The sequence below is a fragment of the Neovison vison genome, chromosome 11, assembly GCF_020171115.1.
Source record: "Neovison vison isolate M4711 chromosome 11, ASM_NN_V1, whole genome shotgun sequence".
Taxonomy (NCBI): Eukaryota; Metazoa; Chordata; class Mammalia; order Carnivora; family Mustelidae; genus Neogale; species Neogale vison.
Window position 1 is genome coordinate 65,878,956 of NC_058101.1, and position 141,010 is coordinate 66,019,965.

Genomic DNA, 141,010 nt, shown 5'->3' on the forward strand with positions numbered 1-141,010 from the left:
GATAGTAATTACTATGTTTTTAGGTCACTTCTCTGAAAACGGAGTGAACTCCATTTTCTTTGGAGTCAGTTCTGCTTCTCCACCTCAATCCTTCTCCTGGCATTGCTGTTTCTCCTCTAGTATCAGCTGGTCTTTGTTTGTCTGCTGGAACATGTGACTTAGGGACTTGGCTAATTAATGGAAGTGCATCATAGCTGGCAGTTTTCTCTGCTGAGAGAGAAGTGGGCCATGATCAGTGGGTCCCGGGCTCTGTGTCTCCTGGAAGTCTTCACTGAGGATTGCAGGATGGGGCATCCAGGATCCTCACCCCACTGACAAAATGAAGAGAACGTCCTCTGGAATGCCACCCTGCCTTGGAGACTTCGCATCTTCAGAGGAGCTGGACAGCTTCCTCTGCAACCAGCTCAGCTCACCAGTAAGCAGGCCTCCACCCTCTTCTTTCCTCCCCCTCTTCTCTGTGAACCCAGGTGGCTCTCCTGGCACCTCGGGGCTCCCTTGGCCCATTCCCTCAGCTGTGACCCTTCTGCTCCCAGCAGAGACTGGTCTCCCAGAATCTTGTTAGGATCTTCCATCAGTTTGTGGCCACTGCTCAGGCCCAAACAGCTTTTTAAACTCCTTCACTCTATACCTCCCTCCTGTCATTTCCCTGGGACTGGGAGACAGAAGGAGAGTAAATGCACACCTGAGTCCAACACTTTGGATAAAAACATCTTTAGTTTTATTTCTAGCTTTCTTTACTGAGGTCTCCTCCCTACCACCCAACATGAGACTGTGGGAGTCGGCACTGTGCAGGGAAGGAGCAGACTCCCGCTCAGACCTGGCTGAAAATCCTGGCTCTGGCCTGCATGGTAGACTCCCTGAGCCTCACCACATGAAGGTTGTTAATATGCACGTCACAGAGTTGTCACGAAGCCCCCTGAACATTCCCTCCCACCTGAGTGTATCCTGGTAGAATTAGGAAAAACTTCCTAATCCTCCAGAAACTTTACTACTGCTTCCCTGGAAATACAGCAGTAAGGAGACAAGTCTGCTCTTATCTTGGATTTCAGTGGCACAGTCTAGAGGTGGGCTTACCAGGGGGTGATGTAGCACATAGACAGACCCTAAAGTCCAGCCCACAGTGGACCCCTGTGCCACCAGTCCCACTTCTGGTTCTGCAAACAAACTTTCCAAATAGCCCCAGCCCTGCCCCCTCTCCTCCTTCAGCAGACAGGGCTCCCAGGAGCTCCTGGCCCTCACATATGCATGGGGACAGCATTCCTTCAAGTGGCACGGGGATGCCTGAATCTCACAGGCAGAATAGACGTGGTGGCTTCCCCACCATGACTTGCCCACATGGAGAATGGCCCTCACATGGCTTCTTCCCCACCTCCGAGGGCTGAGCTCCGTGCAAACCTCTTGATAAAACAGGAGCCTAGTAACCTATAGGCCTCTCCAGGCAAAGGGGGCAAACAGGACCCCTTGTGTATTTTTGCATACACTGAAATAAAACAGTAAAGAGACCACCTTTTAGGTAAATGGAATGTCCATGACCCAAATCACAGCGTTACTGAGAAACACACAATCATTACAAGCTCTGCCCTTTGTGTCTGCCTTCCCCCAACTCACCTATTCTGCAGCTGGCCACACAGAGACCAGGCCTTCCTCCGTGTTACACCTCTGCAGCCGTCTGATACTGACTGCTTCACGCATGCTTCAGGCCCACCCAGGTCCTTGAGACAATGTGTGACTCCAGTGCTTGTGGCACTCTGGGCAAATTCATCCCACAGATGGGCATCCCCCATGGGGACTGGGCTTTCCTCCTGCCGAGGCATCTTCCCAGTTCCCCTCCGTGCACCTGGAGGACCCTGCAGCTCCAGGACCCAGCTCACCCTCGTGCTTCTCAGCCTCCTCGAGCTCTCCCACAGCTTCCCTGCAAACCCTTTCTACTGCTGCCCTGCCTTTGGTTTACCTCTAAGTTCTGCCCCAGCCAGGACCCCCTTTATCTACTCACTGGCAATAGTAATGACAGACTTGTCAGATACCAGCACTAACACGATTGTCACTGAGGAACAGGTGTGCAGAAATAAATGCGTATCATGGAATGATGACAAGAGGAGCTGGCAGGAGGTGAGGGTTGGGGGGACACCCACATACCAACACTCACACACACAGGGCTGAAGCTGGCTCCCCAGAGGCAAGGCCAGAGACAAGGACTTGGGCGTGAGGGCTCTCTTTGAGAGGTGACCTCCAGAAGCACTGTGACAAAGCAGACAGTTTAGCCAGGGAAAGAAAGGAAGCTAAGGGGCGGTGAGCAGGTCATTACTGTGGCACCTCTGGGAGATAGTGTGAGCCACGCAGCCCGGTCCACCCGAGGGGACAGGGAGCTGACTGTGGCCCAGCCCCCACTGTCACTGGCTAAGGGCTGCTCTGCAGGCATGTCAAGCTCACTTATGCAAAGTGGCAGTAAGATGCTGTCCACGTGCCCCTAAGTGGTCATGGGGAGGGCACGTAAACAGCTACCCAGAGTATCTGCGGCATATGGACATGTCCCCGGGGCAGGCAGACACATGAGATGCTGCAGGAGGTTAGCACCCCTTAAAACACATTTTAAATCCTTTTTGCTTTGTCAATATTTTCATTTTTTAAAAGATTTTTATTTATTGATTTGTCAGAGAGAGAGCACACAAGCAGGGGGAGCAGCAGGCAGAGGGAGAAATAGGCTCCCCACTGAGCAAGAATCCAGATGCAGGACTCGATCCCAGGACTCCAGGACCATGATCAGAGCCAAAGGCAGATTCATAACCGACTGAGCCAACCCGGTGTCCCTGTTGATATTTTTAATATAAGGAAAAAAGGGTTTAATTATGAGATATCCCAAGTGCACAGCAAAGAATAGAAAATATAATTAAACTGTGACCTTTTGCCTAGCCCTGATATACTGTAGCATCCTAATACATGTGTTTCCTGTACTCTCCTTTGAATACACGTAGCCTCCCATCTAGCCTCCCATCCACCAGAGGCAGCCACTGCCCTGATTCCTAGCAGCACATGAGTCATCACTTGGCCAGCGGGTTCTGCTGTGGCTGTATGGACGTGGAGGTCAGTACAGTGGCCACTGCTCCGTGGGTAAGGGCTCTTTTCCCTCTAGAGGCTTGACGACCCTATCTCTGTCTTTGGTGCTTGGGGGGAGGACGAGCACTGACAGCGGTTCTAGACAGTGGGCAGAGTGTGGAAGGCTTGCGGGCTGGCGGTCTGTGGAAGGGTGTGCAGACCCTCGCCCTCGGGCTCCCCAAACACCGCGATGGCAGCCGCTTCCACATACAGCTGTCTTCCCATGAAGAGCTCTAGCAAGTACCGTTTTCTTGCCATTGTTTCCTTTCCAGTGGGGCTTGAACACCTCTCGTGCTTGGTGTCCCCAGCAGCTCATCCACCCTCTGTCCAGGTCTGTACGTCCCCTCCCATAGACACCTGTCCCCATGGCGTACACATGTGTGTGCATGTGCGTGAGTCTGTGTGCACACAGTTGCTGACGCCGGGACTCTCCATGCTCAGTGCGTGCCGCTCTGAGGGTGCATGAGCTCACGGGCCAGGTGCTCAGGAAGTTTGCTGAATCAAGTATCATGACCTTTTCATGGATTGTTTTCCGTCGGAGGACAGAGCCCCAGACCCAGATCCTGGAAACCACCCAAATATCCATCGATGGAGGAATGGCAAGCCAATATGGTCTACCCATGCAGGGGATGCTTTTCAGTCTTAAAAAGGAAGGATGTTCTAACACCGGCTACCCCACGGATGACCCTGGAGGACACGATGCTCAGTGAGATGAATCAGTCTCTGGAGGACAAATCCTGGGTCATTCCACTTAGAGGAAGCCCCCAGCAGTGTCGAATCCCCAGAAGTAGAAAGTAGGTGAGGGAGGGGACTTTCAGGGTCTTGTTGGGAGAAGAATGGGGAGTTTCTTGGGGACAGAGGGAAGGTGCTCTGGGAATGAGGGTGGGTTGGTTGTACAACACAGTGAGTGCACTCAACGCCACAGACCCAGACACTTAAAAATACGGTTCAGATGGGCTGTCTTGTGTTCTGTGTGTTTTACCACAATAAAATACTTTTAATGGTTAAAATGTTGGATCTTATGTTATATATATTTTACCCCAATTTTTAAAAGTAAAAAAAGAATCTCCCTTCTGCTCTACCCCTGCATATTGGTACTCTACGTAGATAAAATAAGACAGTCGGCTTCCCCTTGCTGGTGTGAAATTAGGGTCTGGTTTCTCACATCTGTGAACACAGTCATCCATGGAACTTGACCATGTGCAGGCTGTGTGTCAGGCATGAGATGCCTTATTCTCAGTTGAATGAGCACACCAACCCCCAGTAGAAGCACCGCCATCACCCCAAACACATGCGGGAGACCAACGCTCCACATCAAATGTGTAAAATGTGGCAGCCCATACATTAAATCCGGCTCCCTCTGACCAAGCGTCCTGCCCTCTGGGCCTCAGCTTCCCACCCTGCGGAAAAGACAAGCTGTATTCAATGACTGCATTCTCCAATCTCTCTTGAGTGAGTGGTCTGGGCTGGGCTCAAGAGATAACACTGATGATCACAGAGTCCATGCCCTCAAGGGACTTCCAGTCTGGCAGGAATGGTGTCTCAGTACAACCCCCACAGAGCCAGCACCCAGCCTGGAGTGGCAAGCAAGGAATGCTTCCTGGAGGAGGTGACATTTGAGCTAGCTTTTGGAGATGACTAGGAGGAGGAAGTTCTGCAAAACAGAGAAACAATGTCATGGAGAAATTAAATCTAAGACCTTTGTGGTTCTACAGACCTAAATTCAAATCCAAAGCCTCCCATTTACTAGCTGGAAAAGCAAATAACTTCCCCTCCCTGAACCTCAATTTTCTCATCTTTGAAATGGGAAACCAGTGCATTCATTGTGGGTTGATGATGTTCATTGAGATCAGACGCGGTTGAAATATCTAGTGTAGCTCCTGCCAATAGTGGCCATGCAGTAAGCAAGCTGGGGCTAATACGGTCTCTGTATTGCTAAGATGGCCCAGAAGGTCCTCCCTCCTCCCATCCCGTGGCTTTCTAACTTAGAAAAGTAATGATAAGAGCAACTAACTCTCTCAAGCACACTCACTTCAAGCGAGTAGGATTTGTACTCTCTCCCTGAAGTTTGCTGGCACCGTCGTCTGCCTGAGTAGAAAGCTGCCTTCTTATGAGGTTAACATGCTTCTGCATGCATTTTTATACTGTATTTGGGTAGGAAGCTTTGACGTGTCAGGTCATCCAAGGGCTGGGCTGTAATCTGGCCTCTGTCCACCGGGAGTTAACACCTCTGCCAACAGTCCATGTCATCCACAAATAGAGCCATTTTCTATTTTGGTATCTCAGAGAGGGCCTGTTCATGGATGGGACCCAAATTGGCCACTGTCTTGACAATGTGTTTGCATTTAGAGCAGAATTGGATCTAAAAATATGCTTCGGAAAGGTGGCCGCTGAAGATAGTATTCTGCATGGCCAATGGCAGGTTTGGGGCTCAGGATGGATCCTTGGCTGAGAATGTGGGGAGAGTATGTACAACCTTGCCTGCTGCCTCCATGGTTCTGCCGTCTGAGCATGCTTCCCTGTCTCCAAATGCTGCCTCTTCTGGGAAGTCCTCTAGACTACCTGGCTGGGGGCAGCCTCCTTGCTCCTTCCCTATTGTCCGTTTACTAGCCTGTCTCTCCCAGGAGACTTAGCTCCTTGAGGACAGGGTCCATGTGATTCATCTTTGCCTTCCTAGCACTGACCTAGGTGCTTAGTGAAAGCTTTGAGTTTGAACTTACCTTGTCTCTGCCATCCCCAACTCTGTGACCTTAGGCAAGTCACTCACCCTCTCTGGGAATCAGTTTTTGGACCTGGGAAGCAGAACAGCAATCCCTCCTCACAGGGGCGATTGTGAGGCTCAGAATATCCAGATGCCCCCTATCTTGCTGCCCTTAGACTCCTGTACCTAAAAGAGCAGATCTTTCATTTGGAGCACCCTGCGTGTGGCACTCACACTGGGAATAAGAAAGGTACACTTCAGAGAAGATTCATTAGGATTAGTGGGATAATTTAGGTCAAATAAAATTAAACTTCTATCTGGCGCTTAGTAAGTGTCCCCAATATATTAGCAGCCATCACCATCATCATCACCACCATCAACATCAATATCATCATCACTATCATCACCACCATCACCATCACCACCATCATCATCACCATCACCATCACCACCATCATCATCACCATCAACACCATCACCATCATCATCACCATCAACACCATCACCATCATCACCATCATCGCCATCATCACCATCACCACCATCATCATCACCATCACCACCATCATCATCACCATCAACACCATCACCATCATCATCACCATCATCGCCATCATCACCATCACCACCATCATCACCATTATCACCATTGCCATCATCAGCATCACCATCATCACCACCACCATCATCATCATCACCGTCACCATCATCATCACCATCATCACACCACCATCACCATCATCATCATTATCACCATCACTATCACCACCACCATGCTCACCATCATCATCATTACCTTCATCAGTGTTTCTCAAGAAGCTAATGGTATAAGAGGAAAATGTTAAATTGCTGAAGATTTGGTTGGAAGCAGGGGAGGGAAAGTACATCACAGCCTTACAGTCCCACAGGAGGGCGGGTTCCTCCTAGAACCTCAGCCCTCACTGGAGGCCGCCTTCCCCTCTGACCCACTCCACCTGCTCTATGCATGCTACTCCTTTCCCCTCCCAGGATCCCCAGGGAGCAGCAAGTCCTTTGCCTTGTTTTCTAGAGTCTCTCCCAGTGGCACGGGGCCCAGCAGACACCCTGGCCATGAAGGTGTTTCCTGAATCAAGTGTGGTGAGGTTTCTTCCCCACAAAGCATCCCAGGACAGTCAATGTTTTCCATACATTTGTTCTGCGTTGTTACATAGAATACCCATCCAGCCCTGTGCTAGCACCTCATCAGATGTTTCCAGAAAAAAAACTGAGCTTGGAGATGTTCAAGAGCTCACTCCAGTGCACAGGCCAGAGGTGATGGTTCCCAGAGGGAGATGTGTGCTGGGCGTGCGCCCACTGTGAATGGTCAGCTCTTATATTGTCAGTTCTGTTCGCTTAGTGGAACCAGGGTAGGAATGTGCTGTGTGGCCTTGGGCAAGGGACCTCCTCTGAGCCTGTTTCTGCATACCTATGAAATGGGGATCTCTGTCCCCGATGTTTTGGAAGGAAGTGTAACAGGCAAGCTGGAGACTGTGTCTACAAAGCTCTTCTGAGGCAAGTGGTCCTAGCCTGGATTTGCTGGGCACTGGGGGAAGTTGAGTGACATCAACAACGAGATGCCATCCTGCTATCAAGGGGCAGAGGAGATGACTATAGGTCTACTGCAGGCAGGGCAGGGGGATGCAGATGCTCTTCCTGGGGACCCCTGCCTGGCAGGAAGGCTCCTGGAGCCCACGTGGCATCTGCTCTGGAAGCTGGGGTCTTCACCCCACATTCTCCAAGGGCCAGTGCTCCCAACCCAGTTCCCTGTACCAAGGCCAGGCTGAGCTGTGCTCTCCGCCGAGCGGGTCTGTCCAGCTTCTCACTTGGCCTGGTGGCTGCCCACACCCCTCCCCATGGGTGCGGGAGACCACAGGCCCAGCCAGCCCTCTCCTGGGCAACTACCCTCCACTCTCCTCCCATTTGCCAGAAGCAAGGGACGGCTACTGTTGGTGTGTCCAGCACCCCCAGGCACTCCTTCAGAGAGGGCTCTTTAGAAGAGGTGGGAGTGTGGCCCTTTTGCTCTAAGATGCTCATCGTAGGTGGGGAGAGCCCTACCCAGCTGCCCATTATAGCAACTATGCTGTGTTGGCCACACCCCACGAGGAAGGCATCAGAGCATCCGAGGTACAGGGTGTCATCTCACGACTTTAGAAACGAGTCGTTTCTCACTTTATGCAGACAAGCAGACATGCTCAGAGAGAGTAAGGAGTGTGCCCAGGCCACACAGCACAAAGGCGTCCACACAGATTCCAAAGCTAAGCTGTGAGCTTCGTGCACACTGCTCGCAAAACCAGTCTGACCCCAGCATTCACCTGTTTCATAGGGACCAAGGGTCCTGCTTTTGAGTCCGGGTCTCTGAGCCACTACCAGCCTCTCTGACAGGCTCAGGTTCTGGGCCAAGCAGATACAGGGCTGACGAAAAATATTCGTGGAATGAATGCTTTGTTGCCTCTCCAGGACTGAGTCAGAGCTGGCACGGGCCCTCCTTGCTCTCTGTTTCCTTCATCAAACCTCCCTGAGTACTTGCTTGAGGCTCAAGGCAAGAGGGGCTCAGGGAAGAGGCACCCCTGGGTCCTGGGCACGTGCTCTAGCTCATCGGATACTGGCTCTGGGTGGGTCTTGAGGGTGCAGCCTCAGAGGTCCTGGTGGCCGTGGGGATGCAGGAGTAGGTGCAGTGGTGCCCATCCCCGCACTCCGACCAGCTCATCTGCAGACCATCCCATCACTCCCGCCGAGGGCTGCCTCTGTCTGCCTCTGCTGATCTCAGGCCAAAGGGATAGCCTGGGCGGGCGCCAGCCCCATGCTGGAGAAGCCATGCCCAGGAGCAGCCCCCAGCCAGACAGGGACAGCTGCATAGATGACACCAGCTTCTTCGTGCCTTCTTCATGCAGTTCTGGGTGTGTGTCCTCCCTTCCCGGCTCCTCTGCAGGGGCTGGCTGGGGTTGTCCTGCTTGGGGACCCAGCCCAGGGCAGGTGAAGCACATTAGGATGGCAGGGGAGAGAGCGAGCACCGTGGGTGAGGAAATTGCAAGAGGGGGAGTGTGGTGGGCTTCCTGAAGGAAGCAGCCCCAGAATTAACCCCTTGAGGCTGAGCAGAGTGTGAAGGGCAAGACTGTAACTGCCCTTGGGCTTCCTCAGGCCCTTTCCAGGGCAGACTCTGAGGACGGACTTGACCGTGAGGACCTGTCCCGTCATCTATTTTAAAAAGGCTTTTCAAAGAAAGGACCACAGCTGGAGAAATCATCCCCTCTCGGCCCATCCAGACTGTAGAATATGGGCTGCTCCCCAGGCATCCCCCCACTACAGCTGTAAGAGGCAGAGGGGCCCACACCCCAGGCCAGCCCGAGTCAGATTTCACGGCGGGCCCATCTCCGTCAGAGCCCACGGCCCAGGGCCGCCAGACGCCAGCCGGAGATGTGTGACAGGGGGGCCCAGTGGCTCTGCTGGGCCCTGGCCAGCCCCCTCCAGAAGGCTCTGCTGCTAAATGCATCTGCCCCAGCCCCAGCCTGCTCGTCCTTCTCTCTGCATTTCTTCCTTCAATAAAATAATAAGCTGACTGCCCTTTCCTCATGGTAAAAGTAGCACAGTTCACAGCAGAAAAATCCAAAAAGCACAAAGAAAAAACTGAAAACACTCCTAAAGTCAATCTGTGGAGATGGTGTATGCAGCTTTCCGGTCTGTGGTCTCCTTCGACATCCACCAAGGGGCCTGCTGGTGTGGGGATGGGCTTGCTCTGAACCCGCAGAGCCAGCCGGGGAGCAATACTGAGACTCCCTGGCCACTGACATGGACGAGTTTCCTCCACTGATTACCCCTTCAGTGGCCAGCCTCCCTCTGCCTGAGGCTCGCCGCCCTGAGGCTGCGCCCCGTGAGCCCGTGGGTCTGCTTTCCCACCCTGCCGCACAGAAGCAAGGCCCCTCTCCACGCACAGGTTCCCGGGGCACCCCTGCGCCCCAGCTGCCAGCCGCCCCAGGGCTGTTCCTCCAGGCTCACTCTTCACTCCAACAGGCTTATCTTTGGCTCACAAAACCCTGGAACAGTTTGGCCAAGAGCCTGGGAGACTGCTCATGCACCTTCCATCGCCTATCCATGTCCCAGTGCCAGCTGCGGCCACTTGGAGTCATCGCTGAGACCTACTGTATGCTGGGCCCTGGGGTTTCTGAGCTCGGGGATCTCCTAGCAGTGTAGGGTCAGGACAGGAACCCCGCCAGCGGTCCCAGTCCAGCCTGAGTGCCGGGGCTGACCTTGGTGTACATCTACGTGTGCAAAGCAGCCTTGGGGCTCTTTCAGACTCTACCCCACGCTGACACCCTCAGAGCTTGCTCTTGACAAAGAACCTGAAACCCTATGGCATGTCCTCCGTCCTACTTTCCCAGGAACCTTTTCTTCAGGAACTCTAGCTGCAGAGCAGGGCTCTGACGACCGTGGACCGTATGGTACATCTTTGCAGCGTGAACACACCACATGGGTAACAATACCGGTACCCCAGGAATGCCAGGGGTGACCATCCATCCCCGACTTCACCCAGGGGCTCTCAGCTGGGGACACGGGCAGTGTGTGCGGGCTTCTGGATGGCCACACTGATAAGGAGCTGCTGGCACTAGGAGGGCCGAGACCAGGGAGGCTGCTCAGCCTCCCCCCCGGCAAGGCACCCCTCTCCCCCATCCCGCACATCCTCCTTCCCCGAAGGTCCACAGTGCCCAGGTTGGAGACTTTGCTCCCGTATGTCCTGCCCTGTAGCTGTATTGACTGGCTCTGCCTGTCCCCTAGGTCAGCAACAGAGCCCAGCTGCATCCGGCCTTTCTAGACTCATTTCATCATCACCTCTTACTCCTCTCCGTGCTCCCCCATCAGTGAACCCTGTCCTCATTGCACCCCGCCTGAGTTAAGGTCAGGTCTAGGGATTATGATACACAATCAATGCCAGCCCCCGTTCAGAGCCTGTCACAACGGGGTGACCTCTCTAGGAGATGGGACAGGTCGCCAGCGCCTGATCCTTGTGCGGGGACTGGGGGCCTCTTGGGGAACAGGGGAAGGGGATCTACTACAGGTGCTATGACGACCCCTAAGCCAGGCTCTTAGAGGAGAAGGAGGACAGAGTGTCCCAGTCTTCTGGGATAGAACAGTGACAGTTCCAAGAGAGGAGGTTGGAAATGCATCCCAGGAAGTGTCTCTCCCAGGCCTGGGACCCAGAGATGGACTGGGGATGCCTATGCTCCCTCGGGAGCCCCTGCACTGAGACCAACCTGGGAAGAGGGAATGCACTAGGACTTGGCAGGCAGGGGTGTGGAACAGTGGTCCCAACAACCACATGGCGTCTGGGTGAGGGGGAAATCCTAGAAGCCGCCTCACAGCTGGGCATGCTCCCTAGCAAGGGAGGTCCACGCACACCCATGGCAGACTGGAGGCTCGGCCGAGGAATGAGACCAGAGGATGCCTGGTAGCCTGGGCCAGGGGTCTGTGCCCTCGCTGGGCCCTGCAGCCCCTGGAGCTCACAGATGCTGAGACAGTCCCTGGGTGCTGGGCATCAGGCTGTACCTGTGACGCCCAAGACACACACCTGCACTTGCTGACCCCCGAGACACCCGGGTCACTCTGTGCCCTGGGACCCATCAGAGTCTGCTCAGAAACCTGCAGGGAGTAGATGGTCTGCCAACTGAGGGTCGGGGTGGGACAGAGGGGGCAGGCTTCTGGCCCACCTGGGGTCTTGCAACGGGACACCAGGAATGAGGGCTTCACCAGCGGACATCCATCCCTCACGGTTCTGGGAGCTGGAAAGCGGAGAGCGAGTGGCTGGCAGATTGCGTCCTCAGTCCCCCAGGTGTGCAGACGGCCACCTTCTTGCTCTGTCTCAGGTGGCTCAGAGACACCACCTCACTCCATCTCTTCCTATAAGAAAACTTAATCCCAGGACACCTGGGTGGCTCAGCCGGTTAACCAGCTGCCTTCAGATCAGGTCAGGATCCCGGGGTCCTGGGATCAAGTCCTGAGTCGGGCTCCTTGCTCAGCGGGGAGCCTGCTTCTCTCTCTCTGACCCCCTCCCCACAGTGATTCCCCCACCTCCTAACCCCTCTACGTTGGGGGTTAGGGCTTCAACGTATATATTTTAGGAGACACAAACATTCAGTTCTTAGCAGCCCCCCCACCTAAAACCACCAAAACAAAAAACCACATTGAATTCCCCAACTCGGAACCCTGGGATCTTGGAAGTCAGAGTGCAGAAGAGTAGAAGGACAGCCCCCTCCCCCTGCGGCCCTGACCACAGCTTGCGCACAGCTAGGGAGACACACTGAAGCATGGTTCATCCAAAGCCTCACACGAGCTGGTGGGACCAGGGGGCAACCTCAGCACCCAGGCCCCCCCGCTCTACCATGTTGGACAAGAACACGCTACTTCCACAATCAGAAAGAATTACATTGTATTTAGCCAAAAGTAACGAAGTGACAATGTGTCAGCAATGCCTGGCTGGAGAGACCTGCTCTTAGAACCACTCCTCCAGGCGAGGCTGGGGCGGATCTAGGCTGACATTCTGAGCAGGCCCTCATTTCCCGAACCTTGCCCACCATCTCTCCCCAGCTCCCCATGCCCTGCCCCTGCTGCTGGAAACAGGTGGCTGATCAGGGCCAGGACAGGCCAGGGAGAGTGACCCCAGGACATAGCATTTAGGATGGGGTCAGCACATCTCCCCACCGGGCCTCACTCTGGTCCCCCCTCTCCTCACCCAGTTCTGCCCTGGGCCTCAACCTTGGACTTCTTGACCACAGGAGACAGCTGAGCTCTGGACCTCCTCATCTCACTAGGCTCTGCCAGGTTCTGCACAGCCCGAGGCTCATTGGTGGGATTCCAGCAGGTCATCAGGCTATCCAGCCCTTAGAAAGTTGTGCAGTCGCCCTGCCCACCCCCACCCCCTAGAGCTGAGACCCAGCGTTGGTCAGCTCACCTCTGAGGCCTCCTCTGTCAAACGGGTCCCTGAGTCTCTACTTCACAGAATCCGTAGGAAGGGTCTCAGGAATGACCCAGGTCACTCGGTCGAGGACTGCAGAAGCCCCTCCCCCTCTCTGCCCAGCATGAGTGGCAGCCCGCCATTCTAGAATGTCTGAGATGGGAAGGACAAGCACTCACCCATCCCACAGCCAGCATGAGGCAGATTTAGGAACTCATGTCCCCTTTCCTCGTCTGGCTGGCTGGCTGTGGCCACGGTCCCATGGCTGGCAGAGCCAGGCGGGTGAGGTAGTGTCTGGTGCCCAGGGAAGTGAAGGCACAGAGGTGGGGAACACAGAGGTGCAGAGTGTAGGCCTATGGGGAGACACTTTGCGCAGCAAGCAGGGTGGAGGGCACCGAGCAGCCCTGCCCAGCCCCTTCCCCACCCAGGCCACAACCCCCACCTGTGCAGTGGGAGAAAACCCCAGACCAACCTCCTGCTTGGGGACTGAGCGAACCGGATGGACGGTCCTCAGGCCCTGAGAGGCTCCTGGGGTCCTGCCAGCTGGACAGTTTAGGGAAGCCAGGGAAAGATGGAGTGCTGGGGTCAGAGGGCATCACTTGCTTACTGTCAAACAACTAAAGCCAGAATGCTGCTTAGACCATGACATGCAGCCCCATGGATGGGCCTCTCTGGGTAGAGGGGGCTGCCCCAGCTGCCCCAGGAGGGCCTAAGGGCCAGGTAGACCGAAAGACCATGGCAGGGAGTCTTTGGTCCTAGGCTGGCAAGTCTGCAGAAGGCTCTGGAATGCAAAAACGTGACACACTGCTACTTGTGGGCTGCTGGACGCTGTTTAGGGTTTGAGTCAAGTGGCCTCATGCAAGCTGGGTGACCTGGGCTGTGGCCCCCCAGGAGGGTGAGGGCTGGGGGGGGTCACTTGCCCAGGGTGGGGTACAGGCAAAGGCCAGCCCGAGCTGCCCCTGACCCACAGACAGGGAGGCCCCTAAGGCCACAGAGGGTGGGCACAGAGTCATGGATCACAGGCCTCAGTCTCCCCATGGGCAGCATGGGGACCAGGTCATAGAGGCATCAACCCTTCCTGTTTTAAAGGTGCCACTAGGTCATGTGGAGTGGGAATGAGGAGTGGTCAGCAACGTGTCCCGCAGCCTGGGCTACCCTGCAGCCCCAGGACAGGGATTGCTGGGGGTGGGGCAGACAGGAGGTCATCCTCGAGTGTGACCTTGAACACACCGCAGACCAAACTCGGGGTTACGCACTGAGGGAGGAGAGAGCCTGTCTCAAAGCCATAGATGGGGCCTGAGCCCTGAAAACACCATCTGAGCCTAGATCAATCCATACCTGCATCTTGACCTCACTTAGCGTTATCGGTCACTGAGTCCGTCAACTGCCCATTTGGATTCAGCCGGTTTGAGTTATGTTTTGACATCTTGTCACAAGAGGGTCCAGACAAACCCAGTAAGGGTCTACTTCATCTGAAAGTCATAACCTGAAGGCCAGCATCTGGAGAATGCCACGGGAAGCAAAGCTGTCACTACGGGGGAAACAGTCACCCCACTGTGAATCAGCCCCATGTGCAGCCTGCGTCACACACAGCCTAATGCCTCTTTTGTCCGTGTGACCCCAGGCCACCAGATGACCCCCATGGGCTCATGGTACGGTGCTTTCATGGTCTACTTCCTCCCTGTGAAACAAATTCTTTGCATGATGTTTTATAGCTGAGTTGGTACAAAGATGAAAGGGCTCTAGGCTGGTTTTCTTTACTTTCTGCTTTTAAAAGAACCTAAAGCCAAACATTTGCAGGGCCCTGGTCTGCTGGAGACGCTGGGCCTGAGTGGACCAGCCAGAGCCCCCGGCCCTGCCCTCACCCCCACCCCGCAGCGTGCCCCAAATGCTGGGCCAAGCAGTCACTTGGAAAGGTGTCCAGGAAGAGGGCAGAAGTTGCTGGAAACCTGATGCAACCCCCACAAATATATCAGTACCCAAGGCCCTGGTCTAGTTAGACCCATGGACCGTCTGGGAAGGGGACCCAGGAGTAAGTGATTGGAGCACTCCAGGGGGCCTTGGGAACACAGGAAGCCCTCTCCCAGCACCTGACTGGGTACCCAGTGACCTCCTAGATATCCCCACCCATCAGCCCCACCTGCCCCGCCCCAGCCCCCCAGAAGTCATTCTGACATCACGCATTCCCTCAACCCCCCATCCAGGGCAAGAACACCCTTTGATGGCCCCTAGAGCCTCAGGGTAAGGGCCAGCTCCCAATCCTGTATCCTAGTCTCTGCCTCTGTCTCGGGGTCTGCCTGGCCCAGCCATGCACAGCTGTTTGTGAGAGAGACCCCCGACCCAATCCCCTCAGGTCCAAATGCTCGGGGCCACCTGATTCAGCATCCCCAGCCTGCCTGGGCCTGGTTCGCTGGCTCGAAGGCTGAAGTCTGGTCTTATCCCACCTCCTTTCTGGAAGCCTCAGAGCCTCTGGCTTGACCCTGGTGAACTGACAGGACTGACAGGTCCCAAGGGGACTGTGAGGTGAGATATTGCCCAGCAAGAGAGAGGGAGGCGGGGCATCCTAACGAGAACCAGAGGGAGCTGGCAGTCCAGCCCTTCCTGGCAGGAGTCGCTAGAATCCCAGAATGGCGCTGTTCCCGGGCCTCCTCAGCCAAGTTGCCTGCAGTTGGCGTCAGACAAGCCTGGGGCCTCTCCAGGCAGAGCCTCCGAGGGTGTGTCTATCACGAGCATTTGAGCCATCCAAGAACCCCAGCTTTCTGGGAGACAGTTCTACAGCAAATATGATCCCCTACTGTGCACTGTTTGTCAAAGCACATCTTGTCACTGCTTTAATTTCCAAACTAGCCCTCTTCTCCCCATTTTACAGATGGGGAAAATGAGCCCCAGAAGGCCAAGCCCCTAACCTCGATTTATACAACTGTGAAGTCAGTCCTGGGATGTTACCCTTCTGACCTGTGCTTGCAGCTAAGACAATCCCACTTCAATCCAACATAGGTGGGAGAGGGAGCAATCTGCTTCCCACAGAGGGTCACTTGCAGTGTGAGAGGCCTCTGGGGCCTGGGTGTCCCCACTCCACCCTGAGTCGGGAGGATACGCAGAGTCCGCTCTCGCCAGCAGGGAGGGCCACAGAGACTAGGGATGGGCTGAATCAGGGACAGCCAGGTCAGGTGTGTGCCAGGAAGAGCCCAGCCCCAGTGGGTGAATGGGACATTGCAGGGGCCCTGTGCAGGGATGCTGGTACTGGAATGTCCCCGTGGCAGTCCCACTGGCACCAGGCACAGCCCTCACTGTCCCACAGCCGGTGCCCACAACATGCAGACCTAACAGCCAAGATTCCTGACAACAGTGAGCTGATGGCATTTTTCATTACCCTCCGTGGCTCCACACTTGATGGGTTTGAGGAGGAAACAAAGCCATGGTTGACTCCTTAAATCATTTTGGGGTTTGTGTTTCAGCTTCTGTGACCCTCAGAAAAACCAAGATGGGCTTTTTTTTTTTTTTCTTTTTTTTCCAATTTGGAGGACACAGGAGGGAGGGCCAGATCAGAGTGTTCAACAATGAACTTATTTTTATTTTTGTTCTTCAATAGGTAATATAAGAAGGACAGGTCATTCATAAAGAATTAGGGATCAGAAGGACTTTGGACTTGACAATGGCTATACTGACAAAGAGATGATGGAAGAATTCCTGCACAGTTGGTTCTGCCCACCTTTTCCTGTAGGAAATGATTTCCAAACTAGAATTCTGCCCAGTGCTATAGACTGCATGCTTGTGCCCTACTGTCAGAGTTATATGTTGAAACGCTAACCCCCAGTGTGACGGCATTAGGAGGTGGGGCCTCTGGGAGGTGCTTAGGTCATGAGGGTAGAGCCCCATTAATGGGATTAGTGCCCTTAAAAGAGAGAACTCAGAGAGCTCTCGCCCCCTCTACCTTGTAAGAAACAGGGAGAAGACACCATCTATGAACCAGGAAGCAGGTCCTCACTAGACACCGAATCTGCTGGCACCTTGATTCTGGATTTCCAGTCCTCAACACCATGAGAAATAAGTTCCTGTTGTCTCTAAGCCCCCCAGTCTGTGGTACTGAGATAGCCAGCCAAACTACCAATCAAGTGTGAGGACAGGGTGGGGCATTTTCAGGCAGTTGAGTGTAAGGACCTATTTTAGAAACTGTCCCTGCTCCCCTTCCCCCAGGGGATTTACAGGTAACAAGGCCCAGATACAAAGTTGGGTCTGGCCAGGTGGAGACATCCGATCAGGATCAGTGCGGGGCATGCATACTGTCTCCCTGGTTACCAAGGAGTATGGGCCCTGCCCTTTGGGAGCCCTTTTGGTGCCAATCCCAATCAAGGTGTAATAGGCTGGTTCAAATGTCTACTAGGGTAAACTGTAACTCAACTGGTCACCTAGCATCACTGTGGAGTTTCCTGTGTGTGTTACAATCTCATTGGCCACCTGTGCGTGGCCAGGCCCGACCGCATGGCCTTTGCCCTGAAAAGCTAGCCTGTGAAACAGAGAAGGGTCGCCCTCTCTTGTAAGAGGTGCAGCCCCGAACGTTCGTTAGATTCTTGATGCTTGGAGCAAAATAAAGCTTTGCTTGACCTTCGCTTTGTATCAGTCTCGCTCCTTTAATCACGGACCCATTATTGGGGCATAACATTGAGATCACAACATGTTTGCTTTCCCTGCACCCTCATTAGAAAGCCAACAGAATGCAAGCTCCACCAAACAAGGGGGTAAATTCAGACCAAACAAGATATAGAACACCTGGTGTGTCCAAAGGTCTGGAAATTTAGACAAGAGGCAAAAAGTTTGGTGTTGAATTAGAAATAAGCCCATTAGTTTAAAAAATAAAAACATAAAATAATATAGCGATTGATAACCATAGGGGGAAAACAGAAAGGCCGGTAAAATGATCACAGTATATGACCTGGCTCTGCTCTGAGTTACAGTTGGATAATCACGTGACTTTAACTCAAACTACAATCTCTGTGATGGGGGAGATGACAGGAAGGAGGTGTGGGGGGCGGGGGCCAGGATGAGAGAAAGCTAGCGCCTCTCTTCCATAAAGGAAGTCAGTAGTATTGACTAAGCTGAAAAAGCTAGAATCAGCAACACAAGAAGGCTCTTAAGGAATACAGACATGAATACCAAAAGAATTAGTTAAGAAAAAAAAAAAAAAGGAAACAGTTCCCTCTGGGAAGAACAGTTGGAGTGGGTGCATGGGAGGCAGGAGATGGCTGGTTTTTATAACAAGTCTTGGGAATGATTTAATTCCTTACATCACAAGCACATACAACTTTGATTTAAAATGAGGCCGAAAGAAAGTCTTCCTGTGAGGCATGGCAAAAGGAGAGCTTGGACAGTGGCCCAAGGGGAGTATGCCCAAGGAAGGGGATGGAGACCCATCCTAGCCAGAGAGGCAGGGAGGAGGGGGAGGCATGAGACCTCAGGCCACAGGCTCCTGGTGGAAGGCATAGACTTCAGTGTCCAGCAGGTGAGCTGTCCCCACTCTGTGGAGTTGTGTCTACCTTCCTACTGTTGCCCATTGTGTGGGAGAAAGGTACTTAGCCTCACGACATGAGATGCACCGGGAAGTCACATCAGCAGAGCCCAGGTGAATATGGGACATCTTGCGGCACCTTATGCTTGCCTCCTCTTAGATCCTAACTGGAGTCCCTTGAGGGAAGGGGCCATGGACACGGGTCTGGGGACAGCTAGTGCTTCGTGCTGTGAGCCCATGTGGTCAGCCCTCCTGCCACGCTGGAGTTTCGTTCCCCTGCTTCCGCCACCAGATGGAGAGCCAACACGAATTTTTTTTTCCCATCGGAGGGAAAACAAGTGAGGTCCAGTATCATTTACATTCTGAGAAAAATACATCTGGTTCCTCTGCCCCAAGTGTGGGAGCAAACAACTCCTCGCTGAGAGAGAAGATACAGACCCACGCTCACAGGCTCCATCTGTCTTTTGTGCTTGGGGCCGGTTCTTTCCAAATTCCTGGCAAATTCTGCAGTTCTCACAGCAGCCATGCACGCTTTGCTCTCTCCCTGTGAGCCCCATGCCAACCCAAAGGGTTCAGTTTCCTAATCCCTAAATCTGCCCCGAGCCCAGTGTGCCCACATGCCCCAGGCAGAGGCATGGTAGGGGGCTGGCTCAGGGGGGATTCCCTGTGTTTGGTCCTGTGCTGGCCCTTGCTGCTTGGAACACGGGCCACAGCAGGCAGCTTTGGTGTCGCCCAAGACCTGGGGGTAAGGTGAGTCTCACCGACATGGGGTCTGCATTCAGTAGCTACGTGGGGATGTTACAGTTCAGGGCACTATGGCTCACAGGACTTAATTCCCACCCCAATCACACAAGGTTAGGGGATCCAGTGAGAAAGGGGAGGCTCGGTGAGGCTGAGTGACTGGTTCTGGGGTGAGACCAGGTATGAATAAACACTTTGGTCTCGAACCCAGGGCCGAGCTGTGGGGGCTCAGGATGGTAGCCAGGTCGTGTGAACACAGCCTCTAAGGACATTTCCTCACCTGGCAACAGGAGAGAAGATCTGATTTTGCACACTATGACCAGCCCCTGCTCAGTTGTGGGCAGACCGAGCTGGAGCCTATCGGGGGTCAGTGCCAGCCCCACCCGGGGCCCATGGGGAAGACAGGCTGGGGGCAAGCAAGGGCAGAAGGCAGTGCACAGGGCAGAGCCCGGCGTCACCACTGCTGGCTGTGTGATCTCAGGCAAAGCACCCACCCTCTCTGTGCTTGGAGTTTCCTCTTCTGGGAATGAGAGACTAGCTGGGGATGAAGGATGTTACTCGTTGCTGGGGGTCTACAGTGGAGCCCCTTACAGGGGGAGCTCTCTAGATTTGCTTGGTGAATAGACAGCAGAGAAAAGGAGGGAGAAGCAACAAGGGGTGGGGGAGGGGCATGGGTGGAGGGGCTTCCCGGAGGACACCCCAGGCTGAGGCCACTGGGGAGAGGAGGAGCAGGGCTGAGGGGCAGGCAGGGAGAAAGGAGACTAGGGGACCCTCAGGATGGGGTGCCCAGCACGTGGTTGGGCCCAGCAGGGTAGCAAGGGGAAATGCGGGAAGGCAGGGCCTGCTGGACCCCACTCTGCCCCACCTGCTAGGTGAGATGCCAGGTCCTCAGAGTCTGAAATGATGCCAGAACCTTGAGAGGAGATGTTCCCAACCGGCTTATGTTGTCTTCTAGAAAGAGCTATGGGAAGGCTTGGCTTCTGGGCACTGAGGACTGCATCCTTGGGCTCAGCTCACAGTGCCAGCCGCTGCAGACACAGAACATGCCTCCCAGCCTGCCCTCCACTGACAAATCATCCCCTCCTTACAGACCACCTCCTTCTCACAGACACCCCCTCCTCAGGGGTCAGCCCCTCTTGGGACCATTATTACATTGGTGAGGGCCCACACACCCATGTCCACGCGGACGTGTCCCCAGCTCCAGGGACAAAGGGCCGGGGCTGTGGCCTGTGAAGCCCCAGGCAGAGAGGATGTGCGGGAGCAAGTATGTAGCCTATTGGCCCCCGAGATTCTGACCCCAAATGACCCCAGGGGGCTCCAGGAAACAGGTGCCCAGGACGGGGGGACACACATACCTGTAGAAGAACAGCAGCCATGCTGGATCCCTGGGGGGATGGCTTCCTCCGTGTAGGCCAGGCTGCCCTCCCACAGCTTCCCAGTGGGACTGTGTTTGCCTTCCATGGGTGGGACGCCAGACCCAGGGACCTGTTACTTGTCCCTGGTCACAAGGCTTATACCCGGCAGAGTGGGGCTCCGGGTCAGGCCCAGTGAGAACATGCCCATTGCCTCCCCACCACCCTCACAGTCAAATCTGCTCTGGGGTCTCCACCCTGGGGACTGTCCACACCCTTCCACTGGACCACGGCCGTCACTCCTTTCTCCTAGCATGCTATGCAACCCGCCAGCCAGTCCTAAAGGTGCCACTTCTACAACATCTAGAGTGTTCTCACCACCTCTGTGTCTGCAGGAACCTTTGGCCATCTCTCTGCGTCTCCCCTTGCTGCCCTTAGCCCGATCCTGCTCATCTTTGCTATTCCTGCAGAGCTATTGCTGTCTGGCATTTTGTGTACATACTCAGTAATTGTTTCCCATTGTTGTGTGTTGTTTGATTCCCCTTCTCCCTGCTGGGATGTCAGCACTGAGGAGCAGTGCATGCCCTCTTCTTTGCTCCCTAGGCACCCACACATCCTAGAGCCATCAGAGAGAGGGCAGATGCAGGGCAGGGGGGCCAGCCCAAGGGCTGCTCTGATGGAGGGAATTATGGAGCAGGGGTGCTGACCGATGGGCTCAGGAGGGCTCCCTAGAGGAGGTGTGGCTGAGTTGAGTTGGCCTGGCGGTACACATTCAAAAACCATATGCTGCAGTGACTCGTATCAGCATGGGCTCTGTAAGGACATCTCATCCCCCTGCTAATTGGGATGAAGCCTTAGAGAAGCATCTGCAGAGAGCAGAGGCCCTGGGGATGCATTGTTGTGTCCCCGGAACCAGCAGGCACACAGACCATTAAGGCCTTCATGCAGCAGGTAGTAACTGGATCTGGATCTGGAGACCCAGAGGGGAACCACAGAGCCATGACCCAGCCCACAGCCACAAGACAGCATGTCCGTGGAACAGAAGCACACGGGTTACACAGATGGCTGAGAAGCAGGGGGTGAGGGTTGGCTGGGCGCACAACCACAATGAGAGCTGCAGGGAGGACAATGAGGGAACGGTGTTGGAGGTCGGGAGAACAGCCTGTGCAAAGGCTCTGAGCAGGAAGCCCCAGCTGCCCCTGTGTTCTCTGAGGGGCCTGACAGGATTGTGGGTGGACGCCGCTTGGCCCCTCACATGACAGCTTCAGCCAGAAGGGTCAGAGCTCTTTTCAGCAGACATTGGCCGGCACAGCTGTTCATGTTGTTCACATATCCGACAGCAACCTGGCAAGGGCGCCCCTGAAATCCCACTTCGTTGTTTTGGTTTTGATTTGTGTTTTTCTTTTTAAGGAAAAACAGTTGTGAGGCCAAGAGAGAATGGGTAGTTTGGAGAAACTTCTGATACTACAAGCCCAGTTTCTAAACGTGGGGCCAGATCCCAAAACAACCCAGGCAAGGCTGACTGCAGCAATCCCACGCACAGTCTGAACTGAGCTGACCCATCTGGGGGTCACAACCAGGATGGCAACCCTGCCCTTCGGGCCTCAGACTCAGGCCAGCATGGAGTCTACCCTCCTCCATCTTTCTGTGACTGGAGCACTCCCCGTGGGTGGAGCACTAATGGAAGATGGAGCACTCTTGGCAGGTGGAGCACTCCCGGCAGGCGAAGCACTCCCCGCAGATGGAGCAGTCCTGGCAGGTGGAGAAGTCACGGCATGTGGAGCACTCCCCGCAGGTGGAGCAGTCCCAGCGGGTGGAGCACTCCTGGTGGGGGAAGCACCCAGACCAGCTCACTCGGTGTCTCCCCACACTCTCAGACCCCACTCACCGGACTGGCCTGAGCGTGGGACCTGGATGGTGCAGCCCACAGCTGTCCCCACCGAGTGCATGCTCGGCGTGGCGCCGTCCTCTGTGCTCTCAGATTGCTGGACAGTGTCAGCCTCCTGCTGTGAGCCCCAGCAAGAGTAGCCGCTGTGACAGCATCCACTGAAGGTCTAAGGCCAGCCGGGCCCACCATCTCCTGGAATCCTGAAGGAGCCCCGCCATGCAGGTGGTGTCGTTCCATTTCCCAGATGAGGGAACTGAGGTGCCCCCAGTTTGCATCAGGGGCCTGAGCCCCATAGCGAGGCCCAGGAGCTCTGGACACCAGCACGCAAGGTCTCTTCCCTCCCAGATACCTACAACCGGCCAAGAGGACCAAGAGGCGGTGGGATGTGAGTGGGATGTGAGGAAGGATGCTCGACTGGAGGCCTGAGGATGGGATTCCAGGCTGGGCTCTGAGTCAGGGCAGCCTGGGGAGGCCTGTGATGAGCAGATGGGGGAAACTGAGGTAGGAGCTCATGTCGGACCCCAGAGCAAGGAACTGGGCCCAGTGCCCTTCTGCTAATATGGAGGTTCCAAGAGTAAGCGTTGGAGGCCACGTGTCCTCCAGCCAAGAACAGGGTGGGCAGGGACCAGGCAGCATGAATGTCATAGTCTGGACCCCAGGTCAGGTCAGTGGGGCAGAAGTGGTTGCTGACAATTGGTGATAATAGATAATAGGAGGGTCCTCTGAATCTAGCTGCCTGGGTGGGTGGCCTGGGGCAGCATGGTGCCATAGATGGACAGGGAGTCAGGTGTGGGCATGGAGAAGAAGCCCGCCCCTCACAGGGAAGGCCAGGGAAGCGGGGGCCTGTGCTGGTCAGCCAGGGACAGAAAACCCACCATGCACTGGCTTCTGCTGGGGGTCCATCCCTGGGATCCACAGAGCCCCTCCAGGCATCTCCTGCTGTTACTGGTTTTCCCATCATGGTCCCTGGCATCCCCTCTTTAAAGACCCTGTCTCCAAATACGTCCCCTCTGCAGTCCCGGGGTCGGGGGGGACACAGCTTAGCCATGGGGCCTGGCCCCCACAGCCGATCAACACCCGCCAGAGGCTGCTCAAACCACAGGCGCTGGAGCTCGTGTCTGGGTCACTCTCTGTTCTCCAGGCCTCTTATTTACTTGTTTAGCCTCGGGTGTCAGCGGCAATGTGGTGACCTCACCCGGAAAGTACACTGGTCTGCTGCCCTGGCGGAAATTCTGTGCAAAGGGAACAGGTCCTGAAATTCCCTGGTCTCCCTCTCGGGGAGTGGGGGTGCTGAGCCAGCTGGACCGTCCGTACTGAGCCACCAGCACACACCCAGCAGGGTGACAGGCGCTTGGCACGTGCGGGGCAAGGCTGAGTGACTTTCCAGGGGGGTCCCAGCTGCTGAGTGGACGCTCTGGGAGGGTGGCGGGAAGGGCACCCCAGGTGAGGGAGCAGCTGTGCCAAGGCCCAGCTTCGGGCTTAGGGCAGCAGCGGGAGGGAAGCCTAAGTTCAGGTTCTGGCTCTAGGGCAGGGGGGCACCCTGGGAAGACTCTGGGGTGGGCCAAGGTTAAGCCTGTGTTGGATGGAGCCCCTGAGGGCCTCAGAGGAAGGATGGGCTGGGAACAGAGGGCGGCTGGGAGTGGAGGTGTGGAGCTGGGACAGAGAGCCCTCAGGAAGAATGGACAGCAGACAGCAGGGGAGAGAGCAGGGAGGCAGGAAGGACACGCCCACACATCTGGCAGGAGTGAAGAGATAGTCATCCTTGCTGGGCGTTGGATGTGGGGCAGGGGCTGGGGGAGGTGAGGGAGGGCGAGCTGGGTGGATGTGGAGGGGTTGGTGGATGTGGGTCTAGGTGGTCTGGGAGGTGACGGAAGAAGATGGGAGGGGGCATGGAGTTGGGGAGGAGCTGGGTGGATGTGGGGGTGCTGGGTAAATGTGGGGGAAGGACTAGGAGAGGTGGGGGAGGGGCTGGAAGGATGAGGGATGAGGCCTGGCTGGGTGTGTGTGGGAATGTCTGGTGTATGTTTAGTTGGGAGGAGCTAGTGGATTGGGAGGGGGTAGATAAGGAGGGATGGGACTGGGTGAATGAGGGCAGTGGGGCTGGGCGGATGTGGGAGGGGCTGATGATTTGGGAGAGGGTTGGGATGGAGTTGGGGAGGGGCTGGTGATACGGGAGAGGGGTGGTATGGAGTTGAGGACCGGCAGGTCTATGTGGGAGGGGCTGGGTGGATGTGGGAGGGGCTGGGTGGATATGGGAGGGGCTGAGGGATGTGGGAGGAGCTGGTGGATGGGGAGAGACTGAGGGATGTGGGAGGGGCTGGTGGATGTGGGGGGAGCTGAGGGATGTAGGAGGAGCTGGTGGATGTGGGAGGGGCTGAGGGATGTGGGAGGGGCTGAGGGATGTGGGTAGTGATGGGCTCTGGCAGCAGCAGCTTGTCTTGCCTCATGGAGTTCACATCCATCCTGTAGTTTTCAAGGTGGCCTCGGGAAGCGTGGTACCTGGTCAGAGGCTGACATCAGTAGAAACCACTGTGTTCCTGGATCGCAGCAGGGAAAGGAAATAATCCCTCCCTGGCAGCAGGGGAGGGGGGCACTTCTCCAGCCTGGCTGTGGGAAGACAGGATGCAAACACAGATCAGAAGCCTGTCTGATGCCCGTTAAGTGGGCAAGACGCCCGCCCTCCTGTCCCCACAAAGAGCCGTGTGTCCCACTGGCTGGGCGGGTGTCATGGCTTTCTGGGCAAAGCGATGTCTTTGCTGCCTGGATGGCAGGGGCCAGCAAGGAAGGGGTGGGTCTGGGCTCCGTTCACAGAGCTCTCATCCCCATCATCACTGTCACCGTGGCTGCAGACTGCAAGTAGGAGGGGAGCAGAGGTGAGGCTTCTGTGGCCTCCTATCCCTGAGTGACTTCTCTGGGAAGAGGGTTTGCCTGCCTGTAAACCCTTGTGCCCCCAGCGCTGCTCTGAACGCAGGTGAGCGAACACACCTGTGGGCCGCGGACTGGACACCCACATTCTTCACAGGTCCTGTGAGGACTGGATATCCCAAAGTCTGGAGCTTTCTGTTCCGTAACAGAGCCTCTCTGAATCTCTAACATCCCCTGCCTACCACCAAACACTCAAGAAAGAACCACCAACTTGTGTTCTCTGGCCCCTGGTATGTCCTGGTATCTCCATGGACTTCAGAAATGTGGCTGGAAGGGCCTGAGGAGAGGGGGTAGTGAAGGAACCTTCTAGAAGGAAGAGCTTCCTGCAGATGAACACAAGGCAGCAAGTTTTCTTTTGCTCTTTTTGGCACACAGGGGTCCTGAACCACCTCTGGACCAGCAGAGCATCTGCCCCGAGGGGCCCCTGGCCCATGGGAACCCTCCCCAAGGGGACTGTGGGAGCACCTGGTGTTGCAGGCTGGTCACTCAGTCTCTCCGAATATCCGTGTAGGAGAAGATCCCTCCTTAAATCCGGTGACATGTGGATGGTATAAACAGCCAGCAGCCCAGGGCACCCTACGACAGGGCACTTGGTTGGACCGCCGGTTGCCCTCAGGGGTCACTTCCTCACTCAGATGCCAGCTGCCACGCCAAGTAGATGCTGATTCTCCAGCCAACCCTCTTCCCTGTGGATGTCTACACTGGCCAGTCCACCGGCCCCATGATTTCCCTGGACACACACATGCCCCTTTATGTCCCTAGCCTTTTCACTCTGGGCAGCTGGACCAGAAGCTAGAATCCCCTTACCTACATGCATGTGCCCCATGGACAGAGGGACACTGGACTAGCTCCCAAGTCACTCGCTGCCTCAGTCTCCTTATTTGAAATGTGTGGAATGTTCCAGCCATTGGCTGGGTTCCCAGAGATCACACAAGGAATGAATCCTCGTGCCCTGGCTTGTTCGGGCTGCCATACCCACAGAACAGAACCCAAACTACAGAAATTTCTTTCCTCATGCTCCTGGAGGCTGGAAACCCGAGCTCCAGGTATGGACAGTTTGGTTTCCCTCAAGGCCTCTCTGTCTGGTGTGTAGACAGCTATCTTCTTCCTATGTCCTCACATGGTTGTCTCTCTGCATGTCTGTGTCCCAATCTCCTCTCCTTACAGGGACGCCTGTCACTCTGGATCAGGACCCACCCAACCCCCCCCTCCCCCAAGGACCTCATTTCATGGTCATCACCTCTGTAAAGGCCCCACCTTCAAATACGGTCACGTTCTGAGGTTCTGGGGGGGGGGAAGGGCTTCGCATACAGATTTGGGGGGGACACAGTTCAGCCATTACACCCGCGTGGCTGTTACTGCAGGAAAGGAGGACATAAAGGCTGAGATTAGAAGCACTATGGCCAAAGGGAAGACCTGGGACTTTTCTCGGGAGTCCTTGCTGAGCTCCCCTTTTGCAACCCTTCCTGGAGCCGCTCTTCCATGGGTCCCCAGCTGCACGGGTCGCCATGGAAGGCCAGCACACTGTGCCAAATGACAAAATTGGAGCACAAGTGACGGCAGCTTCCTCGGGCCGTTGGCAGAGTCTGTGCTCACGAAGCCGTTATCCTGCGTTCTGTTGTACCATATGTGACATTCGGTACGGGAGTAGACACACGTGCCTTAAAACAACCCCCAGTCACTGTAACTGGCTAGTGAGCATCACTGGAGACATGTGTTCACGGAATGGGACTGGATGAGAATAGCGGCTCGAGCTTTTTTTTCCATGTGGTGATTTTTAAAGAATTTTAGCTGCAGTGACATTGCAAGATGAAAAATGGGTTTTTTGCTGGCTCCTGAGCTCTGTCTAGTCTTACCGCTCCGTGTTAGTTTCGAAGCTGTCCACGTGGTGTGCCTGAGGGACAAGGGACTCCCTCTGTCCTCAGGGTAAGGGATGCGTCCATCCCTCTGCTCACCAATCCCTCCACCCATCACCACACAGGCGGGGTCCCATGAGGACCTCAACAGGACTCCCGTCCCTGGTCACAGGGGTGCAGAGAGGAGACAGCCCCCCCTGGAGGGGCTAACTGGGAGCTGTAGCCAGCACTGGACCTGGAAAGGTGGCAGGGGTGGGGAGGGAGCTAGCACAGAGGCTGAGGGGACAGCACAAGCCCAATATAGTGACAGGAAAGATAATGTCTCATATGGTGAGCAGCCCTACTCAACAGAGTGATGAGACCATAGCTCTCAAGGCCATCACTAAGGATCTTGGGGCCAAAATGGTCATCCTTCACTCTGCAATATCTAGACGCACCCAAACCTTTCTTTTACTCATTTATTAATTCATTTATTCACATGTATTTACTCATTTATCTTTTTCATTTAATTCTTTTATCTGTCTGTCCATTCATCCACCTATCCATCCACCCACTTACCCGTCCATCCATCCACCCACCCACCCATCCATCTATGCCTCCCTTCAGTGCTTGCCAAACACTTCCCATGAGTGGCCTTGTTCTGGGTGCTGAAGACCACAGAGGATTCGGGCCCAATCCCTGACTTCAACAAGGTTCCAGACTGGTGGGAAGACTGACCACAAACCAAGCAGGGCTATCCAGGGAATCTGGGATATGACATGATAACGGAGGAATGTCATGAAATTCCTTGTGGCAAAAGGGTGCTAGCTGGGCAGGGAAAGTGCTGGGCCAGTGTAGCTGTGACGTCAGTGGGAAGTGCATCTCCTGCCAACACTACACCCACGTCCACACAGAAGCACCAAGGAATGACACAGAAAGAGCCAGACTTGGGTATGGGGCCCAGTGGCCATCCTGGAGTTAGAAACCCATGTGGGCAGCAGGCAGCAGGCAGCACCCAGGGGTGGAATTTAACCATCCCCCAGGTCCCTGGCCCTTGATGGCTGGGTGTTGAGGGGTACACACACAGATACAAAGAGCCAAGGGGTGGCCATCTGTGCAGGCCCAGGGTCCACAGAGAAGGGCCAGCCTGCAGCCACAGGAAATTCCTGCTGTGGACAGTCTGGTCCCTGGAAAAGACCCTCTTTTGAGGTGGAAGAACTGGAGGCCAAGAGCGGGGCTGGCCTTTGGGCACCTGTGGGCAGCTGGTTGGACCACACATGGTCATTCCTCATCTTGGCATCTTTTTAAAGGGCCATGGGATGGTTCTTCACCTGTCCCTAAGGCCACTGACCCACCTCCGTTCTCCCCAGAATTCGGGCCCATAACAGAGGTGGGAGTCCTCAGACTCTGCACATCACAACCGCCCACTGTGCTGAAAGAAATGCAGAGTCCTAGGCCCGTCCACAAGAGTCCCGGTCAGTGCGCTGTGGGTCCTCCCACATGACATACTGCCTTTATCAGCTCCTGCAAACCAGCAAACAGGTATCTCAACTTAGGAAGGAACAAACAGCTTTAGGGAAGTTAAGAAATGTGCCCCAGGACTCACAGCCAGCGACCAACCACAGAGGACTTGAACCGAAGCTGGTCCTCTCCAGGGGCGGCCGGCCACCTCTCCAGGCTGCCAGGAAGAATGTCAGGCCAGGGGGTACCTGGGTGGCTCAGTGGGTTAAGCCTCTGCCTTCGGCTCGGGTCATGATCTCAGGGTTCTGGGATCGAGTCCCGCATCGGGCTTTCTGCTTGGCAGGGAGCCTGCTTCCTCCTCTCTCTCTCTCTCTCTCTCTCTCTCTCTGCTTGCCTCTCTGCCTACTTGTGATCTCTCTCTTGTCAAATAAATTAAAAAAAAAATGTCAGGCCAGGGTTTTTATGGATGATGACCTAAGGACATATTCTTAAAAACGTATTTTGTTTTTATAAGCCTCACTCTGGAGTGAAGATGAAGAATTTTGGGAGATATCAGCAATGTTTGCAAATGGCATTGGGGCACCTGGAACACACACCTGGGGGTGAGTCTCACGTCTGGTTTTCTCACCCCAAGCCTCTGGCCTCTGTAAGACCCTAGTCGAGTTTTCTCTTGTGAACACCACGGGCCTCCTTGCTCAACAGACTGGCAAACCTACTCCCGTGAGCAAGTGTGTGAGGGGAGTAACTGCTCCTGCGCCATTTCATGGGACCAGCACTGCCTTCCTCTGGGCATCACGAAGTGGAGCCACCTCCCTGGGCCTCTGGGCCATCTAGCAAGACAAGACCAGCTGAGGTCAGTCTTTGCACTGGAAGGGAAATAGGGTGGGGGAGCTTTCCCAGCAGCTGGTAGGAATGGGGGTCCTCCTGAGACTTCCTGACCTCCTGGACTCGGGATCAATGCCCACAGCCCAACAAAGTCCCCAGATAATCAGTTTTCAGGGATGGCAAGGGGCTGTGACTAAACATGAATGCAATCCAGGGCCGCATAGGATCACTGGGCAGCCCCATGTGGCCAGGAGTCCCCAGTCCAGAGGCGGCAGGCATTCTCCTGCTCCTCTTGGAGAGTGGACCTCCCACAAGTGTAGCCAGGAGTCACCCGGCTGAGCCATTCTGTGGATGCCCAGGGGCCAGTTTGGCGCTGGGACTCCATGTTGGGCTGTCAGCCCAGCTTGCGGTCATGGGCGGTTAGGCAGCTGGTGGCTCACGGACCTGGAGGCCACTGCCCAAAACTGGGTGGCCTCCTGTTGTCTTTAGATGGGGCCCACCGGGGCACCTGGGTGGCTCAGTAGGTTAAACCTCTGCCTTTGGCTCAGGTCATGATCCCAGGATCCTGGAATTGAGCCCCGTATCGGGCTCTCTGCTCAGCAGGGAGCCTGTTTCCTTTCTTCTCTCTGCCTGCCTCTCTGCCCACTTGTGGTCTGTCCATCAAATAAATAATAAAAATAAAATCTTAAAAAAAAAAAAAAAAAGAATCAGATGGGGCCCACCGTCTGGCAGGGCACACTCCCCGCGGAGTCTGGGGAATGTCCAAACAGCTGCATGAGCCAAGTCACACAGAAAGGGACCTTGTAACAGAGATGCACAGCCTTGTGTGGGGCCTGGTGTGGCTGGGTGCTGGGTGGTCGCTGACTTTGTGGAAAGAGTGGTCCCAAGGGCAAGACCACCTTCAGTCTTTTGTAGGGGATAAAAATAGACTTGGGAAAGGTGACTAGAGCTGAGGTCAGGCTACCGGAAGCACATCAAAAGGGACGGTCCCCAAATGTCAATAACACGGCCCATGATAACAGAGGGCCCAACGGCCACCAAGAACCTTAGCAGCCATGAAGAAGACCTCGATTCCAAGATGTTAATGGGCTCTCAAGAATGATGATGGGGTTTGTGTGGGTTTTTACCGTCTTCTTTATGCTCCAGTGGTTTCCGTTCATATCCGCCCAGCCGGCCCCATAGAGCCCCGGGAGGCTGGCTCCTGGTCTGCACGCAGAGGAGGACTCCCACTCCACAGCCTTTGTCCTTGGGGGGTCAGAGTTCCAGCCATAAGCACATGCCTGTGTGTGGGGCCCAGAGAGAAGGTCCCTGGCTTGGTCCCCTGCCTTTGTCTCTCTTAGCAATTGGTCCCCCATACAACATCACATCAATGCAAACCACTGAAGGCAATATCTGAGTGTCTGAGACCGGACAGAGGCGCTCACTGTCAGCTGTAAGGAGACTGTTCTGGCAGGACCAGTAGACACTAGCCAGGAAGGCTAAATGACTGGCAAAAGTTTCAATAACGACCAAACCATCACTATTTGCCAATGACATATAAGGAACACCAAGAGAATCAATATAAGACTATTATAACTAAGGTTGTTTTTTTTTTTAAGTGACCATTTACAAAGTAAATACACCAGAGCAAGGAAGCTTATTAAAAACAACATGGAAAAATGGTCTTAGATGGAGAGACTACTCACCATAAAGATCTAAATTCTGATAGTAATCTATAGATTAAACCAAACCCACAAATTCCAAAGAATCTTTCATTAATCTGAGGAAGGGAGGGCACTGAATTTGACAAAATAATACCAAAGTTTGCACACCTAAGAAATTTTTTTCAAAAGATGAGAGAGGTTTTGTCTGCTTCAAAGGATACTGGAAAGTATGAAAGCCACACTCAAGGAAATCATAGGAGCTAATGTGGGAAAAGAAAATAAAATAGAAAAAGGCAGAAGTGGGCCCAGGAACATCCGTGATTCTGGCATTTGCTGCAGGTGGCACTTCTGGTAAGGGCCAGCCACCGGGATCCCTACCTTGCACTGTATCTTGAAGTCAATTCCTGGTCAGCAAAGCACTGGCAATACACGCTAGAAGAAACAGATAGGTAGAAATAATCCCAGTATGGGAGAGAACATTCCAAGCACGACCTCAAAGGGCAAAGCAGGAAAGGTTCTTAATTTTATATAAGATTTCAAATTCTATTTTAAACTTCATGTTAAATCAAAAAGAAAAAAATTAATACAATCAAAAGGTGAAGGATAAACAAAGAAAAGTGATAGATAATACATATGTCCCAGGTTTATTATTCTTAGTATGGAAAGAGTATTTTTAAAATCAACAAAAATATTATGACGCCTAAAGTCTCCATTAGGCAAAAAGCGAGAAGTGGCAATCATCCTGAGCACATAGAGATAGCCCATAAATAGTTGGGAAGACATGTTCAGCCTCAGTAGGGAAGAGCATATCTGCCCAGGGAGCCCCAGACTGGACACCACTGGGAAGGGTAACAGAGCAGAAAAGGCAGGTGCCTTCCTGGGAGGAGTGTGATAATGTGGAGACCTCTCGAGCTGCAGCCACCGTCTGTGGGCCAGGCCTGCGTTCTGTGCCTTCCTTGCTAGCCTGTGACAATGCTGACAAGGGCAGAGTGAGGCAGATTCTGTCGTTCATGCTGTTTCGTCATGAGCACCATCTGGCTCTGCCTGGCTCTCACCCTGTGCTTGTCCATCAGGCTGTTTCACCTCTGACTTGGTGGTGGTATCACAAGCCCCGCCCCCAAGGCACTGGTCTGGGTGCCCCGGCTTCCAGGAGCTGACCCATGCACAGAGCTACTCCGGGCAGAAACTCTAAATCTCCATGTCCCTCAGGAGGCTTGTTAAGCTTGTATGTCCATGCTGCTCGACACAAGAAGTGCCTAAGAAGTGCCCTTCAGCCCGAAAAAGGGTCTAGAGGATGGTCCCAGGCTCTGTTAGAAAAATTGCACACACAGGAAAATTGCACACATACAGGAGTACACAAGCACACAGAGGGCTTCAGGAATGGGGTGCCGCAACATGCCACCAGAAGACGGGATGAGCTGTCCACTGGGCTCTGACCAGTGGGGACAAGATAGTCATCTTTCCGGCCTCAGAGCGCCATGGGGTAAAACCGGTATGAACCCAGGACAGCCATGAACCCCCTTCTGTGACCTCTGGTCCCAAAGGAAATGACAGGTAAGCAGTCATTATCACTCAAGAGTGGAGCTGTGACATTTTCCTCTTTGATGCTTTCTACATTCCTGAAATAGTGCCCGATGGCCATGTGCTGGCTTCACAAACGACATCAGAGGCCAGCAGGCTGGAGGGTGTGCTAGCTGCCGTCTGTTGTTCCCAAAGGACAGGCGTGACAATGCAAACAATTCCTCTGAAAACCTGCCCAAAGGATGCTAACGGCCAAATGAGCTGCATTGAGGACAGCCTCTTGCAGCTCCTGGTAGAAGCTGCCCACTCATCTGGAGTGAGTGTATTACACGCAGGCAGGGTTCTTCCCAGTTAAAACTACAGCCCTGATACTAGCAAGGACCTGTTCTGTGCTGGGCTGAGAATGTTGGGATGGTTGTGTGCATTCTGGGCCGGACCACCTCCTGGCCGTGTTTGGCCCACAGCAGTGACTGGGGTTTTCAGGGTCAGTTTTCTCACCTGTAAAATGGGCGTGCTTGTCAGACTCTCCCCACCCAGTGTCTGGGAGTCCAGGAGATGGTGACGATGAAGTCCCTGCATCCAGTAGTGCTCAATAAAAGCAGCCCCTCTCAGCCACTCCTGCGTGCCTGGCTGCCCTGCAGGGCTGAGGTGGGGTCAGGTTCCCCTTTTCTAGGTGTGATAACTGAGGCTGGAGAAGTCAAGGAGCCCCTCTGGTAGTTTCCAAAGCTGAAAAGTCAGTCTTTAATAAAAACGGGTCCTGCCCCCGCCCCTCCCGTGCTCAGAGGCACTTGGAGCTATTCCGAGATAAGAAGCCATCCCCGGTGCCCTGGCACGGCCTGTGTTCCTTGGGTTCCTGGGCGTCTGCCTGCTCCGCTCTGAGGTTTCAGAGCGGCGGCTGATGACAGAGAGGAACCGCGAGCCAGGCATGCTTAGCGGGGACCCAGGAGCTACTGCGTGGGGGTTCGTCCACCTCCGACCTGGCCTCCACGGGAAGGCAGGTGCACTGATCCACAGGGCGGGGAGCTGCCAAGCAGCACCAGGCATCCTGCCAAGAGCCTCTAACCAGAACGAAGGAACATGTGTGCAGCCGGCAGCTCAGGGCCTTAAACTGACCAGACCCGTGTGATGCATTTATTTTCTTTGGAAACGTTTCCTTGGTGGAAACCTGGATTTCCCCACAAAATGGATTTTCTTCTCCTTAGAAATCTCAAAGTATATCACTCAGGTAAGCTTAAAATAGGATTTAATTCCATGACAAATTCAAACCAGCTAACAAAGAATCAGATTGGCATTATTAAGCACTTAGTGAAGCAGAGTTTTGTAAGAAATCTCAGGAGGCAGAAGACCATCGGCCCAGAAGTGCCCTGATTATGAGCACGCGGCCTCCTCTCGGGCATGTGAACACAGCATGTGCAGTGTCCTCATTACCAAAAAAACAGACCATCAGGAAGAGAGGTGATCACATGGATTTTCTCTGCACACACCAAATCTGGCAGAGGCGTCCTCCCGGCACCGTGTTGGGGAGCTGTCCCCGGACGGTGTGGGGAGAGGCCAGTGCGGGACGAGCACGGGTGTGTTCAGAAAGCAGCGGTGTTTCCAGCATCATATGGAACTAGGATTTGAGGTCACCGTCTTCGCCAGCAGGATCAGCTCACTAGGATTCAGCTGAGTGTGTGATGCGGCTATAGCTTTGATTTCAAACTTCCCATGCGGGGCTTCCTGATGGAAAACTCCGCCCACCACGATGGCCTCTCCAGCACTTTGCTTTCCAGAAGGACAGCAGTCCAGAGGTTTTTATAGAGCTACAAGAAATAAGCACATACATGGGGAATAAACAAGGTTCCTCACAGAGCCGAGGAGGGAGTTGCCGAGCCCCTCACTTTTGCTGAAAACACAGAAAATCCTCTTGTCACTTCTTAGAAAATTTTAAGATGATTTCATTTACATCAATCTTTTTTCCTCATGGAACACAACTGGAAACATGTAATACTTTAAAACAATTTATGACGACAGCTTTGGATGTGTCCTTTCCTCTGGGGACTCTTGTAGGGGGAGGCCCACACGGGCTCCGCAGGTGAGCGCTGACTGTCTGCTCCGAAGCGTGCCCTCTCCCTCAGCAGCTAGGCTGGCAGACCACCTCCTCCAGCAGCTTATACCAAACCCTTTCCACCGGCTGCCCCATGGGAAAAGCAGAGCAGCGTCTATATGGGCAGAAGGCCATGCGCATTGCTGGGGTTCTCCATCTGCCCCAAACGTGGCACACAGGCTGGCAGGTCTCCAGTCCACGGAGCAAGGGAAGGGGCCTCCTGTGTCCCTGGCTGGCCTTGACAAATTCCACTTTTTTTTCTTTTCTAAGTGGGCTCCACACCCGCCATGGGGCTTGAACTCACAATCTGAGATCAAGACTCACACGCTCGACCACTGAGCCAGCCAGGCTCTCCTTACTTCGAAGAGGTCAGTGTCCCTGCGGCTGCTGAGTGCACTCCTGGGCCCCTCCAGGCACACTCAGGCCCACTTTCTCCACATGGGTTACATATTGCAATTTGGAGCCTGATGCTTCGGGGAATGGCCGTCTTAGCCTCTGGCAGCTGCATGTTCCCTTAAATTGCACTTCTCACCCAGCAGCACCTTGTCAAACTGTGTGCCGTATATACCTTCCTGCCAGGCGGGGCCTCAGGAGTCCACGGTGGACTCCAGAGCTGGAAGGAGCCCGCAGCACAGGGATGGCCCCTGCGCACCAGCCACTGTCCTACCTGGGGTGGGGTTGTCTCTACAGGGCACACACGGGGCCCAGTTGAGTCAGCTGCCCTGGCTCCTTCTGTACCCGCTAACACTCCCGGGGGCTCGGGGCCTCACATGACACTGTGTCCAGGTCCTCCTCATCGCCTGCCAACCTGCAGCCTGGTCATGCCCCCATGGGCAGCTCAGCCCCCCCTCCCGCAGCCTTACTGGCATGTCCTCCTGAGGGTTCTCACTGGGGCCCTGACCACACTGGGGACTGAGGTCCAGTCTCCTGTCTTCTCTCCAGGTGGTAGGTCTCTACCCACATCCCGGCTCTGCTGCTTCCTGGCTGGGCAGCTGTGGGCAGGCCACCCGGCTTCCCTGGGTGTTGGGTTTCTCTGTGGCAAAGCATGTGTGTAACAGATACCGTGTGGGACGGGCCAGAGGACAGCAGGCCTTTAAGGATGATACTGTCCTCATGCCAGCCTGGAGACTTCTTCTGTCCTATACACCCTAGGGCCCAGTACACCATCCCAAGCCCAAGTGTGGCCTGAGACTGGCCATGGTCGGGGTGCCTACCCCCTGCCCAGGAGAAGTCTGTTCCCCTGAGCATGCATGGAGGGCTCCTGTCCCCTCACATTCAGTCTCCAATGAAACACAGCCTGAGTGGAAAGTGGGTTTTTCCACACAAAGAACATGGCCTTGTACAGCCTGTAGGGGGTGCACTGCTGGGAGGAGCTGAGGACATAGCATGTAGGGACAGGGGCCGGCTCAGGATGAGCACTGTAGGTGAGATGGCAGGACAAAGTGGGGGCACCCGCCTCAGAGAAGAGCTGCGAGGCAGCCTTCTGCTTAGATGCAATGGATGGAAGTGCTCCAGGCAGAGCGAACAGCAGGTGCAAAGGCCCTGTGGTGGGAAAGCCTGCTGTCATCAAAGAATAGAGGGGGCAGTGAGGCTGGAGTCCAGCAGGCAGGAGGAGCACAGCATAAAATGACCTTGGAGGTTTGGCCGCGTAGGCTGGGGGTATGGGGATGAGGGATGTTGGTGGGAGGTTCAGCAGGGGTCAATCTGACAAGATCACTTGAAGCAGTCATTCTGGTTGGAGCATGGTGGGGCAAGGGAGATTGGGGAGCCAAGAGGGGGCTGCTGGAAGCAAAAGTACCAGGGATGAGTGGTCAGTGGATGGAAAGGGTCAGGAGCCAGCACTGTGAGAGGTCAGGAAGACCCAGTGCTGGGAAGGGCCCCTGGGGGTTGTGAGAGCAGGGGGACGGCTGGAAGGCCCAGCACTCAGCATGGGCCTATGCTGACCCCAGCACCCTGGGCCTGTGAGGGTGGGGCTGCCAGCCCACATCTGGAAGAAAGGTAGTGGGCTCCACACCCGCTAACCCTCCCCAAACCATCCCCCACTCCTGGATGCTCCCTCTGCTGCTGCCTGAGAGCATCAACATCCCTGGCCCATGCCATCATCTCCACCCAGCAGTAACTGCCAGCAGCCCCCGGCCCTGGGGGGACTCACCTCGCCGTCGGCTCTGCCAATCGGTGAGTCTAGGACAAAGTCGGGAGGGGCGATCACGTCCACCAGGGCAACTGCATCGTCTTTCAGCTGTGGGAAAACAAAGTTCATTCTCTTGGCAACCCCCAGGAGTCTCCATGGCGACTGCCGAGAAACAGAGCATTGGCCGTTTGTTGCTACGACCCGCTAGCAATGACCCGCTAGCAACGGTAACCCCAGCAGGCGCATGTGAGGCTTGGTTACTAATGCATTATCTTCCCACTGGCCTGCATCACAGACTCCCTCGGTGCATGTCTGAATATTTTCTCCATGTTGCTAATCACTCACAACTTCCAGTGCGTTAACTGTTTCTCAAGGAGGGAGCTGCTCGTAAAAGCAACTCAGCCTCTCACTCACGGGGCAAGCGTCCTCAGATTCATGTCTGAATCCGCCTGCTCCGGGCAGCTGCCATTCCAGCAGAGGAGAGCACGTCCAGAAAAAATGTGCCGGGGTGGTGTTTACAGGCACCTGGGAAAGTCGTGTTACGAGGACTGTTGGGTGCATGGTGGCTTGAAGATGTCCCCGTTCCCTCGTGCAAGCGGTTCTTCAATAGGACACGTGAAATTTATGTAAGACTCCCAAGAATGTTCTTGAAATGCAAAAGGATTTTTTCCTAAAATAATGGTGATGTGGCCCCTGGGTGCACCAACTGGAGTCCTGGAGTGGGACAGTTTTGGCGACACAGAGGGAAAGCAACTGGCCAGCCAGGACTAAGCCAGTCCACCCAAGAGATGGGGAGCACAGCTTGTGGTTCGGGTGCTGCTCGTGAGTGTACCTGGCCCCTTGCTCTGCAGCCATGCGCCCTCTGCCCCTTGGCTCCTGATGAAGGAGCGCGCCCACCTCAGATGTAACTGTCCACAGAGCAAGGCCCTTGTCCAGACAGGGGCCGGCACACCTGCCATGTGACGGCAGGAAATGGTCTGGCTCAGTGGCCTCCTCTGCTGTGGTTGCACCAATGCACCCACAGATGACGCACAAATAAACTGCGGGACAGGCACCCCGCCCCCTCCATCTGTCTGAGCCAGACCCCCTGAAGTGGCAGCAAGGACCTGGGCCTCCCTGGTGGCGGATGGACAGGATGTTTCAGCTGCATGACTGTGTGTGCAAGCACCAGCCCGGTTGGGCCCCAGCCACCAGGCACAGGTCCCCAGGGATGCAGCTGTTTGAGAGCAAGGGGAACACACCTAGGAAACCCTCCAGTCATGGGTTTGACTGGACAGGAAGTACGTGTGGCCGCACATGGGTGTGGCACTGTCACAGATGCATGCCGACCAAGAATGTCGGGAGACTGAGGGATGGCCACTGGCGAGCTGAGTCTGGGGAGCGGTTTAGAACCAATCAGGGGGCTGCCCGGAACCACATCGACTCTGAGCTCTGAGAGGGAGAAAGGAAGTGGCAGGTCGCTGGTCATTTGAGACATCTGATAAAATGATTTCCCACCATCGAGAGGAGAGACGACTCTGCTAAGGATGGTCACCCAGTCTGGCAGCACCAGCATGGGTGGCCTTTTAAGTATAAGTGGGTAAAAATCAAAGACAAATACCCTCGACCACATGGGCACATGTCCATGGCCAACAGCTGTGGGGGCTGCAGTGACCAATGGGATGGCACAGCTCTGGCCATGTCTGCCCTTATAGAAAGGCTCCCTGGACAGAGCACCATGAGGTCACAGAGTCGGGGTTTGGCCCACATGACCTTTCTGGGGACAAAAATGAAAGAATCCCACACACAAGAAAAATACCACGAGATGAGTTTAAGCTGGAGGCTGAATCCCTTGGGAAGCTTGAGAGAATTACCAGGGCGGCTGTGAAAAGTGTATTACAGAGTGTGGACTCTAAGATGATCCCTAAAAGTGACTCTTTGCCTAAGACCCCTGACATCGGCGTATTTTTCTGTCATCTTCCTGTTCTTGCTCAGCATTGCATAGACACGTGTGTGCAAAGCAAAGATGTGCGTCACCCTGCAGCAGTTACACATAATGTGGGGGAATCGTGATGACACAAGAGTGATCGCTGCTCACCTTTGAGCACAGGTCCAGGATGGCATTCTGGATCATTTTACCAGCTCGCTCACCAGAGAAGTAGCCACCTGTAAGCACAGCACTGGTTACAATGGGGTCTGGTACCCTATGTCCACCTTAGCCCCCAGGTGCTTTGTATGAGCTCTCCCCACTGCAGGAACATGCTGGCCAGGGCCAGGTTCCCCTGCCCCTTTCCCATCACTGTGCATGTGCCAGGAGGTCACAGCCAGGCCTCAACCGCCACTACCCCCCCACCACCATCACCACCATCATCACCATTATCACCTCCACCACTGCCATCACCATTACCCCTACCTCCACCATCATCATCACCACCACCATTATCAACACCACCATCATCACCATCATCGCTATCATCATCACCATCACCGTCATCATCATCACCATCAACATTATCAACACCACCATCATCACCATCACCGTCATCATCATCACCATTAACATTATCAACACCACCATCATCACCATCATCGCTATCATCATCACCATCATCGCTATCATCATCACCATCACCATCATCATCACCACCACCATTATCAACACCACTATCATCACCATCATCGCTATCATCATCACCATCACCGTCATCATCATCACCATCACCATTATCAACACCACCATCATCACCATCATCACCATCATCATTACCTCCACCATCACCACCATCACCACCATCATTACCATCATCATCACCACCATCACTATCACTACCACCATCACCATCACCATCATTATCACCATCACCACCATCACCATCACCACCATCACCACCATCACCTTCACCATCACACCACCAGGGTAGGTTTGCTGTGGCATCTCGTGGGGCCCAAGGCTGTGGCCTGTGCATTTGAGCACACATTTGCTACAGAATCTTTTGTTGGATTTTTGTGAAGGAAACTGTCCATCCCTCAGAGTTGTCACTTTTTAGTGCCCAGTCCCCTGTCTTGCACACTGCCACTCCCTAGGTTCGAAGCCTGCTCTCCCCTTGTAAATATAGCCATTTGCTCTCACTGCCTCCACAGGGCAACACCATCCCTGAGCAGGGAGACTAGTTCTTGGCAAGGGGAGTAGGACAAATGGTCTCACTTTTCAGAAAGCTGAGATAGACACACAGGATGTGAACAGATACACAGCCCGTCTATATCATTAGTGTGTTTTGGGGGAGATGAGGGAAAACAGTCTAAAGATGCTCCTTAGAAGGACAATAATGGAAAGAGACTCAAGCTTATCACATTTTTCACCAATCTGCTGGGAATCAGCCTGCAAACCACCTCCTTCAGGAAGCTCTCCTGGGTCCTCAGGCTGGACATTCTTGAGGGTGCCTCCCAGCAGCTTGGGCTCGTGTCTATCTGGGCCCCATGGGCTGGGAGGCATGGGCTTCAGCTTGCCATAGACCAGCTCCCTGCCTAACTAACATGGGCCTCCTGGAAATATTCTCTGAACAGGAAATAGATTTCAAGGGGATCCTGGATGAAAGGCAAATGTTGTCCTGTCCTGACACCACTTTCCCTCCCATGGAATCTGGAATCCTCATCCACCGCCAGGCTCCTCCAGCCCGTGAGGAATGCTCAAGGAAAGCAGTGGAGGTAAGGACTCAGAAGGAAAGCCAGGCCTCCTGAAGAAGATGCAGCTGGGATCCAGGGCGGGATCAGGTGGGGCTGGCTGGGGAGGCAGGTGCCCTCCATAGGGGCCTCACCTTGGTAGAGCAGGGCTGTGTGCTGGCTCAGGGACCACAGGGCGTAGAGGGCACTGAGGCGGCCCAGCACGGCCCGCAGCCCAGGTGGCACGTGGGGCTGGTGTGTGTACTCGTGGAACCGCCGCACCACAGTGAGCTCCAGGAATGCGAGGGCCAGGGGACGGCAGTAGTACACCTTAGAACAGAACACAACATGGAGCCGCCAGCCCCTGTGAGCCAACAGCCAGGGCCGCAGTTCCAGCCTGGGGCAGGGGGCAGGGGCAGAAACCATCAGGAACACAGACCAAGGTGGGCGCTCCACAGCAAGGTCCTGGGTGGGACAATGACACCAAGGGAAGCCATGCACGAAGGGGGCAGGGCATGAGAATTGCCCGTGCGCAAACATCAGGAGAAGGCCAGCACCGAGAGAAGGCCAAGGCCAGCGTCTGTGCGCTCCATGACCTGGGCAAGCCTGATGACTGCTCTCAGCTTGGCCCCACCCAACACGCCCAGGGACAACCATGCCAGGCCCTGCCGCAGGAGGTGTGAAGGCACACGACAGTCCTCTCCTGCACTGCACACACAGTGATGGTACTCCGCGAGCCCCCGGCCACTCCAGGCATGGCTGCACTCCTCCCCAGACCATGGAGGAAACCCGTCTTGTGTCCCACTCATGTATCCGCCCAAAGCCAGGGCAGCTCCCTGCGGCTCCGACGCGTACCGTTCCCAGCCAGCCTGCATTTCCAGGAGTTCTGATGCCCGCTGTTTGTGGGAGCAGGAGGCCATGGCAGGGCCTCTGGTTCCAGTGTTTCCATTCTCACCTGCTCCCCCAGATCCCGTTGAGTATCAGCAGCTTCATTAGGTTTTCTTCTCCCGTCTCTACCGTGTCATTTTACTGGATTTGTTCTAATGAGAAGAGCACGCGTGGGGCCTGACCTGCACTGATGAGCCGTCCCGTGGCGCATCCGGGAGCTGTGACTACACCTGCCCCTGGCTGGCGTCTCTGGTTGTCAGAACTCAGGGGTGCGGTGGACATCTTTGTGGGCAGAGGTGGGGTGCTGCTGAGCAGCAGACAGCGTACAGGACGCATGGATGGGTCTGGATGGAGCCTCTGGACGGAGCGAAGACTCTGCCAGGCAGGGATGGGTGGTGAGGCCACAGACCTGTCTTTAAGCTCCTGCGGAGTCTGCTGACCCTCCAGTTCCAAGCTGTTAACCTGTCCCCTTGGGGGATCTAACGTGGCCTGGGGTCAGCTGTCCGCAGCTGCAGCGAACCTGGGACTGCTGCTTGTGGAGTGCGAGCACTTGAGGGCAGGGCAGTCACATGCGGAGAGCCCCAAGGGCCAGCCCCTACTCCCAGCTCCTTCCCCTCCCATGAGCCCCCACCCCCATGAAGCCCTAAACCATCAGATGCAGCTATTGGGTCCTGCTGTGCTCTAATTCCTGAGGATATCTGCACGTCAGCAAATCATCGACACTCCAGGCAGAAAATGAACTCCTCAGTGCCCATGTTCAGACCTCAGTTCACGGAAGAGGACCAGGCCCCGGGGATGGCACTGGGTTCCAGGCCGGCCCCAGCACAGCTGAGCTGGGTGACCCCAGGCATCTCTCTTGGCCCCGATTGCCTGATCCACCAGAGAAGACAGCAGGAAATGACCCACGTCAGGAGACCCGGGTGCGGTGAGGGGAGGAGAACGTGGCACATCTGCCTTCTGAGGTTGACAGTTCTGGACAGGGAGTACAGGGCTCTGGGGGTTCCGGCCCCCACCGTCCACCTTATTACACATTCTTCCTCTGAACATGGGAGGGTACTACTTAGCCAAAAGCGGCAATAAACACATCTTTCTTCTTTTTAAAGAACTTACTGTGTGTGGCCCACTCACAGGAGGCACAGAGCAAGGGGCAGCTGTTCCAGGGGTGGGGGGAGGGGATAGGGGATAAATGCCCCACCCCCGCCAAGTGAGAGTCAGCTCGCTCCATATTTCCACGCAAGCAGTCACTGACTGCTCCAGAGGACACAGCAGCTCATGCCCCCACGACCCACCAGACATCATCCTTTCCCCACATGTCCCCGGGATATGCTCAGCAGCTGCTGTGCCAGTGGCTGGTTCCCTGGCCAGGGACCCTTCTCCGCCGGGACACCCTGCTCATCCTGCTGCACATGCTTCCCCAGTCTGCAGCCCATCACCTGACTTTGTTTACAGAAATGACGAGCGTTTACACAGTCACATCTGACCACTTTCTATCTTTTACAGCTTCTGATTTCCCATCTCAAGAAGGCACGTCCCACACCGAGGCTACCCACACATTCTCTGAGTATTTCCTCTTGTGCCTGGGGTTGCTGCTCAGGGCACCGTATGGGAAGAGGCTGTGTTCTCCCAGGGCACACATGAGCATCCAGCCCAGGCCATGAGAGCTGACCCAGGGCTGGCTCTTAGCGGGCTCCAAGATCCAGATCCCAGCTCAGCTGGCCTCTCCCGTCCTTTTCTGTCAAGCGGCATACTGAATGCTGCCACAGTAGGCTTTAACAGAGGTCTAAAGGGGAATTATTTCTAAAACAGCTGAGCCCCTGCCTGAGGTCCGTCATCAGGGCTCTGGGCACGGGCCAGCTGGCAGGGGTGCAGAAGGACAGCACCAAGACCCATAGCCACCTCCAGGCAGCTCTCCAGGATTTGGATGCAGTAGGAATGGGAGCCTCTTGTGCCCTCCATCTTTTTGGGGCCTTGGCTTGTGACTCCAGGGGGCCCTCCATTTCCACTCCCTGACAGGCAGGGAATGGGGTGACATGGGACAAGCTAATCCACTCCCATCAGTGTCCAAGGGACGAAGGCTACAGTGGCCCCAGCCATTCTGGAAGATCATTACCATACTCCCTACTTTGGTCACCATAGCACTGAAATCAAGTTTACTGACCAGGGCCTCCTGCTGAATTTCTGTAAGGCCCGGGTTCGAGTTCTCAATCCAGGCATTTCCAGTCAAGATGCCATCCTGTCCCCTCACCTCCACACCTGGGACAGGTGTGTCTAGCAGGTCCCAGGAGACGCCACTGGCTTCGCTCCTGGCCACATCTACCCCAGTGCTGAGGCCGCCCATCACAGAATAACAGGAGGGCTGGAGTTCATTCAGGGGAGACGGGCAGACGTGGATGCTGAGTTCTCAGAGGGCACGAGATAAGCCTCACAAAACCAGGCCGCGGAGAAGGAACAACACCAGTTCTAGAAACTTATGTTTCCTTTATCCGTGCTCTCCCAAGCAACAGCCGTCACTCCAGATAGACAGGATATATGAATCACAAAAGCCCAGATCCAGATGCCAGGAGGCATCTTAGAGTGGGCTGCGTTTCCACATCAGCCCTGTCCAAGCCTGACAACCAAAGCCATCCTGGGACCATTCCCACCCAGGCTCCCTGAGAAGGGTGGTAATGTCCTGAGAGAGCCAAGTGTGAGTCACCGAGCAGCTGCTGGTCAGCTGGGAGGGACCAGGGCTGGGGTCCCATGGCCCAGTGTCCCTGGTCCCACCATGACGGCTCTGACAGCGTCCAGATGCCACCAGACACTCTGAACACAACACCCACCATCCATTAAGGTCCTTGCAGCTCACCAAGGCACAGGGTGGCCATGCTCCTAAGGTCACAGGGGCCAGAGGGGCTTGGCTGCCACCACCGCGACAGGCGGCTCACCAAGGCCGTGGCAGCACAGGAATTCCAAGGGAATTAAAACAGCAATTTTCAAAACAGACATACCTGACTGTTGTTTCTTGCTTCAAAGTCATTGCTTCCTGATCTTTTCTCCTGAGTTAATTTCTGATGACTCTCACGGAGCAGGTAACAAACCAACCACTCGTACGCCGCCAGGGGGACTTCAAAACAAGAAACAGAAAAATGACAGTAACAATGAAGCACCCGCAGCCTGCGAGCACTCCCCCAGGACGGGCAGCTCGCGAGCACGGGGCCGTCTTGGGGAAGAGCCTGTGAGACAGACATGGAGGCACCCGGAAGGCACCCCATGTTCTGCACTATTGCGGCACCCAGAGGCCAGGGGGCCGCAGAGCCAGCTTTGGGGAAAGCGCCTTGTTTGGGAGAGTTGCTGGTTCTGGCTGGTGCTCACGTGTTCGTCTGCTGGGACACGGTGCGTCCCCTCAGTGTCACTATGGATTCCCACATGCCCCAGGGGTCACTGCCATAGCATTCCAGTGGTCCCTAGACCTGCCGCTCCTGCCCCACCTCCCAGTCCTGGGGTTCCTGGGCCTCATCCATGTCCGCAGGGCACCAGACTCCACAAATGACACCTGAACTCACAGCGTCCTCCCACCTCTTCACCCTGATGCCCAGGTGCTTCAGGGAGCCCCTCAAGGCTGGCCAGCCCCCTCCGACCACCTCCCCGGCCTTCTACCCTGCCCCTCTCCTTCCCAGGCTGCCTCCACCCGGGCCCCATTTCCTGGCAGATCTCCCCCTCTAAAGCAGAGCTCTTCAACCTTGGTGTGCCCAAAAAGCAAGGCGGGGACGACTGGCCCCAGCTCCTTGGCTGGCACGGCCCAGGTCTGGGTGTTGCCTGCTGTCTGTCTGTGTCCCCACACCCTCACACTCCTGTGTGGCTGGATGTCCCCACACGACCTCCTCCAAAGGTGTAAGATCCTCCACGGAGCTGACTGCCAGGGAAACAGCTAAGCTCTCCCTGTGTGTGTCGTGCCTGCAGGGGTGCTCAGAGTGGTGGCCCCCCAGCACCTGGCGGCCAGCCTCTGGTACCTGGCAGCCGGCCCCTGGTAAGAGTAAACCACAGCCCAGGCCCTACTAGGCTCCACATGGGGCTGATCACATCCCCACCTTCATGTACTACAGGGGAAACTGAGGCTCAGAAAGGTTCACTATCAAGCCCTAGGTCATGCCGACTTCAGAGCCTAAGTTCCCCAGGGAACAGGATGCGACTTGAGCCCACTACCCTGTACACGCACATAGCTGTCAGCACCACACATGGTGAACCACAATCATTGACTGTTTTTGCAAATCAGCCAACTTGAGGAAAACAAATGGGCCTCACGTTGCCATGTACGGATCTCAAACACACAGGAACATCTGTGAGGCCCATCCTCGGCACGCACGCCTGAGTGAGAATTGAAGGAAACCCAGAGACAGCCAAAGACAGGGACCATGCCCCCCGCTCCCTCCCCAGATAAACGACTTGTCCCCTGAATGAAAACCCTCAGACCTTCCTGACAGGCTATGCGCGGTACTGAGGGCTGCCATCTCTGGTCCCACAGAGTGCGAGGCTTGTAAAGATTTCACATCGTCCTTATGGCAGATCCCATGGGTAGAGGCCAGGGCTGACACATGGACTGGGAGGACCACAGGCCCCAGAGACGAGGGGACAGTCCCGTGCCACCAGTTCCTTCGTCTGCGTGGACAGTGATGTTGGCATTCAGTGTCACTTGCACTGCTGGAGTTCTTATTCCATTTTTTTTCCCTCCAGAAGATGTTTTCACTTTGTTGGATCTTGCAAAAACCAGGGCACTCACAGGAAAAACAGATGACGCAGCCTGGCCTGTGTCCTGCGGCCACTGCACAGATGGGGTCCGCGTGCATAGTGTCCACGAGGGAGGCGCCAGAGCAGAGCACCCCGCGTGGCCAGGAGCTGCCAGACGGTTTGTTTGTTCTTTGGTTTACAGCGGGTAATGGTTTTAGGGGAAAAATGCTGGTTAGGTTGATGGTATGAGAAGCATGAGCTCATTTTCTAGTGTTTTCTGCAGCAACGGTTGGCTGGGGTGCTCTGAAACCATCTGAAATAGACCTTCAGGTGGGTCCCATGTCCCATGGGCACTTGACAAAGGCTGGTGAGGACCTGTCAGGGGGCTGTCATTGGGAAAACTGTGACAGACTATTGTGACCACCAAGAAAGCAAGCACTTGTGGGCAGAAGTTTCCTGGATGAACATGATGATGGAGGAAGCAGCTGGGACATCAGCCCTGCCTGAGTTCTAGTCTTGCTCCGACCGCAGGTGCCGCCTGGCCAGATGGGAGCAGGGTATGCGGCCAGGCAGAGAGTGAGGTGGGTGCCCTTGGCACCCACAGCAGGTGACACTGGGAAGCCATGGGCTCTCGGCCCCCAGACCCCAGGGGACACTGGCTCTGTGGTCTCCTGATCCAGACCAGCTGCCCCCTTCCCATGCCAAAGGCGCTCAGAGGAACAAGGGACATCCTTGTGGTGCCTTCTGTGATGGAGAAGAGGGTGCAGGTTGTTGCGTGTACCACGGCAGCCAGTGGATCCTGAGCATGGATGCAGAGCTCAGCACAGCGCAAAGCACCCCACGATGTGAGTTCCCATGTCCCCACGAGAGCCTGAAAAAGTGGATGCGGCTCTTCCCGGGTGCAGCCAGCAGGCTAGGGTGGGGAAGGGGCATCCCCTCACTCTCCCAGCAGGGCCCACACTGCCAGGTCCCTGGGGGGCTCCGTACAAGGGCGGCTCCTGACCGGCCCACTGGGACACATGCCCACAGGGGCAGTCTCCAGGGGGTATGGAAACCCACATGAAGCACATGCCCTCGGGGCTCACGGGTCAAAAGGCAGTGAGATGAGTGATGTTCCAGCTGTGGCTGCAGGGGCTCAGGGGAGGTGGGGGTGCAGGCTTGGGGCAGGAGCAGAGGGAGGGGACCCCAGGATGGGACTGGCACCTTAGCGAGCCCCATCCCCCCAAGCTGCCCCACCCAGGTCCTGGTAGCACTAGCCTCCCTCCTCCACTGCTGCTGCCCCATCCGGGGTACCCTCTTCTCCTGTGTCCCTCTGTTCCCAGAGCGGCCGGAGTGGCCTTTTCTCCAAAATAACATTCAAGAGTGAATCAAAACAATAAACACACAGACCCAAGTAAGTGAGCGGCTCTCTTGCTCTGAGTCAAGGGCTTCCCATTACAGGGGCACTCAACAATCATGGCCAAGCACGATGAGCACAGAGCCCCGTGCTGACTGCTGCTGAGCTGAGCCTCTCAGGGCTGAGAAGGGTGAATGTGCCGTGGGCCAGAGGCCACAGAAGTGAGGCCAGTGAGGCTGGCATGTGCAAAGGCCCTGAGTGGGAGGACCCCGGGTTCTTGTGAAGACAGCTGTTTCAGGAGCAGCCGGCAGGCCGGAGACCAGCCGCCCAGTGAGGAAGGGACAGGACCCAGAGCCCTTCCCTCTCCATCCTTGGGGAGAGTCAATGCCTAACTCAGCACCACACCCAGGAGGGGGTGTCTGGATGAATGCAGGGCCCACCACGGCCCACCTTGCTGCACAGCAGGCAGGGGGATTGCGGCGGGAAGCAAACGGGGAGACAGTATGCTCACCTGCAGAGTCCAAGCAGCTGTCGACGCTCGGGCATGTGAACCTCCGACCAAGGATATCGGGGTAGGCTTCCAGAAAGTCCACCGTCCTCAGAGGGCTCTCGACGCGAGCACCACCTGCGAGCACATCAGGCCCTGGAGTGACCACCCACCCCACCGTGCTGGGTGCCCCCGACACCGGTCAGTCATGCTTCAGAACGCACGTCCTCCTGCAGACACAGGGACCGCCTCATGGGGCCAGCATGTGTGGGCCGACCACTCTCCCATGAGTGCGGGGGCCTCACCTTGGATGTGGCGCGCCAGCAGGCTGAGCAGGTAGCTGCTGGTCTGCTGTAACAGGACGTTGTTGTCCCCTTCGTATGTGCAGTTAGGGTCGTTGTCATTCCGGAGGTCACCCAGCCGGTTCACTACAAGGAAGCCATGCACCTTGTCACTTCCAGTGCATGTGGGGGCAGACCCCACGCCACTCCCCGGGAGCCCCAGCACCGAGACACAGCACTCCCAGGCTGCCCAGCGCCACCCACGCCTCCCGCAGCTGGTCTTCCCAGCCACTGACCCCATGGCGCTGGCAAGCAGGAACACTGAGAAACGTCCCGTGTCACCCGCACGTCCCTCTCCCCTGTGGACACCAAGCTTCGCGCCGTCAAACGCCAGATCCCAGGTATGGGGGTCACTGACGCGTGCTGCAGGGCACCTGCCTACCCTGTGGCGAGTTCATCTTTTCACACAAGAAATTTCATATATCTCGGGCGCCTGGGTGGTGCCATTGGTCGAGTGTTGGACCCTGGATTTTGGCTCAGGACACGATCTCAGGCTGTGAGATCAAGCCCCACCTCGGGCTCCATGCTCAGAACTGAGTCTGCTTGGGATTGCCTCTCCTTCTCCCTCTGCCCCTCCTGCTTCTGCGTGCTCTCTCTCAAAACAAATAATCTTTAAAAAATTTTCAAATAGGGCGCCTGGGTGGCTCAGTGGGTTAAGCCACTGCCTTTGGCTCGGGTCATGATCCCGGGGCCATGGGATCAAGTCCCACATCGGGCTCCTTGCTCGGCGGGGAACCTGCTTCTCTCACTGCCTCTGCCTGCCTCTCTGCCTGCTTGTGTGTACTCGCTTGCTCTCGCTCTCGCTCTCTGGCAAATAAATAAAATCTTTTAAAAAATACATAAAAAATAAAAAAACTTTTTTCAAATATCTCAAGAGAACTCTCCGTTCTTTTGTCTCTCCTACCAGTGAAAGGCCCTGATTCCTTCACATTTTTTTTATAAGGTATGCATTCTAGAACCTCTTATCTGGGTCTCCTTCCTCTGATGAAGAATGTTCTCCACATGGGAGGCTGGGTGGGACAGGATGAGCCAGGAGTTGGAGGAGTGGGAGTCCCAGGCTCACACTGCTGAGAGCATAGTCCGAGAGGGTGTGAGACATCCTGCAGCAGCCCTGGGGCTTGTGGTCACCTGGGACATGCTGATCATTTCCCTCCCCCCGCCCCCCGACCCACTGCTCCCTGCCACAGACCAGTCTACTGAAACAACCAGGCATGACCACTAAGGAACAGGTCACAGTTGATGTTGAACCCAGACCAGCCCATCACATCTACCCCACTGAGCCCGGCCTTGCTGGTTTCAGCCCAGCGTTTGTACTCACAACACCTGACTCGGTTGTTTATGCCCTCTGCGGGGCTGCCCGACTCCATTCTTTATTCTATTCAAAGCCCAACAAAGCGAACTATTTATTGCGTCTCTCTGAGCTATGACAACAAACAGAAAGTACGGAACGTTGCACAGAGGACGAGATATGTAAGCGACTCGGACAGCAGGCATGGTCACCCGCTGGTCCGTGGGTAATGGGGAGGCACCACGTGGTGGGAGCCAAGGGGCCACTCCTGGCCCTGACATGACAAGCACCTGGGGCAGGTCCTTGCTGAAAACACATAATTGTCCACAGACTATCGCTGAGATGATCAAAGTTGGCAAGAGCCTAAAATGCTTGTGGGGTCATTAGCCGAAAGCAAGGTTTCTGCCAATTTCATTGTTTGGAACGCATGTGTTGGTCTGCTTGGACTAATTAGATTTTACCAATTATTGAACACTCGCACACAGGACGTTTGCAAATAGCAGCGGCAACTACAATAATACTAAAAGCTTCAACAATAACCGCCAACAGAAGTCACTGGCCACCTGCCACACATCTACCACCGCCAAGGAGCACTTTACGCGCACTCACTCATGTGACCAGGGCGGGAACCTTCATTGTTATGCACCACAATTGTCCCCAGGCTACAGGCAAGGAAACTGAGGCCCAGTGAGGCTGGCTAGTTGGCCAGGCTGTGCAGCCAGCGGGTGGCAGAGAAGGACTTGGTCGCAGGCCCTTGGCTGCTCACTCTCTTAACCACACACCAGCTGCCCAAACAAGGGCCACTGCCAAAGCAAACTGTCTTTCTCTAAGTTGAAGAATTTTTCGGCGGGACAAAGCTTGGTGCCGGATTAATGCCAAGTCATTAAGCAAAGAGTGACAACAAAAACGCACAGATGCAGATTATCTACGTTCCACTGGGGGGCTGGCGGGCTCCGTCACACAGTGTCCTCACCACCCGTTACCCCCAGAAGGAGACCGAGAACAGGAGGCAGCAGTGAGCGGAGGCCTTTGTCTAGGGCAGGGGAGTGGCAAAGCTGCTTTGGGAAAGGCCAGCCAGGGAACATTTTAGGCTTGACAAAGACAACTTGACCCTGCATGTCATGCGAACACGGCCACAGATAATTCACAAGCAGGTGATTAGGTGTGGTTACATTCTGATAAAACTTTATTCGCAAAAACCGGCGATTGCCGACTTTGGCTGGCAGGTGGTAGCCAAAAGCAGGGCTGTGGACTGAAAACCATCACACACTTCAAAACCTACCGGCCAGATAGCCATGTCCTCCACACGCCTCCCGGCATTCCTGAATTCCCCGCTGGGCGGTCCATGAGGCCAGCGGCTTGCCCGCCGACGCCAAGGCGTGGATCTCACGTCCGAGCTCTGCCTTGGGAGAGGAAATCCAACAAGAACAGGTGAAAAGAAGCTCCAACACTGGAGATCAGAGGTCACTTCAGCCCTAGCGTCAAAGGCTTGTGTCCCCTGCAGTCCAATCTAAGATACCCGACAGCTGCAGTAGAAAGAAATAAACCCAATTTTAGCTTCAAAAGGGGGGGGTTCATCTCAGAGTGGACACACTGGGGTACAGATGGTTTCACAGCCGTGGAAACAGATGGACCAGAGCTCTGTGCAGCAAATAAACTCCAGGGGCGTGAGGATGATCGCAGGCATAGAGCGCGAAACATAAACATTTCAACTCAGTGTAGGGGACGCTTCTGAACCTGAAACCAGGCAGAAGCTGATGGCAGAAAGAAAAGCAAGAAATCAAACAGGAGGTGGAGACAGGGCCCCCCCTCTGAGGATGGGGGCGGGCGGGGACCAGCTCGCAGGAGACCGTGCAGGGGATGACGATTTGCAGTCGACTCTGTAAGGCTATCCCTGACCAGTGTCTCTGGGCCTTACGTGTCTTACAGACATCCTTCTGCTTCCACCGAACGTTTAACAGAAAGAATTTAGAGAACAAGACAAACACACGCCTGCTGAAGAAGATGATCCCTTCTACCAGTATTTTCAACATGAAATGAGGGCCACTTCTAGGTCCTGGCATGCCTCCGTGAAACCACAGAGTTTCAGAGAGAATAAAGCATGCTTACGCTTTATAACGTTACTAACAGGAGAACGAGTCCAGTGTCAGCTGGCAAAGGTCTCGGTGACTCATGCTGGGGAAAAACATATTTAATCCCTGATTCCCAAGGACCCGTGTGTTGCCAAGCAGCGCAGCCTACTGGCTGTCTCCACACCCCCCAGCACCCCCTGACATCCTGGGTGTTTGTGCTGAATATTCCAAAAGTGCTAATGCAATCCAGGCTTTCTAGGGGATTGTACGTAACATCGATCTGCTGTATTTCAAGTCTGTTTTCAAACACGTTCCTCGTGATTCCCATTTTGCTCACGCCCAAGAGGCAACTGAGGGGCCACGAAAAGGCAGCTGCAAACTGTTTACACAGAGATGTGCCAAGGATGACTGTGTCAAAGCTGAGCCCCATGGACGCTCACTTGCGGCACAAATCCTTGGTGGTCAGTTCGAATCCCGTCAGCTGGATTCAGGCCTTGACAGGGTTGTTTACGGAAGGATCAGAACCATGAAATCCACTGAGGGGCCGGTAATGAGAATTTGGTAAAGTCATCGTGTTCCCCAAAGGAGAAGGACAGCTGGACCCACGGCCAGGAGTGGAGTCATGTCGGCACATCCTTGCGACCCGGGAACGTGGACAGCACCCCAATTGTCCAGATCACGGCGAGGATTCTGGGAGGCCCAGGCGGGTGGCCACAACTCGGGGCGGGGATCTCAGAACCCCAGAGGGCTGCCACAGATGGACAGATGTTATTTTGAAAGACAGGCTGAGGGCTGTGCTGTTCGGCCTTGGTGAGAGTTAGGAAGAGTAAAGCCCACGGAGAAAAGAGCACGGGAGCTCACCTGCCTGGCACCGTGGTCAGCCCCCGCGAGGCCTTGCTGCAGCTCTGCCACGTCCAGGAAGAGCGATTTCGAGAAGTGGTCCAAGGCATAGATGGCGGCCAGATAGGGAAGCAAGCGCCATTGCTACAATCAACAAGATACTCGTGTTAACATGTCACACGTCCTCACAGGGAGCCCCCCTCCCGCACCCCTCCTGATAACCAACCCCACGTTAACATATCACACATCCTCGCTGGGAGCCCCCTTCCCTTACCCCTCCTGATGGCCAATGGCGATGAGGCCCAGAGGAGAGACCAGGGGCAACAGGTCGGGAACAGGACCCTGCAGCTGCAGCCACGCTTACCAGGAAGGCCCCCCCACTGGCTGGTGTGCTTCCAACCCAGCCGGTCCCTCCCTACCTGCCCACAGTCTTGCCCACAGGTGCGACCCCTGGGCACCGTGCTCCCCATCTCAGCACACGGTGACTGGAGTGGGGACTCTCAGCCCATCTGCAGCTATGGAAACCAGCCCCCTGTGCTGACAGTTCATGCTTTGTGGACCTACCAGCGATCCCTTTCCAGCCAGATGGGGAAACTGAGGCTCACAGGGAGCTAGAAGTCCCCCCAAGGCAGGGAGGGGGGTCTGTTGCATGCACACTGCTGCATGGATGGAAGGGGGATAGACGAAAAAGCAGGAAAGGATCTGGGAAGCTGTCACCACCACCACTGACATGGCCACCATCTATTCCTTACTGAGTGCCGAGACCCAGACACCCCACCAGCTGCTTCCCATGGACTAACGTACTTAATCCTCACAAGCAGCCCAGAAGGAGGTGTGAGCAACTCTAATTTATTAATAAGAGAGCCAGAACTCAGGACACAGAGAGGCTAAGCACCCTGCCCGAGGGCACACAGACAGTAGTGGGGAGCGGGGTCAGGAGCCCAAGCCTCTGGCTCGAGCGGGCTCTCCGACCGCTGACCACCCTCGAAATCCAGACAGTCAGGGGCTGAGCTCACAGAGGCCATGGGACCCGCGCTGGAGGGGATGACGTGTGCCCAGTCATGACCCTGATATTCTACTTCTCCTCTTTTATTTATTATTAAAACCGGCTCGCAGCCATGGTAAGAAATGTTAGAAGAAGCTGGGACTCTATTACGATTGCCTCCAGCTCTCACTCAAATGCACCTGTGCTTACACAGAACTTGGCCCAAGACTGGGTCAGACTTGCTGCTGAACTCAGACAGGAACCCCCTCAAGGGAATGGCAACCCCAGCCCACTGGGAGAAAGCCAAACATGTGAGGAGGGGTGAAGGCTGGGCGTCCTGGAGCCCAGGTGTACAAGAAAGGGGTGAAGGCCGGGTGTGTGAGGAAATCCCAGAGCCTGGGTGTTCGAGGAAGGGATGAAGCCCAGGTGTGTGAGGAAGGCCTGTGAGGAAGTCATGAGGCCGAGGATAGGAGTTACTGTGAAGGCCCAGATGTGTGAAGAAATTTGAAGGCCAAGCATGTAAAGGAGCGAGAAGGCCCAGCATGTGTGGAAGAAAGTGTCAGGGCATCTCAGAGCTCAGGCAGCGTGAGGGCCGGGCGTGGGGTGAAACGCTGGTAACCCACCAGCACCCTGAGCACCCCCAGGATACAATTTATCTCCCTCTGCCAGGAGCCAAGCCGCTTTTTGGTGTTCCGACCAGGTCCCCCCCTTGGCCATCCCAGGGGGCCTGTCCCCTGACAACGGGCAGGACAAGGGCCCCTCCTGCTCCCCTGAGTAACATCACTACGAATAGCCTGGAAGCCCAGCTGCTGTGGCCAATTATTCCCACGAGGGCCCCGTCCCGGGAATGTTGCGAGTGACCTGGGAGTGCAGCCCCAGATGTGCCAAACCCGTACCTGCATCTGATACTCGAGCACTGGGACTTCCTCCCCATCCGTGGGCCCAAACTGACAGCGGGTGGCTGAGAAACGGAGCGCGATGGAGACAGCCAGCTTTAAGTTCACAATGGACATGCCCACGATGGTGACCCGGCCGAAGGACAAGGTGCCCAGGGACGCTCCGAAGCGCTGTTTGTCATCCTATGGGAAGAAGGCACGTGGTGAGGGCTGCCGGGTGGCCTGGCGGCCTCGGGGACAGACTCATGGGGCCATGAAGCCAGGTCACTCCCACAGTGGCCACAGAGCTCGCCTGCCTGGACCAGCCCCGGTGCATCCCCAACCCAGAATTCCAGGCCAGGGCTGCCATGCCACGGGGCCTGGGTCACGGACGGCGATGGCAGGAGCCCCCGGGGGGCAGGCTCTGCTACAGAGGCATGGGCTCTGGATGGAGGGGACCGAGCCGCATGAGTCCACTCCAGGCCCCAGTCCGAGGGGCTGCTGCTGGTGCCAATGTCCTATTCCCGTGACCCCCATTCCCCTGGAATGCCTCCCTCCCAGGGAGGACAACCTTGCTGAGGGCAGTGACGGTCAAGGTCTGTGTTCTCTTATGATGGACGGTGGCCTCACATGCACCTGGGTGACTCTCCGGCCGCCGGCCTCAGGGCCCCAGGCATGATCTTCCACGGCAGCAGTGGCCTGGGTGCCACCAGCCTGAACTCACCCAGCCATCCTGACCTCCCTCACCTCTTGCTGCCTCTCCTACCTTCATTTCTTTTATTATCTGGGGTTTTCTTCCCAAGTTACATGCCCTTGCAAATGCCGGCAAATGCAGAGAACAGTTGGGACAACCCCACAAGGGCACAACGGTTTGTGATAACATCACTGGGGAAATCAGAAGGCTCAGGGAGCCCCCCGCCCCAGGAGAGTCTGAGCCGCACCCCCTCTCTGGAAGGTCTCAGAAGTTCCTCTGTGAAATGTTTCCATTTCTCTGCAGCATGCTCCACGGCCCATCGGGTCTTTCCTCCCTTCGTGAGACGCTCCCCATCTCTGCTGCCACCTTCCCCTCCTCTCACTTCACCTCAGCCTCTCCTGCACCCCTGGGCACTCCTCACTCAGGCTCTCCAGCCTCCAGCCCAACCCACTCTATGCTCGTCCCCTCCAGCGTGTGCCTTCTGCACCCTCGTCTTCCTACCAGCTTCTAATGAACAGCCGATGCTACATCCCATTGGGAAGAGACTTGGTTCCATATTGCCAGCTTCTCTCCTCATCCCTAGTGTCCCCATCATGCTTGCTTCCCACCCTGTGGTTCCGGCTCCGGTCGGGCAGTGCGTGTCATCAGATCCAGGCCTCTGAGGCTCACGTGTTGCTGGGGGTGTGGCCACCCTGACTGCGAGCTCAGAACTGGGAGGTGACCGCCTGCTCCAATGTGGGCTGTGGCCATCATGGTTCTACCCCTCAAAGAATTTGGGGATGCGGTGAGCCCCAGACTCAAGAGAACATGGTCACCCCCATTTGGAATGGTCTGCCATGCGACCTACGCCCTTAAGCCCTTCGGGGAAACAGCACCAGCAAGGGACATCCTCCCTTATCCTGGAGAGCTGGGGGTTGGGCAGATGAGTGGACATCCATGGGTAGTTGTTGGCCACTATCTGTCGTGCCCAGGACCCTTGGGGGTGCATCCGACCCAAGTGCCACCTTCCTTGTTGGTGGCAATGGAGCCTGAACCAACAGGGGTTCTCCCCTGGCCAACCCAGTATGGGTGGCGGGTCTCTGTGCAAGCCCAGGCAGAGTCCTGTGTGGATCCCTGTACCTTAAAGGGGGTGACATAGGTACCCTCAGGGGTGACGTCTCCAGTCCGGTTCAGGAGGTCTTGGCGAGGAATTCGAACTTTGTGGAACATGGCAAATCTGTGTGGAGAGACAGCAAGACCTCTGGTTAAACAGGGCTCTGGCCCTGGGGCTCCTCTCCTCTCCCTCCAGAAACCCAGTCAAATAAAAGCAAAGGAAACTTAAAAGGGCCACAATCCCCCCCACCCCAGAAAAAAAAGGGAGGAAACACCAGAGACAGGAAATTTCAAAACGTTTTTCTATCTAAAAAGTAGGTTTGGGAAAACAATATGGCGTGTTCGTGGCAGGGTTCTGTGTGGAAGCAAATGACTGTGTACTGTTAACCACGGGGCCGGGGGCCTCATACTGCTGGGATGAAGCTGGGGAGTCAATAGAAAAGGGGAGAACTGATTTATTTAAAGACCAGAATCTGGTTCTTGGCCTTCAGACTCATACCAGGATCCACAAGACGATGTGAAAAACCAGCAAACTAAGGTCTGAAAACTCACATGTCCAACAAAAGAACTGTGTTATCACATTGGGGCTCAAAGGCACATAAACTTGTTTCTTTTGAAAAACTAAAATGAGAGGCTTCCTCACACACCGTCATAGACCCCTGTGTGTTAGTAATCAAAGGTGTTAGCCGTGTTGGGCCTGGAAAACCCATTTCACGATCGTCTGCAGGACAAGACTACCACACAGAGAAACGGATGCTACATAAACTGAACCACAGCTCCAAACCATCTTAGAAATACTGACAGTTCCCACATGACTTGTCTGATGGCCAAGATCACTTCCAGGGTCATCCGAATGCGCTCTGGCCCATGGGAGGTCACAGCTGAAAGCACGATGTCACCAAGCCCAAGAGGGGAGCAGCCCCTCTTGGCTCATGCCAGCTCCTGCTCAAACGGTGGTTACTCCTAAGACAGGGCCAAGCACCCATCAAAGCCAGGTGTGAGCTCTGCCCAAGCAGGGTCCTGACCTCCCTGTCCTCGCCATCCATGTTCACTCAGCCTCCACCGCCTCTGGTCAGGTTCACAGCGAGAGTCACCCCTGGGCTCTCTGCAGACCCGCCTGTTCAGCCCGTGGTGTGCACAGCAGCACAGGCCCTTCCAGACCGCTGATCAGAATGGCGACAACTGCACAAGTCCCTTTGCCCCTGCCAGCCACCCCCCACTCCCTAGACTCCAGCCACATGGCACCTGCCATGACCCTTAAACAAGCCCAGCTCTCCTGTGATCCCTGTGCCAGCAGCCCTCAGGGCACCACCGCCTCCTCCAGAGGTCCATCATGATTGTCCTGCAGCAGGTATGGGTGGATCCTTGCACCACTACAGGGAGGCCACGGCCCACTGTCCACACTCTCACCAGGCCACCTCCTCCTTGGCAGTTTCTGTGGGTCTTACAGACCATTTAATAATGGCTGCCGGGTGTGACTCCTGGGAGATGCCTACTGAGGGCCATGCAGTACGTGGACAGCAAGCGAGACACTGTCCCCTGGGTACCACTGTTCTCCCCACCACATCCTGGGGCCAGGCCAGCCTTGGAGGAGAGGTGTAGTGCACCTGTCCAGACCCCCAGGGAGGAGCACAGACCTGGGGTGGGGCACAGAGCGGGCTGGCGCAGCACCTCCCAAACTCCCTGGGAAGCCCCGAGAGAATCTGCAGGGGAAGAAAGCTCAGCCGGCTGCCAGGCCCCCGCCAGCATCCAGGCAAGAGGCCAACCCCTGCAGGCCACCCGCCCAGGTATGAAATGAAGGTCAGCTATGGACCGGCTCTTCCGCAGGCCCACAGAGAGCATCGAGGCCCTGCTGAGGAGCGGCCACTGCGCCTGGGCCTCCGTGGGGCACTTGGCCTGGCCACAGTGGGGTCCCCCAGGCAGTGCTCACAGATGTCCCCTGTTCAAGAAGAGACTGGGTGCCGGCACCCTGGACTGTTCCAACTTATCACTTGGAGGCTGAGGAATGCTTCTGCAGGCCCAACTCTGGAAACTCTAAGCACCCTTTCTAAGGAATGGAAAACGTTCATCCGTTCCTACTACACGGAGGTAGAACAAGGCCAAGCGTGTTGATACTCGTGAAAAGACTCATTTGAGTCTAACTAAAAGCAAAACTACATGCACCTCTTTTGAGGTGCAGACCACAAAAGCTGTTCCAGAAACAGGTGATGGCCAGGTCACGGGGCGTGGGCACGACACAGGGTGTGTGTAATAAGATGCATGTGACACGGTGTGCATGTGTGACACAGATGTGGGAGACAGTATGTGACATGATGTGTTTGTGTGACACGGCATGTGTCAAACAATGTATGTGAGACAGAGAGTACGTGTGACATAGGTATGTGTCACGTAAGTGTGTGTGACATGGGGTATGTGTGATGTAGGGTGTGTTACACGGGTGTGTGTGTCAGGATGTGTGTGTGTGTGAGACATGGGGTATGTGACAGGTTGTGTGTAACACAGGTCTGTGTGACATGGGATGTGTGAGGCACAGCTCTCAAGGGGCAGGTGAGGTGTGCGTCCCACTGTGTGTCCCCTCCCCCACAAGCCTCTAGGAGAGCCGGGGACAGCACTGAGAGACCTGGCTCACAGGCCGACATCAGCGGGGATCGAGCAGGGATCCCCCACAGGGAACACAGTGACCACAGAGATCAGGGTGCACACTCACCCATTGTCCACACCGTTCAGCCCCAGCTTCTTCCCCATGTCGCCAACCATCACCCCCGGCATGGGAAGAAGAGTCTTGGGGTCCCGAATCTGCACAACACACAAAAAACAACCAAGGGCAACCATTAGGACCTCACAGAAATGAAAACAAATGTGTTAAAAACCCCCAGTGACTGAGCCCCAGGCTCCCTTCCTGTATCCGTGGGCGGAAACCATGTCCTTCAAAAACGTGACCTTATTTGGGGCTAGGGTCTTCACAACTGTAATTAAGCAAAGGATCTGGAGATGAGGTCCTCCCAGATGACCCAGGCAGGCCCCAAATCCAATGACGTGTCCTGGAAGAGACAGATGATGTGGCCACAGGCCCAGTGACTCGGCAGCCACCAGCAGCGGGACGAGGCAGGAGTAGACTGTCCCCTGGAGCCTGGGGGTGGGGAGCTGCCCAGACTGAGGCAGACGTCTGGCCTCCAGCTCTGTGGTCTTGTGTCACCGCAGCAGTGCTAGAAGGCCGGCATGCGAGCCAGAGGAGATGCTGCCTGAGATCAGTCCTGTAGATCTCTGCCCCCAAAGCTGGGTTCCATGGAGCTACCTTCCCAGACACTGCAGGTGTGGCTAGCAGGTGGTACCTCACCTCACCGCGGGGGCCCTAAGCCAGGGACACGGGGCTGCACCCGAGACCACCAGTATGCTAGTGACTCCCAACCAGGTGGGAGCCCGCACTGCCCCTCGCTGCCAGGGCCGGATGTCCTATCTTAGACCCTCTGGCTGTCCATCCTGGAGGGCATCCTGAGCAAACAGCGGGTGGAGCACACCCACCTTACACAGCTTGGCCCCACGAGAGGCTCACACAGCCCAGAGGTCCACAGCACAGGGCAAGAAACTCTACTTCAAGGAAACTGTGAGTTCGCACTCTTCCGAGTTTAGCTATTTGCAGAATGGCTTGCTTTCGTTTATTCTGGGGAAATAACCATTGAATCTGACTGAATGTCATGAGAGGGATATCTCAGATGAGAACAAGGGCTGATGTCCAAACATAAATGCTCTTTCCCCCTTTCTCAGCTTTCAGTAAATCCCAGTGAAGATTAGGATCTAACTTTTCATAACATTTTGAAATGAAAAAAGGCTGGAAAGGAGGTGAACGTGGAAGAAAACAGGTAGGTGCTTTTCAAGGAATCGCAGACAAAAATAGAGTGGGCACAAGTCCAGATTCCCATGAAAATCCATGACCACGCAGTTGCCACCAATACCGACTAACCTCCCAGTCGTGGAAAGGGAGCGGACCAACGAACAGAGCAAGTCAACGTCATGCCGATTGCAAACAGGAGTAGCTGTGTCTGTGTATAATTTCTGAGCTCCGCCAACCTGACTGACGTGAGAGACCGAACCTGTGAAAAACCTCAGCCCTTCACCAGATCGGCCACTGCCTGTAGCAGGCACTGCACCTCTGATTGGCTTGGTGAGTCCTCGTTTCATGCTCCCCTCCTCGATAAGGACGGGGACACTTGCCACCCACGAGCCCTCGCTTGGTGCACACTAGGCGCATGGAAACGCCCTGCTGGATGGAGGGGTGACACAGTCCTGCCGGAGAGTGAAACACCCCAGTTCTCTTGCCTAAAGGGCCGGAAACCCTCAACAAAGTGAACACTAGCCCAGTCTCCATCAGAAGATCCCTTCAGGGACACACCTGTACTCACCGAAGCAGCGTATGACAGCCTGGGGTCATGAGAAGTGACTCCTGGGCTTCAATGGCTCAAATGGGAGTTGAGAATAGGGACACGAACAACAAGGGGAACAGGAAGCAACCAGACTTCACTGAAATTAAAACCCCTGGTGCCTCAAAGGACACAAACAAGAAAATAGAAAGACAACAGGTGGAATGAGAGAAAATCATCTATCGGATGAGGGTTAGTCTCCAGCACACGGGATTCAACAATAAGAAGACAAATCACCGATTCAGAGCCAGATGGAGAGGCACTGATGGACGATGGCCCGGTCACGTGATGGGAGGATCGTGAGCCACAGCCTGTAGTAAGCAGCGTGGGAAGGCAAGCAAGGACCCAGTGGCAATGGGCCAGGTTGCAATGGGTGACTGACAGCGTCCCTCATTTCTGCCCTGTTAACCAGGCTAGGACCAACCAGGTGAAGCCCAACCCGCTCCCTGACCAGGCTCAGAGGCTGTCCCAGCCTCCAGAGGGATGGTGGCCACCTCACTGCTGGAGCCAGCTCCACGGGGCGAAGGACTTGAACAGACATTTCTCCAAAGAGAATACACGAGCGGCCAGCTGACACACGAAGAGAAGCCCAATATCATGGTCATTACGAAAATGCAATCAAGAACCCAGCAAACACAAACCCATGCCCAGCAGCACACTTATTTAACATAAAGGAAAACACGCCTCTGGAGGGTCTGAAAAGCTGGGAGCCTCACATGGTGGTGCGGACGGGAATACAGATTGGTGGGGACTGTGGAAAGCAGTATGGCGACGCCTCAGGGAGTTAAGCACAGCATTGCCGTAGGACTCAGCAAGGCCCCTCCCGGGTGTCTCTACCCTGAAGTAGAGAAACAGGGGTTCAAACGGACATCCGCTCGTGAGCGCACACAGCACTGATCATGATAGCCAAAAGATGAAAACCACCCGAACGTCCCTCAGGAGGCAAGTGGATACACACACTGTGGCCCAGTCCACACGAAGGTACCTCAGCCTTCAGAGGTGCGGCAATCCCGGCACTAAGACGGTATGGGCTGACTTCAGAACCGTACTACGTACAGGTAGCCAGACAGGAAAGCTCATGCTGTAGTTCCCATCCATATGCAACATCCCGCAGGCAAACCCAGGGCGGCAGAGAGATCAGCAACTGCCAGGGGCTGGGGAGGGGGTTCGGGAGCAAGCAGGTCCCGGGCAGACCTTGGCCGTAGCTTCCCACTTGTAACTCGGGAACAGGCTACATCAAGGCCCCCAAGTCGGACCTCCCAGAAGCACTGGAGCCCACCTCACACCCATTGGGTCAGAACCACAGGATGGTGGGGCTGGGAAGCCCAGGTTTGTGACAAGCAGCTGAAAACACAGGGATGTGGCCACCAGAAGGACGGAAAGATTTTCCCACGGTGATCTCGGGTCTAGACCGGGTGGAAGGACCCCAGCACCCTTGACATTGGGGGCTGGATAATGCCCTCTTGGGGGCGTATGGGCTGTCCCATGCACGCAAGGCGGGGGTTCTCCTTCCCCTCGGGCTGTGTTCACTGGAAGCCAGGAGCACCCCAGCACCCAGCAGTGACGAAGGTGCCTTCAGACTTGGTCACGCATCCGTGGCCGGCGCCGCCCCGCCAGCATCCACTCACCTGCACCACGAAGGAATGCAGGCCGTGGCACTGGCCCCCTGGCGTGTACAGCTGAGCGAACACCACGGCGTGTGTCGCCGTCTTGCCCATGTTGCCAACCCAGAATTTGGCAGCTTCAAAGTCAGGGGTGTGTATGATGAATTCCTGCACCAAAAAAAAAGGTAATAATCATAAAGTTGTAACCAAAGTTATAATGAACAACTGAAGCACACATAGACCTTCCTTCCCTTTCCAATGGACTCAACGTTCGTTCTCTGTTCAAAAGTCCTAAGAGTAGAAGCAACTGAATGTTTTAGCTCCTTTCTGGAGCAGGGAGCCCTGTTTTACATTTTTTTAAGGTTTTGTTTATTTATTTGTTAGAGAGAGGGGGGAGAGAGAGAGCACAAGCAGGGGGAGTAGCAGGCAGAGGGAGAAGCAGACTCCCCACTGAGCCTGATGTGGGGCTCGATCCCAGGACCCTGAGATGATGACTTGAGCCAAAGGAAGACACTTAGCTGACTGAGCAACCCAGGTACCCCAAGGAAGCCCTGTTTTTAAACACAGTGTATCTCTGGGTCCCATAACTTAATGCAGACACCTCTGTGGAAAATGAGGAGTCACGTCAGACAATAACATATCTGCCTACTATTCCGGCAGCCAGCCAGCACCCCAGCGGTGCTTAGCACCATGCCTCACTCCCTCAGGGCGCCTTCCCTGGCTACAGCCTTGAATCGGAGGCCCTCCTCGGCTGTGCTCCTTCCTCACCCCTCATGAGCACTACCATTTCCCCTTCCACGGTGTCCCCAACCCATGAGCTCCACGAGGGCCACGTGTCCAGGAGCACAAGGCAGACTCTTGAAACATCAGAGTGAATGAGCCCACAGATCAAGGCAGGAGCTGGGAGGCTTGCCGGGCACTCAGTGAGACAGGAGACAGGCCATGTGTGGGGCCAGGCTGGGAGTGAAATGGGCTGGGGGCAGGATGGGAGCTAGCCCAGGGCTTGGAGGCAGGCTGGGAGACCTGGGCTAGCTGGGCAGGGCCAGCGTTGGACTGGCCACAGTGGGCAGGTCTCCCTCTCCCTGTGGGTGGGCAGCTGAGACAAGCGCACAGGGAACGTCCTTGCTTGGCCCAGCCGTGTATATGAGGTTATCAACTCCGAGGGCCCTTGTGACCCCCTTCCAGATGCTGAGACCCTACTCAAGAAAAGTGAGGGCAGGGGCAGGCCTGCCAGTCCTGCCTATAGCTCCCCTCTCCATAGTGCCACCACACATCACTGTCCCTCAGCTGGCTACTGCTCAGGACGGCAGGGACACCTCCACCCACCACCTGTCCTCCATGGGAGGGATGGGGGCTCCCTCAGGGCCACGGCACCGCCACTCTGTCCATCCATGTCTGCCCACAGCCTTCCCTCGGTCCCAGCCCATCACTTCTGCAGATGTCCTCCCTGTGCGGGCACACTACCCCGTCCCTTCGGTGTCTCCACAGTCCCCGACACTCACAGCTCTCTTTGCTGCTGTTGCTGTCTCCCCTCCAGCATTGGTGAACCCCCAGAGCAGGGGCTGATCTGTCGTGCTCACGGCTAGGTGCCCCATCTCTTAAAGCAGGGCCTGGCACATACTAGGTGCTCAAAAAACACCTGTCATTGACATGGGCACCTGACCAGCAGCCCACAAAGGGCCCCAGGCTCCCGATCTCCCCTGTTCTGACATCATGCTCTGCTGGTCACTTAGGTGCAGATGCCAACAGGCATTGGGTCAGAACCAGGCCACCCCGCAAGCCCCTGGGCTTCACCCCGCCTCCCCACTTAGCAAGAAGAGCCAGCAGTGCCAGAGTGCAGAGTGAAGAGACCAGGCCAGGCCAAGAAGAACTGGGGTTCAGAGAAAGGTATCCGATGGCTAGAAAGCCAAAGGGGGCCGTGGCTGAGCAGCTCTCTCTCTGCCCAACTCTGCCATGGAGGGCCGTCCATGCCAGGCCAGGACCACCTCTCCCTCGGCCCTGCTTTGCCTGCCAGGGGCTCCCCTCAGGTCTGTGGCTCTGTGCAATATGCAGCTGGCCCACATTGCTGAAGAATGAATGAGTGAAGAACAAATACAGGAGCACAGGGCTTTACTTTCCTTTATACAGACTCTTCCAAACTAAGCTCCCAATGCAGGGAAGGCGGAGGGCTCCTGAAACACCGGATCAGGTGTGGGAAGGGCAGCAGAGGGCACAGTCCTCAGAGAAGCGGAGGAGACTGACCCCAGCGACGGGAGTAGCAGGCTACGGAGGTCACAGAGAGGAAGCTGCCTGACCCATGCACCCCATCCTCTTCCTGCCCTCCCTTCTGTCCGTAGAGCTGACCACCTGATAAATCATGACTCCAATAGCTGACATCTGTCCGCCCCGACTAGAGCCTAGAGCGTCTGCTCCCTGACAGCAAGGACACAGCCTGTGAGGGCCCAGTGCTGAGAACAACACATGCACCGGTGGAAGGCACCAGGCAGCAGCTGACGGTGCTCACTGGCCACACGGTCCAAGGAGCCAGATGTGGGGGCAGGAGTGGACAGGGCAGGCCCCTGGCCAGTGGAGCCTGGCCACTGATGGGGACAGGTCAGCTAGAAAGGGACCAGGGTCACGAAGAACCTTGTTTGTACTGTTCATTTTAGAAAGCGTGGGCAGCTTGAAGATTTGCGAACCCAACACCGACAGGCTGCCTAGTGAACAAAGAGATGAGCCCCCCCCATGTCCCAAGCTGACACTTGGCAGGGGGACGATCTCAGGGTGCACGTGTGAAGCACACGTGCACAAAGACAGATCTCGGAGTGTAGGGACCCCATGTTACGCAGGCTTGAGGCTGTGAGACCGACGGGAATATGATTACCTACCTCGGTTGTGGGGTCATAGTGAGCTGTTGTTCGGACGGCCTTGGCATTACTGCCGTGACTGAGCTCGGTCACCGCAAAGCAGCCAAAAATCTAATATCAAAGCAGGAAACGGGGTTAAGGCAAGAGAGGTTCTTTGGGGTCCCGCCACCATCCTTCCGGAAGGACTAAACTAGAGTCCAAAGCTCCAAGTCCCCACCCCCGACCCAACCAGCTGGGGTCTTATGGGGTCACGGGGACATGCGGGACACCACGGCCCCAGCCTGTGGGGACAGTGGGCTACTCGCCCGGGCAACGCAGAGCCAGGAACTGCTCCCGGGAGCAGAAGAAAACAGAAGGCTTCATTTTGAGAGCCCTATGCTAAACCCACCGAGTGCCAGGGAATATGCAGCCCCCAGGGACCCACTTCCTGTGCTTGGGGTGCACAGGGAGAAGAATACGGGCTCATGACTCACTGGGGCTCTCAACTCACCTCCATGTTGAAGATCTTTGGAAGGTATTTTAAATGTCTTTCAGAACCAGAGCTGTAAATCGCTGATCCAAAAGTCTGGAAGTACAAAATGGTCACGCAAGCAGATGCAAGTTAAGGCATCCTGCTCTGGGGCATTGGGGGAGGCAGGCACAGTAATGCCCATGGCCAGGGTGATTCCTGAGTCCCTGGCCTGAGCAGTTCACGATTAAGTTAAGCAGGAGCACCTAAGACACCCAAGGGAAATCCCGAGGGGACGGGCGGACAGGGAGACAGGAGCGGAGCAGGAGGGAAAGGTTGAGGGTACAGGACAGGCGGGCGAGCCCAGCTTCCCATCAGAGCCCCAACGGGGGCCGTATGTCTACCAAGGCTGGGGACACGTCGTCACCTCTACCGTGATCCGGCAGTGGGAGCCCCAGGATCTCCTCTGAACTGCCTCCCCTTCCCTGCTGTTTTGCTTTTTGTGGGGGTTTTTCGGGGGGAGGTGTTGGCATAAAGCAAAAAAAGCCCCAAACCTCCTCTTTTTTTTTTTTTTAAAGATTATTTATTTATTTATTTGATAGAGAGAGAGAGAGAGAGAGAGAGACCACAAGTAGGCAGACAGGCAGGCAGATAGAGAGGGAGAAGCAGGTTTCCTGCTGAGCGGAGAGCCTGATGCGGGGCTTCATCTCAGGGCCCTGGGATCATGACCTGAGCTGAAAGCAGGGGCTTTAATCCACTAAGCCACCCAGGCGTCCCCCAAATCTCTTCTTCTTATGAGGCTTTAGTTTGCATGCAAATTCTCGCCAATTTGCACAGACGGCTGAGAACAGCAGGACTTCCCCCTAAATCATCGTGCCTACATGTTCTCATCTCCATTTTTGTTTCCTATATTATTATTTAGAACTCTCTTAAAAGAAACACTTCACCAAATGCTCGCATTGCCATCTACAAGGCAGTAAATGCTGGCCAGCAGCACAGCCTACGGGCGCCGTCCACATCCCACAGGCCGTGTGTCATTCACATGAATGAGGACCTTCTCTCTCCGTGCCTCAACCTCGTCTGGGCCTGGGGTGGTGCAATGGTCGAGGGGAGGGGGGTTCCTCTGCTCCGTGTGAGACAGGGAAGGTGCAATCCTCTGCCCTCCTCACCACCCACTCACCAGCATGTGCAGCAAGAACTTGAGGCCCAGGGACCAGTCATACATGCCCAGACAGGCGATGAGCGTCTGGACCAACAGGGGGCTCGCCACCATGTCTTCCATGGAGAGGAAGCTAAGCTCCAAGAGGCGCTGGCAACGGAGGAAGCTCAGCTCCCGGCACTTCTCCAGGCACAGCTCTTCCCCGTGGGAATGAGCAAAGAGCGGGTCATTCTCCAAAGTCGAGAAGATGGTCTTCTGGAAATGCAGGAGACGGGGAGTGCCTCACTTGGAGGCAAAGGCCGGCCCTCACCACGCTCTGACTATGGCTCTTCTCAAGGCCACCAGCCCCCCGGGACATGGTCCAGCCCAGAACCCCAGGGACAGATGCTAGTTGTTCTGGCCATGAGCACTGGGACCTAAGACCTCAGAAGGTGAACCAGGCTGTGGTCCTTCCGGGGTGGCAGTGAGGCTCGCCCAGAGGGACCAGACAGCCTGTGCTCATGAAGCAGACACCCAACACAGCCGCAGGGCTCGGCTCAGCCCTCTGACAGCTTGCCTTACCTTCAGACGCAGCACGTCCTCGCCTTCCAGGAACAGCGCCAGCTCCTTCCAGCAGAAGGAGGCACGGGAGCGGTAGGCCTGCAGGGGCCCCTTGGGGAGATCTGGCAGCAAGGCGTCAGCGCCACCTTCTGATGGGGGCGCCATCTTCGGGTATCAGCCTGCAGGAGACAGATAACCTAAGCCGGTGAGCTGGCCAGTTCACCCACCCCCGAGCCACAGTGCGGGCATGCCATGCAGCAAGGAGGAGAGGAGCAAACAGACTCCCAAAGGGCCAGCAAGAGAGAATGACCATAGAAACCTCACGTCTACCTTCCCCAAAGAGAGGGTGAGGAGGCAGTCGCAGTGGGCAACCCCGGGCAGCTGAGACCAGAGGCTCCGTGAGCTACCGCTTGGCCCAAGGACACCTCATGCTCTCAGGGCCCAGCCACACCTCATGACCCAGGAACCCTCCCTCTAGAGTCTGGCCACTGCTGACTGGTCCACTCTGGCCACATAGGACAAGACCAAAGGTTCCCTTCCCACCCATTTGGATGTGGATCATCTGCTGGAGAGCCTTTGAACACAGACTTTTGTCCTGAACTCTCTTCACAAACAGACATCTGGCTTCCCACCAACAAAGCAGGTACCCTGCAATCCAGCCCTCTTGACCAAAGACTCATTCTGGAATTTTCTGAGAGGACTGGCTCCTTTTCCACAGTGCCCTGGTTCATCAAGGCCCAGGACAGGAAGGGTTGGTGAACCCAGACCTAGAGGAAGAGCAGGAGAGTGCAGTCCCAAGCATGGACCATCCCCTGCCCGCCCAGCCGAATCTTTAACACCTCCGGGAACCTGGGTCTGTTTCTGCTGAGTGTGGAAACAGTCTCAGACATGGGGCTCTGAGTTTGGCTGCTCAGTACTGCTGAGAAGCAATGGGGGCTTGAACACTGGACAAAAGAACTTGTGTGTGTGTGCACGAGAGGGTAAAGGTGCAGAGGGGACGCACTCCCCCACAGGCGAGTGTGAGGGGGCAGGAAATCTGAGCAGACCTACAGCAGACATGGACACTGGGGGAGAACCAACAAATTCCCCACAAAGACGAGCCACGGGGCTTCCACTAAGAATTCCACCGAACAGTTAAAGAAACATACCAGATATCCACAAAGTCTCCCAAGAAACAGAAGCACGGGGAACTCTGCCATAAGGTACCCTATAAAGCCAGTGGCACCTGGAACCCCAAACCAAAGACATCTTGGCTGAAAGGAGGGCAACAGACCAACGTCCCTTACGAACACAGGGGCACATCTCCTCGGTAAGTCCTGCAGACTGAATCCAGCCCCACCGGAGAAAGATCACACACCAGGACAAGGACCTGTGCCCCCAGGAAACTACACTCGGCTCAACATGACAAAGTCAATCAGAAGGCATGTGGCTGGTGCGGTCAGTTGAGTGTCAGACTCTTGATTTCAGCTCAGGATCTTAGGGTTGTGAGACTGAGCCCCGCGTCAGGACCCAGCTAAGTGCAGAATCTCACTGGGGGGTCCTCTCTCTTTCTCCCTGCCCCTCCCCATTTCTCTCTTTCTCTCTAAACAACAAAAAACCCCAAAAGAATACAAAAGAAAGAAAGAAAGTCAATTAATGTAATACGCCATGCCAACATGATAAGGACAAAAATGTATGATCGTGTCAAAGGGTGCAGAAAAAAGCGTTGGACAAAATCCTACGGTCTTTCATAGCAGAAATTCTGAACAATCAGGAGTGTATGCCCTTCACCTAAAAAAGGATGTCTATGAAACACCCACAGCTCTTATCACATGTTAATAAGACTGAGTGCCCTTCTCCGAATACCAGCAACAAGACAGAGGTGTCCACCTTGCCTCTTCCCATCAACACACTACGGGATGCTCCAGCCAGTGCTGTCGTGCAGGAAAATGAAATCAAAGGCATCTGGATTAGAAACCCATCTCTTGTCTACAGATGATATGATCATGTATACAGAATATCCCAAGGAACCCACTAAAAAACAACTAGAATCAGTTAGCTCAGCCAATTTACGGGGTACAAAATCAATATGCAAAACTCAACTCAATTTCTATACACTCACCACAAACAATTCAAAAATGAAATGAAGAAAAAATTCAATTTATGACAGCATCAAAAATAATAAAATACGGAGAAACAGATTCAGTGAAAGAAATGCAAAACTTATACTCTGAAAACTACAAAGCATTTTTTAAAGAAACCTGAGGCCTCAATAAATGGAGAGACACCCCTTGTTCACGAGTCAGAAGGACTCAACACTGTTAAAAATACTGACATTCGCCAACTCATCTACAGAGCCAATGTCGTCCCCATCGAAATCCCAGCTGGCGTTTTTTTTCCCCCAGCAGGAATTAAAAAGCTGATCCTAAAATATACCGGAAATGTAAGGAACCCAGAATCGTCCAAACCTCCTCAAAAAGAACAAAGTTGGAGAATCCATTCTGCCTGATGTCCAAACCTGACGCAAAGGGACCGATATGGCACCATGTGAAGACAGATGTATGCAAACTGATGGGAAAGCTGAGAGTCCAGCAGCAAACCCTAATATGTAGGGTCAGCTGCCTTTGGCCAGGGCGCCCGGACAATGTCCTGAGGAAGGAGCAGTTTTCTCAACTGGTGTTGGGGGTCCCCAATGTCCACGTGCAAAGGAATAAGGGCCCACTCTTCACACACACACACACACACACACACCACAGACCTCAATGTAGGATCTAACACTAAAACCTCAAAGAAGGTAAGGTAGGACTAAACCTTCACTACCTTTAGTGAGATCACACCTTCCTGGACACGGCATCAGAAGCACAAGCAATAAAAGTAGATTGATTAAACTTCATCAAAATCAAAAACTTTTGCTGCAAAGAATACCCATGAGTGAGTGAAAAGGCAACCCAGAGAAAGGAAGGTTTTGCAAATCATTTATTGATAAGGGAGTTGCTTCCAGACTATATTAAGAATCTTAATAGCAAAGCCAAATAGCCCAATTTAAAGGCATCAAATAGAGGTTTCTCCAAGGATAGACAGATGGCCAAGGAGCACGTGAAGAGATGCTCAGCGTCATTAGCCATCCAGGAGGGCAAACTGAAACCATGATGGGACACCACCTCACCTCCCTTATGATGTCCAGGATCAAAATGACAGCCAGTAACATGCATTGATGAGAAAGTGCAGAGAGAGAACGTGCAGACAGTGGAACCCTCATACCCTCGTTCCTTGCTGGTGCAAAGGCAGAAGGGCACAACCATTTTGGGAAAGTCTGATGGTTCTTCAAAAGCTCAGCTACACAGCCACCACATGACCCAGCAACTCGACTCACAGGTACACACCCAAGGAAAATGGAAAGAAATAGCCACACAAAACTCTGTGCACGAATGTTCGTCATGGCATTATTTATTTATAACTCCCCCAAAGCAGAAACAACCCTATGTCCAACAACTGACGAATGCATAAACAAAATGTAGTCTATCCATACGATAAAATATCACTGGATGAACCTTGACAGTGCTAGGTAAAGTGACAGAAGTCACACACCAAAGATCACATATTGCATGAGCCTACTTTAACAAAACGTTCAGTGTGGGCAAATACACAGCGAAAGCAGACTGGCGGCTTCCAGCAGCTGGGGAATGACTCCTAATGGGGCCAAGATTTCTTCTGGAGTGATGAAGGCATTCTGGAAATAAAAAGCAGTGGTGGTTGCACCACACTGGACGGCTGTGGATGGATTGTATAGAGTGTTATGTCTCAACCAAACAAGACTTTTCTAAAGGTAAGCCACACTCTTAGCAGAATTCAAGTGCTCCAAAAATGCAAGCTATGAAGTCCAAGGGGAACTCTTATGTTTCTGGACTTCCGTGCCCTCGATGCATCCCGGTCACCCATCATGCTCCCTCCCTGAGGTCCAGGACACCACACCAGGTGTCCCTTCCTGCTCCCCTCGAGCTCCCTGCAGACTCTCAGTCTCAGCCACACTCCCTCTTCATCACCTGCTGACATTGTCCCTGATGCGTCGAGGGCTCCCAGAAAGGACCCTGCAGGTCTGCAGGGTCGGTCAGCAGTTTCCTGGGAAACCTCCCCCCTCCCGCGCCGCCACACACACACACACACACACACACAATCTAGAAGCCCTGGAGTCTGAATGGTCCAACCCAGGGCTCCGCAGCCCTGGGTTACTGGAGCAATAAGCCTGAGTGCCATGCTGGAATTCCCTTCTCTGCCCCCAGAACTGGTTGGTTACCAAGCCCCCAACTGCAGCTCTCTAACACCTACTGAATCCTTTCTTCCCTCGCAATTATTAAACCGATGACAAGTCTGTCCAATCATCGAGCAATCCCTGACTGTAGGTGAATGTTAAGCAGCTACATGATCTCAGTGGTGCTCACAACGCCAAGTGTTCTCAGCAGGTGAGTGAATGGAAGCTTGTTAGATGGAAGAAGTTGCCTGAGATCCACAGCTGTTAGCACACCAAGCCTCAAATCCCAAGATCCTAAGCAGCCAGGGAGACCCCTAGGGCTCCATGCCACCTGAGGTCACCCACATAGCTGCATGATGGTCTCGCCGTGGTGACCAAGGAGTCTGAAGCCAGAATGCCTGGCGTGAGACACCAACATTAGCACTTCTGAGCTGGGAGCACTTAGCCGGTCACTTCACCTCTCTGTGTGTTAGGGTGACCCCACGGTCATGCTAGTCTAGTGTCTAGTGTCTGGTCTGCTGCAGTTCCTAGTGTCTAGTGTCTGGTCTCGCTGCAAGACATCATTACAATAGCGACAGCCGCCTTTAGTCAGTTTTCCTCTCAGCAGCAGAGAGGTGACTAAAATGCAGACTGATCATTCTCCCTTTAGGTGACAGCTCTGTGGCGACCTTGGGGGACAATGTCTGACCTCCTCAGACTGTCTCTCCAGTTGATCTGCCCGGTCCAGGCGCCAGCAGTCTCGCCCCCAGCAGCTCTGGCGGGGAACCGGTGTGCCACCGGGCCTTTGCACAAGCCACCACCCCCACGCCCTCCACTCCCGCTAGGCCCCCCGCCCCTGCGCGGCCCGCGCCTCCCGGGCCCCCGGCCCCACGGACCCGACCTTGAATTTCGCCGTCCCTCCTGGTCGCTGGGTCCCCACACCGTCCAGCGCACACAGTAGGCGCCCGACGACTGCCCTCTAGGGCGTGGCAGACATCCAAAGGCGAGGACCGCCCGGATAGGCAGGCTGACAGCGCCGCACACCTCCCGGCCACCGTCCGCCCATCAACGTCATCACAGCGCGCCGCCGGCCCGTTGCCTGGGAGACGCGAGGCGCGCAAGGGGAGAACCTGCCTTTTGGGCCGGTGTGCGGGCCCTTACGCACTCTGTGTGCGTGTCTTGGGGTGTTTGTTCGGTATGCTGATTCCTGGGCCCCCTCCGGAGCCAGGGCATCAGAACCGTGGGTCGGAGCGGCTGCACCGCGTGCTCAGCGATATTTGCGAGCGGTTCTACTACCCAGTCCCACCCAGGCCCCCGGGCGGCTGCTCCCTGGCCCCCGCAGTCTCCGACCCCGCAGTCCAGCCCGGGCTGGACCAGCTGCCCGCTGCCGCGCTGCTATGTCCAAGGGCAGTTGCAAACCTAAACACCGCTCCCCAGCCCTGTCTTGGGCTGTGTGGGGGCTCCAGACCCGCAAACCTGAACACCTGCTCCCCCGCTCTGTCTCGGGCTGTGTGGAGGCTCCAGACTGAGCCGGCCCCTTCCCCCCCGGAAACGCACGGACATCAGAGGAGACGGAGATGAAAGTCCGTGGCCCCCCGCCCCCAGTTGCAGACACTCCAGGCAGGCAGGGTCCACCAAGGTGGACCCACCTTAGGGATAAACAGCCTTAGCTAGACCAGAGCCCGGCCTCCAGGACCCCGCAGTCGTCGTCGTCGTCTTCTTCCTTTTTTATTTTTATTTTTTAAGATTTTATTTATTTGTCAGAGAGAGAAGGAGAGAACACAAGCAGCGGGTGCCGCCGGCAGAGGGAGAAGTAGGCTCCCCGCTGAGCAAGGAGCGGGGGAAACCTCTATCCCAGGACCCTGGGGTCATGACTTGAGCCAAAGGCAGAGGCTTACCAAATGTGCCACCTAGGTGCCCCTGACAGTCTTCTTTAACATGTGAAAATCTTGCACCAACTTGCATGTTTGTGCAGCCACTTTGGAAAACAGTGTGGAGATTCCTTAAGAGATTAAAAATAGAGCTACCCTATGACCCTGCAATTGCACTACTGGGTATTTACCCCAAAGATACAGATGTAGTGAAAAGAAGAGCCATATGTACCCCAATGTTCATAGCAGCAATGGCCACAATCGCAAAACTGTGGAAAGAACCAAGATGCCCTTCAACAGAGGAATGGAAAGAGAAGATATGGTCCATATATACAATAGAATATTATGCCTCCATCAGAAAGGATGAATACCCAACTTTTGTATCAGCATGGGCGGGACTGGAGGAGATTATGCTGAGTGAAATAAGTCCAGCAGAGAGAGTCAATTATCATACGGTTTCACTTACTTGTGGAGCATAAAGAATAACACGGAGGACATGGGGAGATGGAGAAGAGAAGGGAGTTGGGGGAAATTGGAGAGGGAGATAGACCATGAGAGACTGTGGACTCTGAGAAACAAACAGGGTTTTGGAGGGGAGCGGGGGGGGGGGGGCCGAGGGGGTGGGAAGTTTGGGTGAGCCTGGTGGTGGGTATTATGGAGGGCACGTAATGAATGGAGCACTGGGTGTGGTGCATAAACAATCAATCTTGGAACACTGAAAAAATAAAATTTTTTTTTAAATGTGAAAATCCTGTTGAAAACTTACTTTATGTCTGCCCCTCCCAACCCAAAGCTGTATAAACAATTATTCCTCACTCACTCAGGGCACCTCTTTCCGCCTGTGGGTCCTGTCCCTGTGCTTTGATAATGCCACTTTTTTTTTTAACCCAAAACATCTCAAGAATTCTTTCTGGACCACTCACTTCCAGACCCCACATTGCATCAGATCACATCAGAAGCAACTGGATCTGGCAATTTACCACAAGAAGAGCAAGGAAGACCAAGTCAGAAGGTTTCCGTTTAAAGGGATCTGAGAGATTGACACTGTGGTCACAGGAAGACAAGTTCAGTTTTGGGGATGCATGAAGTTTAAGACGCCTTTTGATGAAATCTGGAAGTTTTGGATTTGTGAGCAAACAGCTAAGAAAGAATTTTTGAAGGGTCTTTGGTGCAAAAAGGTGTTTTTATTAAAGCATGGGACAGGACCTGTGGATAGAAAGAGCTGCACTGGGGTCATGAGAAGTGGCTAATTATATACTTTTTAATTAGTGTGTGTTAGGGACAGCATAAGGAATTGGGGAGCAAGGCTTTCAGGACCTTGAGGGGATAGCCATTGCTAAGGTCAGGTTACTTTTAGTCTTTAATAAAATGTAAACATTAGGGCACTAAGGCAGCCCTGAGTTCCTTGGGAAGGGCCATGCTCTATAGGTTTCAAGAGTCCATGGGCTGCAAGCTGTAATATTTAATTTAAGCTACATTTCTCTCACCTTTGTTTCCCTCATCATTCTCGCCCCTGAACAAATTTGACCCTTAAATCTTTAAGATTGCTGGGGGGTCGGTGTCATCTTCTGAACCAGCATCCTGCTGGATGGGGGTGGAGATGGGAGATGTGTCCCTACCTATGGGTTGAGATTGCTCAGTTGAGGAATGAATAGGAGTTGGGAAAGGCTGAGGCAGCTGTATCTGGAGTTGATAACATATGGGAATCTCCTTCAGCGGAAAGGATCATCTGTTATGGCAGGGAAGGAGGCAAGTTTGTTAAAACCCTCAGAAAGTTACAAAGCACATGCCTAAATAGGATTACAGATCATTATAAAACTTAAAATTTAATTATTTAACCAAGGTGGCAATGAGAGACTTCAAAGACAAGTATGTTGGGTTATATGGTTGTTAGCAAAACTCAGCTCCTTTAATGTTGAAGAGTTTTAATTGATTAATTAAAGACAAAATATAGAAAACTTGGTTTTCTGGGCAGACAGAAAAAAAAACCGAGGTCTTTTTAAAGAGAGAGAAAAGCAGAATTTCAGTCTTATACCAGTGTGCTTTTTTAAAAAAATTTTTAATTTTTTTAAGATTTTATTTATTTATTTGTCAGAGAGAGAGAGAGAGAGAGCGCACAGGCAGACAGAGTGGCAGAGGGAGAAGCAGGCTCCCTACAGAACAAGGAGCCCGATGTGGGACTCGTTCCCAGGACGCTGGGATCATGACCTGAGCCGAAGGCAGCCGCCTAACGAACTGAGCCACCCAGGCATCCCAACCAGTGTGCTTTTAAAATCCATTCATTTCAGGGGCTCAGTGGGTTAAGCCTCTCAGGGTCCTGGGATTGAGCCTCATATTGGTCTCTCTGCTCAGCAGGGAGCCTGCTTCCCCCCCCCTCTGCCTGCCTCTCTGCCTACTTGTGATCTCTCTCTGTCAAATAAATAAATAAAATCTTTTAAAAATTTTTTTAAAAATCCATTCATTTCAGTCTTAGTCCTGACAGCACATAAAATTCCAAAGATTTTCCTTCATAAGCCTTCTACAACATTTTATTTACTCCTATTTTGACCTATGCCCTTCTTTAAAAATCGTTCTTTATTACATTTAGCTGAATTTTTACTCTTAGAAGCCTTAGTCTCCCATGAAAACTAAGTGTAATCAATTGTGAACTGTCTGTTATGCCATAATTATTTAGATCTGAAATGTATAAATATTAATATATTTTATAATTTATAATTTAAAACATTTTTTCATAGTACAATCTTTAAAGAAAGCACAAGGCATATTTACCACTGGACCCAAATATCCTTAGTTTTTCTGCAATAAGCAGTCAAAAGCACAAACCTACACCCAGTAATCAGTGCTTTAGCACTCCATCCTATGTAGAAGAGATGTAGATATCCAACAGTTTCAATCTCATTTACCATCCGAGCAACACTTTAAAGTTTCAGGTTACCAAAGACATCGAGAGCTATCTTAACAATGACCCATGAACATCTTGAGACAGATGAAATTAACCATCATTTTAAGTCATTTTTTAAATTTATTTATTTGACAGACAGAGATCACAGGTAAGCAGAGAGGCAGGCAGAGAGAGAGAGAGAGAGAGAGAGAGAGAGAGGAGGAAGCAGGCTTCCTGCTGAGCAGAGAGCCCATTGCAGGGCTCGATCTCAGTACCCTGGGATCATGACCTGAGTCAAAGGCAGAGGCTTTAACCCACTGAGCCACTCAGGCACCCCTTTAAGTCATCTTTTTTCTAACAAATTGCTGCAGAGATAGCACAAGCTTATTGGACCGTCAGTAAATCTTGGTAGAATAGAAGTTTCTTATTTAATGCTGATAACTCTAAAGAAATGTCTATCTTAATTAAACCAACAAACTACAAGTTAGTTCACATACAAGTTAGTTTATATTCTGTTCGACCCAGGTCCACTGAAAAATCCATAAATTTCTTCCCCGTTGTCAAGTGGTACCTGGTGCACCAGTGGGGAAATCTGAAGTGGACAGTGTGAGGTCCAAGTGGTTACTTTTCCCTTCTGGACAGTGAGGTTAGGAAGAGAGGCCAATGATGCCAGAAGCACCCAGATGGTTAGGAAACAGGTATGTAGGCCACGTTCAAATTGTGTTGCAATAGGAGGAACACTGGGTTCCTGGGGGAGCAGAAAAGGTGAGGTGCTGCCTGAGGCAGAGGAAGAGGTTTCCCCATTCTGAGATCAGACAGAGCCACCCAGGCACCCCTCCAGTTATTTTTATATTGAGTCCAATTAGCCAACATATAGTACATCAGGTTTTTTTCAAGATTTTTTTTTATTATTTGACAGAGAGAGAGGGATCACAAGTAGGCAGAGAAGCAGGCAGAGAGAGAGGGGGAAGTAGGCTCCGCACTGAGCAGAGAGCCCAATGTGGGGCTTGAATCCAGGACCCTGAGATCATGACCTGATCCAAAGGCAGAGGCTTAACCCACTGAGCCGCCCAGGTGCCCCAGTACATCAGTTGTTTTTGATGTGGTGTTCAGTGATTCATCAGTTGCATAAAACACCCAGTGCTCATCACATGTTCTCCTTATTGCTTTTCATCCAGTTACCCCATCCCTTCACCCCCTGTCCTTTCTGCAACCCTCAGTTTGTTTCCCAGAGTCCAGAGTCTCTCATGGTTTGTCTCCTTCTCTGATTTCTTCGCTTTCTGTTTTCCCTTCCTTCCCCTGTGGTCCTCTGCGCTATTCCTTATGTTCCACAAATGAGTGACACCATATGAAAGACCATATGGTCTTTCTCTGCTTGGCTTATTTCACTCAGCATAATCCCCTCCAGTTCCATCCATGTTGATGAAAATGGTAGGTATTCATCCTTCCTAATGGCCGAGTAATATTCCATTGTATATATGAACCACATCTTCTTTATCCATTCGTCCATTGAAGGACATCTTGGTTCCTTCCACAGTTCAGCTATTGTGGATATTGCTTCTATGAACACTGAAGTGTATATGCCCCTTCTTCTCCCTACAACTGTATCTTTGGTATAAATAACCAGTAGTGCAATTGCCGGGTCCTAGGGTAGCTCTATTTCCAATGTATTGAGGAACCTCCATACTGCTTTCCAGAGTGGCTGTACCAGCTTCCCACCAGCAGTGTAGGAGGGTTCCTGTCTCTCCACATCTCACCAACATCTATTGTGTCCTGTCTTGTTAATTTTAGCCAGTCTAGCTGGTGTAAGGTGGTAACCCAATATTCATTCTTCTTGGGCTCACATGGAACTTTCTCCAGAATAGACCACATACTGGGTCACAAATCCGGTCTCAACTGATACCAAAAGACTGAGATTATTCCCTACATATTTTCAGAACACAATGCTTTGAAACTGGAACTCAATCACAAGAAGAAATTTGGAAGGCACTCAAACACTTGGAGGTTAAAGAACATCCTGCTAAAGAATGAATGGGTCAGCCAGGAAATTAAAGAAGTTAAACAATTCATACAAACTAATGAGTATGAAAACACGTTGGTTCAAAACTTTTGGGATACTGCAAAGGCGGTTCTTAGAGAGAAATACATAGCCATACAAGTCTCTCTCAAAAAATTAGAAAAATCCCAAATACACAAGCTAGCCTTACACTTAAAGGACCTGGAGGAAGAACAGCAAATAAAGCCTAAACCAAGCAGGAGAAGAGAAATAATAAAGATCAGAGCCAGAATCAATGAAACAAAAACCGGAAGAATAATAGAACAGATCAACAAAAGTAGAAGCTGGTTCTTTGAAAGAATTAATAAGATCGATAAACCTCTGGCCAGACTGACCCAAAAGAAAAGAGAAAGGACCCAAATTAAAACAGTTGTGAATGAAAGGTCAGAGATCGCAACCAATTCCGAGGAAATAGGGACAATTGTGAGAACATATCACCAGCAACTATATGTCAACATATTAGGCAATCTGGAAGAAATGGATACATCCCTGGAAACTTATAAATTCCCAAGACTGAAACAGGAAGAGGCAGGCAATTTGAACAGACCAAAAACCAGCGAGGAAATTGGAACACTAATCAAAAACCTCTCCAAGAAACAAGAGTCTAGGGCCAGATGGCTTCCCAGAGGAATTCTACCAATCATTTAAAGAAGAATTAATATGTACTCTACTGAAGCTGTTTCAAAAAATAGAAATGGAAGGAAAACTTGCAAACTCATTCTATGTGGCTCCAGTTAGTCTAGACATTAACCCAGGAGTTGGATGAACGGAAAACCCCCACATCTGTTAGGAGGAAGCAGAGTGAGAGGGTCAGCTTCCCCTTCCTTAGGGAGGGCCTGTTTCCTCCATCCCGGGTTCTGTTAGGAGGAAGCCCATTTTAATAATTATCATTTAACCTTTCATGAGAGAGTTTGCTGGCCTGGTTAAGTGAGCAAACATGTTCCGCAGGAGGCACTTAGGTCAGGGTCCTGAGTTAGGACCCTGAAGCCCTGGATCTGGGGTACCTCCATCCATCTGCCCTGTTCCCTTCCTGCAGGAGAGATCTAGGGGACAGATACTACTGAGGCATGCAGTGTTACAGGAGATCAGTACTTTCTTAAATTTTGCAACCTGAAATCATTCCAGTGCATTAAAAAGCATTCCAATGGAGACTCCAGGGAACTGAAGAAGACAGAAGGTCCATTAGCCAAGAAACCCTCCCCCAACTCCCAGGTGGCATCCCACAAAAGATATGTCAGAGATTCCTGGTGTCAAAGTGACCAGAAGCATCCCTCAGATGGAATGGCTATTATCACCGCCTGCCCTCAAAGGCCATGTAGGAGGAAGGCAAGCAACCCCCTGCTTCCTCATCATTTTCTAGACTGCAAAGTGGGAGCCAGAGCATAGACCAAGACTCCATGCCTTGCCTTGAAGGCTGTGCCCTATTTTACCTTGCCTTGAAAAACCTGCAGTTGTTAACCATTGGAGAACCCTATAAAGGTTTTCCAAGGGGGAAATTACCCAATTTTGTAATTTAAATAGTTAGTAGAGGACATCGACAGAAGACAGTAAAGATAGAAATCCATCATGGTCTAAGTAACATTCCAACACATGTAGTCAACTTACATGTCAGGTTCTTGGTCCTGGGTTGGATTTTAATTCCATTGGGTACTGGTTTCAGCTGGCTCCCAGTGGAGGTCCCATGGTCAGAAGCAACTAGACCAGAGATGTGAAAGGGATCGAGGAGGAGGAGACCTCACACGGGAGTCAAGATTGGGACTTAGGTGCTCTCCTGTGCCCAAGACAGACAGCTTTGTGTAAGGTCAGGAATGAAGAGAGGGCACCGAGTTTCTAGGTCTTATTACCATCCTGGCCAGGGTACCACCTTCCAGAAAAAGGCAGCCCTGTAGACCAGCCTCTAGCTAGAGGATTGGAGCCTAACCAATGGGCATGAAAGTGTTCCAATAAGACCACACTCTCTGAAATGCCCCTGGAATGAGAGCAAAAGAAGAAGAGAGGAAGTACTCACCAAATTTGCACCATGGCTCAGAGTCCTGATGAAAGGACTCGAAGCCCCACGTTGTGGAGCAAATAATTTGGGATAGTTGGGGTTTGGAGAAAATGGTCAAGAAAGAATTCTTAAGATGTTTTTGATGGGAAAAGGTGTTTTTAGTAAAGCTTGGGGACAGGACCCATGTGCAGAAAGAGCTGCACTGGGGTTGTGTGCAGTGGGTGATTATATAAGATTTCTTATCCTATGGAAGGAGGGTGATATTAGGGTCCCAGGAAATTGCCTCTATGATTTCTGGAGGCCTGCTATGGATAAGACTGCTTTTTTTCTTATAAATCATTGAGACAATTCCAAACTCATGGAGATGCATGTCCTGTTGGACTGTGATCTGTATCAGTCAACCTTTTGGGTTTTTCCCCTTCCTTTGTTCTCCAGCAGCCAGAAGTGCTTGAGGAATGTCACACATCTCCCACCTGGGGGAGGTTTGGGGCTGTTAGCTTGGGGTTTGCCCCCAGCTTGCCTTTTGATCCCCCAACACCCGTGGGAGAACTGTGTGGCAACGCTTGGCTGATATTTGGGAATTCTCTCTCTGTTCCCATTCCACTCTGAAATACCTTCTCCTTTGTTCCATTGCTGCACGTTATTGCACTTGTGATTCTCATTGAAAACAGACTCGGCATTGGGAACACTGAGGTAGGGGAAGTGACAGGACTCCATTTCAGAAAGGTTCCCTCTCCACAGTTCTCATATGGGTCCTGTTTACTCATGTTCCGCATTTTGCCTCTGAATGAGCCAACAAAGCTATGTTCCCATTTCATGGGGAGAAGCAAGAAAGTGAATCATTCTCTGAGTTTTGTCCTAGGTCCCCAACACCTGATAACATCTAAGAAGAGCTGGGTCCCAAACTTGTTCCAGGACATTATCTCCAAGCAAGCCTCCGCAGATGCTGGCTTCAGTATTCCCGCCTTTGGTTATGTACAGAATTACATTTTTATAAAAGATTTTATTTATTCATTTGACAGAGAGAGATCACAAGTAGGCAGAGAAGCCGGCCGAGAAAGAGGGGGAAGCAGGCTATCTGCCAAGCAGAGAGTCTGATGCGGGGCTCGATCCCAGGACCCAGGGATCATGACCTGAGCTGAGGGCAAAGGCTTTAACCCACTGAGCCACCCAGGCGCCCCCAGAATGACACTTGTCATTCACCCAACAATCTCCTTTGACTGACGCTACCCTGGATTCCTGGGGGAACAGTACCCTGAGCCCTTTTCCAGTATAAACCCCTAACCCGATGTGAGAAAGAGGCTCATTCTCATTTCCTTTCTGAGTCTCCCAGACACTTCATCCGCTCGTCTCTGTCACTCACGCTATTCCAGTAAACTCCGTTTTCACTTTCTCTGGCTTGCCTTTGATTTCTGTCCTGTGCGAAGCCAAAGGACCTCTTGGCTGGTCCTGTAGGACCTTCCCCTGTGTTCCCAGACTCAGTATCAGGGGGTTCTTCCTGTTGCAGAAGCAGAAGGGAAAGTCTGGATGACCGGCTGGGACCCTGAATCTACCATGCTAAGCCAACAGAATTAATTCTCCACCAGGCACTGTTTCCAGCCACAGGTCTGCATCATTACAAGGGGTCCCTGAAAATCAAATAGAAAATAATGGTCTAATAAGGGGCGCCTGGGTGGCACAGTCAGTTGAGCAACTGACTCTTGGTTTTGGCTCAGGTTGTGATTTCAGGGTCATGAGATCGAGCCCCATGTCTAGCTCCATGCTCAGTGTGGAATCTGTTTGAGATTTTGTCTCCCTCTCCCCTCTTGCTCATTCTCTCTCTCTCTCTCTCTCTCTCTCTCTCTCAAATAAATAAATCTTTATAAAAATTACTGGTCTAATAAAAGTACACGCCACTGTTTTTCAAATGGATATACATGTGAGAATCTTTTATAAAATGAATGAACTTTAGAGTAACAATTCACACCTTTAGATCAGTTTCTTCCAAAATAATGACTATTAGAAAATTATTTGGGTTCACATGTTTTATTGATATCAGATAAACATCTTTCCATTTGGAAATCACTGCAGTTCAGTGCAGAGGTGGGGAGCAGGTACTGGCGGGCAGGCTAGAAGTAAAGATGGAGGAACAGGTAAACTGGTGCAGGTGAGAGGTGGGAAGGCCTGTAGCAGGCAGCTGGTGCAGGGGTGGGGGATGACTTTGTGCTGTTGGTTCTGTATCTCATGGGGTGGTGGGCACACACGAAGCAGAGGCTCCCCGCTCTCTCTCTCCACCCAGCCCTCTGCTTCACAGGTCAGTGCAACCCTTCAGGCTGCTCGGAGCTGGCTCATAGCCAGCTTCGGTCTTATTGCTTCATCTCTCCACTGGATCCCTGCACAGATGACTGGATTCAGGACTACTGTTCCCAACTCTGACCCCAGCTTTCCTACAACCCACCTTCTGGTCTCTGCTTGCCAGCCCCCCAGCACCCCACAATCAGTTTCCCCTCTGGCCTTAGGACACTGCTTGACCCGAGTCTGACAAGGAGTGTGCTTTAGACATCTCTGGGTAGGACTAGGTGGTCTCTGAAACTTCTTGGATGGCGGTGAGGTAGGAAGAGAGGAAGGGGTGGTCATACTCAAGTTTGGGTTGTCCTGCTGGGATCTGGGTGGATAGAGATGCCTCTGAGACCGGCAGAGAGGGGAGCAATTTAGGGGGAAAAGAAGGGGAGCTTGGTTTTGTGCAGGTTTTGTGAGATTACTTCCTGGTAAGACTTCCAGGAGAGGCAGTGGAGCAGGTACAAACAGCAGGGGAGACCAAGAGCTCTTGTGGTGACATCACTGACAAAGAACTGGCAGTCCTCTGCAGCAGTCCCCATCCACCCATTCTTGATCATTTTGACATCTCTCCACTCCACCCCATTTGACCTTGCTCATCTTTAGCCCTTTGCTCTATTGGCCGTCACTGGTAAGTGCAATGATTTGAAACATTGTTATTACTCAAGTTTCCTGCCTGGCTCTGGCCATTTGTCTCTCTCTATCCCCATCCTTCCTTCCTCACCCACTCCTCGCTAGCTTCCACGCCCACTCAGTAATTAACTAGGTAGCTCCTCTGTGCCAAAAACTAAGGTTAGGCCTTGGTGATGAGTAATCCAGACTTTGGAGGTATGAGCCAAGAGGTGGGTGAAATCTGTTCTTGTTCCAGCAAGGAGCCGACTAACTCTTACGCAAGGATTCCCGCCCACTGCCAACTGGAATTTTCCACCCCCCTCTAGATATTGTCTTCTGGCTTCACGACCTCTCACCCCAGAGCCCTAGGCCTCCAGGTTTCTGCTGCATCCTCTCTCCTGGGCTCCTGTGACACACAGCAGGGCAGCAGGGACCCATCAGCTAATGTCAGGACAAGCTAAAGCCTCCACACCCCCAGAGGGTCTGGACACATAGAACACTGAGCCTGAGGAACTTCCCTCTTTCTGTAACCTCTGAACCCCGAGGCCTCTGAACCCACAACCCTGTGTTGAGTGTTGCACTTTTCATGTTTTTTTTTTAAAAGATTTTGTTTATTTACTTATTTGACAGAGAGGGATCACAAGTAGGCAGAGAGGCAGGCAGAGAGAGAGGAGGAAGCAGGCTCCCTGCTGAGCAGAGAGCCAGATGTGGGACTTGATCCTGGGACCCTGAGATCATGACCTGAGCCAAAGGCAGAGGCTTTAACCCACTGAGCCACCCAGGCGCCCCACTTTTCATGTTTTAAAACCATGTCTTAGAAGTCTGCCTCTGCCATTGGCCTGAAGTTTGCTCAGGTGCCTGCATTCAGCTCTGCATTCTCCACACTTGGCTCAGGTACCCCCCCATACATATATATTAGCAACTGGCAAGTTTGTTGTTACTTGTCTTTTGGCTGCTCTAACCAGGCCCCTCTGGACAGAGTTGGGGGGTGAATTCTGTCCCCCCCTTAAAAAAGCAGGTCCAAGTCCCAACCCACTATACCTGTGGCCTTATTTGGAAATAGGGGCTTTGTAGAAGAGACTTGGAGAAAGTGTGTGACCATGGAGGCAAGTTATGTGGCTACAGTCCAGTGATGCCAACAATTAATGGCAACCATAAGAAACCAAAGAGGCAAGAAGTGTTCCTTCTCGGGGCCTCCAGAACCATGAGAGAATGAATTTCTGTTGTTCCAAGCCCCTCACTGTGTGGTGAATCCTCACAGCAGCCCTCAGGAAAGAGGAAGAGAAACAGCCTCATTTAAAGTGTGTGTTGGGGGAGTGCCTGAGGGGTTCTCTCTGTTTTATCCCATTTTTGATTTCAGCTCAGGTCATGATGTCAGGGGTGTGAGACTGAGCCCTGTATGGGGCTGCATACTCCACCTGGAGTCTGCTTGAGATTCTTTCCCTCTGCCCCTCCTGCTCATCCTCTCTCTCTCTCTCTAATGAATAAATAAATAAGAGTTGGGAATCCTTGAAGGGGGAGCGCTCACATAAGTACCACTCACAACAGTTGGCATCACCATCAGAAAGAATTATCTGGGACAAGAGAGGACATTTTTCACACGAATTCCATCTCCTTTTAAGACAAAGAAGGAAGGTCCCTCCCCACCCCAGCAACAGGGCATGAAGCACGCTTGCCGCCAAGGAGAAACTGCCCAACCTAAAACTCTCGGTCTTCTCCATCCCCAGTTTCCTCCTAAAACCTAAGAGAAGCTGACCTTTCCTCCGTCTCTTCAGACCTGTCTATGGCTCACCATAGCTCGCGATTTCTCTGCGATTCCTGAATAAACTAGTTTTGGAAGCAAAGTAACTGGCTCTTCCCTTTGTAAGGCGGAACCTACAAACAGCATAAACAAGAGCCACGCGGTCCAAGACCCAGCGAGGGCGTCAACAGGTGTGTCTGGGGCTCCCGCACTCGTGCAGGCTGCTCTGACTGCACAGACCCGGGGCACGCTCTGCTCTCCCGGAGATCACGCGCTTCTCCTGCGCTCCGCAGCGACTGTTGGAGGGGGTGAGAGGAGCCCCAGCAGTGGGGCCAGGGTACCAATAGAATAAAGGCTCCCGGAGTTTGGGGCATGGCACAGTTCCTGCAGACTCAGGCTGGCAGGGCCCGCCCTTCCACCTGTCCCGGGCCTCCAGGAGACACGCCGGCGACAGAGGCCACCCGACGCACGCGGACCACAGGCCCGCGCTGCCCGGACCTCGGCCAACTCTTTGCATCCGCCACAGACGCCCCGGCCCTGGCGAGCCCGACGCAGTGTCCACACGCTGCCGCCAGGGCTGTAGTCAGAGCCCAGCGAGGACGCGCCCCTGCAGGCAGCACGCGCCGCGCGGGCAGCCCCGGAGAAGCCAGCGTGGGCGACACTGCGTAACGCGCGGGCAGTGGGCGCCTCGGGGCTGAGGGATCCGCCCCGCCCCGTGACGTCGCAGGCTGCGCCGCCTGTGCGTCGTCGCAGCACGCCGTAGTCGCGCAGGGCTGGGCGCGGGCTAACCATGGCGGAGGTGGGCCGCGCTGCTGTGCGCGACCCGGGTGCGCTACTCCCGGGGGGCTTCTGGGCGGCGGTGGCCGTGTGGCTGGAGAGGCCGCAGGTGGCCAACAAACGGCTGTGTGGCGTCCGTCTGGAGGCCCGGCGGAGTGTGGCGTTGCCCCGGGCCGCTGCGGGACCCCGTCCTCGCTCCCCCGGCGAGGGCCTGGGTCCCGGGCAGACTACAGGCCCGGCGCGGGGCACCGCAATTCGCGGGCCCGGGGAATCGCAGCCCCGGCACGGGCAAAGGGAGAACCGCAAGGAAGCGGCCGCCGTGGCTCGGCTCGCAGGGGGTTTCGGGCCGGCCGGCGAGGCTGGAGTCGGGGAGAGCGATTCCCCTGCCTCGGATCTGGATTCTCTCTGGGACGCTTTCTTTCAGAGCCTCGACGGCGGCCATCCAGAGCTGCTGGCCTTCCTTAGCGGGCCCGCGGCGGGATCCCAGCCGGAGGCGCCGAGCGAGCTCTCCGTGGTTCTCAGAACCCTCATCCCGAAAACAGGCCCTCGCTGCCCGCTTGCTGTCCCGAGGAGAGAACTAGTCGTGCAAGGTAGGAGACTGTCTCGTGGTGACGGGCGGAACGAGGGAGGTGGAAATTCACCGAAGCGGGATTTCTCAGCGGGCTCCTGGAACCTAGGCTCCTCCCCCCGACGCCGGGAGGCGGGGCGCGGGACCCATCTTCAGGTCAGGGCAGATACGGTCCTGGCAGCTTTGGGGGAGGCTTGGGTCATTCTAGGGCTGCAGCCTTGAGCTATTAGGAGCCGTGTCAGGGTTGAGTGAAGCTTCTAGGCCAGGTTGGAGCCTCGTTGAGACGGGGCGCAGAGGAGGCGGGCTGGAGTTGGGTCAGGGAGAGAATCTTGGGCACAGGATGCAGTTAAATGAAAAAGCATTTGTTGAACCTCAGATCAGTGAAGAGGCACACACGGTTACTATGTCAGTACCTTTGCAGTGTCCTAGGAAGGTTGTAAATTTTTTTTTTTTTTTACTGTTTTTTGAAGGGACGCATAGAAATATGTATTTCTAGTGTAGAGAATGGGGTCATTGTTGGGAGGGGTCTGGAATGCCTGAGGGAGAAGGTGAAGGAGTTCCCTGTGTTGAATGATGGATAGGAGGTTTAGCAGGGGAAGAGATGAGTGGAAGGCCTGCTCCTGGAGCAGCTGCTGGAGGCCTCCATCGGGTTTTCTCAGAGCCCGCAGTAGTGTCCAGTCCTTCTCATGCTTGCATCCTCCTTTTCTGCCTCCAGCTGGAGAAAGTTTTCAGCTTATCTGGGCCCCTGTGACTGACATGAGCCACCTGTTTAATCCAAGTACTCCCTTTCCTGAGGTTTGTAGCCTCGTCACATCTGCAGAGACCCTCTGTGCCTTGTCACATGGCAAAGACACAGCCTGGGGCATTTGGGTGCTGTTGCCTTCGAGAGGCTGTGGGACCACATTCAACAACACCAAATTGCTGTAGGTGCCTTCCCTCCCACTCCCACTTCCCAGCGCTGTCTGCCTCTCTGCCTCTGCAAGGCTCTTCCCATGTGTCCCCTCTGCTGGGAGGCTCTCTTTTCATCTGTTATGTCCACACAAATTTAGGAACTCTTCCAGTTTCTGTCTCCTGTGTTTGATCTCCATTTCCCCTCTACCAGACAGAGGTTGGTGAGTCAGTGCCCCTGAGGGCTTCAGATGTAGATGTCTGCACTCCCAGATTGGCTTCCCTGTGAGGGAGAGGGAGTGGTCCTCAACTGGGGCTTTCTCCCTTCAGCTGCTGCTGAGCATGTCTGCTGTGTGGGCCTGGCCCCTTGTAGGCTCGGGATGCAGCAGTGAATAGGACATCAAACGTGTCTGTTCTCCTGGATGCTGTGATAAAGGGGGAGTGGGGTGGGGTGGGGAGGAGGGAAGCCCTGGGAGAGCAAAGTCGGCCTGAGTCATGACTCTTTTTAGTACTGCTTCTATAAAATGCTGAACCGAGCAGTTTTACTGGATTATCCCTGTCTTTTTTTTCCTCCAGATGTCCTCAGTGGAACTGTAACTTTTTTACCTTTGGAAGAAGATGATGGTGGGAATGTAAAGGTTGAGACGAGCAACGTGTATCAAATCCGGCTCAGTCAGAGCCAGGAAGAATGGTAAGAGCTCCAGAATGGAGTCCTCTTCCAGAGCTGTGTGGTTTCTGTCCCTTGTCTGGGGAGCTGCAGGACTCAGGGTCATTGAAGAGATAGATGAAGGTGCCCTTTGGCAGTGAAGGGGTGTGGGAATGTGTTTCCTGTTTCTAGGTGCCCTTTCCATGGCGTGTCTTGGTTCTTTTCGGTACCTGGCCTGAATCTGTATTCTGCCCAGTCCACGTAGCCAGGATGCTGAGTAGCACATAGGTTTAGCCTAATTGAGTAATCGCAAATCCCCTTATTATTTTCTTTCTTATAACTTGGGAATGGGGAGTGAGAATAGCTTCCTTTTTTATTTCCTGCTGAGGCTCACGTTTTGTATGTATTGGGTAGTCCGTGGTTCTTATCCCGAAAGTGGTAGTTCAGTAGCCCCCTTCGTTCCATGTGGCTTTGGGCCTGTACTGCAAGTGTGAAACTTGGTTTACTTCCCTTTGATGTTTTTAAAATGGAAAAGTCAGAGGAAGGATACATTCACTTCATCACTCTGCTGCTGCTGTTTTCCTGAGAGCCATGTCTGATCTGTACTTTCAGAATAACCTTGGGGATTGTGCTTTTGAATCAGACTGGGCTTGGCATATGGCTTTGTATAAAGCAGGGGAATACTGTGGGAAGAGCCTCCTTATGCAGGCAGATATACCTGGGTTTGCCCACTAGCAGTGTGACCCTGGGTACGTGGCCTCTGGCCCTCAGTCTCCTTACCTGTGTGATGGGTTTAATAATTCTTGAACTTCTGAGGAGGGCCTAGGCTTCAAAGGGACCTGTTGCAGGCACAGAAGCTTGATAGCAAGACTTAGAGCCTGGCTGAAGACTCTTAGAATTATCTAGAGACTGCCCGCCCCAGGGACCTGGCCCCGGGCCCTTCCTCCATGTGCTTGTGTTGGAGAGTGGGGACTGGGAGCAGGCACCTGGGGGACAACGTGTTTCCTGTGGCGGTCACTGGGTGGGGGGCGCTGATGGCAGAGCTGGCAGGTAGCCCCTGAAGGCCTGCGCTCAGGGCTGCTGTGCAGGCACCCAGCCCGGCACGGTTGTAGCAGCACAATGGTATGTTCCACGCATGGCAGTTCCATTCTTTGCTCACGGACTCAGGGCTTGGACTCGGCTGCCTGCTCCCATCATTCCGGGTTGGCGTATCCTGTCTTCGAGCCCCTAGGCAGCTATTCCTTACATCCCTTTGGGCACTCGGGCCAGGTGCTGAGCACAAGCGAAATGGGACTTGACAGGGTTGCATCAGTAGTGCACTGTGCTCCTCATGGTCTTCTGTCATCACAGTGGTGTCAGTGTGTGCCTGTCCCACCTCGTGCTCCACAGGGGCCCGGGAGCGGCGCCACACACACAAACTCGCTCTGCCACCACCTGGTGCTGAGGACCATGCAGGGCCGGAAAGCAGGGGAACCATGTCTGTGTCCCCATGGCCCCTCGGTAACAAAGGCGGTGTCATGTCATGTCCACACAGATTGGGTGGGCAGTGCCCGTGAGGAGGGGGCATCCCAGGTAAGGCCTGAGCGGGTGGGCAAGTAGGCCATGGGGACTCTGGGAGACACCTGGGAGAAGAGCCCGAGGCCCAGGGACGAGCAGGGGAGGGGTCTGACAGGGTGTGCCTACCCCAGCAAGGAGCTTCCAAGGTGAAGGGTGAAGGGACGGGTAGAAGGGGGCATCCTGAGTCCTTCCCAGGCTCTTCCTGCAGCGTGAGCTCCCCAAGGTGTGCCTCTCAGTGCACAGTCGGAGCCTGTTACTTAGAGGGGGTGAGTTGTGTCTCCAGGGCTCACGGTGGCTAAAAGCATGACAGCCCTAGTTCTAGTCAGAGCACCTGACCTCTCACCCTCACCCCCCACTTGTCCTTGACCCCTATGCACCCTTGTCCCCCACGCCTCCTCTTGTCTTAGGGCCGCTGTGGAACACCACCTTTTTATAGCCTTTCCACACCCGACAGACTAGACACTCTCCCCTTATTGGTCTGCCTGAATCGTGTCCTCAGACAGCGTCCTGTGATTTGAGTCCATGGGGGTGAGCTTTTACTTGCATGTTCAACACACGGACAGAGAGGCCCCGCTGTGTGCCTGGCATGGGGCAGGTAGCAGTGGATGGAGACACACAGCGCACGCAGCCCTGAGCTACATGGGGACTGTGGTCATCCTTAGCTGTGGGGCTGAGCACTCCGCTTTCTGGCCGGGAAGTATGGTGAGCCATTGTACTCACACTTGAGTTGCATGTGTGAAAATACATAAAAACATAGTGTTAGGAGAATCCTGAGACATCTGGGAGGCAGCTAATCAGTGCATGAAGCAGACAGTAGGAGGAGTTCTGTTACGTGTCCATCCTTCGGACGGGCTTCATAGGATGGGTAAATACATTTTTAATAGCATTTGTAAGAAAAGAATTTTTTCTGCTCTTAGAAAAAATGTGTTTTTCTCTATTTGTTGAAAGTTCTGCCATTAGTTCCCAATTGTTGGGTTTCAGATCAAATAATTTATACTTATAGCTGTCTTAACATGTCCTCTCTTTTGGTAAATATTTAATTTAAAAATAAGAATTGAAACCAGCTCTGCTTATTCATATTTCTCTTATTTTTAAAGGTTCATATCTATTTTAATTTTCTGTCCAGAAAGATGGCATTCAGATGGCATCGTTTATCCCCAGCCTGCCTGGCTGGGAGAAGAGCTGCTGGCCAGGTTGGCCCGGTGGTCTGTGGAGAGCAAGAAGAGCGGATTTAAAAGCACCCTGTCCCTCATTTCCATCATCAAGTACAGCAAAACTTACCAGATGCTTAAGGAGAAGTATAAAGACATGGTCAAGGTAACTGGGGAAACATTGGTGATTCCCTCCTTTAGATGAGGGGACATTGACCAAATTATGCCAGGAAGAGCCATTTTCCGGTAAACTTTGTGGTGTATGCAGACACAGATCTCAAGTCAAAACAACGCCACTTAAGGGCCTGCATGTAGGCTGTATTTTGACATAAATAGGGATGCAAACTGCGAAACTATTGACGCATGGAAAAGGATCTTTTCTTTCTTTCTTTCTTTTTTTTTTTTTTTTTGCACATGGCTAATTTTTTCGCAAGCAAATAAAAGCAAAGTACTTAATTGAAAATAATTGGATATTCTGAAATTGCCACATTTCCTTATGTAAACTTAAACATGTTTAAAGAAAAGATATGAAAAATTGAAGTATAAAAAGCGTATACTTTCAGAAAGAAGGTTAATTTCAGAACATGTCCTTAATTTTATTTTTAAGATGTAAAGGGAAAGTAACAGCAAACCTCTGTGCTCACATCCAGAGGAAGAAATAAAGTTTCCCTAACATAGCTGAACTTCTTTTGTAGTGTTGCCCAAGTATGGCCCTCTTTCTGGAAGGAACCATGATTTCTCATTTGTGTGTATGTGTGTGTGTGTGTTCTGCATTTTGTTTTGTTTTGTTTTGAGGGGGGTTGTAGAGGGAGAGAATCTTGAGAGAGAGAATGCTCAGCACAGAGCCTGACGTGGGGCGCAGTCTGATGAACCTGAGAATAAGACCTGAGCCGAGATCAGGAGTCAGATCCTTAACCGACTGAGCCACCAGGCACCCAGATGTGTGTGTGGTTTTTTTTCTCAGTTACCTATTATCGTATAACAGAACATTCCAAAGGTCACAGGCTAGAGACTGTGCCCTTTCATTCTTACTGTAGTGTGTGGGTCCTTGCCTGGCCGACAAAGCTGGTGGCCCCTTCGCTTTCAGATCCTGGCCTGAGAGGCCTTCATTATTTTCCTAACTATTCATTTCCTTCCAGAAAGGACTTCATCTATTATTCCAGCCTTTGAAATTGTCCTTAGTGAGACAGCCCGACCTGTTTAATCCCCCATGACTAGACATGGACATCAGAACGTGTTGCCTTGTCTTGGGTTTTTCCTCTTTTGCCAGCTGTCTGTTCTGCATGTGGCCTGTGTGGGCAGTGAGGCATTATGTCTGAGCGGCCGGTGCTTTCGGAGCACCTGCTTGTTGTCCCATGTGGCCACGGAGGCTTTAGCTTTCCGGAGAGGGAAATGGGGACCCCCTGCTGAGGGCCACACCTGACAAATGACAGCCAGGTGCCCACAGACCAGACAGCTGGGCCCGGCTTCCTGAGCCCTTTGCTTTCCTGGGGTTCCTTGTTCCTCTTCCTCATCTACAGGAACGATGGAAAAGGAGAGCTGAGCATTCTCCTTGATGTGGCCTCATCTAAACAGCCTCATCCGTCATTTCTGTTGCAAAGTCCTGCCACAGACTGCAGTGCTCTTGCCGTGTCCTGTGACACACGTGCAGTAAAGATTTGGCGTGTCTTTATGTTGTGCTCTTACTGTAAGAGAGCTTTATCTGTGTCTGCCTTTCGAATGAACTTTTTTTTTACAACTTTCCTGCCTGGTTAGTCTCATTTGACTTAGGCTGATGCGGCTACTTAACGTGTCGTGAAATGGCAGGGTGACGAGCGAACAGTTACATATGCCCTGGAAAATGTTTTAGGTGTGGCCTGAAGTAACCGATCCCGAGAAGTTTGTGTATGAAGATGTGGCTATTGCTGCATACCTGCTGGTAAGCGCGCATCCAGTTGCCTAAGCCCCTCTGCGGTGGGGGCGGTGTGCTCTCCGCCGCCGGTGGGGAGCAACAGTCATTAAATCCGTAAGCCTGCGTGCTGGCTTGGTGGCATGGACTCTCGTCTGACTGTGGGAGAGGAGCACGCCTGAGCTGTGAAGCCGACCCGCAGGGGCTCTAGCTCAGCTGGGCATTTCCAACGCCCCCTCCCCATGGGCCCATGGCGCCACTCGAGCCGCTGACAGGCCCCCCCGTAACATGCACTTGCCCTCCGCTCCTGGGTCCATCCTTGGCTAGCTTGCTAGCCCCAGAATTTGGGTGTGCCCTTGACGGAATTGTCTTGACTCTCCTATCTAGCACATGTTTGGGCCAGATGATTTCTAATTCCCTTTCGTCTGAAGGTACAGCCCAGAAGAACAGAGAGAGGGCATGAGGACCCAGCAGTAGCCTGTGAAGCTCTTGCCTGGAGAGGACCACTTTCATGTGGACTCTTGCTGGGACAGGTGGCCTCAAGACCCCCGAGGCATCGGGCGAGAGCAGCCCCTCTGCTCACCTGTGTGTCACCTACACAGACCCAGGGCCGCAGACAAGGGCTGGCCACCTGTCCTGGAAACGCGATTTATAACTCATGCAGAATTTGTGTCTTGAGTTATTCTTAGAGGGAATGAATGAGGTACTGATTATTATTTATTTATTTTTTTTAATTTAGATTTTGTGGGAAGAAGAAAGAGCTGAACTGCACTTGACGGCCAAGCAGTCCTTTATTGACTTAGGATGTGGGAACGGTCTCCTGGTCCATATCCTCAGCACCGAGGGGGTAAGGGCGCTCCCATGGCCCACCTAGTGCCTTTTCCAAGTGTCTCCCAGACCAGGACAAGGATCCTTGATGTTTTTCACTGCTGGTTCAAGCTGAACCCAGAGTCTGCCCAGCTCTTGGGCTGGGACCGAGGAGAGCAGGGGCCTGTGTGGCTCGGGGAGAGGATGGCCATCCCGCTGGTTGGAACAGGGCTCACGTGGGTGTACCTAGGGACCACTTCGCATAGCAAGGCTGTTGTGGCCGTCGGGTGCTCTTTGGGGAACGAGACATGTCAGGGCACTAGAAGGGGAAGGAGAGGCAGTGGGTTCTGTCCTCCAGAAGCTGGAATCCCCATGTAGAGGCCGTTACACTCCCACTGTGGTGTGCACCGGCGACAGGGGTGTGTCAGATCCATGTGGTAAAGGTGGGATGCGATAGAATAGCCCCTGTCACTTAGAGCAAGTGGTTCAGTGTGAGCCATGAGCTTCCCAGTCCTGTGCTTCCAGCCGGTGTCCAGCCTTCCCTCGGAGTCATGTGGGAGGTGACTGTCACCCTGTGACCCCCGCTGACTTCTGTGGCATTCTGCCCTGTGGGAAAGGCGCTCTGTGCACAGCTGTAGGACTTGAAGTGGGGTTGTTGGAATACTTCTTATTTGCTTTGTTAAAAAATGGGTTTGTGACAGTGACAGCTGTAAACAAGTTGTCTGGGGTAGGGCATGTCAGCACATCAGGCGGTGACCTTCAGGCTGGTAGGTAAGGCCGGGGCACCTTATGCACCTCTTCTCTCCTCCCAACTTGGAAACGAGCATGGCTGCCCTGTGGGAGCCCGTGGGCACGGGCATGCATCCTGGGGGCGAAGCCACTGCAGGGGGACATGCCTCATTGGCTGGCCAGCTGGAGGGGTGGGTACACTGGGGTCTGGGCCTGACTCTGGGCCATGAGTGGGAGCTCTGTGTCCAGGTGTGTCTTCTGGGCCATTGGCCTTGAACCTGTTCCCATGCCTCAACTCTCTTTCCCCTTGGTGAAGACTCCTGGTGACCCTCAGCAGCCCTCGGGATCTGACCTTCCTCAGTCGCTGAGAAGCGGCGGGTGCCATCAGGGGTCCCGCACTTCACGCTGCCGACTCACCCTGCAGAGTTTAATGCATTCTTGCTCATTTATTGTGATGTACTGACGTTGACCTTTGCATTCTGAAATTCTTCTAGCACCCAGGCAGAGGGATCGATGTCCGGAGAAGAAAAATCTGGGACATGTATGGACCACAGACTTGCTTGGAGGTACCGACCGTGTTCATTTGTCTGCTCTTGGTGTGCTTGCCCCATGGGGCAATTGTTTTCACGAGCGTGCCTGGCGCTGACCTTTCCAGCTGCCTTGTGCATGTTAGCTAGTCCTCGAGCAGTGCCAGCTGTTGGTCCCCCATCATGCCCACTGTTCCTGGAGGCCATGGCACACGCACCCTGCTTCTTTGCTCACCTCCTGTTCTCAGTGGTGTCTTCAGATGACAAGTCACACTGTGTAAATCCTTGTGCATCAGTCTTAGTCCACTTAAAAAAAACATCTGTCATAGGCCAAACTTGAGACGTTTTGGATGATATTGTCATAATGCTTTTCAGAAAGGTTTTTCCTCAAATACACTTTCAAGGAGAGTTTGGAACGCTATAAGAAATGCATCAAAAATAAATAAATAAATAAAAGGAGAAAAAGTAGAGGTTTGCATATTTACCAAATACTTGAGTGCCCTCAACCTGCCAGGCATTCTCAGGTACTGATATTTCGACAGTGATGGGAGGCTGCTGCCCCCTTTCAGGGGCGGGGAGCACCCATGTATACATTGCGGGTTCGGGGTGGCAGGTGTGGTACACGCTGAGGGGGGTGAGGGGGCTGCCGTGGGTCTGGGTTGTGCTGTGTGTGGAGGTGGCTGGCAGGGCCTCCCAGCAAGAGGGCAGGTGCCGAGGAGCCAGGAGAGGAAGGTAAAATGCAGCTGGGCTGGGGCAGGGCCACAGGTGTGCGGACGCCCTATGGAGCTGCAGAGCTGGGCCACGCACATTTCCTATGGGCCATCTAGTGGTCTGACTTCCAGAGCCCATGACCCTCAGGCCACAGTAAACCCAGGTCCCCGCAACCTTGCTCAGGAGTAGCTCACTTGTCCTGATACCAGTCAGAGAGGATTGTCTCCCCAGGGGAGGAAGTGACCGGCCCCCTGAGCAGCAGTCCCATGTCAGGTCTGGTGTTCAGTGTTTATGGAGTTGGGGTCCAGTCAAGGCCTCCAGGTCGGCCAGTGGAGGGCTCAGTGGCAAGGGTCTGCACACTCAGCTCCTCCCGCCACCCAATGGGGCTCTGCCACCCTGGTGGCCTCAGGACCTTGGTCCTGGAGTTATACGCAGGGTGTGACTAGGATGCAGATTGTCCTCCCAGGTGGCAGAGTGCTGACGGGACGTCTGGTGTTCACTTTTTGCTGTGGACAATGTAAGAGCACACGGACGTCACAAGGCGCGTGGTTGTCCCGGAAGCCTACGGGCGTCACAGCCACTCTTGTAGCCCCCACTCTGCCCGCTGCTCTTGGGAAACAAATCTCAGCTCTGCCACTTCATCTGTAAGTAGTTAGACTCTGAGACTCTTTTTATACCTTCTGCCTCACTTTCTTCTAAAGTTGAGAGTAATATCGCAAAAAATAAAAAAGATTCGTGGAAGGGAGTTCACGGCTGCTTCTGTGGCTGGTTGTCTTTATCTGCATGGTCAAAAGCTGAGCATGAGTTTCCAGCTTCTTTCCAAATCCTCGTTTGATTGTAAGCAAAACCACCTGTCTTAAATAACAGCGGCTATAAATTGTGTTTTAATTCATGCAGGCCGTTTACAGGGAAATAAGCAACTTTAAATCTAGACGGGGTGGGAATAGAGAATAACATCAAAGGTTTGTTTTTCCTGCTTTTAAATTACGCATATGCTTGTTGACTGGTACTGTTTTCGGTGTTTTAGTATGTGTGTAAGTAGAAGCCCAGATGCTTATATAAGAATCAGAAAGATTGTGGAGTTTAAATTCTACTTTCATTTACATCACGTCTGCCCAAGACCCATGGTTTTTGTTGTCCTACGGAATGGCCTTGGAAGTGGGGTTGTCCTAGTGTCTTCTCTGTTTGTTTTGATGAAGGAATGGCAGCTGCACTTGCTTCCCTTGGGGCTTCAAGAGTAGGGTTGAACCACTCACTTCATGAGTGGTTGCATAATGTCCTTTCTCTCTATCTTTCCAGTTTTTACCGCAGACCCACTGTTGGGATCTGACTTCAGTCATTCATAATGACCGTTCTTAAGTCATAAAATCAAGCTGCTTTCAGCTTAATGATAGGAATTATCATGCCTGTGGAGTGGGTTTTTACTTGGTGTCTGAGTGTTTACAAAACCTCGCATGGGGGTGCGTGGGTGGCTCAGTGGGTTAAAGCCTCTACCTTCAGCTCAGGTCATGATCCCAGAGTCCTGGGATCGAGCCCCTCGTCGGGCTCCCTGCTCCGCGGGAAGCTTGCTTCTTCCACTCCCACTCCCCTTGCTTGTGTTCCCTCTCTTGCTGTGTCTTTCTCTGTCAAATAAATAAATAAAATATTTTTTAAAAAATATCACATGATAGCAGAGGTTTCTGCTCTGTGTGAGCTGCCCTGGTCTCTTGCCTTTCCCTGTGCTGCCGTGGGTGTGCTTTGTGACGTTGATCGGCAGGCGTGAGGTTGCGTGATGCATTACGTTACACACTTAGATCAACTTCAGACCTGCTTGTGTTCTGCTCACAAAGGAACCGTTTCCACACTCCAGAACATCGGAGCCCTCTGTGGCTCCGATGTTCTGGAGTGTGGAAACGGTTCCTTTGTCCCATCTCTGGCAGCTCCTTGTATGTTGATATACAGAAGTGCATTTGTACGGATCAGAAAGAGATGAACACTCAGAGGGCATGGTTGGTTTCTCTAGCGATGATGCTGGAAGCCGCTGGGTTTCACGCCCTCTGGAGCAGATGCAGCCCTATGTTCAGGTGCCCGCCTGGTGTCCCCCAGGCCCCGGGGTGGGGCTGAGACCATGCCCAGCAAGCCGGTCTTGCTTCGGGAGCTCTGTGCTGCTTTACTGAACACACGGTTTTGTTTTGTGTTTTTTTCTCAGGAAGGTGCAATCACCCCAAGTGATAAGACCCTTTTCCCTGACGTCGATTGGTTGATTGGTAACCATTCCGATGAACTGACGCCGTGGGTACCCGTCATTGCAGCCCGGTGAGCAGGTGGCCTGGGTGGCAGGGTGGATGGCAGGGGAGGTTTGAGTGCCCTCTTTCCGCATCTGGCCACCAGTGGCTGTTGGACACCGGAAATGGAGCCTGGTCAGATTGTCAGAAGGATGATGTGTCGAGCGTATCAGGCCCGGGCTGAATTCTGCCTGGCTAGAGAAGATCAGCTCCCAAATGCGGTTCACGGCATTCTGCTCAACAGTGCTGATGAAAACTAAGGACTTTGGTGGTGTTTTTAGCTGGTGTGGAGACAGGTCGTGTTTTCTTGGAAGTTGTTTTCTGACAGTGAGGGCCGGTCTTCAAAGGAAAAGTCTGTGGACAAGGTGACCCTTGGAACAGTATTTCTCTCTCAGCGCAGGGACTACATGCGGGGCGGCAGCCCTTCTGGCTCAGGAGGAGATGTTGCCTCGAATGTTCTGTGGCTATGGTCTGCCAACCAGGGTCTTTGGAACTGCCCTGGCTCTCCAAGGGTAATGTAGGTCAAGGAGCACATCTTAGTCTTTGCCATGCCTGCCTCTGAGCTCCCGCCCTCCCGGCTGAAGCCTCACGTGCTTCTGGAAGTCTTATGTTGCAGTTGAGGAGAACAGCTGCGAGGGAGCAAGTTTTTATGAAAGTAATTAGATTCATGTTTTATGAAGAAAGTATGGCATGCTGCATTGTTTCTAGAAACTGAATTAGGGAGAGCTGTTATTCATGTTCTCATCAGAAAACATGAGCAGCCGCCAGCACACATGTCTTATTCCAAGGCATGATAGCCACGTGGCTCTCCTGCTGAATTTTCTTTCGGTTTTGGTGGATTGATTTTGAAGGTCCTCCTATGGCTGCCGTTTCTTTGTCCTTCCCTGCTGCTTCTTTGACTTCACCGGGAAGTACTCCCGGAGGCAGAGCAGGAAGACTCAGTACCGAGAGTACCTTGATTTCATCACAGAAGTGGGGCTGGCCTGCGGGTTTCACGTCGAGGAGGACTGCCTGCGCATCCCATCAACCAAAAGGGTGCGTTCTGGTCAGCATGGGCTCGCCGTCTTCGGTGGGGTGCTGGCATCTGGATGGGAGGCTGAGGGTCGCGTCACAGAACCAAAAGGGCTGCTGGCGTTCAACACTGGGTGTGTTCCAGAAGCTGCCTGTGCTGATCTCAGTGTCTCAGCCACAGGTGGCCTTCGGAGGGCTCATTCTGCACCCACGGCCCATCCCGTCGTGGCTTTGCAGGACCCTCGCCAAGTCTTCATTTCCTTACCAGAAATTGCACGTGGCCCTCAGGTACCTGCCCAGAGAAGGCGTCAGCCTGACTTATATAGCGGTGGCCCAAGTATTGTCTGTGGCTGCCCGCTCTGAGTTCCAACTCCTCGGGTTCCCTAGTGATTGGCCCAAATTGAAGTCTGGTTCAGAAGTTCCAAATGAGTCCCATTTTCTCGTTACATGCTCCATTAATTCAGATTTGCCTGAAAGGTAGTTTGCCCAGACAGACTTTGGCCCTTGCCCAGTCTGTGAAAACAGCTAGTGTGACCTCCCCGCCGGGGGGGTCAGAGTGGACTGGGTAGCCTTCCCACTCACCCTCTGAGCCACCGGTTTGTGATAATCTCTGGTAGCTTCCTTTTATCAGACTCTGTGGCTGTCAGTGTGCTTTTTTGACCAGCAAAACACAAAAACCCATCATATCCCAATTAGAAGCTTGATTGCTTAATTGCTTGATATGGTGAGAAGGACCCAAGACAGATATGAGGGGAGCTCTTGGCTCTGCCCCTGCTCGCCGCGAACTGTCACACACATCGCAAACCATACCTGTGTCCCCCGTGTTTCCGGAGGGGAGGCGATAACACGGCGCCTTCATCATGGGCACCCAGTGGTGGCAGTGAGTGGGTCCCCCGGGGCCTCGGGTACATCATTGCTGCCTGTGTAGTTACCACTCAGATCATTCTGAAAGCTTCCTTTGGGACTGTGCTTTTGAGCCACGGTGTCATTCTCATAAGTACCCTCATGTCAGCAAGTCCCACCGGGAACCGCTGAGATTTGGGTCATATGCCTACAAGGGTCCCAGTTTGGGTTTTTGCACTAGTCTTTCCATTTTCTTGCTGGAGGGCACGTACGCTGCTTCTCTCTGAGCCTCAGCTTGCTTGTAACCCGGTGGACTGGGGGGCAGATGCGAGAGCCAGTGTGCACACATCATACTGTTCAATGGGGGCACCTGGCACATTTGTCCCCACACAGCAATGTCACTTCACCTGCCCATGATCACATAGGGAGCAGGTGGCAGAGCTGGAGTATAGTGAGGGGTGGCTCTGATGCTTGCTTTTATTGCCTGTAAGCTGGTTTTGTAGCTCTCACCCGGGGAGGACGTTGAGAGATGCTGTACCTAGGGTGGCGGCGCCAGACCGGCCTCACTTGCCCCGGGGACGCCTGTGCGGCCGCCTTCCTCTGGGCTGTATAGGGGAGAAAGCTCAAAGAGAGCATTCATGCTGCCCCAGGTACTCTTCAGGGGCCACATGCCCCCCTCATCGGACCAGGTGTCCAGAAAGATGTCCTAGTTGGAGAGGTCTGGCTTCCCAGCAGCGTCCATGCTTGGGGTCACACGAAGGCTCCCACAAGTGAAGTGTTCAGAGCAGGCATGGCCGTAAGGTCAGTGGGGGGCTCTGTTGTTATATGTGTGTTAAGGCCCTCAAAGTCTGAGCCTTGAGATTCTTCGTGGGCTTTTGCTCTTGGATTATTGTGGACGTTTTTATTGATACTGGTTCCTAAAGTAAGCATTTCTTTCATGATAAATGTCTAAAGCTTTTCATTTGTGCTGCAGAACAAGAGAGTTAAGTGGAAACCAGGCCATGCTGTAGGAGCCTGGTGATATACCCTGCTGTTTTTCACACACAGGTTTGTCTCATCGGGAAATCCAGAACATACCCACCTGCTGGAGAAGTTTCCATGGATGAGCAGAGAACCCAGTACATTAACAGCAGGCGGGGCCACCCCGTGAGCCCACCCAGCGAGGTGTCTCTCCCTCCTCCACCCCGGGCCACAGTGGGACACGCAGGTCACCCTGATGGGCAGCAGGCCTTGGACACCGGGGCTGCCACAGGAAGGGCGGAGATCCAGAACGACCAACTCTGGCTGTCTGGATTTCAGCCTAGAGAGAAAGCTGAGCGCGTGAGGAACTGTGCCACCCTTCCTCGAGATTTTATTGACCAAGTGGTTTTGCAAGTGGCACATTTGCTGTTGGAAGGAGAGCAGTTAAACACAGGAAGCGCTTCCAGCAGCAGCTCAAAGGCTTGGAACCGAGGAGGTAGGCCTCCAGCAGCCACATGCCTGCTGGCTTTCAGGTGGTGGCTCAGCTCTCCTTTAGGACCAACTTGAAACTGTGTGGTTGTTTTTAATTACTTGTATTTTAAAGAGACAACGAGGATGAACGAGCCACTGACACCCTGATTGTTTAACGGTTTCCCTCCAGTTCCCATTAATGTGCAGGACTCCATTCCTTCGGAGGAAGGCACTGAGGGCAGAGGGATGGTGTTCAGACTCTTAGTTCACCTTCACAGAATTGTCCAAACTGCAGGGGGTGGAGCTCTTTATTTTCAGTTTATAGGGGTCATCCAAATGGAAAACAGTCCTGAATGCCAGGAAAGCACACTGTCACCTTGACAATAGGGTAACACTTCGGAGATGTAGTCAGATAACCTGGTTCTCTTTGAAATCCCCCAAGTGCAAAACTCAGACGTGGTGAAAGGGAGACAGTTATATCTGATTGTCCTCATAGGATGAGTAATGTGCTGAAATCAGTGGCGTTCAGGAGAGATAGGGAACCAAGTGTGGGCTTCTGTTATTTTTGTAAAGTGAGTGTTTCCAGTCCTAGGCTGCTGCCCCATCCAAGCTGGTTTCTTTCCTGCGCGGCGGCACCAGAGGGCGCTGTGGAGCTGGCTGGGCTGGGCAGCGCCTGAGACTGCCTCTGAGTTTTGGGAGTCATTGGAGGATCTGGGGGAGCCTTACCTCAGTCTGTCTGGGGCTGCTGCCTGGCTGCCTGTGAGTGGAGGCCCAGGAGCAGGCGGCGAGCCTGTTCTCCCCCACCAGTGACGTCGTCCTGCCCAGAGCCTCCATGGCTCTGGTGTACGTGCCATGGGGCAGGGCTGTGGAGCAGCTCCCCTTCCCTATGGATCACTGACTCTGGCGGCATCTGACCAAAGGGCCTCTCTAGGGATGTGCTGGCGGCCTCTGCCAGAGCCCTCGCTGCAGGTGGCTGACCACCCATGTAACTAGGTGCTATGGCCTGTTCTGTGGGTTGGTGCCCCACTTCCTGCTGTGCCCTACTGAGGTGGGGCCCGAGTAAAGAGGAAGAAGGCAAGCTTCCAGTGGGGCCAGGAGTCCCTGAAGTAGGCAGGCAGGTGCCTCAGAGACGTGTGTGTGTATCTGTGTGTATCTGAAAATGGGGAGTTCGAACTCCCCATCTGAAAATGGGGAGTTCGACCTTCAGACCCAGGAGTGATTGAGTTCAGGAGATCCATGCCTGTGCTTAGGACGGCACTTTCCCAGTGGTAACCACCTGGGTTTTCTTGGGTCTGACATAGATAGTGGGTGGCTCTGATTGTCAGGTCTCAGGTCTCAGGCCTGCCTGCCTGGTGGAGACCCCTGCAGAGCTAGGGGGCCATTGTGCCACATGGGTCTCGGTGTCTGGGGCTGGCCTGAGGTGCTCCAGTGGGGTGGACCTGTGCCCTTGGCCTCTTAGCCCGTAGGTTCCTGCCCTCGGGTGGTCTTCTCACCTTCTGGCTGCTGGACTTTAGTGACCCCTCCACAGCCTGCCCCTGTGTGACATAGGCACAGGTCTGTCTTCTGTCTCCAGGCCCTGAGTGATCTCTGCAGGGGGCACAGGGTGGGAGGAGGTGGTCCGTGCCCTCACAGCTGGGTCAGGACACACACGGCCAAGGATGAGCATCCAGGGGGAGGCCGTGTGCAGCTGTGTGTGTGAACACCATCGCCAGTAGCTGGAGCGGGGCCGGACCCAGGAGGGGCAGGGGAGGCCGTCTGCAAGGGTTTCAGCCTTCTCCTTAGACGGCCCGCTTGCTCTCGGAACTGGTTTGAGGTGGCTGAGAGGTGCATCGTGAAGGCGGGCTGGCTCTGGTAGATGGAATCCCAGGCACAACACGGCTGCTCCCCTGGGCGTCGGGCCGGGCCACACGGCGGCACTGATTTTCCATGTCTGGAAGGAAGGGCTATCTTTGTTGGCCTGCATAGTCGTCGGGTGGGCAGAGGCGAGAGCCCAGGTACAGGGCCTGGCAGGTGGGACGTCCCTGGCATCCCCGGGGGTGGTGGCTCAGCCGTGTTTTTCCTACTCCATGTAGCGTGGCCTCAGAGCCACAGTCAATCTCACGGCCCCTCTTGATGACATGCGTGAGGGGCCGGGACAGAAGGAGCTGGCACTGTCTCCGAGCAATAGGCATCATGCCTGTTTAAGGCCTTATTGACCTTTATGTTGTTGGGGAAACCCGGTTTCCACAGGAAGCCTCTCCTTGGCGGAAGTGGCCCGTGAGCTGGCTGGGGAGACACTGCAGAGGTTGAAGCGGGAGTGTGGAGGCCTGCAGACGTTGCTCAGAAACAACCATCAGGTGTTTGAAGGTAAGGGATCAAGCCTGGAAACTCACTCATTCCTTAGATGTGGAGGACATGCCAAGATTTCCTGAATCAGAAGGTTCTTCCCCACAGATTCTGCCATCCCTGTCCCTGCTTTTTCTATTAAGTGAAGTTTGCTTTATTTTTCCTTTAAATTTTTTAAAAGATTGATTTATTTTGGAGTGTGCGCATACGAGTGATCTGAGGGGAAGGGCAGAGGGAGAGAACTGAGTGTGGAGCCTGATGTGGGGCTTGATCCCAGGACCCTGAGATCATGACCTGAGCTGAAACCAAGAGTCAGAAGTTCAACCGAGCACCCAGGTGCCCCTGAGTAAAGTTTGCTTTAGAGGAGATTTAGGTACCTAGGAAAGTGGGAGAGAGAGAGGATAGAGTCCCCCTGCCCATGCCTAGCTTTTGCCCTCCGAGCGCCTTCCACCAGGAAGGGGTATTGGCCATGCCTCTTATCCGATTTTCTCCAGTCCAGCCCCCATAGGTATGGCACCCCTGGCCAGGTCTGGCCTTAACCCTCTCCGGGATGTGCTCATGCCTCACATGGAAGGAAGAGCAAGTCTGAAAGCCTCCCGGCCGGCCAGGTATCACTAAAGGACTTTCGGCGGGGGGGGGTGGGGGGTGGGGGGTGGTGTTACTTGCGTTGGCCCTCGGCTGCCTGCATTCTGGAAGCATCCCAAGCTCCCAGCAGTTAGAGGAGGGAGCCCCGATGCCTGTCACTGCCCTGCCCTGTGTGTCTGCCCGGGCCCTTGGGAGCAAAGCTCTCAATCCCCTCCTGCCCCATGCTCCAGGCTTCCAGGATAGCCAGGTGGTATAGAGGGGCCCAGGAACCTGTGCCCTTTCACTCAGTCTGCTCTTGGCCAGGCTGGTGGGGAGGGAGGCGCAGAACAGATACTCACATGGGGACCAGGGGTAGAAGGAAGTTCCTTTACTTAGAGCGCGGTCAGCCATTTGTCCTGTTTCCTTCTTGGAACTCCTCTCCCCCTTTTCTTTGTGGAAGTATTTTAGAGTGAATCCCAGCCTGCCCACGATCACCCCTGAGTACATCAGCAAGGGGCTTTAGAGACCCTGGTGTCTGGTATCACCATCGTGCCATAGGTGCGTGTCCACTGGAGTCGTGATGTGTAGGGAGGCCTACCCTCCCACAGGGTGGGTGGCCGGAGGGCTGTGCTGGGCACATGACCTCTGGGCCGGGACTTGGTAAAGAGGATGAGGAACAGCCTTTGTTAATGGTCTGTGCTGGGAAGAAGTGGAATTGGGGCACAGTGAGAGGGCGTGGCCTGCAGCCTCCTGTGGTTGCAAGGAGGGCTTGGACCTCCGTGACGGCAGGGGAATAGTGACACCTTTGTGACCAGCTCTAGGCCAGCTGTGGGGTCACCATCTGTGCACCCACTCTCTGACACATCAGGGGCCTCAAGGGTCAAGGGCAGGGCCCAGTGCAAGTCCCCCCACAGCACGGCATCTGGCTCCTTCGGACTGCATCTGGGGAAGCACACTTGATTCTGTTTCCGCTGAGAGGTGACCCAGGAAGGCCAGCTATGGGCTGGTGCTGAGTACCTCTTCTTTCTGGGAGGTGGGTGCAGGACGTACAGGTGGTGGGTTCTGGGTGATGGTGCCTGAAGATGTGCTGAGAACGTGGGGTCCAGAGAAGACCCCGCCGGCAGGGGCTGCTCCTGCGCCCCTGGGGCCACCCTGCAGCTGCTGAGCCACGCTCCTTTGGGTCATTCCCCGTACCCCAACCCTGGTGCTGCTGCCGAGAAGAGTGGTTGGGCAGTGACTTGGGGCAAGTGGCCATGGCTGATGGAGCGTATCTGTCCACTCCCAGCCTGTAAGGCTAAGGGAGTTGGGCGCTGTCACCTTATCTTCCCTGCCAGTGTGTGCACATGACACATGAGAGCTCAGGTGCGCATGGCTCCCACGCATGCACAGGAGAGCTCAGGTGAGCAAGGCCCGTGTGTGTGCATAGGAGAGCTCAGGTGCACATGGCCCCCACTCATGCACGGGAGAACCTGAGTATGCATGGCTCCCACGCACGCATGGGAGAGCTCGGGTGCTCATGCCCCTCCCCATGTGTGCATGGTAGAGCTTGGGTGTGTGCAGCCCCCCACATGTGCAAGGAAGAGCTCAGGTATACACAGTCCCCCACATACACACATGCACAGGAGAGTTTGGGTGCGCACAACCCCCCCACGCATGCACGGGAGAGCTCAGGTGTGTGTGGCCCCCCATGTGTGCACAGGAGATCTCAGGAGTATGCGACCCCCCACATGGGGACAGCAGAGCTTGGATGCACATGGCTCCCTCCACGCATGCATGGGAGAGCTCAGGTGCGCAGGCTTACTGTGCCTTTGGGTGGCCCAGGTACCCTTGGTAGTGATAGACTTTGTTTTCATTTAAACCTGGTTTTCTCGGGGCAGTGCCTATGATGGCATTGAGCCCTGTAAACTGAATTGGAGTTTCCATGTTTTGAGTGGCTGCAGAGGCTGGGGTGTGGGCCGTCATGCCCCCTGCTGGGGAGTGGAGCCACTGGGGGGCCGGGGCGGCCATCCTGAAGCCGCAGTTCCTGCTGTACTCCAGCTTTGGCATGGCTGCCCGGGCTTTGCTCTCCCTCTCACAATCTCTTTGTCCGTGAAAACACCCGCTGCAACCCAGAAGGGCTGCCCTTCTGTTTTCCCAGCATGGCTTTCTATTTGACTTTGTGAAATCGTAGCTTTTTCCCCCCCACTATAAATATGCATGTATGTGACTGCTTTTCTATGCAGTTCACATGGCGGGGGAGGGGGGCACATTTATTTTTGGAAACACTTCTGAGTAGGCAGCTCAGGGCCTGAGCACTGAGTAAACATTCTGCTCACGGTCAGCAAAAACTATGCACGGAGTGTGCTCTTATCTCCCAGGGTGTTTGAAACAAGAGCCTCTAGTTTCTGGTCGTGTTTACAGGGCCAAGGAGGTTGAAGCGATTTTGGATGCCCTCAGTTCTGCCGGAGCTGAGCACCTTGTGAGGGATGGGCCAGTGCCCGGGTGGGTGCGTGCTGGGGGCAGGGGCTTGGTGGGACCGTGGCCGAGTGGTCTGTGCCTGAGGTGCCGTCACTCTGTGCTGGCCATGATGAACCTGTGGCTGCTTCTCACGTGGGGACTTGTTCAAAGTCTCTCCTGGTTAGAGATTGCTGGTCTGGCAACCCAGGTCACGTCTGATCAGAACCTGAGCATGGGGCACTGTTCTGGTAAATTGCCCATAGTGATTGTGGGAGGGAAAGTACTTTGGGAGGAGAATCCTGTGATTCCACCGGAGGATTGGGAGCATATTTCCCACAGCGGTTGGGAAGGCCCGCTGGTGCTCTGACCTGTGAGCCGGCTGGAGTGGGTGCAGGTGCCTGGCCCAGGCCTCCCCAGGATGGGAGCTGGGGGTGTCAGGAGGGGCACGGCAGGAGCTTCCCTGGGACCTGGGGGTGCACGGGAGTGTGTCGCAGGAGAGCTCGGGAAAACCCTTCTCTGCCAGGGCTGGTCCTCTGTCATTGGTGCCTGGGCCCCCTGTCCCCTGGCCCTGCAGGTGTTGCTCCAGAAATGTGACGAGGTGCCCATTTAACTCAAGAGACCACTGTGACAGCCTGCTGAAGGCCAGCCTCTCCTCGGGTGGGGACCCCTGTGGAGGCTTTGGACCAGGCTGAGGGCTCCTTGCATTTTTGGGTACACACCAAAGGTGCCTGGTGGGAGTCTCGCCTTGGGGCTCTTTCGGGACACACTTCAGGGCCACGTCCTTCTGCAGGGACATCAAGTGGAACCTAGTGATATATTCCCCTGACCTGAGCTCTCACACTAAGGAAGCTGGGCGTCGGCCTTGTGGGGAGCAGTGCAGGAGGCCAGCTCCGAGGGGGAGCCAGCTGTCCATGTGGTCTGTGAGGCGCCTCTCTGCAGCTCCTTTCCTTGCCTTAATGGAAAATGTTTAATAAATGGCAGTCCACAGAGACAGTCTCATTATTGCCACAACACGAGCCTGTTTGAAAGCAAACTCCAAGCTTTAGTTTGTGCTTTCAAGTTCTCATTAGAAGCTGGAGAGCCAGATTTATTCACTAAGCTTCCTTTCTTTCTCCCTGAGCGTGTCTGTCTCCGGGTGGCCTTACTGCTTCCAGGGAAAACCAGGATGGATGTGGCTGCTTTGGCCATGTTTTGGTGGAGTTGCTGGCTTCTGGGGGTCTGATGGCCAGGTGAACGCTTGGGTGGAGTCTGGGCCTTAATGGGGGGTGGCTGGCTTAGGCAGCCTGGTATGGGGCCCAGGCAGCCACTGGGGCTGTACCACTCCCCAGTCCCTGTGTCCTGTGGCAGCCCCCACCCTGCCAATGGGGCTGCTGTACCCCTCCCCACACTGTTTGCGTTTGGGGGCTCTGACTTTGCTGGGCACCAGTAAACCCTCCTCTTCGCCTGCCTGGAAGGGAGCTTTGCTTTTTCTCCCTTTGATGCGGAGGTGAGGCTCTCCATGACAGACGCCACTGCGGCTTCCCAAGCTGCACCTGAGCCTAGGACCACATGTGGCTCTTACACCGTGGTCTCCCAGGCCCTTGGTCACTGCCCATAGGCCCGTCCTAGTGCAGCCCCAGGCACTTGTCCATGGTTGCAGTCCGGATCTTGTCAGCAGCGCCCCCTGCGGCTCATTGCGCCAGCCGCCGGTGTTCAGCATGTGCCTCCTGAAGACCCCAGACCCCTGGCGCTGGCCTTTCCAGGCTCCCCTAGCCTCCCCAGCCTGCTCCTTGCCTGCTCCCTCGGGCCCTCCCTCCCACCCCCATGTCCGCCCCGCCAGGCCAAGGCTCCAGGTTCGGCCTCCACGGGTGCTCACCCTTCAGGCGTGGACGGCTGGTGTCAGGGGTCTGCAGCCCCAGGCCTTGGTGAGTTGGTGGACTTGGAGGAGAATGACTGGGCCATGTCTTCTCCTTGTTCCAAACACAGTTGTGAACGGGAGAGTTCACATTCGCGACTGGAGAGAAAAGAAGCTACAGAGGCAGCCGCACTCGGAAGCAAAGCGAAGACTCTGCTCGGAAGCTTTCAAGACCCGCATGTGCTGGTTCTACAGTCACCACCCCGATGGCTGTGTTCTGCCTTCGGACAGCTGCCCGTTTGCCCACGGGCCAGCAGAGCTGCGGCCGCCACAGACACCCAAGAGGAAGAAGCCAGTTCTGTGAGCTGCTTCTGCCATGTGCGAGGGGTACACCCTGGCTCTCTTGGGGACTGCAGACTCTGCAGGTTCAGGTGACTTCCTCTGGATTCCCCTGTAATGTGGCCTGTTAGTTACACGCACACCAGACGCTGCGGAAGCTGGTGTCCCTCCTGCATCCGCCCCTGAGTCAGTGCTGGCGCTGTGTTGTAAACGAGGTCTCACCTGTGTTTAGCATCTTTATTCCAGAAAGAGCACAGGAGCACTTGGAGCATCTCATTGTCTCGAAGGTGAGGAAGTGCCTGGACCATCTGGCCCCTCTTGGGAGCTTGGCTCGGGCTCGCTGGACTCGTGGCTGAGAGCGGGCTCACCCCAAGAGGACAGCCGGTCCTGTCATGTCTTTAGCCAGGTCGTACTAGGTGATGGGAAAGAAAATCTAAAGATCACAGAAAGCGAAAACCCCCTTGCCGTCTCTCTCTACTAGACCTCCCCAGAAGTGCTGTCAGCGGATCTTTTGGTTCTGGAGAAAAAAAAAAAAATCCCCTGTGTGTTTCTGTTTGAAATTATTTTTTCAGTTTTACATAAAAGGTCACGTCGATGTGCATTGTCCTGCCCTTCATTTTCTGCATGGCATGCCCTGGTGACTTCCACAGTGCGGTATTCTGCGGTGTGGGTATTCTCGCTTTGCTCCTGACCATGAGAATGAACTCCTCCCTTTCCCTGAGAGGCACCTCCGCTCAGTGCTGCACAGTAGTGCCTGGCCAGCCGCAGCCAGGTGGGGCCTGCGGCTGTGCCTGCCTCCCTCGCCCAGTGTGGTGCGCATGTTTCTCCCCACCCCCAGCCTCTTCCCTACAGGAGGCTCCTGGCAGAAAGTCCTGGTGCCAGTGGCCGCTGCGATGCCCCTTGGGCTACGATTGGCATGACCGGTGCACATGGAGCTGCTCTAAGCCATGAGGTGGGGGGGCCTGGTGCAGAGGCCCATCTGGCTGTGTTTGTGGGGGATGCCTGGTGTGGCTGAGCAGAAGGAGAAAGTCCCGGGCTTCTCATGGTGGCCGTGAGCTGGGTTAGCCCATGCTGGGGCTGCGGCCTCCTTTCCTCTGACCTCAGCTACGGCCACCAGGGGCCTTCATATGTGTGACACCAGTGAGTGGAGGTCTCCTGTGCACTTGCTGCCTGACGCCTCTGGGACGATTCCCCACAAGACAAGCACTGGTCTCTCTGCCTTGGGCTCAGACCTGGGGCAACCTCCCCTTCCCTCCTCTCTAAAGGGGAGCCCCTTCTAAGGGGTGAAGTGGGAGCCCTGGGCTGGCCTTTGAGGGTGCACAGCTGCCGGTGGCCAGGCTCTGGTAGCCCACATGTGTCCACTTCACTTTCCAACTGAGGGAGAGCTACTATGGCGGCCACAGCAGCCTGGACCTGCAGGCTGTGCGTCTGTCCCTGTCGCCAGCCCTGAAGCTGCTCGTCTTGGAATGGGTGGGCTGGCCCTTGGGGAAATGAGCAGCCCCACAAAGTCCTGAGGTGGATGCTTTGCCCTGAAAAACACGCCTCTTGGCTAGGATCAGGGGTGTGTTTTGGATGACCTCAGCTCTCCTAGGTGCCCCCGGGTTATGCCTGTCCCAAGGCGGGTGGCCAAGGGTCCTGCCAGGCTGGGTGCTGTGCTGCAGGAGGACATGCCCTGCCTCAGAGACTCCCTGCGTGCCACTCTGGGCAGCAGAAGTGGCCTGCTAGGCTGTGTCACCCGGACCTGACTTCTTGGTTGCAGGTACCCCTTCTTAACGGCCACCAGTACCGTGTCCCTGCCAGAGATCACTGTCGCATCTAGCGTTACACTCATGTGGGATCACAGTACACACATGTCCACAGGATTGTGTGGCTGGAGTGTATGGGATGGGAGTGACGAAGAGTCCCCGAGGGAGGGTCCTGGGGGCATGGACAGGGGAGTGGCCTCTAGCCTCTCTGCCCTCCTCTACCTGCTCTGTGCGCCTGGCCAGCAGGGTTCCACTCCCAGCTCTGACGTGACCCCCACTTCCCTCTCCCTGTTAGACCTGTTACTCCCTCAAAGGGGATTGGAAGGTGACACTGTGCTGCTCTTTTCCTCTGCCCACTGAGGGCCACCACACAGGGCACAGCTGCCACAGCAAACTGACCCAGGGTCCCCGCAGGAGGACCCTGTGTCAGGGGGACAGCCCAGCCCGGAGAGGCTGAGAGCTCAGAGTGGGCCGACACCTCCCTGGGGGGTTTCTCATGGGCTTTGTGGTCAGGGAGAGGCAGCTCATTAGAAACATTTAAGTCGGGTAAATGGTGGGTCTCCCAGCTCCTGGTTGACTTCTTGTCACCAGGCTCTAACCCCCAAAATGGTTTCCATGGTTGTTTGGCACGACCTGGCACACCGTCCTCGTGGCCCTGGGTCTAGTGGGGACACACAGCTTCGGCAAGGCCCGAGGTGGGGAGAGGCTGATGGCCCACAGAGGGTACCCCCTTGGTGCCTCCAGCCCTGTTGCTCTTGATGACAGAGTATACCCACAGTTGTGTTTAAGCCCTGCCACCCTGTGGTGCATCAGTGACTCAATGCCACAGCGAGCAGGTTGTCCCTCAGGCCAAGTGACTTGCGCAAAGTCATGGTGAGTAGATACCGGGGACAGGGTTCCATCCTGGCTCTGGCTTCTTCCAGGAGGCTCTTCCTTAGCAAGGTCCTTGACTGGAGGGGGCACCTGGGGGCCTAACTGGTCAGGTACTGGCGTCTCATCTGCTAGTTAGGGCTCGTGCTGCTGGCCTCCCCCGTGTCGGTGCTGAAGCATCCTTGTCTGCGAGACATCTGGAAACAGCGGAAGACATGAGAGCAGCTGTTGAGGGCACTGCCGGCCAGGCTCCAGGCAGGAGCTTGGCCCCCTGGCTCACGTGTGTCAGTCATGGTGGCGCATCAAACCCCAGACCTTTGGGCCCTTCATCCTGGCAGCTCCTCTAATGAATGGAGGTGAATCACTCAGGGCCACAACTGGGAGGGTACTTGAAACCACACAGTAATCCATCTGGCTTTTGTTGCTCCCGGAGGACCTGGCCTCTAGGGCTTCTTGGGTAATTAGCAGTCTAGGGACTTTTAATCCAAGGAGGCCACAGCAACCTTTGTGGCTGGCTCCAGCCCCTCTCTTGCTCAGTGATTTATCCAGGTGAGGGGCTGCGGAGCATCTGCCAACTTGTGTGATTCGGTGGTCTCCCCCCTGAGCCGTCCACATGGTGCAGGGAACGGGGGACTAGAAGGCCAATATGGCTGGGGTGCTGCTGGACAGCTGGAGAACACTGTGGGTGGGGGGAAGGAGCCACACCCTGAGTGGAAGTGGAAAGATCTCCCTGGGCCAGGTGTTTAGCAAACACTTAACAAAGCCCCTCTGGTGGGCCATGCCCTGAGCTGGCACTGGGAATGGAAGTGGTTCCTTCCAGAATGGCCAAGGGGTGCTGGACTGGCAGGAGTTCTGGAGCAGGGCCCCGTGTCCTGGCAGTGCCAGGCTGGATTCCAGGAAGAGAGAGGCCATCCTGGGTGGCTGGGCTGTGGGGAACAGGGCAAGGGTGGCCCCCAGGAGAGTCACAAACTGGCATGCAGTCTACTGTCCCTTACATTGCATTTCTAATGGCTGGTCGGGATTTACAGTTCATGTCCTTCACATGTCATTGTCTGTCTACCTTTGATCAATATTAAAGCCACTTCCAGAATAGGCAGAAGCCTCCCCAGTGAAGTCGTGCCATTTACATGCCTCCTGTTCTTTGTGCTGTTGTTATCAGGCATTTTATTTCTCATGTTGTAAACCTAGGAGCACAGTGTTGTTGCTGTTGTCTGAAAGAGTCCATTAACTTTTAAACATTAAAAGAAAAAGTTTTATATTTACCCACATATTTACCATTTCTTGTATTTCACATTCCTTCCTGTCCATACCAATTTCCATCTGGTATCACTTCCTTGCAGCCTGATGATCTTCCTTTAGCATTTCTTGCAGGCATTCTGAGGGCTGGGGAGGGGCTGGGGAGGCAGCTGTGCTGAGGAGGAGTGGCTGGGGCTGAGTGGAGGAGCTCAGCTCGGGGAGAAGTGGCCATCCCAGGGGCCTCAAGTGGAGGACAAAATGGCGTGTTCTGTGCCACCCTCATCTATCTTTAGTTTGCCTGAAAAATGACTTTTTTTTTTTGGTCCTCATTTTTGAAAAGTATTTTTTTTTTAAGATTTTATTTATTTGGCAGAGAAAGTGATAGAGCACAAGCAGCAGAGCAGCAGGAGAGGGAGCTGAAGAACAGGGAGCCTGATATGGGGCTCCATCCCAGAACCCTGGGATCATGACCTGAGCCGAAGGCAGACACTTAACAACTGAGCCACCCAGGCGCCCCTTGAAAGGTATAGTTGCATATAACATTCTGGCTTGACAGTGTTTTTCTTTTAGCTCTTTGAAGATGTCATTCCATCTTTTTCTGGCCCAGGTTTCTGGTAAGAGGTTAACTGTGGTTTTCATTGTTGTACCCCAGTATGCAATAAATGCTCCATCTGTGGCTGATTTTTAGAATTTTTTTCCTATCTGTGGTTCTCAGCTGTTGTGTGTAACGTGCATGAGGTATGATTTTCTTTTATTTATCTTGCATGGGTTTGCTTTCTAAATCCCTGGGTTGCTGTTTTTTATCAAGTTTGGGGGGAAAAATCAGCCAATATTCCGCACAGCTCTTTCTGTTCCTCTCAGTGTCCAATGCTAGAATTCCAGTGTGTGTATTTCCGATCATTTGACACCACCTCTCCTGGTCACTGAGTCATTTTACTTTTTAACCTTTTTCTAACACGTGTCTCAGTTTGGATGACTTCTATCTTAACTGGTCTCTAAGTTGTTGGTCCTTTCTTGTGTTGCATCCAATATACTGTTAATCCCATTCAATGATACATATTTTTTCAAAATTTCAGATATCATAGTTTTTGTTTTGTTTGTTTGTTTGTTTAAAAAAAAAAAAAACAACTTCTGAACTTCTGAAACTTCCCATTTCTTTAGCCTCTGTCCATCAGGGTTAAGGTCCTTTCTGGCCAGTCCCAACATTTGGGCCATCTCCGGGTCTGTTTTTATTGACTGTTTTTTCTCTTGACCTTGAGTCACATTTTCCTATTTCTCATATGATGAGAATTTTTTTTTTTTTTTTTGCTGTTATTGTATAATGGATATTGTGGGTGAAGTGTCATAGGATCCTGAACTCTGTTGTCTTCCTACAAAGAGTACTGAGTTTCGTTTTAGTGCCTGTTTTAATTTGTCAGTGAATCTCTTTGACTTGGTGGAGGCTTGGCATCAGGCTTTGTTAAGGCCGATCTGTTTCTGGTTTGCCCACCTTCCAGTCCTGGGACAGGTCTTCCTGCTAAGATGGGCCTTTCTGGGGTTTCAGGGGGAAGTTGTAGGACTTGAATCCCACACAGTGTCCCCCGTGACATGCAGGCACACATGAGCCTTGCTCAGCTGCATGTCCAGTTCCCATCCAGACCCTCTTGGTCTTTTGGCCTGCTCCTGCCAGGGTTTCAGGGGAGTTCATATGCAGATTGTGGGGTGATTTCCCCTCAATTTCCAGTTATTTTGGCAGCCCTAAACCCCATGCATGTACTCCTTTTGGTGGTGAGACCACAGCTTTCTGCCTGATCTCTGCCCCCATGTGCTGCGTGGTCCAGATGGTGTCTTTGATGTACATCACCCCATGTGCACCCCTTCTGTCAGGGATATACCCCTCCCCCCATCACACCTGATTCTGATCATTGTCTGATGCCTTCAGACATCTGTTTGCACCAGGTTTCTAGTTGTTGTTGGTAGAGTTGGCCCTCTGTGAGCTTCTGCAATGGTGGGGATACCCACAAGCTATACTGTCCAGTGTGCCGGCCTGGTCACCAGCCACTGGAAATGTGGCCATTGTAACTGAGGAACGGCCTTTCTAGCTTCAGTAATTATGATTCAAATTTACATGGCCGCACATGCAGAGAGCTGCAGTCCTTTCTTTGCTGCTCCAAGTGTGATCTGACACACAGTGTGGGCCTGGCCTGGGAGTTTCGGAAATGCAGATTGTGGGGCTTCTGCGGGCCTGCTCACAGAACCCCTGAGGCGGAACTGGCAAGCTCAGCAGCTGCGATTGACTTGTCCAGTGGTGTGGGTTGGGGAGGGAAATGCTGCATTTCCTCGCCTTTTCACATGCTCTTCTCTCTGCCTGGAAAAGCTCCTCCCTCTGCTTGGCAAGTTCCTACTCCTCCAAACCCAGAGGAATCCAGCCCTCTGGAAGGTGCTCCTTCTTGGCTCCCTTGCTGACTGTTCATGGCAGCTCAGGGGGGCATTCTGAGGGCTGGGGAGGGGCTGGGGAGGCAGCTGTGCTGAGGAGGAGTGGCTGGGGCTGAGTGGAGGAGCTCAGCTTGGGGAGAAGTGGCCATCCCAGGGGCCTCAAGTGGAGGACAAAATGGCGTGTTCTGTGCCACCCTCCACTGTGAGACTTCACGGAATTCAGGAATGCGAATGGGGGCAGATTTCTGCCCAGTTCATAAAACAATTTTGGGCTATCTACTGATGAGAAGTAGAACACACTGCCTTTGGGTAGTGAGCATCCTGTCACCAGGGGTGTGTAAGTGGAAGCTGCAGGATTATCTGGCAGGGATGCTGGGTGATGGTTTTCCCTGCTGATATTTTTTGGGGGTAGGAACTCCAGAATGCCTCTAGATTTAGAGTCTGTGTCTGGGAATGGAGGTGTTTGGGCGGAGCTATAGACCGTGTAAAACCCGGCTGTGGAGACTTGGAGTCTCCTCCCTTTTGTGCTTCCAACTTGCAATGTGGTTTCAGGCAAAGCTCTCCGCCTTCCTGGGCTCCAGAAGGCCGCATTGGTTAGGCCCCCTGCCCAGGTTCTGGGTGCCAGTGGGACAGCTCCAGGCCAGACATCCGGGTTTCCCACCTCTCCTAGAGGGAAACACCACTGGGTCTTTACACAGCACTGACTGTGTCCACAGAGGGGTTCTTGACGCTGTCTTCAGAGAGAGAATCCGGCTGTTCTGATAAGCCTGCCATGGTCTTCTCCAAAATGGTTCAACCTTGAAAATTCAGAGTCCTATCTGTTGGCCACAAAGTCTAACAGGCATGTTTTTAGAACACACTCCCTGAGTCCTGAGTGTATCCCTGGAGGGTCCTCATGACTTCGGGGTACATGCCTGATGTCTCTCTGTGGCACTGGTTGATCACGCCTGCGTGTTTCCCACAGACGGGTCAGGTGGACAATAAGGACCCCTCCGTCTGTCTTTTATCTACGGCTGGGAGCCATGAACCAAACAGCCTAGAGCAGGACTTATGTGTCCCCTCCCAGGAGCCCCGGGTCAGCTGTGGTGGGAGTCGTCCACTCGGGACCACACCAGGCTGCATACAAGTCGGCAGGGGATGGGGTCTCTGCTCAGGCTTGGCTGGGGAAGAACCTGTGTGTTGAAGCCTGAGGTTATTGGCAGCACCCCATTCTTCGCTGGCTGTTGGCCAGAGGCTGCCCTTGCTTGGCTCGAGGAGGCAAGTTCCGGATGGGGCCACTTGCTTCTTGAGAGCCAGCAAGGCAGAGAGCCCAGCTTGACCTCTTTCAGTGCCGTGCCCTGTGATTGTGGGAGCGGCACCCATCCCCCCATGGACCTCATTGGCGAGACGTGAGGAGCAGGTCCTGCCCATGCTCGAGGAAGGACAGGGGCATTGGGACCGCTGGTATGTGTGCCCCAGTGTGGGTGGGCACAAGCCTTTTGGTCCTCATCCTTACAGACACATGCTCCCAGGCCTGATGGGTCCTGGTGACCAGCTCCCGCTGGGTCTCTGCTTCCTCAGCCATCAGCAGTGGTGCGGCTTGACCAGGGTCCCAGATGCCGTGGCTGTGTCCCCCTGCCCCAGGCTGCAGGCTGTCCCCCCCGCCCCAATCCCTTCCATACATTGACACGCGCGACCACTCCACCCACCTCCCAGGCTGACCAGTGGAGGTTTTGTTTCCTGTACTACTGAGCAATTAGCTCAGTTCTCCATGGACCCTGGCTGAGATCGTCCCTAGTCGAACTTAGTCCCAACCCACTCCTCCTGGAGGTGCTGTCAGGCCCCACGGGGAAGGGCTCAGTCCCACGAGGCCACCCTCCCCACTTCAGACCCCACAGTCACCCGCACTCTGACCACCTGCCTGTGGATCCAAGGGGTCCCACAGCCCCCTCCTCGGGTTTGACCATTGGCTAGAGGACCTTGTGGAGCCTGGGCCAGTGTGTCGTGTGCGGGGGTCACTGATTTGTGATAAGAGGACATCGCTCAGAGCCCCCAGATGAGAGAGAGGCTCCCCATGTAAGCGCCATCCCGTCCCTGCACACCCGCGGTCACTGGCCCTAATGCTCGCCCACGTGCCCACGGGCCTGACTAATCCAATCCTGGGCCTCAGTCTCCAGCCCCTGTGCCCTTGAGGCTTGAGGGGGATACTGAGAGTTGGACCCCCCCTCCAATCTCATGATTGGTTTCCCTGGCAACCAGCCCCGTGGGACCTCAGGGGACTTTTCAAAGGTCACCTCATTCACACAACAAGACACTTTTGTCACTGTCAGAACTTGAGAGATCCCAAGAGTTTTGGGGGCTTTGTGCCAGAATGGATGAAGACCAAATATATATTTCATACTATAAATCACAATGTGAGACCTGCCAGCCCACAGCCCCTGGAAGGGAGCGCTTCTGCCCCGACTGTGCCCGAAGGGACCCAGCCTGAGGACCTGAACCAGGGAGCGGCCCAAAGCACCAGACTCACTCAGGTGGAGATCCAAGCCAAAAGGGGCAGAGTTTGTGGTCCACAGGAGGGTCCATGAGGAGAAGGGATGTGCGGGGCCCTGGAGAGGAGCAGAGAATGTGCCCTCGGAGCGACCTCTGCTACCTGCACTCATCCGCCCTGTACATGTGGGTCGTGGGCTGCTCTCCTGGGTGGAGCACTGGTTGGCGCTTTCTCACCTGTAAAAGGGGTGGTGGACAGAAACCCTCCTGGGCTTTCTTTGTGGCCCTGGAGAGGCAGTGGAGGGAGGGCTGAAGTCACAGGGTCAGAGAGGCAGGAAACATGTTCCTGGTCCCCTGCTTTGGGTTGCCTTTCATCCTCACACAACCCCCAAGAGAGGGTGTCCTCACCTGCAGTCTTTACACTGAGGAGGAATCAGACCCAGAGAGGCTGAGACACTTGCCCAAGGCCACAGAGTGAATGGCAGCCCAGCGCTGGATCTGGGCTGTCTCGCTGGAGTGCACATGGAACGAGGAAGGAGAAAGGGCTCTCCCTGCTCTCGTGAGTCACAGATGAAGATATGGGGTCCCCGCGATATCCTAGGGCCTCCCTGAGATCTGGAGCCATGGGGGCTGTCCCACAGCTCCAGGAGGGGCACCCCTGATGCTGGACCCCGCTGAGAGCTCAGTGCAAAGAGGTCCCTCCAGCCAAGTGGTGAAACAAACCCTCGAGGGCCCCAGAGAGCATTGCCTGGAATACCCAGTTTCCTAACCAGCCTGTGGAATCGCCAGACCTTGGTGCTGGCGACAGAGCCCGCAGCCCTGCTGCCCAGGCTGGAAGGGAGTCAGGACGGTTCTCCGGAGCCAGCCCGGGCTCGGCCAGGGCACGGCTCCAGACTCCACGCTGACTCACCCGATGTAACCTCGGGGCTGGCTCTGCTCCATCCTGGGGTCCCTCCCTCAGCCCCGGCGTCCCTGTGGGCCGGCCAAGTGCTGTGTGTGCACTTCCTCTGTGGATCCTCGCCTGTTTGGCGCCCGCCCCCACCCCCAGGCTCCGCGGAGGCCCAGCGTGGAGGACTAGGAGCCGTTTCTTGGCAGGAATAAGAACCACAGCTCAAGCTCCATCTTGCTCCACAAGAGAAGTGCTGCCTGGTCAACCAGGCAGCCTGCCCTCCGTCTGGGCTCACCGAGGGCCTGGCTGCAGCTGGTGGGCCAGGGCTGCCTCCGTGGAGCCCCCCAGTACATGTGGCCAGCCTTCCCTTGAGACCGGCCAGAGAAAGCTTCCCCATCGGAACCCACTTCGCTATAGACACCTGTGGCCATGCCGACTCCCCCAGCCTGGCCTGGGCCTGTGGGGGGCCCTGCCCTCCACTCCCCTCCACCCCCTGCTGTCCCAGGGGCACTGCCTGCTCTGGGACCCAGTGGCAGTCTCTCCACCTCATGCCTCGCCCACACAGTCACAACAGAGGGGCCCGGCCTGGCCGGACAGAAACCCTGGGGTCACGTGGGTGGGGATTTACTCTGTCCTGTGATTCCACCTAGAATGGACCAGGCCAAATCCCTGAGAGAAGCATAAATGATAAACAGAGTCCCATAGGCTCCTACACTGCCTGGTTCTAGAAGGTCCCTGAGCTCCCTAGCCATGCTTGGCTGTGGGTTCTGTGACACCATCTCCTTCCTCCCTCTCCTCTCTCTCTCTCTTTCTCTCTCTCTCTCTCCTTTCTCTTTTGGCTAAACTAGAGTTTGTGTCTGTTACAACATCCAGGAAGAGTTAACTTGGGGGGTGAGGTGCCCCCTGCCTGGGGGTCTGGGGTCCCGCCCTTGTCGACTCCACTCAGAACCTGAAGCAGGGCTGTTGGTCAGTGAACAGAAGCACGCAGGCCCTGAGGGCCCAAGAACGAGCCCGCATGTCCACAGTCTGCACCGCTGGCCCCCAGTTTGGATCCACCAGGAGGTGGAGGTCCAGTCCCGAAAACGCTGGGCCCAGCGTGCTCTCGGGAGTCGGGGGCATCTGCTCTGTCCACACGGGACTCCAAGGCAGCCCTGGGGCGAGAACTGGGGCTGTGAGAGGCAGGCAGGGGACAGTCCCAGCAGTTGTGCTATCACTAGCCAGCTGGTCATTGTTGGCCTTGTGGGATGGACAGGAACTCCTGGCCGCATCTCACCCGACTCCCCAGCCCGAGGGGAAGCCTGACCAAGCCGAGGGCCACTCCGAGCTACCTCCACGTGCAGGCAGCCGTTCACGGAGCCTGTCCCTCAAGTGTGTGATCACAGCCACCAGGGTCTGGCTGACCCTACTGTGGCCGTGTGGTTGCTGCAATGAGGACACGGGGACATCGGCCCTAACATGAGGTGATGGCTGCACACATCTGACGCTGTGTCCCCAGGGTCCCATTCCCAGTGGGTCCTGAGACTCTACGCTTGGGGACAAGTCTGTTCCCCTCCCCGAGCCTCAGAGTGTTCGCCTGTAAAGCAGGGGTGTCCTTGGGTGACACCTGCTTTCCACCCCTTTCCCTGCCTGGCCTCTCCTTGCACCACGCTCCCCCAAAGGGCTGGCAGGAGCAGGGCCTGGGGGCACCCAGCCAGCCACTCCTCCCACAGCTGATGACAGAGAGCCTGTGGCATTTCCATGGAAATCAGAAAACAGCACAGATAAATTTGAGATTCTGTAATCGCAGCTCTCGAGTAACCTGAAAACACAATAGGATCTTCAATCCCACTCTAGCCATTGGAGCTGGGTTTCTGCATGATGCCCATGAAAGAGCAGGGGCAAAGGCAGGTGCCCCCAGGCCCCTCCCGAGAGAAAGGACGACTGAGGGCTGCAGCATCTGGGCTGGCTGTGGCAGAAGGCATGGGGGAGACCCTGGACAGGGGTTGGCTCTTTCTGCACCCAGGTCCCCTAGAAGCAGAGCCTGAGGCAAGGATTGTGGCTTCAGGATTTGCTGGGGATGCTCTCAGGATGAGGCAGGGTCTCTGTTGGAGGCAGCCTGGTCCCCGCCCTCCACCCAGGGTCTCTGGAGCGTGAAAGGAGACATCTGCGCATGCCTGCATGTGCTCCGGGTTGGGGCGGGGGCGGCCCTCAGGGGAGGCGCTGACAGAAGGCAGTTCTCCTCTGAAGGGGCACTTGTGAGTCAGCCAGCCCCCCTGCTGCTGGAGGAGGGGAGCTCTGGTCAGGACACCCAGGGTCTCCCCTGTGGCGGTGTGTCCGATCCCCTCTCACGGGTGCAGAATCCTGGGCTCAGAGAGAGGAGTACATGAGGGGTGTGTGCCCAACATTGGAACTCCTGACTGGGAGGCAGCACCCTCCATGGGGAAGCTGGGTCTTAACAGGATCTTAACAGCTTTCCCTCAGCATGGTCATTTCCCTCAAGGATTTGGATGCGCAAGAAGGCTTTCGTCTGACTTGAATGCAGGGAGTTGCTCAAATTGGAAGTACAGCCCCTGGTTGGCCCCATTTACCCTGTGGGGTCACTGTGCACTGAGATGCTGCTAGAAGTCTCTCTCTGGCCCCAAATAAAAGTCTCAGTATCTGCTGACACGGGCTGTGGGGGAGGGGAGCTGAATCCCTCCCTGGGGCCTGTTTGGGACTGGTTGGAGGGCACTGGCTCTGCCCCTGGACCCCTGCCTCACTTCGAAGGGTCAGCTGCAGACACTGGGTGGGTCCTGGCAGGCCGGGCTTTGAGACCTGGGGATGGGCTAGTCAGGTTTGTGGAAAGAACTGGGGTATGGACCTGGGGCAGTCCTTCCATTCTGGAGGTCAAGGTCTTAGGGGTTGGGAGCACACACCTCAGGACAAGCTCTGAGCTTCTGGAAGGAGTGCTGTTGCTCTGGTGAATACTTTGTTCTACTTCGATTGAGGCCCTGACATGTCACCGTGAACCCCTGACGTGGCGTCAGTACCCCCATCTTGTGGAAGAAGGGACAGCCCAAAGCTAAGTGCAGGAACTTAGCCGCACAGCTGGGGCCAGAACCAGACCTGTCTGGCTTCACACTCACCTCTGACCTCCAGGGACGTCCGCAGTCCCCTGCCACCCCTGTGGTGGTGGTGGTGGAGGGGGCGTGGGACATGTCTTGGAGGACACCTCCAGGCCCTGCAATGTTTCCGTCTGGAGCCCCATGGAGACACCGGAGGAGCCTGGGGGCATGGAACGGAGAATGGAGGCTCCCCGTGTCTGGGTCAAGGTGGGATGCCCGCAGGTGCTCACTGGAAATGCAGGTGAAAGACCATTTTGGAGAGCATCATAAAGACCCTCCAGGACAGCCATCAGAATAAGGGAGCAGGGTGGGTTGGTCCTGGAAGGATGGAGCGTGTCTCCTCAGAGTGGGGGAGCACAGTGGCCCTCAGAACCCATTCCCCAAAGACCAATGGCCTCCAGTGGTCTCCATTAAGACCTGCATTCAGGCCCCTGCCGATCCTGGGGTCTGGAGGGACCGAGGCCAGACACACAGCTCCTACAGGCTTTTTTTGTTGGGTGGGCTGCACCCAAGGGGTCCACGAGTCTGTTTCCACATCAAACCTCCTGTTATTTCCCATCAGTTAGCAAATAAATGGACTTAGTTCTTGTGAAGAGGATGTGTGCACTGTTGCCCTCATTCTCCTTTATCTTTACCCAAGGTGTGCTCAGCCTTCACTGCCGGCTTGCTCCATGGCTCACCTATCCGACCACCCGTCCTGTCTTCCTCCCTTTCCTGCAGCCACCCATCCCTCGTCCACCCGCCCACCTATCCCCCACCCGTCCCACGTCCACCCGCCCACCCATGTGTTTATCAAAGCTTCCATTTATCCATCCACCCACCATTTGCTGAGTGCCGACTGTGACCCCTGTGTCATGTCGGATACAGAAGCTCTAAAGAGGAATGTGGCCTGTTTCTGGGTCCTTAAGACTGTTGCATATTCAGGGGGGAGGGACATGATGATAATGTGGTCACACATACTGAGGACATGCTCAGTCCATCCTATAATTTCCATGGATGTGGCTAACTCCATCAGAAAGATGCATTAGGGGAACACCGAAGTATTCCCGGTCAGAGCACAGCACTCCCTCCTGAAGAGGCCAGGCAGGTCAGGAGTAATCCCCCCCATAGAACACTGGCCAGCAGTGACCATACAGAGGCCCTAGGGTGTGGGCCACAGCTCCAGCTCATGGTGCAGAGACCTCGTCTTGGACAAGAATGTGGAGGATCTGTCCACACGGGACTGCAGCATCTGGGCTGGCTGGGGTGGGCCCCTCCCCACTGCCCCTGCCACACGCATGTACAGGTGGGGATCCTTCCTGGGATGTCTGCTTACGAGAGCATGTGCCTGGGTGTCTGGGTGGGCGGCTCACTCTCGGACTGTCTCGCTGGTGGGGAAGAGGGCGTGCAGGTACGGTAGTCGGTGGTCCTGGCTCTGGGTTTGGTTGTTACTATAAGGGACAGGAGCAAACCATCAATAATCATACAGAAGAAAAGATACTTTTAATGGGACAGAAACTCCAGGAAAACAGCCCGGGGCTTGGGGCGGGGCAGGGGAGATGAGAAGAGACCTTAACATCAACTGTGCCAGCCTCCCACAGAGGCCAGGAACCCTGTCTGGGTGGGCCACCTGAGAGCCCACTCCCGATTGACTGCTGTGTGTTCTGCTGCCTGGATCCTCCCCTGCCACTCAGAGAGAAGGTTGTTTCCAGGCAGAGATGAAAGTGAAGGGGGATCTGGGCTCCTTCATCTCCAAAAAAGGGCCTTTAGAACCTCAGACGTCCCATTCCTAGGAGCGCAGAGTGCTGTCCCCATGTGCCTGGAGTGAAGGGGGCATGTGTCTGCAGGGTTTCCGGTTTCATGTCCCCAAGGGTCTGGGTCCCCCAAGGGTCTGGGTCCCCCCAGACCAGATGGGGTCTGACTTCCCTTTCCATCTCCACGTGCCCTCCCCAAAGGAGGCCACCTGGCCTGGGGCTCCTGGGGCCAGGTGGGAGTTTCCAGAGGGGCGGCCAGGCTGGGCTGGGGACAGGGCGCTCCCACTCTTCCTTTTGCCTGTCCCCCAAGTGAGTGTTGAACAGCTGTCTCCACACTGTCACCCCAAGTTTAAATGGCGATGAATGGCCAAATAAGCTTAGTTTTTAATGTTGGCATTTAAACAAATGCGGTTGATTATTATCCACTCTAGGAAAGTACACACCTGAGTCTGTGATGTCTAGATCCCAGTTGCTGAATTGGAAACGGTGCGGTTCTGCCTCGCCATCTTCAAAGCTGCTCAAATGCTACAAACGTAATCATGTAAATTGAAACAGATCAAAAAAGAAAATTTCTACGATCCTTCTTCATATGTGAAGACTTTACATCATCTTTTGGATTTAGTTATCCCTACGTTTGTCATTAGAACCAAGTGGATCGAAACAATGGAAGTGCGTGGGAAATTAATTCTGATGACGATTGTTACACATAAACTTAGGTTTTATTGGAAACGATGAGATGGATTGGGCCATTTTTAACTCTGTTTTGTGCTGCCCTTTGCTAGAATTCGAGGGGTCTCTTGTTTTACTTTCTAGATAAAGAATCAAAAGACATTAAGATACCCAGGGGCCCCTTGTCGAGGGTCTGTCAGGGAGGCAGGACGCCGTGTCTCCGATGTGTATGTTTCTTACCGGTTCTTGTCTGCATGTGTCTGGACATACATGCGTGTGAATTTATCAATGTACAGATTTATAGAAAAGACTATGTTATCATAGTCCTTTATGCACAAATAATGAATATATTTTTATTTTAAGTACAATTTATATTATGAAATTATAAAATAATTTTTATTAAGTTAATTAATGTCTTTACATAAACATACGTGTACATGCATATACACACATGTATATTAGGCTTGTATCAAGCATTGCATAGACGTGTATATCTACTCATTCCTTTATAGAAGAATACACATACACACATGCTTACATACTTCAGTGCAGGATTCTCTTTATCCTCCTATGCGTGTACCTACATGTCTGCCTGTTTCCCAAGGGACAGGTTACTGGGTCACCCTGCGAAGCGGTGCTGAGTTAAGCTGTGTGACTGACCGTCATGTGCGGGGCTGGGATTCACCCCCCCACCCCGCTGCCCCCTGCAGGAGGTGTGAGGCCCAGGCCTCACCCTGCTCTCTCCTGGGGGCTGTGGCCGCCTTGGGAGGGGGGGACGCAAAAACCCGCACACGGGGTGGGGGGTCCCCACCCCACTGCTGAGTGTGAGTCTGCCCCACAGTGTCCGAGCTGCCCCACGGAGTCTGACCCACTCACCCTCTCGCTCAACACTCATGACAGTGCTGTGAACAAGGCAGTCCCTTCCACTGGACAAATGAAGACTCAGAGACCAAGGGGAGCAGCTGGTATGGACACATACCACCCATCTGTCCATCCTTTCTTCCTACAAGAGGCTTGTTGAACCACAGACATCCCATGTGCTCCATGCTCCCGGGCTGTGTGATCCTGCCTGGAGGTCCTAAGGGCATTTGTGACATTGTAACCTTGTAACAGTGTAACCAGCACTACCCGCACACCATTTCTGGAGTCTGCTCTCTCCAGAGCTGAGTTTAAACCCTGGGCAAGGGCACCTGGGTGGCTCAGTGGTTAAGCCTCTGCCTTCCGCTCCGGTCATGATCTCAGGATCCTGGGATTGAGCCCCGCATCGGGCTCTCTGCTCAGCAGGGAGCCTGCTTCCTCTTCTCTCTCTGCCTGCCTCTGCCTACTTGTGATCTCTGTCTGTCAAATAAAGAAATTTAAAAAAAGATCTTTAAGCCCTGAGCGAGGGACTGGCATGCAGACCGAGCCTCTTCTTGATGCAGGTGCCACCCCCACTTCACTGCCGTCTGGGATGAGAATGAACGTGATAAGACAAAGCGCCATGCCCTCAGTGATCGGTCACAATCACCAGGCAGCCATCCGTGGGGCAGCATTGGTGCTGAATCTGGAGCCCCTGAATTATTTCAGGTTTTCAGGACAAAGGGAGCAGGAAGCCGTTGGACAGAGTAGACAGGACAGAAGCCTCCAGCAGACTCGGGAAGTTTTTGAAGGTTTCCCGGAGCTCTGATTCCACCCAGAAATTTATTTCAAAACTCATTTCTCTCCGGTGGGGATTGTGGCGTGTTGAATCCAGACCCTGGTGTGGCTCTTTCCCCATGTGGAAGGGCAGTGTGGGGTCTCCTACCCTAGAGGCAGTGACAGGCATGTCCCAGACCCATCACCAACCCTCTGTGTGCAGAGCCTGGGCCTCTGAGTCCCCACGTGAGACCTGTACATGGGCCAGGTGCCCTGAGTCCCCTGATGTGGACAGTCTGCTGGGCCGTGCCCCTTCGCTGAGCCTGACTTCCACTACAGGAGGGAGCAGCCTGCACAGGAGTATAGGCTGTGGGCTGAGCCACGCACTCCCGGGTAACTGGGGTCAGACTCTTCTGCTCTGACCTGTACTAGGTGGGTGCCCAAGGCAGTTCCTCTGGGCTTTGCAGGGAAGGAAGGAGGGGCTGGCAGGGCTGTTGGTGAGCTCTGGGGTGGAGATTTGTGGGCTGAAGGGCCAAATGAGAGTAGGGGCAGGGCAGCCCCCTGCCCAGAAAGCTCCCCAAGATGACCTATTGGAGGCCAGCCGCAAGGGGCTAGGCAGTTGGGCCTAAACGGCCCCTTCCCAGCACGGGCTTCTTGCAAGATTCCCGAGTTCTCTCATGGTGGCCCAGGCTCAAGGCCACGTCAGCAGCAGGCCTGGCCTGGGAGGCAGCCTGTGCTCTCTGGGTTTCCACGAGGCACAGGCTTCTGGCAGGAAGCAAGGGAGAGCAGGCCCCCAGAGAGCTGCTTTCCTCTCCTCAGACTGAGAAGGAAAAAGTGACTTCCAAGAACTGAGTCGTATTCAGGAAACTAACTGCCTTGAAAGCACCCTTTCTCTGCACCGGCTGGTGTTTGCAAAGGGCTCTGATTCTGCCAACCTGGCTTCAGTCACATGTCAGGGCAGCAGGGGGCAGAGGGCCTACTTGGGGGCCCTAACCCAGGATGGGAGATGGCTGGGGGAGTAAGGGCTCTGAAGGGACAGCCAGGCCCAGGAAAGCACCACCAGGGGCAGGTGACCCTTCTCATAGCTGGCTTCGTAGTCAAGCCCCTGTGGCCACACCAGCCGGGACCTCAGGCTGCCCATCTCTCAAATGGGCAGGAGGTGGCAGGAGACAGGGCAGCCCCGGATGCATCAAAGGCTTCCCTTTGCTTCTTTGCAACCCTGACAAGGGGTGAGGGGGGATCCTGCCCATGCTATCATGTCATTTGCCCTCAGGTCCCATTTTGTGTCCTAGTGTGCCCCAGGTAAGGAGGAGGTGGGTGGCCTGGCTGCACTCCCAGAGCCCAGCAGGGCAGACAGCGCTTTCTGGGAAGATAAAAGGAACCTTCACAGAAGCCAAGGCTCAGAGCCACATCTGGTCTGCGAAACGTGTGGGGAGGGAAAGAGAGTGTTCACCATAAGTAAGACAATAACCATATTTCCGGAGGACTCAGGGCGCCTGGCACACTGGCCATGGGACAACTCTCTGGGTGGTCCTAGAGACATCCATCATCCCCTCCAAATGTCATCTTCAGAGAGCCAGACGGAATGTGCCTACAAGGGCTCTGGCTGGCCTGGTTGCCCTGCTGGGTCACTAACTTTGTGAGTGCCCCTGGGTGGGCCCCCATCTTTGGAGGCCTCTGTTTCCCCATGTGTGAAGTGATGGGGAACCTTGGTTAGGGAAGAAGCCAGGCTTCCTCTGGTGGGGAGGTGAGGCGTCAGGTGTGGAGCTGAGCTGGAGAAGGGGTGGGCTTAGGGTGACCCTGGCAGACAGGCTGGGGGGAAGAGCAGGGTCAGCTGGAGCTGCGGGCATGGGCCAATGAGGGGGAGGCGGACATGGTCCAGGGGTTCTCTAGGAATGTTCCTTAAGGGATGATGGGGGGGAGGCAGACCGCAGGTGCTCGCCCCTTCAAATTTTTCCTGTTCCCTTCCTCTTGGTTGGAATGCAGATCTGCTAGTTGGAGCTGTAGCAGCTGCACTGTGACTCTGAAGACACACACAGCACAGCACACAGAGTATGCCAAAGCAGAAACAGGAGGATCCGGGGTCCCAGCCGACCTCACGTCTGAAGAAGACTACTGGAAGCTAATCTCTATTATAAATGTAGGTGTAAATCTTTAATCAAAATTTTGCAAATTGAATCGCATAATATGTAAATAGGTTAATACAACTGAAGCAAATTTATGCCAGGTATGCTAGGTTGGTTTAACATTAAAAAAGCAATCAGAGTAATTTACCACATTAACAAGCAAAACATGAAAAAAACAAACAAACCACACAGGATCATCTCAATAGAAGCTAAAAAAACTTTTACAAAACCAGTGCCTATTTTTGGTAAAAACTCTCAGCGGACTGTAAGTGGAGGGGAACTTCCTCTAGATCGAAGACATCTGCAAACACCCACCATTCTCTGGGACCGGGGACTGGACAAGGTAGGGGAAAAAGAAGGGATGCTCATGGGGCTGTGCACTATCTCACAGCATCCCTTCAAGGACCCTGCAGGAAACTGGGGTGTAGGAAGCTGCTGGCTCACTGGATACCCCCAGCCGGGAGCACAGGGGCTGGAGGCCCAGGTGGCAGGACCGCTGTATCTCCAGCTTCCAGCCCCATGCCTGGCACACATGCACTTAGGCTTGACAAATTACCAGTGGCCAGCGCTATTTCAGCTAGCCGTCACTGTGCCCCAAGTCCCCACCTGGCTCTGTCTACACCCTGTCCATGTGTGGGAATATATGGATGGGACAAGGATGGCAGAATGCAGCTTCCCACACCCAAGATCCTAAGGAGGGACTTTTCCTGGGTCCTCTTGGGCTCTGGTCTCCAGCCTCGCTGGGCCCCCTCCAGAGGACAGCATCCTTCCCCGAGGGAGCACACCTCACACCCAGGCAGTTTTTGCACCGACAGCTCCTAGCGGAGGCTTGCTGGAGTTTCCTGCTGTTGCTGGCCAGGCAGCAGCCTAAGCCCAGGGCCTGCCGTTAGGAAGTGATTATTGCTGCACAATCAAGCAACCTTCTTCTGAATCCAACCTTTTGTTCTCTTTTAACCAACAGGCTAATAATGCATTTCCATTCTCCTCTGCCTGATTCCTTGGTCTCCCGCTTGGCTGCAACAAATCTCGGACAGGGCAAAAACGCACAGTTAATTAAGACTTCTTTGCTCCCAGAGATAATCAACACACCATCCCTGCGAGGTGGGTAATGTTCATTTCCCCATTGTGCAGATGAGGAAATTGGGGCCCAGAAAGAGTGAACGGAAGGACCATACGCATTCATATACAGGCTCCTTGCCATAGGATACCCTGCCTTCGACACAAAGGGCTGGGTGGGGTGGTGGCAGGCCGGGGGTAGGGCAGCCCCTGGTGTGCAGGTGAGGAGGATGGACCCCCCTGGGGGCCCCCTGTGCCCCGTCGGCTCCCATCTTAGTGATGGGATCACAGGCAGGACGTGGGTGGTATTCCAGCTGGACGGCAGGGGCTGGGTCTTCAATCCCTGCCCCCCTCAACCCCTCCACGTCTTGTTGAGGGCTGGACACAGCAAGGGCTAAAGAGGTCTTATTGAAAAAACTGGTGGTTTTTCAACATTTCAACCTCCTCGTTTTGACTTTCAGGAGAGAAAGTGTCCGGCCTGGGTTCCCCTGTAGAGCCTGCTTGGCTGTGTCCCCGGCGCGCACTAGGCCTCCCACACTGAGCAGTCCCACCCTGTGTGCTGGGGTCTGGGCGGCTGCAGGGGGCTGGAGAGCACGCTGGGCCGGGATGCAGTTGAGATGTTCCCCAGCCCATCTGGAGGAGCCCTCTCCTGGCCGGTGTTTGTGCCTCCGCCTCCGGCAGGGGAGGTTGCCAGGGCTGACTTTCCACTGTGAAAAGGAATGCTCTGGAAGGAACGGGGTGGCCACGTGGACCGGAGCCCCGTTTCCCCGCCAAGTCCAAGCTGCTCTTCCTTCCAGCAATCCTCCCCGTGTCCTAGACTTGTCTCCGGGCAACGCAGTTGCGCTCTGCTCAGCAGATGCAAACAGCCCCACAGGCCACACGCGGTTGCTGACCCCAGGAGCACTGGGTGCAGCGGGGAAGCTGGGGAGCTGAGAGACGGCCACGCGTCCACGGCCAACACAGCAGCCGCGACAATGGTCAGCGACAGCGTCCTTCTACAGTGCCAGGAAGCTTGTAAAGATAACCTTATTGGACACCTGAGACATCCTTAGAGGCTACGTTAGCGTCTTGTTTTATAGACAAGGAAACTGAACTCAGAGAGGTTAAGGAACCTCCCTAAGGTCACCGAGTAAAAGAGAAGCAGGGTTTTGAAATGTGTTGACTGACCCCAGTTTGTTGGATGGTGTTTCTGCTGTGACAGAGGGGAGAAGAGAGGCTGGGGGAGCCCAGAGGAGGCACCAAAGACAGGCCTGACCTGGGAGAAATCTGCCTGGTAGCCGTGAGAACACAGCTATGTATTGAGGGATGAATAGGAGCTGGCCAAGAGGAGGAGAAGGGAGAGGGCAATTCAGGTCTCTAGCCAGGTCTCTGCCCCAGGGTTGGGTGGTAATCAGGAGGGCTTTTAGTGGGAGGTGCTTTGTGGGTGACACCTTCAGAATCCATTTCCATAGAGGCCCCGGGACTGACAGAGGTTGAAAACTCAGCCTTCCATCGAGGGCCCTCCAGTAAAGGCAGTTGAAAAGCATGCAGGCCTCCCTGTGAACCGGAGAGGTTTCTGGGCCATGGAATTGGCAAAGGGCAGCAGAAAAGCAGGGCAGAAGGAAGACGCATTTCAAAGGAGGGTGAAGAATTTGCTGCTCAGGAAATATTTCTGGAAAAGTTCATTGGGGCATCCTGTGGAATCTCAAATATTCCAAGTTTCAGAGGAAGGAAGGTTTGTGTTCCCGGGATGTCAGCCCGTCTGGACTCTTCTTTCACGGGCGAGGCCAAGGCCTCCAGGGAGGAGCAAGGTCAGCGCTGGGAAGGCGTGCTTGGGGGAGTGTGCGCGGGGTGGTGGTGCTGCGCCAGTGTCACCCAACAGGGCAAACATTTGGGGCGGGCCTCCATCTGCCTGCCACTCACCCCTGCTCACCCTGTGTCTACGTGGCCGCCCCTGGGATAGGCTTCATTCTTTAGGGAGCCCCAGGCAGCACGGGGGGGGGCGACATCCAGAGAACCCCACCTCCACTGACCCTGGACACCGTCCTCTACGAGATGCTTCCTCATCTGCAGACCGCTAGGGGAGAAACCACTGCCAGGGAACTGGAACGCAGCTCTCCTCTCCGTGCCAGACCCGCAGCTCTGTGCACACACGCACGCGAAGGGGTGGGGACCAGGCTCCCGCGAGTCATGTCTAGCTGCCCCTGGGGGGCGTGAGGGTGCACGGCGCAGTGAGGACAGGCATCGAGGCTTGATACTCGTCCTCTGGGTGCTGCAACCTGGACACCTCCTCTTTCTGTCTTGACTTTCTGTTCCCAGTTTTGGAGCTGAGGAAACAGGCGTGCAGAGAGCCTGTGGCTGCGCGGGCTGGGGGTGGCTTTGTGGGTGGGGCACTGGGTTGTGCTTAGAGATTCCATTTTTCCCCCCAACCCAGCCCAGCTCCCCCTCATTCCCCTCACCCCAGGGAAAGCCTTCTGCAGCCACGTCACAAAAGTGACGTCCCAGCAAATGAGACCGTGTGTGCATGCATGACTGTGCGTGTGTTCACACGTGCATGTGCATGTGCACATGTGAGTATACATGTGAATGTGTATGCATGCGAGGGTGTGTGTATGTGTGTGTGCATGCGTGTGGCTGTGTGTCTGGGCCTCTGTGCTCTGGGAGCTGCTCTGTGCTCTGCTCTATGCTCTGGGATGCAGCAACCTGACTCCGTGGGTGCGGAGGCTAGGCTTCTGGACCTGCACAGTCCCGTATGTGTGTAAATGATGTTTCCTAGGACGAAATACTGACCAGGAGGACCGCCCACTTTTTCTTGATCTGGGTCCCAGGGGCGCCTCTTCTCTGAGCCTGGGTTGTTATGAAAATTTTGTTGTTAAGTTTATATGTTTTGTTTTTCAAATTCTCGCACAGGCCATGTGGCTGTTTGGGTGCAGGTGTTGTGGGTTTTAACATGCGTGTGGATTTGTGTGAGTGCACCAGCCCGTCCCCCAAAGAACCCCTCCAGATGCCATGGGCGACCCTGTCTGCGGCGCTCATGCCCGCCCCCATGCCCCCACACACACCCACCCCACGCCGGTGGCTCTGTCCTCCCAGGACATCCCGTGAGTGGAATGAGACACAACAAATTTTTCACAGCAGCTTCCGTGAAGTTCGCCCGAGAAGAAGGTGGGCCTCAGAGGGCAGCTTCCTTCACCGTTGTGAGACCCTTGGGGCCATTCCCATTTGTTGCTGGTGGGCGATGTCGGGGGACATGGCCCGGCTGGTTTTCCCTTCCCCTGCCTTGGTTCACATGGGTGTCCTTCGCCCAGTGTGGCAAGTTGTCAGCCGCTGTTCCTCCAGATGCCTGCCAGACCCCCTCCCATCACGCCTGAGACCTTCTGCTCTTCCCCAGGTCTCCAAAGTGGCATTCACATCTTTCTTTTTTTCTTTTTATTTTTCTGAAGATTTATTTATTTTAGAGGCAGAGAGAACGAGAACTTGTGCACACACGGGGAGGGAGGGGCAGGGGCAGAGGGAGGGAGGGAGAGTCTCAAGCAGACTCCCCGCTGAGCAGAGAGCCCGATCTGGACCTCCATCTCATGACCCTGAGATCACGACCAGAGCCAGAATGAAGAGCCAAACGCTGAACCGACTGAACCACTAATTCTCTCTCTCTCTCTTTTTTTTAAAGATTTTATTTATTTATTTGACAGTAGGCAGAGAGGCAGGCAGAGAGAGAGAGGAGGAAGCAGAAAGCAGAGAGCCCAATGCGGGGCTCGATCCCAGGACCCTGGGATCATGACCCGAGCCTAAGGCAGAGACTTTAACCTACTGAGCCACCCAGGCACCCCTAATTCTCTTTTTTAAATTACACTTTTTATTGAGACAAATCTCATGTAACACAAATCACCTTTTAAACTGTTGGAACATGTACAGTGTAATGGTTTTTAGTACATTCCTAGTGTTGGGCAGCCATCAGCAGTCTGCTTCCAGAACATTTGTCCCCACCCCAGAAAGAAATGTCATACCTGTGAGCCACCACCCCAGCCCCCTCTCCCAGAGTTGGAGCCCCTTGTCTGACTTCTGTCTCTGCGGATCTGCCTGGTGTGGACATTGCCGGTGGACAAGACCAGGGACACATGGCCTGTAGTTCCCAGCTTCTTCCTTGGAGCCCCTTGGAGTCCTCAAGGCCGCTGCCCGTGTCCTTCCGGTGGCTAAGAAGCATTCCCTTGTACAGACGCATCACACTTAAAAGCTCTGTCCGTGGGTTGGTGCACATGCATGCTGCTCCCCCCACCTGGCTACAGGGAGTAATGCTGTGTGAGCTTCCGCATGTCCCCAGTGACAAGGGACATGAGTACCTTCTCATGGGCCGACTGACCCTCCATATGTCTTCTTTGGAGAAGTGTCCGTTCAGATCTTATTTTGTGTCGAAATTGGATCATTGGTGTTTTTATTGTTATAATCTAGGCACCAGACTCTGATCAGATACATGATTTGCAAATAGTCTGTCCCATTCTGTGTGGGTTTTTTTCTTTTTCACTTTCTTGGGAATATGCTTTGCAGTGGATGTCTTTAATTTTGATGAAGTCCAATTGATCTAGTCTTTATTTTATTGCTTGTGCTTTTGCTTCTATAGCTAAGAAACTTGTCAAATCAGAGTTCACAAAGTCTTACACCTGTGTTTCCTCCCCAGGGTTCAATGGTTTAGCCTTTACCTTAAAGTCTTCTAATTAATTTTGAATTAATTTTTATATATGGTGTGAGGTAGGGGTCCCAATTTATGATTTTTTTTTTTGCCCATGGATTATCCAATTGTCCAGCCACCATTTATTAAAAAGACAGCTCTTTCCCCATTGAATAGTTTCACCAGCCGTGTAGAAGATCAGCTGGCCCCAGCTGTGTAGGCATGTGCCCGGCTCTGTGTCTATCCTGACGCCAGCCCTGCAGCATTTCAATGAAGCTAGCTTGTTAGTCGGTTTGGAAATCAGGGACATGAATCCTCCAGCTTTGTTCTCCCTTTTCTGAGTTCTTTGGCTATTTGGGCTCCCTTTCAATTCCAGATGAATTTTAGAACCAACGTATTCATCTCTGCAATTGGACTTTCGATAGGGATTTCCCAGAAGTCATAGCTCTGTCTGGAGAATATTGCCTTCGGAACAAAATAGCAAAGCCGTCCAGTCCAGGCACACGCGATGTCTTCCTGTTTATTTAGCTCTGCTTTTATTTATTTCTTGGGGTTTTCTCTACATAAGTTCATGTCACACGTCAACTGAGACTTTTACTTCTTCCTTTGCAAACTGGAGCCTGTAATTTCCTTGCATTGCCTGGCTAGAACCCTTGTACAACCTTGAATGGAAGTGGCCTGATCTACAGGGAAGCAGCCAGCCTATCACTGTTAGGCGTGATGGTCACTGTGGGTGACCGTTCTGTGGATGCCCTTTATCAGGTGGTGGAAGTTCCTTCCTGTGCCCAGTTTGTTGGGTGTTATTCTCATGAAAGGGCGTTGGATTTTGTAATCATTTTTTTAACCTCTTTTGTTCTCTTTGGTTCATACTGGGTAATTTCTGTTGCTCCATTTCCAAATTCACCAGCTTCTTCTTCTGTCATTTCTCTCTGACCATCGAGCCCCTACAATGAGTTTTAAATTTTGATTCCTGTATTTTTCAGCCTTACTTTTTTCATTTGGTTCTTCTTTACATCTTGTGTTTCTTTGCTGAGATTTTTAAAAAAAAATCGTTTCTTTCATTTCAGTCGTGTTCATGCTTTCTTCCTGGGTTAGTTTTGTGATCCTGCCTTCAAGTTGTCATAGACAGTGCTGATATCTGAGTCTTTGAGGCTTTCCTGTCTGCTGGTGATCTTCTCCCACCAAGTTGAAATTTTCCTGGTTCTTCGTATGCCATGTACTTCTGGATTGTATCCTGGACATTTAGAGTATTACGTTATATGACTCTGGGTCTTGTTTAACTATTATGAAGAAAGTCCATATTTTTGTAGTAACTGGGGATGGATCTAGCTGGGTCCAGCCCACAGTCTCCCACGGTTTCTTTGGGTCAAGGTTTAATATCTTTAACACGGGCTCCGTTTCCAGTCTTGGACGTGACTTGTCCTGCGTGCACCATCCAGTGGCCAGTCTGGGTCTGGAGAGGTGGTCTCCACTCAGCCAAGTCCTCAGTCCTAGCACACTGTCTACACAGATGCACACATAAGCAGCTCAGGAGTGGGCCTGGGGGTTCAGGAACAGCTCCTGGTGTCAGAATCTAAGCTCCTTCCTCTTTATGATGTCTCTGGGGGCTTTCTGGTTCTCAGGGGTCCCCTCTTCAGTCTGGATTTGCCTGACCTGCTGCACATCTCCTGGAGCTACGCTGAGTGCGGGCCAGACTGTGGGAGGACAGGACACCAAGCAATCAGCTTTGTCCCTTGCTCCAGAGACTTAGGCTCCTTGGACTGGGAGAGGGAGGTGTGGACACCTGTGGGCTCCTGGGGCCTCGTTGTTAGCAGTGGATCCTGTCACCTGGGAGACAGCAGGAAACAGCCCAAGAGGCCAGCACAGATGGGGGTCTGGTGCCTGGCGCTCTCCCCTCTGAAGCACCCCCTTCTCCTTCCACCTCCCTCAGCCAGGTGCCCAACCCCAGGAGCTGCTCCTTCCCTGACTGAAAACTCCCTACCTTCCTGTCACCTCTCCTTCCCTCCGGCAGCCCAACCTGTGGGCCTTCTGAGACAGGCTGAGCTTCTGACTCTTTCTAGAGGGAGCTGTTCCCTCCCACCCCACCCATCACAAATCCTCTCTCCCCTCCTCTCCCTCCAACCCATCCACTGGTTCTCTCCCTGCCCCTCCCCCATGCCCACATGGCACTCAGTCACATGTGACCATAGTTCACACTCTCCGTCTCTGTCACTTCTCAGGGTCTGTGGTCTTTACCGAAGAACACTTAGAAAACCAAGGCTCAAGAGAATCTAAGGGAGTGACTCACAACGGCAGAGCTGGGTTTGCAAGCTGCATCGCCAGACTATGCCTTCCTTGCCCTTTGCACAAGAAAGCTCCAGGAAGTCGGGCCTGAGCAGCTGGAAAGAGCTGTGTGTATCCCTCTCACTCCCTCCACCAGCTGGGTGTTGACACACACGTCACCAAGCCCGGGACCCCGGGTGACTGTGCTGACGCCCCTGCCTGGCCCCAGCTGAGCTCCCAGGAGAGTGAGATCCAATGCGTGCTCTGATAGATGAGGATCAGGGGTCTGATTGCTAATACGACTCTAAACAAGTCACTGGCCATGTGATGTAAGAGCAGCTTGTAAAGAAGAAATAAAATATGAAAATGGGAGAAGGAAAAAAGGTAAGATAAGCCTGAGTTAATCCCTCAAGGAATCTCTTGGCAACAGACTGACACCAAGGTCCCAGGACAGAAGGAGGCAAGATTTTCTGAGTAGTTGTTCAACATGAGTTGGAAAAGAATTTGGATACGTGGTCAAACCTGTAGGTTATAAGAAGGTAAAAATGGGGGGCGCCTGGGTGGCTCAGTGGGTTAAAGCCTCTGCCTTCAGCTCAGGTCATGATCCCAGGGTCTTTCTGCCCAGCAGGGGGCCTGCTTCCTTTCCTCTCTCTCTCTGCCTGCCTCTCTGCCTTCTTGTGATCTTTCAAATAAATAAATAAAATCTTTAAAAAAAAAAAAAAAGGTAAAAATGGTGAGAGGAAGAACAGGGCCAGTGGGAAAATCCTCAGCGAGTTCTGTGTGGACAGCACGGTCATGGGCCTGAAGGAGAAGGGACAGACAGGCACCTAGCCGGTCCTGAAACCTCCGTATATTCTGAAGAGTGTAGTGAAAGACCTATTTGTGGAAAACACGACACAGAAGAGAAGCAGGGAGGTTCTCTCCTCCTCAAGCAGAGGAGGCTGTGGGCACAAGCACCAGGCAAAGACCCCCTCCATGGCAGGCAGGGAGGCCAGGCAGCAGAAGCACGCTCTGTGCTCACAGCTGGCTGGAAGACCCTCAGTGCAGGGGTGAATCCTCAGCCAGTTCCTGGCCTTGAGCAGAGAGAAGGGTGGGGACCGCCACAGCAAGATGGCTTGTGGTGCTCAGGGCCCATAGATTTGGGGCCTTTGGGAGCTCTGCCCACTTCCAACCTAGGGTCTCAGATGATTCATCCAGAACACCGACAACTCATGCATCTTCCCATACTTCTCAGATTGGAGTTAGCTGGATGCAGTCAGCCATACAGTGCAAGGGAAATGCTGAGGGCCAGGGAGCACTGGCTTCCTTCCAGCAATTTCTGAAGGACGGTGCTCATTGAAATTACAGAATTTCACAATCAAAGAAGTGAAAGCCACTTGGAGGTTCTTTGTGAGGTAGCAGCAAGGATGCCATTAAGATTCCTGGACCAGGAGCCTGGCTGCCTGGTTCTAGCCCTTCATTCATTCACTCACCTGTCCATTCATTCGCTTATTAGACATTTGCCAAGTTCCTCCAGATGCCAAACTCAGAAACGTGATGGACCCAAGATGCAGAGATGTAAAGGCTATGTGCTCCTCATGGACTGGCTTGGCTTTACCCATATGAGCCCTTCCAGTCCTCTGTGGCTTCCTAAGGGGGTACCCATAACACAGCAGGAAAAGAAGAGGCTCAGAAGGAAGTAGTGTTGCCTGGGACCCATGGCAGCCCCCAGCAGGGCCAGGGCTAGACCCAGGTCTGCCCACCTGCAAACGTTTCTCCCCATACTGCTTCACCCACACCCTCCACCCAGTTGTGAGGTCCAGGAGCTGGGAGCCTCTTTGAGCTTGCCACCTGTCTTCTCCTACTAGGGGCAACCTGGATAGGTGGGATGAGGCAGGGTCTCAGTTTGTGGGAGGGGCCAATTCTCAGGTCTGCTTCTGAGACTAGGGTCATCAGGAAGCAGGTCCAGACCCAACTTCTCACGACCAAGCCCTGCCATGGTCCCCAGGTGTCCACACCCTTGGCCATGGCTCTCTGGATGCTGGGAAGAACGTTCCAGAGGCCCCAGGAAAGCCGTGCTCATGGCTAAGACTGTCCATTTCTTTATTGACTTTAGTCTGTCACCCTTAGGACACATCTTCCTTCTTGGGGCTTCAGAGCATCCAAACAGGGAAAATGAAACACCCTGTTTGTGGAAAATATTTATGCTTTGCTTGGTAAAAATCTCACAAAATGTTCAGTCTTGCTGGGTATTGGCAAAATTGGCTGTGTGTCTGCCATGGCATCTTCCTTCCCCCACTTGAAAAGTGCTGCTATTTCTCAGTTTCCTAACTGTAGACACTATTCCTGGCTTCCTCCTATGGGAGAGGGGTATTTTTCTTCTTTTCCCTCCCTTCTACGTCCTCTCCCAGAAGTTGCGGCACAGATTTGGCTTAGCCAGTGTTCAGTGCTGTTGGTGTGATGACCTAGTAAATGCCCCTCACCTATGGACACGAAATAGGCCATGATTATATTGACTTTCCAGCCTTCTCGCTTGCCTGGAGTTGGCACTTGCCTTGTATTTTTCATTTGCTTGCTTTTTCACGTACTTTTCACTAACTTATCCCTAAACTCCCTACACTGTGGCCAAGTGCATCAGGTTACCTCCTGGTCATTTCTCTGGGGCCTTCTACCTACAGCTCCACCCTGGCAAGGTTGCCCCTCAGGTCTGCTGCACTGCAAGTTTCTGCAACTGTTTGCTCCCCTCCTGGACTGGCTCTGCTGCTTCCTGGGTCCCATGGCTCCCTCATCCATGGGAGTTAGTTAAGGTTAGTAGTTTTGGAACCTGAGTGTCTGCGGCCAATTTCTAGCTTTTCTGTTTTGTTCAGACCTACCAGCCACTTGTCCTGGCCCCACCCTCCCTGCGTGCTGGTTAAGACAGTACCATCTCTGCAGGTGGACTGCATTTGGAAGGTCCTGACAGAGAAGTTGTTCAGCTGAGAACAGGAAAGAGGAAAGTCTGTGTAGTCAGGTGTGTGGAGATGCATCATGGGAGATGAGACTTGAACAGATGAGTGGGCCCTGACTGCAGCTCAGCTTAAGGCCACAGAGAGGCTCTGGGCTAGGCCTTTCCCTGTCCCTCTGGGGCTCCCCAGGACTACCTCCCCGTAGAGCCTCTGGGAGCAGGGCCAGGGACCAGGGCTGAGCAGTAGGCAGGGCGATAGGGAGGAAAGGGAGGCTGTTACTTCCTCATCTTTTTCAGGGCCGACTTTCCCCCCTGAGGACTGTGGCTGTGCTGGCAAGGGCTCTGAGGCACAGCAAAGGCCCTACTCCTCCTCCTTTTCTCTGGAGAAGGCACATTCTCTGGCAGCTGCGGGTCCAATCCCAACGTGAGGTGTTGAGCAAGCTGAAATGAGAGCTACAGACCCCACAGAGAAGACACCATGACCAGTTAAGTGCCTTCAGCTCGAGTCATGATCCCAGGGTCCTAGGATTAAGGCCTGCATCAGGCTCCTTGCTTAGTGGGGAATCTGCTTCTCCCTCTCCCTCTGCCTGCCTCTCTCTCCCTCTATCAAATAAATAAAAATAAAATCTTTTAAAAAATACAAATAGTGGGAATTGCTCTGAAAAACTTAAGTCAAAGTGGAATGTGCTGGAAGCATATCAAGACATTAACAGAAGCTAGGGAGATGCTAAGGATCCCCGCTTTGAAGAGGGTGGGAGGGCTGGGCTGGAGTGGGACCCCAGGGGCGGGAGAGACTCAGTGTAACTTCTGAGACAGTTTCACTATGAGTGCACAGTGCTTTGTAGATCCGGGAGTACCGTCCTGGGAGAGCAGCGGGTAACCTGGCTTTGGTCTTGTGAGCCTCTCTGCCAGGCAGGGAAGGGGAGATCCCTGACCCATACCTCACCAAGGTAGTAGCCAATGGCGAGGATGAGTCCAGGTAAAGTCTGGCCTGAACTGTGGGCTGGATGCTGGGCAGGCAGGACGGGGGTGTCCAGCCCAGCTCACATCCCCACCTGGAGGGGAGTGCCTTGCTCAAGGACACAGGGGGCTTGGGGTCAGGGAGCACCAAGGACAAGCTCATGAGATAGCTCAGAGCATCCCTGTCCAAATGGGTTGTCGGAGGAATTGAGAACAATGCTTGAGGCAAACCAGATGTTGGGAACTGTGTCAGGTGGGTACCAGGAGGAAGTGGGCCAGACAGGAGGACTGGCCATGTGCTCTCACCGTATGGCAGGTTCCAACCCCAGTGCAGCATGGCTTGTTGGGTAGGGCCACCACTGAGGTACGTGACCTCTGTCTCTAGTTAGACTGTTGGGATCACATCGAAATAGAAACTACTGCACGGCAAAGGAAACAATCAACAGAACAAAAAGGCAGCATACTGAATGGGAGAAGATATTTACAATGGACATATCCAGAGAGAGAGTTAATATTCAAAACACATGAAGAACTGATATAAAGCGACACCCCCAAAATAAATAATCATTTTTTAACAAATTAAAAAATGGGCAGAAGGTATCAAACAGGCATTTCTCCAAAGAAGACATACAGATGGCCAGCAGACATATGAACAAGTGCTCAACATCCCTCGGCATCAGGGAAATGCAAATCAAAACCACAATGAGATACCACCTCACACCAGTCAGAATGGCTAAAATAAAAAACACAAGAAACAACAAATGTTGGCGAGGATGTGGAGAAAGTGGAACCCTCGTGCAATGTTGGTGGGAATGCAAGCTGGGGCAACTGCTCTGGAAAACAGTACGAAGTTTCCTCAAAATGTTAAAAATAGAACAGCCCTATGACCCAGCAATTCTACTACTGGGTATTTATGCAAAGAACATTAACACACTAATTTGAAAAGACACATGCACCCCTATATTTATAGCAGCATTATCTACAATAGCCAAGATAAGAGAAGAGCCCAGATGTCTATCAACAGATGATTAGATAAAGAAGATGTGGTATATACACACACAATGGAATATTACACATCCATCAAAAAGAATGAAATCTTGCTATTTTTAACAATATGGATGGATCTAGAGGGTATTATTCTAAGCGAAATAAGTCAATCAGGGAAAGACAAAGACCATGTGATTTCACTCATCTGTGGAATTTAAGAAACAAAACAGATGAACAAATAAAAAAATGACCCAAACCAAGAAATAGACTCTTCCCTAAAGAGAGCAAGCAGATGGTCACCAGAAGGACAGTGGGCGGGGCAGTGGCTGAAAGAGGTGGTGGGGACTGGAGAGCACCCTGGTGGTGAGCATGGGGCGATGTACAGAATTGAGTCATCATATTGTCCACCAGAAACAAACACAACGCTGTTTGTTAATTATGTTGGAATTCAATAACAAGCTATGGACAGCAGTTCAGGTGACTCTTCAATGGCCAAGCAGAGATGCTCCAAGGTGACCTTCTGTCGCTTTCTGCACAGAAGCAGTGGGCAGTTTCCACGGTTGGAGCTCAGTGAGCCAGCCCTAGTGTAGCTCTGCGGGGTACCCTGGGCTAGGGGAGCAGGCATGGCCACTGACCTCTGGGAGCACCGCCCTCCAGGAGAACAGTCCTCCCAGAGCACCGACCTCTGGGAGCACTGGCCTCTGGGAGCACGGCTGCAGCAAACCTGCCCTTGTAAACAGTCCAGCCCAGAGCACATTCAGGGGGAGGCCGGTGGGAGGAGGAGACGTGCAGGGTGGGCAGGTGGCGACAGGGTCCCGGGGATTTGGGGGCCAGCACGTGAGGCCTGAAAGGACACCCAGCAGGAGCCAGGCAGAGAGAATGTTGGAGGTTGAGGCTGGGCAGTGGGGGTTCCAGGCTCAATCTCCAGGTCAGACCCTAGGCACCTGCCGTGGCTGACATGGAGGTCACAGTGCCAGGAGTCTGGATTCCTCTCCTGTCCTACTTCCATGGGGTCATGCTGGGTGTGTCCCAGCAGCAGGCCACCAGCCTAGGTCACAGCAAAGGAGGTAGGCCTGCAGACTGAGGGGCTGGAATTGTCCCGAAGCCTTGTGTGGATGGCAAGAGTGGTAGTAACCCTTTCCCGGGGCGCAGCGGGGGAATTGAGCGGACGTTCGGACAACAGCCCACTGCCTGCTTGCGGCTTCGTGCAATTCCCGATCCTCACAAGAGCATCCAGCTCTACTCCCAGACATCCTGCAGCCAGCCTCCCGACCTCTCATTGCGGCTGTGCCTGCCCATGAGGCCCTGCTCCCCACTCTTGCCTCGCTGTCATCCTCCCTGCTCCCCCAAGCCCTGTCTCTCTGTGACACTTTTCAAACAGGTCACTCACACAGCAACACTGCCTCTTGGCTCGTGAGGGAGAACTAAAGTCTCAG

General features: G+C 54.1%; 2 protein-coding genes and 1 long non-coding RNA gene across 8 annotated transcripts; 2 read left to right on the top strand and 1 right to left on the bottom strand.

Moving 5' to 3' along the window:
* The first annotated feature begins 2,754 nt into the window (after positions 1-2,754).
* Positions 2,755-4,103, top strand: LOC122890004. The gene is made up of 2 exons (XR_006381008.1): positions 2,755-3,081; positions 3,366-4,103. It is a non-coding gene; the product is annotated as an uncharacterized LOC122890004 (long non-coding RNA).
* A 29,575-nt stretch (positions 4,104-33,678) lies between these two features.
* ACOX3 (acyl-CoA oxidase 3, pristanoyl) lies at positions 33,679-72,182 on the bottom strand. Its single transcript, XM_044267870.1, has 18 exons — positions 72,034-72,182; positions 66,947-67,104; positions 66,407-66,640; positions 65,269-65,343; positions 64,800-64,889; positions 61,957-62,100; positions 58,618-58,706; positions 55,938-56,034; positions 54,146-54,328; positions 52,286-52,408; positions 50,635-50,755; positions 48,029-48,151; positions 47,748-47,861; positions 44,184-44,299; positions 40,464-40,638; positions 38,747-38,814; positions 36,691-36,777; positions 33,679-34,254 (listed from the first exon to the last, which is right to left on the bottom strand). Exons 2-18 carry the CDS (start codon positions 67,088-67,090, stop codon positions 34,135-34,137), a joined length of 2,103 nt encoding a protein of 700 aa, XP_044123805.1. The 5' UTR covers positions 67,091-67,104; positions 72,034-72,182; the 3' UTR covers positions 33,679-34,134.
* A 13,200-nt stretch (positions 72,183-85,382) lies between these two features.
* On the top strand, positions 85,383-108,528 carry TRMT44 (tRNA methyltransferase 44 homolog). 6 transcript variants are annotated; one of them, XM_044267872.1, is made up of 13 exons: positions 85,383-85,966; positions 87,409-87,523; positions 90,133-90,352; positions 92,036-92,104; positions 92,814-92,921; positions 94,105-94,176; positions 97,037-97,143; positions 97,964-98,147; positions 100,014-100,130; positions 100,266-100,422; positions 102,627-102,743; positions 103,222-103,330; positions 107,688-108,527. In XM_044267872.1, the coding sequence occupies exons 1-13, from the start codon at positions 85,390-85,392 to the stop codon at positions 107,989-107,991; spliced, it is 2,256 nt and encodes a 751-aa protein (XP_044123807.1). In that variant the 5' UTR covers positions 85,383-85,389; the 3' UTR covers positions 107,992-108,527. The 6 variants fall into 6 exon arrangements, with proteins under 6 accessions (XP_044123807.1, XP_044123806.1, XP_044123808.1 ...); XM_044267871.1 differs by having other exon boundaries at positions 100,014-100,422; XM_044267873.1 differs by lacking the exon at positions 107,688-108,527 and adding an exon at positions 106,843-107,677 and having other exon boundaries at positions 100,014-100,422.
* Positions 108,529-141,010: the final 32,482 nt, after the last annotated feature.

Excerpts from the sequence above, each read along its gene's own strand:
- ACOX3 (XM_044267870.1), bottom strand. The coding sequence starts at position 67,090 with ATGGCGCCCCCATCAGAAGGTGGCGCTGACGCCTTGCTGCCAGATCTC. Across the intron at positions 54,329-55,937 it reads CCTATGTCACCCCCTTTAAG|GATGACAAACAGCGCTTCGG; the intron begins GTACAGGGATCC and ends TTCTTCCCATAG. Across the intron at positions 44,300-47,747 it reads CAGCTGCTTGGACTCTGCAG|TCCCCCTGGCGGCGTACGAG; the intron begins GTGAGCATACTG and ends CTTGTTTTGAAG.
- TRMT44 (XM_044267871.1), top strand. The coding sequence starts at position 85,390 with ATGGCGGAGGTGGGCCGCGCTGCTGTGCGCGACCCGGGTGCGCTACTC. Across the intron at positions 94,177-97,036 it reads GACCACAGACTTGCTTGGAG|GAAGGTGCAATCACCCCAAG; the intron begins GTACCGACCGTG and ends TTTTTTTCTCAG. Across the intron at positions 102,744-103,221 it reads CAACCATCAGGTGTTTGAAG|CCCCCATAGGTATGGCACCC; the intron begins GTAAGGGATCAA and ends TCTCCAGTCCAG.